This window comes from Erpetoichthys calabaricus, chromosome 14 (genome assembly GCF_900747795.2).
Source record: "Erpetoichthys calabaricus chromosome 14, fErpCal1.3, whole genome shotgun sequence".
Lineage (NCBI taxonomy): Eukaryota > Metazoa > Chordata > Cladistia > Polypteriformes > Polypteridae > Erpetoichthys > Erpetoichthys calabaricus.
The window spans coordinates 109,820,650-109,956,422 of NC_041407.2; the positions used below are offsets into that span (position 1 = coordinate 109,820,650).

General features: G+C 47.7%; 4 protein-coding genes across 5 annotated transcripts; 2 read left to right on the plus strand and 2 right to left on the minus strand.

The window, feature by feature from the left end:
- Positions 1-11,340: 11,340 nt before the first annotated feature.
- Positions 11,341-32,590, plus strand: etv4 (ETS variant transcription factor 4). Its single transcript, XM_051918931.1, is given in 14 exon segments — positions 11,341-11,531; positions 11,981-12,088; positions 12,337-12,427; positions 14,712-14,764; positions 20,574-20,600; positions 20,602-20,623; positions 26,207-26,333; positions 26,779-26,946; positions 27,055-27,320; positions 30,020-30,088; positions 30,273-30,344; positions 31,327-31,496; positions 31,741-31,842; positions 32,197-32,590. Coding segments are annotated over 13 exon segments (1,422 nt in total). The 5' UTR covers positions 11,341-11,531; positions 11,981-12,043; the 3' UTR covers positions 32,407-32,590.
- Positions 32,591-36,914: 4,324 nt separating this feature from the next.
- Positions 36,915-69,842, minus strand: dhx8 (DEAH (Asp-Glu-Ala-His) box polypeptide 8). Its single transcript, XM_028819753.2, has 23 exons — positions 69,468-69,842; positions 69,114-69,199; positions 59,888-59,960; positions 59,704-59,795; positions 59,489-59,604; positions 53,694-54,005; positions 53,157-53,301; positions 52,854-53,057; positions 52,528-52,615; positions 51,368-51,465; positions 51,121-51,268; positions 50,857-51,038; positions 50,430-50,624; positions 48,558-48,743; positions 43,608-43,818; positions 43,216-43,397; positions 42,881-43,021; positions 42,549-42,704; positions 42,099-42,236; positions 41,889-42,017; positions 39,731-39,927; positions 39,454-39,633; positions 36,915-37,262 (listed from the first exon to the last, which is right to left on the minus strand). Exons 1-23 carry the CDS (start codon positions 69,574-69,576, stop codon positions 37,043-37,045), a joined length of 3,588 nt encoding a protein of 1,195 aa, XP_028675586.2. The 5' UTR covers positions 69,577-69,842; the 3' UTR covers positions 36,915-37,042.
- A 13,545-nt stretch (positions 69,843-83,387) lies between these two features.
- Positions 83,388-86,788, plus strand: LOC114664401 (E3 SUMO-protein ligase ZBED1-like). Its single transcript, XM_051936219.1, has 3 exons — positions 83,388-83,757; positions 84,903-85,966; positions 86,058-86,788. Exons 1-3 carry the CDS (start codon positions 83,557-83,559, stop codon positions 86,452-86,454), a joined length of 1,662 nt encoding a protein of 553 aa, XP_051792179.1. The 5' UTR covers positions 83,388-83,556; the 3' UTR covers positions 86,455-86,788.
- A 24,563-nt stretch (positions 86,789-111,351) lies between these two features.
- Positions 111,352-116,317, minus strand: arl4d (ADP-ribosylation factor-like 4D). Of its 2 annotated transcripts, none has more exons than XM_028819270.2 (2): positions 115,801-116,317; positions 111,352-112,334 (listed from the first exon to the last, which is right to left on the minus strand). In XM_028819270.2, exon 2 carries the CDS (start codon positions 112,286-112,288, stop codon positions 111,686-111,688), a length of 603 nt encoding a protein of 200 aa, XP_028675103.1. In that variant the 5' UTR covers positions 112,289-112,334; positions 115,801-116,317; the 3' UTR covers positions 111,352-111,685. The 2 variants fall into 2 exon arrangements, with proteins under 2 accessions (XP_028675103.1, XP_028675102.1); XM_028819269.2 differs by lacking the exon at positions 115,801-116,317 and adding an exon at positions 114,257-114,465.
- Between the last annotated feature and the right edge of the window lie 19,456 nt (positions 116,318-135,773).

Genomic DNA, 135,773 nt, shown 5'->3' on the forward strand with positions numbered 1-135,773 from the left:
GTGGGCAGCTACGGGCTGAGTGCTGGACTTGGGATGCCAGTGCTCTGTGCCAAAGCACAAACACCTAAGGCCGTACCGGGACTTGTGAGGCAGGTGAGCCACCTGTAGACCTGTTGCACTTGAGACTTCATTTAATGTAAAGAGATTGGTGAAAGGCGCTATATAAAGTAAGAATGGATTATGTGCTGCCTCGTCATCTTCACTCTCTGTGACAGGCCAGCGGAAAATGGGAGACAGTGAGGAAGGGGACTCAAAATAACGTGATTGAGTGAAGGAGAGTCTAACCATTAGGGGGCGCTCTTGAGTAGAGCTACAGGCCCAGAACGACACTCAGATGCTGAAATTTAGTAACAAAGGGGGGTTTACTGCTGGGGGACAAAAGGGAGAACAACAAACACAAAGGCACTCAGTGACCTGACTTTACGAGATTTCATCGTTTGCACCCTGCCCACCTTCCTCCTCCTGCTCTTCCCTACAATGTCATTAAGTCTTCCTCTTGTTTCCAGGGGTCCTTTAAATGAGAAGCTCTTAAAGACTTTTGGTGTACTGGCTGTCCAGCCAGCATGGGAAAGGCGCTATATAAATAAAATGTATTAGTAGTAGTGAGTGTGTTTGGTCAACTCAGAATCCCCTGGGAGGCATAGATTTGTCCCCTTAATGGCCCTGGCACCCACCGCTTTGGCTGGGGAACAACAGCTGCCCCCTACTACTTCTGAGGGGCCAAGAGACAGGACTGCTGGCTTGGTGACCACCTCCAGCAGCCTTCAATGTCCTGTCCAGGGTCTGACCTCTTCTTAGACAGCTCCCTGGTATTCCATAAGGGTCCAGAGCTGCCCTCAACTGCTCCCGTTGATACTCAGACAGCTCCTCAGCATCTCACCCATGCAGTGGTCCAAACCAGCTCCCAGAAAGCTCCTTGGCATCTTGTCTGGGTAGTGATCATGCCCAGCACAAAGGTGGCTCGCTGGCATCCTGGCCAGGCAATGGTCCATGCCAACTCTCAGATGGTTCTTTGGTGTCCTGTCCAGGCACATGCAACTCCCAGACAACACCTTGGCATCCTACGAGGGAAATGGTCCGCACCAACTCCCACATAGCTGCATGGCAGACCATTCCATCAGTGGTCCAGTCCAACACCAGGGAGGGATCTTTGGTATCCTGTCCAGGCAAGGATCCTTGCCAACTCCAGATGGCTCCACAGCACTCGGACTGTGGTCACAGCACTATGCCCGGTACCCTTTCTGTGTTCCTCTGCCTTCTATTAATTTTCCTTTCCTGTGTCCTTCTTTGTTTACTATAAAGTACTATTTTCTGATGTTTAGGTATTTTTGTTAATAGTTTTCTGTTCATTTATGTATTTATTGTCACTCTACTGTGTCTTCTCGTTTGTTGCGTGACTTTTGTGGGCGGAGCACTTAAAGGGGCGTGGCCACCATGATGTCACTCCTGAAGGACCGCCCGTCTACGACCCATATTTTGGATTTTGAAAGTCCTTTCACTTCAATGAGACCTTTCACTTTCTGCACACTTTGTTGTTTTGTACATTTAATCTTAAAGGGATAAATTTGCCATTTTTGCCCATCAAGCTACGATCAAAATCCCATAATGATGAAGTGAAAACGCGTCATCAGAAAGTTTACAGATTTTTAAAGGATCAGCGCTTAGGCGCGTGCAGAGTTGTATCTGCGGAGTTCCCTCCACCGACGATACACCAATCAAAACACAGAACTCGTTAGCGCCCGCCCTCTCGACTTTGACGGGTGAAATGACAGCTGCCAGTTCAGGGCTCAATTCATGCTACGTGCGAAGTCACCGAAAGAAAGAAACAAAGAAATAATGTAATAAAATCATAAAAGTAGCAAGCAGTAAAAAGATTTTTTAGTGTAACTTTTACTTATTTAAGCTTGTAATCATTGTCTTTTATTATATACCGTCACATTTCACAAAACAGTTATTTATTTGCGTATTTCTTTATTTTATTTTTTCCATAACATGCATCTGGTTTCTGACTCGCAGTGCTCACTCCACTGGCCCTGCAGTGTCCCTGCTTTGGCTGTGAGTGCGCATGTGCAGCCTCAGCTTTCCAGTTTAGTGATGGGCTTGAAGGCAGGAGTTCAACATTAAAATGATAACCGCCCTTAATTTATATGATTAGTGTAACTTTATTAAACATTATTAAACATAGTATCATGTGTTTGCACTTCCAGTTAGAGCTTTTCTTAGAGTAGAGCAAGCCAGTGATCTGCTATGCAAAGTCAGGACCATTTGAAGAAAGAAAGAAAGAAAGAAAGAAAGAAAGAAAGAAAGAAAGAAAGAAAGAAAGAAAGAAAGAAAGAAAGAAAGAAAGAAAGAAAGAATTTTTAATGACACCAATACGTGAAACACAAGACGTTATGCTGATGAGGCAGGACATCATCTTGATCTTCACCCCCCACTGGGAAGGACCCCCTGGGTGCACTAAATGTGCAAAAGCCATCAAGGACACATTGCCATGTATTTATTTCGTTGCCACCTTTATCCAAGGCAGGTGAAGTCACTTGCACATACTCACACACTGTCACTGACAGTGACTAGTTAACAACTGCACCACACTGTCCAAGTGACCGCCTTCAACTTCTAAGAAAAAAGAAGCCATCAGTGTGGTGAATTCGGAGTTTCTTGAATTAAACTCGCCGCTTCGCAAAGAAATTCTGGGCGACTTTTCCATGCACGCGTGTCTGTCAAGCATGCGCACGATTCACCAATCAAAACACACCGCTAGCTAGAGCCCGCCCTCTCAACCTTGACGAGTGCAAGTGACAGTTTTCATTTCAGGGCTAATTCACTTTGCGTGAGATGTCACTGAAATAAATAAATGAAGAAGGAAGCAGTAGATAGATAGATAGATAGATAGATAGATAGATAGATAGATAGATAGATAGATAGATAGATAGATAGATAGATAGATGTGAAAGGCACTATATAGATAGATGTGAAAGGCACTAGATAGATAGATAGATAGATAGATAGATAGATAGATAGATAGATAGATAGATAGATAGATAGATAGATGTGAAAGGCACTATATAGATAATAGATAGATGTGAAAGGCACTATATAATAGATAGACAGATAGATAGATAGATAGATAGATAGATAGATAGATAGATAGATAGATAGATAGATAGATAGATAGATAGATAGATAGAATTGAAAGGCACTATATAGATAATAGATAGATGTGAAAGGCACTATATAATAGATAGATAGATAGATAGATAGATAGATAGATAGATAGATAGATAGATAGATAGATAGATAGATAGATAGATAGAACTTTTTTTGTCCCTGTGGAAATTTGGCTTATTTAGCGAAGCTATTTAAAGAAATACAGAGCTTCTATAAAAGTGATATATGTTTTGTGAAACACTAAGTTTATTTATAATCCTATTAAATGTTATTTTTACTCGTTTGATGTTTCATCGTCTTAAGAATGTGCAGAAGGTATCAAAAAAGGCAAATTGAATGTTACGTCACAATCCATGGAAGGAATTGTTGAGTAGAAATCCAGAGACCTTCTGCCCAGACGAGTGAGAGCTCAGTGTGCAGTTCTGGTCACCACACTACAGTAAAGACAGAGCGACACGTGAAGCTGTGCAGAGGACAACAGCCAGGGACAGCCCATGGACATGTCATACTGTGACAGACTCAAGGAATTCAACCTGCTTGGTCTGAGCAGAGGGGACTGCATGGGGACCTCAGCCAGGTCTTCAAAGTAGTCAATGACATCGATAAATGAGATCCAATTCTTACAGCGTAGCGGTTAATCGAAGACAGCAGTGGGAATGAAGGGGACGTCCATTTGGGACTGAAGTGAAGATGCGCTTCCATATTCAAAAAAGAGTTGATGGGATCAAAAATAAACCACCGAGACATGGAGATGAAGCAGAAAACTTCTCGACCTTTGAGATGCTAAACAAGCGAGCGACATATGGGCGGAATGGTCTCCTCTCGTTTGTTAAACTTATGATTTATTGTCACAATTCGCAGTAATTTTATTTATTGGTAAATTATCTTTCTTTATTTCTTTTTATTTTGTCCTAAATGTCCCTCCATGAGCGCGGCGGGTGATTGTGTTTACTTGTCAGGCGATGTCAGAGGGGACCTCTGTGATCGGATGTCACCCGAGACGCACCGGGCACCAGAAGCCCGTGGCGCGGTTTATTTATTTATTTATTTGGCGCTGCATGAGCTTGAATTTCTCTCTAATCCTTTAGTAAAACAAGGGTCCGCCATGCTTAGGTTGACAAGTCTACACACGGCGTGGGAACTCAGATCTCCCCGGCCAAGCTCGCGACTTCGTGTCCACCGGCCCTTCGGGTGGCACTGCCAACTGTGCCCCGGTGAGCCATACCGAAAGCGGCGCTAGCTAATGTTTTCCTGTAAATTAGATTCCATTTCACAAGACGAGGCCGACATTTTTCTTTCCAAATAGCCTCTCTCGTCAGTAAAAAAAAAAAAAAAAAGAGAGAGAAACAAAATAAAATGAAGTGGAAACTTGTGATGTGTTATGGAGAGCCGGGCCTGCAGGCACAGACGCACTGAGTTATGCGCTTCCTGCGAGCCCCGAGCCCGGCACATGTGCTAATCGAGCTTGTCGGTGCTTGCCGGGCCGTCTCGAGCCCCCCGCGCCGCGTCGCGCCGCTCGGCTCTCCATCTCGGCTGTCAGGGCTGCTTGTGCTCCACGGGTTCGGTTACAAAGCCCCGGGGAGGGAGTGCGGCTCGCTGCTAAGTGCTGTAAATGAGCAATAAGCTGAGAGGGGGGGCTTACGAGACAACATCAGCAACCCCCCCACCACCACCACCGACTACTCCAGCACTTAGTCAACACCCATCCCCCCACACCCTGCAGCCCCCATTAACAGTTCGTACTTCTGTCGGACGAGGAGCTTAAAACCGAAAGCCTTTCAGATCCGTTTACAGCTCGTTTGGTTTCTTTTGTTTTTACGGGACCCTCTCAGGGTGGGCTGGCCGAGCCGCACAGCACAGCTGCCTTCAGCCTGATGGAAATCCCACCGTCTAACACGCGCGCCCCTGGACAACGTTTACCTTCAGTTAGACGGGCACTAATCACATGGGCAGAGGGAAAGGCGCTATAGACTGACAGAGAGGAGAGATACGTATAAAAAAGAACTAGATAGATAGATAGATAGATAGATAGATAGATAGATAGATAGATAGATAGATAGATAGATAGATAGATAGATAGAATGAAAGGCACTATATAATAGATAGATAGATAGATAGATAGATAGATAGATAGATAGATAGATAGATAGATAGATAGATAGATAGATAGATAGATAGAGTGAAAGGCACTATATGATAGATAGATAGATAGATAGATAGATAGATAGATAGATAGATAGATAGAAGTAAAAGGCACTATATGATAGATAGATAGATAGATAGATAGATAGATAGATAGATAGATAGATAGATAGATAGATAGATAGATAGAAGTGAAAGGCACTATATAATTGATAGATAGATAGATAGAAGTGAAAGGCACTATATAATAGATAGATAGATAGATAGATAGATAGATAGATAGATAGATAGATAGATAGATAGATAGATAGATAGATAGACAGATAGATAGATAGAATGAAAGGCACTATATAATAGATAGATAGATAGATAGATAGATAGATAGATAGATAGATAGATAGATAGATAGATAGATAGATAGATAGATAGAGTGAAAGGCACTATATGATAGATAGATAGATAGATAGATAGATAGATAGATAGATAGATAGATAGATAGATAGATAGATAGAAGTAAAAGGCACTCTATGATAGATAGATAGATAGATAGATAGATAGATAGATAGATAGATAGATAGATAGATAGATAGATAGATAGATAGATAGATAGATAGATAGAAGTAAAAGGCACTCTATGATAGATAGATAGATAGATAGATAGATAGATAGATAGATAGATAGATAGATAGATAGATAGATAGAAGTGAAAGGCACTATATAATTGATAGATAGATAGATAGATAGATAGATAGATAGATAGATAGATAGATAGATAGATAGATAGATAGATAGATTGAAAGGCACTATATGATAGATAGATAGATAGATAGATAGATAGATAGATAGATAGATAGATAGATAGATAGATAGAAGTAAAAGGCACTATATGATAGATAGATAGATAGAGTGAATGGCACTATATCATAGATAGATAGATAGATAGATAGATAGATAGATAGATAGATAGATAGATAGAAGTAAAAGGCACTCTATGATAGATAGATAGATAGATAGATAGATAGATAGATAGATAGATAGATAGATAGATAGATAGATAGATAGATAGAAGTGAAAGGCACTATATAATTGATAGATAGATAGATAGAAGTGAAAGGCACTATATAATAGATAGATAGATAGATAGATAGATAGATAGATAGATAGATAGATAGATAGATAGATAGATAGATAGATAGATTGAAAGGCACTATATGATAGATAGATAGATAGATAGATAGATAGATAGATAGATAGATAGATAGATAGATAGATAGATAGAAGTAAAAGGCACTATATGATAGATAGATAGATAGAGTGAATGGCACTATATCATAGATAGATAGATAGATAGATAGATAGATAGATAGATAGATAGATAGATAGATAGATAGATAGATAGATAGATGCCTATGAAAGGCACTATATAATTCATAGATAGGTAGATGTAAGATTGATATTAATTATTAAAGGCACTGCACAGATTGATGTAATTAGTAAAATCTTACAAACGGCTACAAACTGTGTCACATGCCCACATGCCTTTGAGATGTCATCGAGTGAAGCTAAGCAAGTGTGACAGCAGATCAAGTGTTGCTTATTCTACAAAGATCTTCTAAAATGGCCTGGACACATATGTAGAGACCCCTAGGAAAGACCCTCAATCATTGGATTCGAGTGATTTGTCAAATTCGCAGTTTTCTTGAATTCGTATCACACACACGTCCCCAATCGTGTAATCAGTCACCCAGCCGATTGAAATGGAGGAAAATCATCACTCTGCTGTTTGGTGTCATCGTGTGTCCCACACTGAACTTGGAGCAGAGAACGTAAAGGAGAGAGTCGACACTGAGGAGACCAGAAAGGAAATGACAGGTCGGTGTGAGAAAGGCAAAGGCCAGGAGACCATCTTGAAGATCCTGTGACAACAGTTACAAATGTGATGAAGACGTTGAAGGTCCACATGAGACTGCAGCCCACCACCAAAGAGGAACATCAAGCCCAGATTGGGCAGAAGTGAGAATGGTAGACAACAAGCCAAGGACAACGTCCAAGGAGATCCAAGGTGAGCTCCAAGGTGGAGGTCCATCAGTGTCTGATCACACCAGGCGTTGCTGTTTGAGGGACAGTGGGCTCAATGGAAGAAGACTCAGGAGGTCTCCATTTAAAAAAGGCAGACTCGGATTTGTTAAAGAGGCCTCAGTGCTTCTGGGTGAATGTGCTTTGGACAGATGGGACCAAAGTGGAAGTTTTTGGCAAATCACATCCACTCAATGACCACAGATGACAAAATGAAGAAGAAAACTACTGTGAAACATGGAGGAGGCTCACTTATGTTTTGGGGGCTGCTTTTCTGCATCAGGCATGGGGTGCCTTGAGTCTGCGCAGGGAACCATGAAATCTCAACGCTATCAGGATATTCTGGAGTGAAACTTCCTGCCCAGTGTCAGAAAGCTCATCTCTGTCACAGGTCATGGACCCGCCAACTGGATAAGGAGCCAAAGCACCCCAGAATGGGCTCACTTCACATCTAATTTCCATTTGGGTGTCATTTCAGGAAAAACAAAAATGAAGCAACTCAGAGGACTCAATCTTAAAAAAGAAACATGCAAGTCAAATGGATTGGTGTCAGTAAATTGGCCCATGTGTGTGTGTGTGTGTGTGTGTGTTTGCCATGCAATGGATTGGCTCCCTGTCCAGGGTTTGTTCCTGCATTGCACCCTATGCTACCTGGGATAGGCTCCAGCACCCCCTGCGACCCTGTTCAGGACAAAGCAGGTTAGACAATTGCTTGCTGACCGAAAATGAAAGGAAATGAAGTTAATTAGCAGCACAGAGAGGTCACTAATTAAAACAAGGGTGACAATGAAAACCTGCAGTCACAGCAGCGCTCCAGGAGCAGACTTGGAGACCCCGGATGTATATAAACATACACTGCATATATATTGATATGCATGCACGCATGTAAGGGTTAATTTATTACGTAAGCAGCCTTATGTGGAAAAATCACGTGTTGGAAGCTTCCGATTGCGGGGTGTGTGGTCACGTAAATGGCTTGCAGACAGCAGCAGCAGCTGGCAATTGACACCACTTTACAGTGTGAGACAGAAGCGCTAACCACTGCGCCACTCGTTATTAAGCGTTATTAAATAGTTTATTATTAATAATAATAATGTCATGCTTCTATCCCGCTTTATCAGGACCAGCGTCATATTGGTTGGAGCCAAAGGCTAACAAAAGGAGCAAGGCATGGAACGCACGCAGCGCCAATCTATCGCAGGGTGAACACACACAGACATTAACGTCACCAATTCACATAACCTGCACATCTTTGGACAGGGGGAGGAAGCCAAAACAGGCACGGGGAGAACATAATAATAATAATAATAATAATAATAATAATTAATCTACGGTATATAAAATTACCTTGGTCTTACTTGAAGGTTTATGGCCTGATATGTTCTGGGAAGGAAAAAAAATATTAGAGACAACCTTGTGGAGCCTTCACTGCAAGACAGAAAAGTTTTTGTCATTAAAGCAGGGTGCCCACAAGACCATCTTTTCATAATCCCCCAAGTCCCGCTCAATATAGAATTCATAATCAGGGGTAAATTCTAAGTTTGTAAATGACGGGCGGAGACTTTGATGCCGGTTATATTTATCCTAATTTTAGGACCTTAGGGGTTTCACGACTGCTACTACTATTAATCATCATCATCATCATCATCACCACGCTCTCAAACTCATTTAATCCAGTTCAGGTCCTCACGGGGCAAATGTGAAATCCCCATTGCAACCCTCCAGCACGTCTTTATGGATGCGTTCGAGAAGAATTGGAGGAAAGCCCAACAAGAAAACGTGTGAGGTGTACATGGACACCGAGTGCGCTCGCGGTTTTCGTTCTGGACGCGGGATGGGTGATGTTTACTAATAGCAACAACAAGGAAAAGGGGTCTGATTTGGGAGGGGGTGCATGCAGGACCGAACTTAATGGAGAAGATGATTAGGCACATCAGACCCACATAGAATTTGGAAACAGTGAAGAAGAAGAAGAAATGAAATGGCGTGTTAGTGTTGCTGACTCGTAACATGAATTTGACGTCCCGGGTCCTCGTGGAGTTTGCGTGTTCTCCTCGTGTTCGCATGGGGTTCTCCTGTGATCCTGGTCCTTCGGAGCGATACTATAGGTCAGCGTTTCTCAACCTTTAAGTATTACCGACCCGAGTTTTCATAACAGTTTTAATCACACACGCCCCCCCCCCCCCCCCCCCCAATGTTTTTTTGAAAGGAGCCCATTAATAGCAATTTGTTCTGTTTTTAATTAGTGATATATCATAGATGCATATTGTAGTATACCTACTTAACATTTATCTGACTCTGTATTTTTTCTAGTATCAGAATGTAGTAGTTTAAGTTAATTTGTTTTGGTTTTAATAGATGTTTTTTTCATATTTTCGATTCTTGTTTTCTTTCTTTCACATCTTCGCGCCCACAGTTTGCGAACCACTGACATAGGGGACCCATTTTTGGTTGCTGAAAGAGCCATCCACGTGAAGGTTCCAGAAAGAACTTTCTATTTATTTCGATCTGTAACGCAGGCTCCGTGCACTAAATAACCATAAAGAGATTTGTGAAATCCCGAGGACTCTCACTGCGCACACTCATTCAGGTTTTCTTAATGGCCTGATCTTCTAGGTAGCCTGCCATACATTAAACATATCAGTTTGTTTTTTCGGCATATGAGGAAGTTTTTCAAAGCACAAAGAGTCAACTTCATCGCCAGAATGAAATGGCGCTTTGTCAAGCGCAACGAGGAGCCACACACCTCGGTAAAGAACACCAGGTGCCGTCACCGACCGAGTGTTTTCAAGAGTGCAGGTTACGTGGATTGTCGTGGTTTTCCTGCGTGGACTGGCGGCCCGTCCAGCGATTGTTCCTGCCTTAGGTAAAGCGCGGGCTTGGAGGATGGATGGAAGTGTGCAGGCTGCCCCTCCAGCTGTGGGCGCAGGGCAGCAAACATCCCCGGACAGGCCGCCAGACCCTCGCAGGGCTCACGCTGGTCAGTTTAGCGTCGACCTTCCATTTCTCGCACTGCACGTCTGTCAGGAGAGGGGCGGACGGGCGAAAAACACGACACACCAACACAGGAAGAACGCGTAAACTCGACAAAGGAAACGGCCGGCCATTGGGATTTGAACGCAAGAACGCCATATTCTCGAATTACTGCTGCAAAACAAGACCAAAAATCATAATCGTGCGTTAATTTCAATGATTTACTTTCGCTGGCTCGGCGATGAATAATGGCAGCAGGCCGTGTTATTAATACCACTGCAGTCATAATAAATGCTTGCCCGCCCCCTTGGCACGCTACGGCGGGGGGTGGGGGTCCTGCCTGTTATCATAAAGCAAACGATGCCGTCCATTAACGAAGCGTCTCCAGCGTTATGCCTTGTGAGTAGCTCAGCACGCGATGACATCCCATATATAAACCCGAGCGCCATCGCCATGCTGTAACTCGAGCCCCTTATTTCGTGGGTCCTTACTGTTTTTTTTTTTAGTTTTTGAACGGAGATTTGCCTTCAGCTGCGAACAGGGAGTTGCTTATGTTTGCCATTTTTGTTTAATCTACAAGCGCTGTAAAAAGTAAAGTCGCTTCCTTTTTTAAGGACGGAAGCAGAAAGCCGTCCGTTGCTGGAGGGTCTTACACGCCACACGCACACACACACACGCAAGGGGCACCGCGGGCTCTAAGCTGGGTCCGCTCGGACCTTTCCAACTTTTTATGAATGAAACTCTTCTTTTTTTTGTGAATGAGAAACAACTGCAGAAGCGAGCAGAAAGAGTCCAGGGGTGCTGCGCGCCGATTGGCCAGGTGGTGCCCAGGCCCGCCCCGGTTGCCACGGGTGACTAGAACTGCGTCGCTGATTGGTTGGCTCTTTTGCTGAGATTTCATTCAGAAAGTCAGGTCATTCATTAAAACAAAGAGAACGAAATTCGAGCCCATGAAAAAAAAAAGGGGGGAAGTTCACCAATCAGTAACTCCCTTGGGCAAACACACGTCCGAAAGCAAGAAAAACAGGTCTTGTGCAAATCAGTGCTCACTTCTGCCTGCACTTTTATTACTATTCGAATTGAGAAAAAGTCAAAAAAACGTTATCGATGCCTCTTGGTTATCCGGCTGGGACAGAAAGCGACTCGCCGACAGCCTGCGGAGAGAGGACCAGGTGAGGGGAAAGCAGGAGGCAAGCTTTTATGGGGGGGGGGGGGGGGTGTTTGTTTCGGCAGGGTCCTGCGTGGCGCCACTGCTATCGTGCAAAAACGGGAGGATGCGTGACACGGAACGGCGCGCGCGGGCACCGAAACTTGCAGCATGTGCCCACAAAAAAAAAAAAAATATCAAGAACAACAACAACGGCAGGAGGACAAGCGAAGTACGAATGTGCGGGGTGGGCTGAGAGCGGAAACGCGGTGCCCACCCCGCAAACAGTGAGAAGGGGAAGGCAGGTCACTGTGTTTTTGTGAATGGGACTCATTCTTAGAGGCGTGTTGTTGTTTCTACCCCCCCCCCCCCCCCCCCCCCCTCCGCGCGCTTCATTCACAAGTGTCGCTCAGACTCTCCTCTCCTCTCCTCTGCTCTCCTCTCCCTTTCCGTATTCCCTCCCTCCCTGTCCAGGCGGTGTGGGTGTCACTCAGCGCCGACTAAATGACCACCAACGGCTAGCCAAGCGAGGGTAGGATGGACGGATACTTGGACCAGCAAGTGCCTTACACGTTCGCAAACGTGAGTATGAAAACCTTAAACGTGTCTGCAACTTCGTGGGCGAGCGGGGCCTGCGTGCCCGCAGATGCCCTGACTTTATGCCCATGGGGCACCGGGGGAGTGGGGGAGGTAAGGGCCTCGGATCTTCATTTTTTTCAGTTTTAGGTGGTGTCGGACGGTAAGTCGGGGCAAAGTTTAATACTTTTATTATCTCTCGCCCGCTCTCCCTCCCTTGCCTTGCTTTGACTGCGACAAATTGTGTTTTGCAGAAACCACAAGGAAATGGAGCCATAAACAGGTCTTTGATGGCTGCAAAAAGGAAATATATGGACAGAGAATTGCCCCCTCAGGAATCGGAAGGTACTTTTTAAGCTTTTACATCAGGCGTTCTTACAAAACAGTTTCCTTTGTGTCGCATTTGTGCTTTGGCATTGGTGAGAAACGTTAGCAAAAAAAAGAAGAATAAGAAACAAACAAATAAGAAGAATAAGACAATCGAAACTAGCGAGATACGCTTGAGAAATACACGAAAAAAAAATACGTAACAGAAATTAAAAAGTGCGAACTTTGGCTAAAAGGACGACCCTGCATGGTCGCCTGTCGTTTGTCGAATTTCTTAACGTCCAGTGAACTAGAAAGCAGCATCGGCACAGAGACGAGAGCTGCAGAAACACGAAACACGAGTGACTCGAGTGTATGGATAAGAGGAGTCCACGCTACACTGACCCCACCGCGCATGCGTGTGTGTCTTCACACTGGTCCCCCGTCCAGGGTTTGTGCCCAGTGTATACCCCTCAAAGTCCCGGTGCTTTGATGGCACTTTGTGTGTGTGGTTTTTTTTTTACTGGGTTGTATGGTTCCACCATTGCGTGACCATTTCATTCTCGGGTTCTTTGTATATGAAGTTGATTCTTTGCGCTTTCAAAACTTTCTAAAATGTAAAACAAAAGAATTCTTTGATGTATGGTGGGCTACAGGACACTAACAGGTTAAGAAAACCGGAACTTAGTCTGATGTGTTATGGACGTGTCCTTTGAAAATCAAGACCCACTGAGACAACTCTGTGACCAAAAGAGTCTTTTATGGGGTCTACATAAATTAAAAGGGTCTTTCCAGAACCTTCTTCTGAATGGGATTCTGGGAGCCAAAAATGGTTCCCCTATAGGACCGCTCTGGCTCCATGGATGGATGGATGGACGCGAATGTTAAACGTTTGACTTTATCTGTCAGCGCTGGGTTGGCTCCCCCGTCCGGGTCTGTTCCTGCCTTGTGCCCAGTGCTTGCTGGGTTAGGCTCCAGCTGCCCCTGCTCAGGATTAGAAAATGGATAGATGGATGGATGGATCTGCGGTGGGTTGGCACCCTGCCCAGGATTGGTTCCTGCCTTGTGCCCTGTGTTGGTTGGGATTGGCTCCAGCAGACCCCCGTGACCCTGTGTTCGGATTCAGCGGGTTGGATAATGGATGGATGGACTGACAAAGGGGTAGGGTGGGAAATGAAGGCACCCATTCCAGCAGACTGTGGTGTAAAAACGGTGCCTGTCCTTCTATTTTTGAACCAGCTGCCAAGTAGCCCGGAGCCTGAGTCAGTACCATCAGTGCCAAGGCAGGAACATTCAGAACAAACAGACCAACGTGACCAAGCGAATCGTTTTAACAAATAAGAAGAGAGCACGCAGTTCGGCTCCGTGAACCCAAGTCCTTAGAGCCGTGCAGCGGCCACGCTAACCACTGCGCCACCGCGTCAGTATTTGTATTGTATTGATCCCCCTTCGTTTTGACACCCACTGCATGCCCAGCTGACCTGGTAAGGGGTCTCTCTTTGAACTGCCTTTCCCGAGATTTCTTCCATTTTATTTTTTTGGGAGTTTTTCCTTATCTTCTTAGAGAGTCAAGAGGCAGGGTCTGTTAAAGCATTGCAGCACTTCTTGTGTGATTTTGGTATACACAAAAATAAATGGTATTGTATTGTCAGAAACAATGATGGAATATAAGGGGGAGTGTAAAGGAATATTTTTAAAACGATTGCGGAAGATTAAATAATGTCAATAGCAATCTAACAGATGACATCGTTAAATAACTTAAGCAGCTGCGCGGCGTTAGTGTGACATACTCGTCTTACGGTGTGACGGTGTGACCATGAGCCGGTCACTTCACTCGGCTCTGCTTCAACTGGGGAAAAAAACAAAGCAGACGTGACGAAATGTATCTGAAATGACGCCAGTCGCCATCTAAACGACCCCGTTAGTGTTTACGTGGGGTCTGCGTTTTCTTCTTGCTTGCCTGTGGGGTTTGTTTTCTGGAAATTCTGATTTTCCTCGCACATCCCATTAACGTGGAGTGCAGGCTCCTTCTGAGCTCTGGGATGGCGCCGCCCGGCGTGTAGACTTCGCTTCGGTTATTTTAGGGCATCCCGACGAGTCTTGGTGCGGATTAGGTGTGTGCACCGTGTGGACGGTGGGGTGAAACAGAAACAACGCGATAAATGAAGGGCAACGGGCAGTGCGGGGGTCTTCTAGTTCAACTTGACCTGAGGGAGGCGCGGGATGAGGGGCTGGCGAGGCGGCCTGCAGTCCCTCGGTTTCAGTGAAGACGTCAGTCCTTAGCTGCTTTTTTATTTTTCTGTCTTTTTTCTTCTTTCTGCAGACCTTTTTCAGGACTTAAGCCAGCTTCAGGAGACTTGGCTAACGGAGGGTAAGGCTCTTTGTGCTGTTTTGTGATTTGTGTTCTGATCTCACGTCTCGCGGTGATTCCGCCGTTCTCTATTTACTTTGTGTCGCTGCAGAAGTTGGGGCCGTGCCCGTTTTCCTCCTAAAACTGCCATTTATAATACGCCATTGACATGTCTGCACACAAGCGCCTGTTGTAATCCAGATAAAGGCCTCGTGGAAAGCGACTCGGCTTCGGCCGAAGCATTTTGTGTTCTTCACGGTGCGCTCAATGCGCCGCTCCATCAACGGGGCGCCCTGGCAACGTTTCAGATGCGGCGCTTTTGTCGTCGCCTTTCGAGCTTTGGCACTCCGAGGGAGCGCAGGGAGGGGCGCTCGTGTGACTCGAACTCGGGGTGGGGTGGGGTGGGGGGGGGGGGGGGTTTGTCGGGGGTCCGCGTCTATCATGGGGTGGTGCTTGTGCTCTCCATAGCAAGAACCCCCCCTCCAGCCCCCCGTTAATGTCGTTATTAATCGCTGGACTGTTCAACTAAAAGACCGATCTGTGAGAGCGCGACAGGAACTCTCGAGTAGTCACTTTGTAAAGTTTGAGCTTACAGGACAGCAAATCGGTGAGCGTTAACACCTGAAAACGTGCGAGAAAGCAATGGGGGCTGCACAATACAATATACTGTACACGGGCACACACACACACACACGAGGTGTATATAATATTAAATAACGGTACAGTATAAATACCTACACACACACTATATACAGTGTGTGTGTGTGTGTGTGTATACACATTATATTAAATAGTATTTATAATCACATATCCATCCATCCATTATCCAACCCGCTATATCCTAACTACAGGGTCACGGGGTCTGCTGGAGCCAATCCCAGCCAACACAGGGCGCAAGGCAGGAAACAATCCCTGGGCAGGGCGCCAGCACATTCTGAATCACATATTCAGAATATATATATATACATATAGATACACATATTACATTTACAATACAGACTCATTTATAATACAGACAGGTAAATATCTACCTATGCGCACCCGCATTCACATTATGTGTAATACCAATATAATATATCACACACGTTATAGGTATAAACATAAAGACACAAGTTATATTTATAATAGACATGCGCATACATGCTATAGCCCACGCGCACATTACATATACTTTTACTATATATTAACACCTGCGGTGGGTTGGCACCCTGCCCAGGATTGGTTCCCTGCCTTGTGCCCTGTGTTGGCTGGGATTGGCTCCAGCAGACCCCCGTGACCCTGTGTTCGGATTCAGCGGGTTGGAAAATGGATGGATATATTAACACACATATATACCCATATGTGTGTGTGTATGTATATATATATATATACTGTGTGATACACATATTTATAAGATACACCTATATGCACATTATATTTATAATAATAATATAACACACATTGTACACTATGAATGGGCGGCACGGTGGCACAGTGGGTAGCGCTGCTGCCTCGCAGTTGGGGGACCTGGGTTCGCTTCCCGGGTCCTCCCTGTGTGGAGTTTGCATGTTCTCCCCGTGTCTGCGTGGATTTCCTCCCACAGTCCAAGGACATGCAGGTTAGGTGGATTGGCAGTCCTAAATTGACCCGTGTTTGTGTGTGCCCTGCGGTGGGTTGGCACCCTGCCCGGGATTGGTTCCTGCCTTGCGCCCAGTGTTGGATGGCATTGGCTCCAGCAGACCCCTGTGACCCTGTGTTCGGATTCAGCGGGTTGGAAAATGGATGGATGGATACACTATGAATATTTTCCTTCACACACAGATACATGTATGTATGTATGTATGTATACTCCATGTGTACTGTGTGTGTTCTGTATGTGTACCGAGCTGCTATAACACATTACAAGTTCATTTTAAGGTCCCATTTGTCACGTGTACTCCAAAGTTAATGTGACGCCGTTCATTTTGCTGTGTTCGGAAGGCGCTATATAAAGGAGCGAGCGAGTGCCTGCTCTGTGAAGCTCCTCACTGTCCCGCTCTTCACTCACCCCTGTCCTTCATCACATGCAGCCTGCCGTTTGCCGAGTGGCACTGCCAGGATAGGCGAGGTGATTGCCACTCTGTAGTCCCCCACTACCTGAGCTGGCATCACGGTGACCGTACACCACACGACATACACACACACCTGGTCACCTTTTCTAGACTTCTCCATTTCCCCTATCAGGACAGCTGTATTGTTTATTTATTTATTTATTTATTTATTTGTTTGTTTGTTTGTTTGTTTGCTTGAAGGTCCGCTTCTTGTAACGCAGCAGCACCGCGAGGTTTTCACGTATCTTTGATATTCTCAACTGTGGCGTTTCCACAGACTGAATGAGGTCACACAAAGCGTGACGGGGGTCGCGGAGAAGCGAAAGTGCGCGCGTTACATAACGAGGCGATGCCAGCTGGGGAGGCCGAGGCCTTGGTGGACTTTGACCTTCGTCAGACGATTGGCTAACTCGTCCCGATCAGCTGACCTTTGATTTGGCGATGCTTGTAAACAGCTGAGCTTTGGTCACGTGCAGCAGGCCAGCGTGGCCGGGGGTCCATTTCAAGTTAAAAGGAGGCGTCGCTCAGCGGCTAAGAGTGAGCGGGAGGTGGGTGACGATCTCAGAGAAGCTCAAAGTGGCCTGAGGGTCCGCGCCCGGCAGGGGTACTGCAGTCCAATGCGTAATTAAACAGCCGGCCGAATCCCGCAAAGGAAATGTTCTAGAATGTTCGACGATCCTCCGGGAAAGGCGCTATATTAAAAGGGTAAGCCAAGGTGGCGGGGCCGATCAGCTGCTTGTGCCCACCGAAGGGGCGTCTTTGTGCCTGCCATGCGTTCCTCGGGTAGACCCCGACCTCCAGCCCCCTTGAAGTGGATTAGAGGGGGTCTGAAAACGGGCAAGTTCTTACTGCGAATCGTCTGCATGGCGTCCCCGGTCCGGTACTGAGAGTCGAGGAGCTGGCACTGAACGGCGCTATATGTGCTCTTCGTACTTTTAAGCGCTCTTGTTTTTCTCGCCCTCTTCAGTTTTTATTTCCCTTGTGGCTTTGTTATGAGGTGTCGAGGAAAGGCGCCATATAACGATGGACTCACTGAAGTGTTTTTTTTTTATTAAGTTTTGTATTTTCGTGGCTGCCAGTGGACGGGAGGTGTAAAGGGAGTGACGTATGACGCCAGCTGTGATTTATATAGTGCCTTTCACGGTTGGCCACAGTGTGGAAAAGAAGCCCAGAAAAACGAATGGAGGGGCAGAATCTTAGAGACTTGGGCAGGCGATGGCGACCCTCCCGATTCCGTCTGAGGGGCTTCACCTGTTGTGGTGGGACAGCTGGCACACAATGAGCCCCTCGGCTACTTGTGTCAACTCTGCATGTTCTCTCCATACCCACGTCTCAAGGTGGCCTGGCATAGCCGTAGCCCAAAATGGCAAGGGGGCATCTGAAGTACTAGATGGGGCACAGTGTGATAAAACCCATCAAACAGTAGTATAGCCAACAGCATAAGTGGTCAACATAATATTTGGGGGGGATGTGCCTAGCTAAATTACCCCCTGGTGCCCTCGCCTCCGTTTTGACAGTGGGTGTGTATTAATGTGGACTGGGGTTCTATCCAGGCTTTGCTACTCTTTGTGGCACTCGGACATCCAGGGTTGGCACCTTCCATGGGCCTTTGACATTGGGGGTCCACTCTACAGTTACTGCATCATCGAGTGCCCTATACAGTAAAAGACAGAGGCAACCCAGCCTTGGCATCTTGGCATGTTTCCAATGGCCAAAAGAGCTTACAGCCCCACATATCCCTTCATGCCAGTTGGCACTGTTTGGTAGCTTCCAGAAGGCTCCCTGTGGTAGCGCTGGCACCCCACATCTTGCCCAATTGCAGTTTCAATGTACCTCAGAGGGTACTTACTGTGTATTTTGGGATGGGTACTCCAGAGGGTGCGCCACAAAAAATCAGAACTACGTAACTCAACGGGACTTGTGTGACAAGGAGCCTCAAGTGCTACTTAAATCTGAGAAATGCCGCCTTGGTTGGGCAAAGCTCCAACATCTGTACCAACATCAAACAGGGATTTTGAGACAGTTCCTGGCACCCTGCTCCCCGTGGCTGGCCACATCAGTGTGATGATGCCCTGGATGTCAGAGGTGGTCTCCTCATTCATTTATCTTCTGAAGCCGCTCTTCCAGTTAGGGGGCACAGATAAGTGGCCTGTCCTGGCATCAGTATGCACCAGACATGGGTTGGTTCGACATGGAGCACCCACTGCCTAGTTCAGTTGGCTGTGCCTTTCTTTGTCTTTCACAGATGCCATAGTCATTTGACGCTTTATGAAGGGCACAGGACATCAGTTCAGGTGTCCAGCTGTGTGTCGGTCACTCACCACTTTAAACCACCACAGACTGACCGCTGCCCTGCGACAGTAACCAGCAGATAACCCAAATGGGCAAGGCTACTATAGCACGGGCACACACTGGCTCTTGGTGTGCCCGTGACAAGACAAAGGGCGGCATTGTTTTTGATTGGCTCCACTGGCAGCTGACACTCTGGGGACATTAATCAGCCCGTTGTGTGGTGGGCTTACAGTGGGGGCTTCAGTTACAATGACGGCCTTGAAAGGCGCATCAGGTGCCACCCATGTGGATCATCACTATGCTGTGAGTAGGGAGGAGGTGGGCACCACTGTCTGCAGCAGAGGTAGAGCTGGCAGTACCAATCCCATTGTGTCACATTCATATGAGTACTTGGGGGCCTTCAGGAGAATCACAGCGCAGGAACATTCTAAAAAACGAGCAAAGAATGCCAATATCTGAGATACGTCTGCCCGCTTTTAAACCCTCTTACCCAATTCATGGCCAGCAAATCAGTACATAGTCATGCCAGTGTAACTCCATACTGCAAATAAATGTATTTAATACTGTAGGTGCCACTCACAGAAGAAGGGCAGTGCCTCAGGTGCCCTCTGGTGAGCAATTTTCAGTCCTAGAGCCTCAGTGCCACTTTAGAGCAGAATAACACCAAGAGATTGTGACAATTCCAAAAACTGATGTGCCCTCTCGATTGCAGTAATGGGCTCAATCCTGTGGCAGCAGACTTTGGCACCGAGTAGTGGGCCGGGCAGCAGCCTCATTGCTATGCCTGCATGTTATATGCCACCCATGTATTCAGATGTAACGATGTAGTGCTGATAATGGCACATTTACGGTGAGTCTGTTAAATGAATACCACCCTTACAATGCCATGTGCATGACACTGATAGTCACTAGTCGGTGGTACCTAAGAGAATAAGTGGGCAGACTGACAATCCAAGGGGCACCTGGCCTACCAATAGGGAAGAAACACTCCAGTAGGCCACTGAGGGAATTTAATGGGCACCTATAGAGGGGCATCAGGGTGCATAACTTGATTTGATTCAAGTAGCATTAGCATATAATTGGCAGATCACCCAGAGATGGGCATAATAATAATAATAATGTTTTATTTATGTAGCGCCTTTCATACACTCACAGGACACTTTACAATACAATAATCATCTGGGTGTATAACTTGTTCAGACCCTTTCATAGCATGGCATTGGGCATGTAATGGGTAGACAACCTAGAGGAAGGGCATCTGGGTGCATAACATGATTTTACCAAGGGTGCATTGGGCATATATTGAGCAGACACCCTCAGGGGGGGTATTAAAGTTGTTCAGCTTGGTCAGATCTTTCAAGCATGGTGTTGGGCATAATAATGGGCACACCACCTGCAGTGCATCTGGGCATATAACAGGGTAGAAGACCCCACTTTCTAATGGGTGTGTTCCTCTCTTTCTTTACAGCTCAAGTGCCCCGACAGCGACGAGCAGTTTGTGCCCCGACTTCCATTCAGAAAACCGTGAGTATCCCCCACTTGGTGTGTACCAGCTGGCAATGAAAGGCGCTATACTGAATGATTGTAGAGGTCTTGATGATGTAAGTTATGGTTTGTGTGTGTGCCACTGACAAAGGGTGGATACCATGAAAGGCGCTATATGCCATTTAGTTTCATTGGTGACAGGACTGTCCTTGTAGGGAGGGTGTTGCTCATTAAAGCCGCTACAGAAAATTGGGGGTCTCCCTGTTGTGAAGCAAAAGACGCTATAAAGCTGTGAAACCGGAAAGTTTGGAGGGTATCACCTCTGAAGGCACTATATAATTTAAAACACAATCACCCGATAAGGGGGCCACACGTAACTCGATGACAGTTACATTGACAGATCTCACAATTCTGGCAGTTTTCCCACTCACAAAAAGGCGCTATATAAAATGAATTGGTACGCATGCTTGATCTGGGACCTATGGGGTCTTCTCTCCCAATAGCGCCATATAACTTGTAGTTTCTCCTATTGGCTGATATGCTTCTTGAGGACAGTGTGTGTGTGTGTGTGTGTGTGTGTGGCATGAAAGGCGCTATATAATCATCTCTGAGAGCTTGAATGGCTAGAAAATGGCTTGGTGGACTCTGGACGGGTGTCCTTCAGGCTCTCAGATTGACTGTAAGAGTTAAAGGAAGATGTTAAGAGTGAGGAGGAGCAGCAAGAACACCCAGAGAGAGCGCCCCCCTCAGGAAGGGGCACATCATAACACCTCCCCTAATGTCTATTAGTCCATCAGTCTTGGGACGGGCACATCTCAACCTCATGGGACGAGTCTATCAGAGGGCACACACACACACACACACTGACTCACCCTGGGCTGCAGAATCCAACTCTGAGTGATGCCAGTTGTTACTCCAGCAGGACGTCCACCACCACCCGTCCATTGCTTTGTTTTCCGCCCCCCACCCCATAAGGTGCCACCAACCACCCTGGCCAGTCTGCCAGTCCATCCTTACGCTCCTTTACAATAACAGTAATGTCCCAGCGGACCATCGGCAGTGGGGAAAATCAAAATGTGTTAGAAACAAGGGGTCTGGCAGGGTGCTGAGCATTGGCACTGCCACTCACACAGGTGGGTTTGATCAATCCGGCATTCGACAAGTTCAAAAGATTTGGGGGCTTTTGGCCACACCCTCCATTTATTACACACACTTAACAGACTCTGGCAATCGACTGGCGCGTGCGCAGTGAACTCTGAAGACCACAGAAGATCCTGGTACCTTGGACCATTTAAGTTGGTGGGGCAGCGGGCGGGAGTCGATCTGGAATCTCCAAACGCTGACTGCGGAATGGCTGCCACTCGATTAAAGGTGTCGCACGCAGCCATTTCCGCACTGGTGTCCTTCTCTATTCCACTTTATATGTTCTCCCAGATTTGTTGCTGCTCTGTATTGATGAATGATTATTAATAATAAAGTATGAATTCAAGTGCTGTAATACGTGTAGCTAAAGGGACCTCCATAATAATCAGGGCGCTATATAAGGGAGCCCTTCATCCCTTCCCTCATATAGTGCCTTTCATCTGTCGCCCCGGCGCCGCCTCACAGGATGTCACCCCCCTCTGCGTCGGCGTGAACAGCGCACGCGCGCGCCTTGAGACGAGTCTGTTTGCCCTCCACACAGCCGCTAATTACCGCCGAGCCCGACGATTCAACCCCCCCCCCCCCCCCCCCCCCCCCCCCCCCTTAGGCGCGCCTCCTCCCACTTCCTGCTCGCTGTTCACATTCAAAGCCGCTGATTTGCATATGCAAATGAGCCCCATAAGGCCCTTTCTGTTGCCGCTAAGGATGCTCTCCGCTGTCGAGGGTCGTCTGACAAAGCGCAGGGCGGCGGCGGCATTGACGGTTTGGAGATCAGCGCGCTCGAGTGGCTCACGCACAAAGAGTGACAAAGAGGGGCGAGCACAAAGCCGGGTGGGAGTCGGCCCGGTCACGACAAGGTGACACTTCGGAGGATTTCAGTGATGACCTCAAGTGGCTTCTGTAGTGCCCCATGTCGTGCCTCGGAAGCCCAGCAGCTTCGTTGCATATAGCGCCTTTCACCAGTGCCTGGTATTTTTTTTTACAGATTTTGGCTAAACCCCCCGAGAACAACCCATTATCGGCTCCCCATCCCCTCATTGGTCAGCGTACGAATTTAGCGAGACTCCACTCCGTTTGAATGAAAACTCAACTGGTACTGGGGTTTCTGGGGGGGGGGGGGGTTGGGGACACGCACTGAGCCCAGGCTGCGCTCTCTTGCCAACCAATTAAAAACATCACACAGTTGCGCTTTGCAAAGTGGGCTGCTCTGTTGGGACAAAGGCTGGTGACGCAAGCTGGTCCTGCCAGGAGTCTGTGCCACCGCTGCAGTGCACACCTGGGAGCCCAGAGCAGCGCCTTGCCCGGGGGCACACAGGTGACGGCATGGCAGCATTGGCAGCTCTATCGACTTCAATGGGCAAACCGGGGCAGAGGAAGTCCAAGCCTCATTCCTTGAGCAGAGCGCCCCACACTGCAGTGCCAGGGGACACACGTGAACCAACCTCCAATTGGTGAGTGGCTCCGTGACCCTAATTCTTTGACACTGGGCCAGCGGTGGGATTGGTGCAGACCTGTATGTCCTATGCCAGTGTGCTCACTGGGAAGCCATTTGCCAAGATGACCCCTGTGCCATCCTGTGGATTCTGTTGGCCTCCGCTGTGTGACCTGACATCCTGCCCAGGGAGGGATGTCCTCGTAAAATCCTCTCCCATGTTGAGCAGACCTTCAGTAAGGGTACTTGGAGTATTTAATGGGCTTTGGCACTCCACCATATTATTAGGACCCCCGTGACATAAAGTGTCATTTACAGGAAGAGCCTTGTTTCATCCCTCGTCACTCAGTTTCCTCAGAGTGGACATCCATATTGTCACGGTGACCGAGCTGGTGACCACCCAGTGTAAGTGGAGGTAATGGGGGGTCCTTACAGTACCTCTGGGCTTTACGCTGATGGGCACTGAGGCAGCCAGTCAGACGTGGTGGACTCTTCACTTTGTCCCAAAAACGAGGAGTGAGTGAGTGGGAGCCACGAGAGGCCACCATAGTGAGGGTCTCAGTCTTATGGTGGGACTGGCCAGCGAGTCCAATGCCTGACCATGAAGAAGAAAAAGGCAGGGCTGAGAACAAAGGACCACCCTGGAGGTTGCTGGGTCAACCGTTCAAATCCCACCGCTGTCACTTTGAGAAGGGGACTCGATTCTGGGGTGGGGAGGGCCGAGTCAGCTGTTTCGCACACGCGTGTCACCGCTCACGCTTACACGCCTACACTTGATGTGTTTCACATGTTCATCGTCTGTCCGCCATTGTCCTGCTGCTTTGTGAAGTGACTGACAGACTGATGACAGGCACAAGAGGGGGGAGTCGTGACACCCCAGCTGATCCCAAAGGGTCTTGGGGTCTGGAGCCTATCCTGGGGTGCAAGGCAGAAAACAGGCCTGCGGGGGGTGCCAGTCCATCTCAGTGCCCACTAAACCTGAAACAAAGGAAAGATAAAGCAGACATTGTGCTGAGCTCACTTCAGGCTGGTCATGGAAGGCACCATACAAAGAAACACACACACACACACACACACACACGAGTGCTGCATGTAGGAAAGGGCGTTTTAAACCAATGTCTGCCCAGCTATCTTCAGACCAAGCTAATCCAGTTTAGTCTTGCTAGGGCAGGAGCCAGTGCCAGTTGGGGTGCCAGTCCTTTGCAGGGCACACTCACGTGCACACACCAGTGTTCATTGGCACTATCCACTAACTCAATACGCTCATATTTGGCAGTGAAAGGAAAACCGAGCACCCCCAAGACAAACCCATGAAGGGTCCGGATTGGCATTGAAGCCACCAGTCTGGAGCCAAGAAGGAGCGCTGGCATCCGCTGAGCCACAGCTTAGCTTAGAATATATATATAAAAAAAAAAAAGATTGAGGAATTGAGAAAGAGGGCACACCTTCAGTCGACATGTCAAGGAAAGGCGCTACATATATTATAGAATGTGTAGGGTTCATCGTCAAGGCGCTATATAAAGTGATACTTGACTGAGCCCACGTTTCTCATCAAAGGAGTCACACAAAATGAATATTCCTGCCTTGAGTGTTGTGCTGTCCGGTGAGGCTGCAGCAGCCCGTGACCCTTAATTGGAATAAATCAGTCAGCCAGAAGGACCTTTGATAGACGACTGGCAGGTCACTTAACTCATTCACTGGTTGGTGACACCACTAATTCGATCTGCCCCAGGATATTTTTGGCAGGGTAGCCCCTTGGTACGGCGCTATATGACATCAAGTTGGATTGCTGGATGACATCAAATACTGAGCCTGGTGAGAGGCTGCCAGTTATTCTTTCAAACATCCTCACACCTTCAAACCCACTTCATTCAAATTAGGACCCCCCAGGTGACGGTAGTGGGCAGGTGGGTATCAACCCATGATGGGGTGCCAGCTCGCGCTCACTCACTGAAACACGCAAGGGGCCGACTCTTTGTAACCCGACGGAGATGCGGAGAGAACATGCAAACGGTGCGCAATTCGACCCCCTTAAGGCTGCGCCACCCTGCCGCCCCTCGGAGAGTTGCTGGGTGCTCGGCTCCCCATCGAAAGGACAGGAAACAGCGCGAGCTGCCATGGGCGAATACTTACACTCCCCCCCCCCCCCAAGGGTGGATCTTGTTTATCTGCGAGACAGGACCGCTCCACCCTTGTCGCCGTCGCTTTGTGTTTCCCCTGCGGAGGACACGTGCGTCACTTCACACGCCTGTTGCTCGGGTTATTTTTATGTCAACGTCGACCGTGGGACGAGAGAGAGCGCGCGCGCGTGCGTGTGGAGATCGCGAGGGACAGACCGCGCGTGAGCGTGGCTTCCCCAGTCCCCCCTCCCCCCTTTAAGAGAGCACGCAGAATGCACGTTGGCTGGGCACTATACTGGGCATTCAGCTGACCGTCTCCAGCTCTTTGTGCCAATCCAAACGGCTCAAGGGACACGGAGCTGAAGTTTGATCTTTACTCCCGCTTTTCTAATTAAGCGAAGGGCACAAAGAGCCCTCAGGTGACCAGTTATGCCAGTCATATCGCGTCTTTTGTTTTTGAGGACCTCCAGCTTTACGGCGCACGTGAACCAAACCGCGCCTAACGTTGATAACAAATGGCGGGCGCAGCTTATTTCATATCCCGCGTATTTACAATACAATTTATTTTTGTATTTGCCCAAAATCACACAAGAAGTGCCGCAATGGGCTTCATTTGCGCTTACCACACTGGCAAGGATCACCCCGAACTGAATCAAGCGTTTCACATTAGAAAATGCAATATAGCGCCTTTCAAGTTGGGCACTACGTCCGACTGTGGTTCCCAGCTCTGAATGCTTTGCCCACTAAAATGGCACAGTAGATGCATCGAGATATGCCTGCCGCTCCAGTCCAGGTTGGCACAGGCTGGCTGTGTCCGCTGACACTGGGCACTCCCATCATGGCCGTCGCATCGCGTCGCGTCTTCTGACTTCTTGTATTGATTTTTGTTTCCTTCTCTCCCCCCCCAACCCCCCCCAACACCCCCAGTAGCTTTCCACAGCCCTCCTGTGAAGATCAAAAAGGAGCCCCAGAGCCCGGGATCAAACCCCACGCTTTCCTGCAGCCTCAAGCAGAGCTTCCCCTACCCCGGCGGGGACCAGTGCCTTTATGCCAGGTAAGAAATGCCCGACCCAGTCACTTCTGTAAAGAACAGTTGGCACAAACTCAACTGAACTTTTATCCGTAGCGAGTAAGAAACGAGAAATGAACTGTCTTGGGCACCACCTGCTGGCTGGATTTGGCATACGCTAGAGGCATGTGGGCATGGAGGTGTCTTCAGCTCCTGGAGATCCCTGAGGTTTGCCCATCAGAGGTCTCCTTGTGGCCAGGCACTTCTACAGCCCCCCCTTCTGGTTAGAGATGTTAAAGTTCTGTTAAGATTATAAGTTAACAGAGACAACCGACGAGTATTTGGGTGGGCAGAAGGAGGGCATCCTGAATCACAGCAGAGTTTCAGCGGGTATTGGTTGGTAAATCTCTGCCTCATGATAACCTGGGTGGGGAGGAGTACAGGGAGGCAGGGGCCCTTCTCTAACTGACCTCCTGTCCTTTGTCCCCAGTGCCTATGACCAGAGCAGATCTATTGGACACAAGGCCTCCCACCCGATGTCCCCTCTCCATCACTACTCCAGCAAGGCCCCCCTGAACCCCCAGCCAGAGCCCAGCTACCTGAACCCACCAGGCTCATCACAGCCTACAACCAAACATGGATACCCCATGGGCTCCAGGTGAGAAAGGAGGTGGGGCCACAACAAGCTCCTCCCTCTGCCGGTGGTCTAGCCTGCCCACTGGCTTTTGTTCCCCACTGTGACCTATTGTTTCTTTCCCTTGCCCAGATACCCACCACATGGGACAGAAGTGTGCCATTCTTTCTCCTCTTCTCAGAGCGCAGCCCACGAGACGCTGGCACCAGCAGCAGCAGCTGGGTACCAGCAACAGATGGCAGAGGTGAGCGCCCCCTATGTGCCACAGAACTTCAAGCAGGAGTATCACGACCCACTGTATGAGCGAGCGAGCAGGATGGCGGGTAACGGACAACAGAGATACCCAGTGGCACATATGGCGGTCAAGCAGGAGCCCCCCGATTATGCCTACGAGCCAGGTGAGGGTCAGCAAGTGTGCCACTCGTGACAGCAGTGGGTAGTGGGTGTAGGGTGGTCTGAAAACAGAGAACCTGAAATTGAAAATGGTGCACAAAACCCACCAGTGAACCCCCCGATTCTACTAAATACTTCACTGAAAAGTAAAGGGTGGGGTGTATAGCGCCCCCCCAGGAGGTCGGTGGTCTTGCACTTCAGTTTGTGTGCTGTGATTTGCCTTGCAGTATAAAAGAACCACTGGAACCTTAGAGGGGTGCAGAGCCAATTGTAGGTACTGGGGTGGGCACTCAGTATTCTGTTAAACAGCCTTGGGGGGCTTCGCAATATTTAGTGTAACGGAAGTTGTGGGGCAGCGCTATAACACTTTGGGACGCTTTTATGTAATACAGCAGTAATTAGCATACAGTGGTGGGGGGGGGGTATACCGTAGTGGATCCTGCTGGGGGCACTTTAGTGTAACTTTGCCAATCCAATAATAATTAGAATTTGGGGGCTGGGGGGGGGGCACACCATATTGAACACCACACTGGGGACCCTTGTGTTTGCTTGGCACAGGAAAGCCTTGGCTTGTTTAGTCCAGTGGGGGGCGCTGTGCTGTACGGGTCGCTGCCTTGGGGGACACTTTGTAATTTTCTGAGCTCAATGGGGGGCGCTATACTGTATTGTGCACTGCTGAAAACTTGAATGTGTTTAATGGAATAACAATGAGCCCTCGGTAGGGGGCGCTATACTGTACTGCAAGACGCATTGGGGCACATTTTGGAATTTTAGTACAGTGCTAATTAGCACTCAGTAGGGGGCGCCGTGCTGTACAGTACACTGCTAGGGGAGTATTCAGAGTGAGTGCAGGGCACTATATTGTGTTGTATTTGGCCATTGGGGGGCTCTCAAGTAGGACTGTTAGGATTGGCAGGGGGCACTGCAACACATTTGGAGAACATGCCACCATAAGGGGGCATCGCACTTTTCAATTCAGCATGGCCACCTCCCCCAGTCCCCCTGGCACTCTGACATGCCCTTGTGTGCCCGCTGCTGTGATTTCATGCATTTTTTTGTCACCCCTGCCCCCTCACCCTTCCCCCAGTTCTCTGGCGGCCTTGGCCAGGAGAATCTCATTGAGACACCGGAGGGCACTGGAAAGACGAGAATTCCCAGGAGGGTCCGCCGGGGTCTCCGATTACATGAGCCACTTCCTCTCTGCAGGCACAGGCATCCATGACTAAAAAATGAGCGACTGCCGAAATGTGAGTGCACGAGGTGCCAGGCTGCCGCTGCTGCCCACTCCGTCACTGGCCTGGCATGATACCAAGAAGTCTTCTCTGCCAGCAGGCTTGTGCCGCCACTGGCCTCTGTGAGGGGGGTTGGTGGGAGGCTGCCCATCTCCTGCACGTCCCCACTGAGTTTATAGACAGGGCATTCGAATCTGCTGTAGAATGAATTACCACAGACGACATGATGGCACAGCGGGCAGCGCCACATGCTTCCAGTGTCTTGGGTTTGAGTCTCCGTGTCCACTGTGAGTTTGCATGTTCTCCACTGACATGCTGATTACACTGACTGTGACTCTAAACTGGCTCTGCATATGACTGGCACCCAGTTCAGGGCTGGCACTTGCCTTGTGCCCAATGCTGCTAGGAGGGGCTCCGGACCCCACACCCTGAACATGATTAAGCAGCTATTAGCTCATTTTGCTGTATAAAAAATAAATAAATAAAAGATATATTTGTCTGCCCCTCCTAGCTGTGCCCTTACAGGATGATCCTGTGCCCATGTGATCTAGAAGGACCAGACACGTGCCCATACATCCTGCTAATGTCTCTGTGTTGATGGCCGTGTGTGCCAAGGTGCTGTTCTGAATCAAAGTGTATTGTTTGGTTCACCAGAAATGTCTCTTGAGTGCCTACTGCTGCCCACCTTTCTGTCCCCTTTGCCACTAGCTTTTATGCCCAGTGTCTTGTGGAGCTGAAAACATCAATTGTTAGGCGCATAGAGGATGCCAGTGTGTGTGCCCAGATAGGCTCCGAACACTCACTTGGTAATCTCGTTAATCGTCTTCACCCTAACGCCCTCTTCCACCCTCCTAATGTGCCCGCTGTTCAGGTCCTGTCTCTCTGGCACACTGTGGCTGTCGGGAACTCAGCAGCCATGACGTCACCTGCATTTTATCCATATAGCGCCTTTACTACACAGCAAGTCACAGCATTCAACAGGTATGTATGTGGCACAAAGCGGGAACCGAGCCTGGACAGGATGCCAGTCCACCAGCGGGCACATTCAGGCACTGACCCAAATATGGGCTAATCACACTGAGCAGCACCCCTCTTGGGATGACTGGGGTGGGCCTGGAAACATCCGCATAAACACACGGAGAGTGACTGGGCAGAAATTTGAACCCAGAAGTGGTGATCACTGTGCCAGCCATTTTATGCCTTTCATATCAATACCACACGAACACTAAGCAGTCGCACTTTATGTAGTGGCGTTTTTTTAAGAAGTCAGCAGCGTCGTGACACACTTATGGTTTTATATAGCGCCTTTCAGGACAAGTGCAGTCGCACTGTATTTGAGATGGAGCGCCCACTAGTGCTGAGTCTCTGCATTGGGCTGGGGCTACGTGTTGTTAAGAATGCCAATTTTTTTTTTTTTTTACCGTCTAGATAGATAGATACTTTATTAATAGTCGTTGTTTTCTCTCTTGCAGATGTGCCAGGCTGCCCATCCATGTACGTGCACAACGAGAGCTACGCCGCGGCGTCGCACAGCTCAGAAGGTAACTTTGCCGTTCGGCCGCCTTATTAGGGTCGCCAGCACTTGTCATTACGGCCTTGTTCCACGCGAGGGCAGCAGACAGCCGTGCTGAGCCCAGATAGTCTGCGTGTCCCGGCGCTGCCCTTGTCGCGGAGACCTCGCCACGTCCCTCTCGTCTCACGTGGGGCTCTCTGCTGTCTTTGCAGGCTACGCGTACGACAAGCGGCAGCTGAGGCCGTTCAGCGACGACGCGTGCATCGTGCCAGAGAAGCTGGAAGGTGAGTGAGCGTCAGCAGTCGGTGGTCTTCTCAGTCGTCCAGGAATGTTATAGAGCGCCTTTCATGTTGAAACCTCGCAGCTGCAACAGCACAGTGGGCCTGAACTTGCACCATGACAAACATGAAAGGCGCTATAAAACAAAAAGCATCTTGCAGCGCTTTATATTTGCACCATTCATCATGGGTCATATGCCAAAGCATCTTTATATAGCGCCTTTCATAAAACTTTGTGTTTATTGCAATATATAAGATTGACTTTGTGAGTCCTTGAAATGTGTAACAAAGCACTGATATAGCACCTTTCAAAACTCTGGCCAAACAGGTCGCCATAACAGCATACTTTTTAGTATGTTTAATGAATACCAAGCAGGGCACCAGTTACATATAGCGCCTTCCACAACAAAGTCCACTCCAAGACTGGGTGAACGGTGCTACACCAGTAAGTCCAACCTCACGTGCCCCTCCACTTCCACCCCAATAATCCAAGGGGGCACAAGCCGCCCAGCAGCCGGACACTGGCTATTGTAGATGCCGCAGTTCACCCACTCAAGTGGCACGGATAACAGTAACCGCCTTTAAATATTAAAGCAGCACACAGTGCCACCTATAGGTCAGCTGGCAGCATTAAAATAACGGCAGAAGGTGCCCGCCTGGCTCCAGGACACTGGAAAGACAAAGCCAGGTGGGCACTTTCTGTTGACGCAGCTCCTGTCATGGGGTTTGTGATCGTCTTTCCAGCTGACTTCCCCCCGACACCCAGCCATGCTGGCCAGTGCCAGGCTCCTTTATGTTGGTCCTGTGAAACTGAAGTCAAAAATCAATTCAAGCAGACAGTGCTGGACGTGAACACCAGAGGGCGCTCTGCACATGACAACTGAGACCAGATGAGTCACACTGGTGGCAGCGTTGGTGACACTTCTGTGTTCTTCATGCCCTTTCTTTGTTCACACTCCCCCCCCCCCCCCCCCCCTTCTGTCAACAGAGATGAAACAGGAGCCAGGGGCCGTGTTCCGAGAGGGCGCCCCCTATCAGCGCAGAGGGTCATTGCAGCTTTGGCAGTTCCTGGTGGCTCTCCTCGATGACCCTGGCAACTCCCACTTCATCGCATGGACTGGCCGTGGCATGGAATTCAAGCTCATCGAGCCGGAAGAGGTGGGCATCCCGACTGAGTGGAATCTGAGGGCAAAAATGGTGACTGGGTTGTCCCACCTCAAAGATGGGCAGCCCTGTGGGTATGTGCCAGTTAGGCTGAGGTGACCTGAAGGGCAGCATGAAGGTGAACACCTCAGCCCAATGTGCCACTGAGTGGTCTGGGGCTAATGTAAGGTGGGCAACATGCAGGATGCTTCACGTGTAACACCACGCCTTCATCGTCATCTTCATCATCATATTGCAGGTGGCCCGGCTCTGGGGGATGCAGAAGAACCGACCCGCCATGAACTACGACAAGCTGAGCCGCTCCCTGCGCTACTACTACGAGAAAGGCATCATGCAGAAGGTGAGTGGGGCTGGCAGGGGGCTACGGGGGTCCGCGGTGTCAGAGTTGGGCACGCTGCTGCTGTGTGGTGCCCATGTGGCTTCCATCTGTGCCAGGACTGATGTGGCTGAAGAGTTCCAGCCCAAGGCTGTGGTGATGCCCGGCAGGATCCTAGGAGTGTCCCCCCCAGGGCAATGGGGGGCGACAAGCTGCTTTATGTTAATGTCAGGGTGGCACTTTGTGGGCAAATTGCTGTGTGGGTGGCCAGCGCCCCACCTCGTCTACTTCATTTACTAATCTGCTAAGCACTGGGGGGCCGGTGGGGGTCTCTCTCAGTCCCCGCCTAACGCTGCTCTTCTACCTCCTGTCCTCTAGGTGGCCGGCGAGCGCTACGTCTACAAGTTTGTCTGCGAGCCCGAAGCCCTCATCTCGCTGGCGTTTCCCGACAATCAGCGGCCGGCGCTCAAGTCCGAGTTCGAGCGACACGTCAACGAGGAGGACACCGTGCCGCTGTCGCACCTGGACGAGGGTCCCGCCTACCTGGCCGCCGAGGGGCAGCACTATCCCAAGGGCTACATGTACTAGCCGCTCGCACTGTGGGGGGGCACGACGCTGACCCCCACCACCACCACCCCTCCCCCCCTGTACATATCTATTGGCTTTGGTGTTTTGTTTAAATTAAGATGATGATGATGATGATGATGATGAGAGACTGAAACTCAACGCAACGCTGCACAAAGATCCACGAATAAAACCCCCGTTAGTCCGAGCCTGGCCTCAGTCTGTCTGTGTCCTGATGGGACCCCGAGACCCCCACAGGGGGGGTCTGTCTAAAACGTCAGCTCTCTGAGCTGAGAAGGTGCTGTGATTCGGGAGCTGAACAGCCAATCACATTGCATGTTTATGTCACATGGTGTACACAATTTGAGACGCCCACCGCACCACATGACCTTCTCCCACGTGTGCCATTCACGCCCAATTGGGTAATTTTTTTTTTTTTGATCGTGTCGTATGGGGGCCAATTTGAATTTGGCAGTGGGGGTTGCTTTTGTGTTTTTTTTTTTTGTTGTTGTAAGATGGCCGCCCAAATGCCAAAACTCAAAAAGGGGGCAGAGAGACGTCGACAGCCGAGGGGGGGACCCAACCGGGACCCTGGCAGTGTCACTCATTGGGCATGGGGGCTGGATTTCCAGGACCTGGCAACCCTGCAGGATGGTCATACTCGGTGACACGCCCACTTCAAGACACGCCCACTCGACCATCATCATTATTCATGAGTGTCAGGTGACTCCTCCCACCTCCACCATCATCTTAACTGAAGTGCGAGGTCCGCCTACAAAGACACAACTGATTGGGTGGATTGCTTAACGTCGCTGATGAGTCACACACACGGCACAATCTGATTGGCTGTGCAGCGTGACTCTAGTGGGCGTGGTCAGCACTCTGTCACGTTTCCAGCAGCGTCAGATGACAGCCGTTCCTGTGAATTGTTCACTTGTGACTTCGTCCCCCCCCCCCCATATTGTCCTTTTTATTCTTTCCTACGCTTTGCTGCTTTCTGTGACCTTTCAGCGCGTTCATCACATTCTCTGCCATTTTCAGTTTCTGTGACGGCCCTTCCTTCTGGTTCCAGTATTTTTTTTTTTTCATGTCATAGCCCCCCAATGTGACCCCCCCCCCCCCTTTCCAGCCTGCACAGCGTTGAGCTGACCATTCGAATTGAAATGCAGACCAACAGGACCCGCGTTGGGTGAAACGGTTCACCATCTGTGCACTTTGGACACGAGCTACAGGGTGATAGCGCCTCTTTTTATTTTTGTGCCCCCCTTAAGCCCTGACTGCTCTGATGGTCTGTGGACATGCAGGACAGGATTGTCATCTGCGTCCAGTGAACACGTCACTCACGGTGGGTCAACACCGATGGACGATAAACACACAACTCATTTGATGGAACAGGAAACCCAGAGGTCCCCCCCTTACTGTTGTACCTGAAACCCTCGTGGAAAAGCAGGGAGAGATGGCATGGGGGGCTCCTCCGCAGCTACAGTGCCCACCCTGAGCTGGACATTCATGTCCTCAGTCAAAAGTCTCCATGCCCGGCCTGGGTGCCTCCCCGCAGCTGCCGAGTTTTGTTCCCCTTAGTTCCCCCCCCCCCCCCATAACACCCCCAAATACTCAACGGTGGTCTTTAGCCAAAACAACACAGTTTATCACCAGATGGTGTGAACACCCCAGGGCCCTGATCGCCACATCATGGAGACCCCCGACGGTCCAGCGCAACAAGATGGTGGGAACAAACAACAGGAAGTGGGCCCGAGGGAGCCGAGGACAAGGCAAAGGTCAGGGTGGGCACAGCACACAGGGGCGGGGCTGAGATTCGATTGTAGTTTTTGGGATATTTAGGAATTTATTTGTGAAAGCATCACAACCGCATGAGCCTAAAACCATTCCACAGAACTGCAGCGGCTACTGGGACCACCCAGCTGGACGTGACCCCCCCCCCCCCCTAAGTACAGTTTACTACAGGAGACATAGTAATCTCCTCCAATGAGGAATCCTGGGGGTCTACCGGCCACTTGTACAAAATCAACTCTGTGGAGTTTCAATGGCCTGACCACGAAGTTCTGCAGGTGGACATCAACTACAAGAAGCACCACAGGGGGCTTCCTCACCTCATCACACCACCAGGCCTTAACACAATGGACATGCAGGAGGAATGGCCAGGAGATGGGAACCCTGGGTGTTTTCTCTGGTCTAAAAAGGCTGGTGCCCCCTTATCTGAGACCCCCAAACTGAAATTCAAAGATCTCTGGTCCACCACTCAGCCATTTCTTTAGTTTACAAGGGAACAAAAAAAAAAAAAAAGCTGCGAGAAGAACTCCAGTCTTGCTTATTCCACAATAGCCGAGGAGTCAAGTCCCAAGAAACTAGCAGGGGTACCTGGGGTGCAACAAAGTGTACAATAGGGGTCCACCCTCCCTAACACCCCCCATAAAGTTCACCAGAACAAAGCAGAGGCCATGGTCAGCCACCATCCAAACAGCAAACCCGCACCCAGTCAGGAAGACAGACACACACACACACACACACACACAGACACACACACACAGTCAGCTCTGAGGCTCAGACGGCTGCGTCTCGGGGGCCCCCCCCTTCAAGGTGATGGACCACCCTGCTGGAGGACCCCAGGTGTCTCACTCCTCCATTCATTCTCCATCGCTGTCTTAACAATGAGGCCTTTGTGTCCCTCACCTCAGCCAAACTAGCCAGTTTATACTCCAGGATCTCAAGGTGCTCCCAGTTGGTGATGTGCTCCTCCCAGTGACCTTTGAGTTGTCCCTGGGGTCTCCTCCCAGTTGCCCATGCTTGCAAACCCTCCAATGGGAGAGAGGTCAATATCAAGACACCCAAACCACCTCAGACGGCTCCTCTCAATACGGAGGGTCAGCGGCTCAACTCTGATCTTCTCCTGGAGGTCTGCACTTCTCACCTGCTCACTAAGGGAAAGCCCAGCCATCCAGCAGAGAAAGCCCACCTGAGCCGCTTGTACCCGCAGCCTCATTCTTTTAGTCATTACACAAAGCTCTTGAGCACAGGATCACGCCAGGGTGGGAGTTTTGGGCATGGAGTAACTGGTAGACCAAGAACTTTGACTTCTGGCTCAGCTCCTTTATCATCATCACCACCACCACTATGGACCAATACAGTGACCCACCTAACTGCGCTCGCCTCCCTGATCCATCTGTCACTCTCACCAGCCCTTGTCCACTCACTCACAAGCAAAACCCCCCAACTTAAGGCAGTAACTCGCCTACCACATGGAGTGGACGGTCCACTTCTTTCCTAACGAGGCCCAGAACCTCAGATGTGGAGGTGCTGATTCTTCATCTCGGTCACAAACCAAAAGCAGAGACGCGACTGCAAGGACACCCAACTGAACTTCCCTCACCAGATGTGCCTCAAATGTGCTGCCCCTGAAAATCACCGATGGCACCGGAGACCAAGTGCGGCCCTAGCAGAGTCCCACAAGGATGGTGACACGGCTCTCTCTAGGATTACATAGGGACACAATGGGCCTCACTAGGGGTCCCAGACCCCCCATACTCTCCTGACACCACCCACCAACTCCTTCAAACGCCTTCTCTCCAAGTCCGTAAAACACACGTAAGACCACTTGGACGTGCGTCTCCAGGGGTCTCCTACCCACCCACCCAAAAAGTAAAGAGAGGCGGTAAGAAAGCAAACACAGGCAACATGAAGAGCCTGACGTTCTCACCCGCCACTGCTGAGAGAAACAAAAATGCTGAGGACCATCAGGACCATAGTGGACATCTCTAGCAGTGACCACCACAGGACAACTGGCCGAAGCTTGAAGAGAGCAAACCTTCAAACACAAAAGCAAAGCGGACTGTCAGTTCAGGCTCACAGCACGTCAATCGACACCCTCGGAGTAACCATGGGGGTCCACAAAGACCCCACGTCGAAACGGACACACAACAAAGGCCCAACCGACAAGACAGTAACCCCATGGGAGCAGAACGATGAGCTTTTTTGGGGGGGGGGGGAATCGCTCCAACTTGCGGTTCACTTTTCAGATGTGCCCACCATGAAACGAGGAGGGGGTTCAATGAGGTTCCGCTGCACCCCCAACCCCCCCCTCCAAGACCCCTAGGCAGAACACGTTCTGCTCTATTAAATGTGTAATCCAACACAGCGGACACCAAATCCTTTTATCGCTCTCAATTTAGTGCAGAAAGAGTCGTATTGGACCCCCATCTGTGAAGGACCCCCAACTCTACGTTTTTGGCCCTTTTTTTTTTTTTTTTTTTGCAGTGTCACTTGAGTTTTCTCTCTGGGTTTTTGCTCACAAAGTTTCAGGACTGAACAGGGGGAAGGATCACATCAAGTACGCTCATTAATTACATTCTGCATTAAATAAAAGTTTTGTATAATAAAAAAAATAATACACTGCTGTTTGTCATGGTGCTGCTGCACAAACGTCACACATAAAACAAATAACGTCACTAACCACTGCTGGCCCAACTTCAGCCTGTTAAGAAGCCCCCACCCATGAAGATGTGAAACAGCAGCACTTTGTTAACAGGCTCTATTTACAGAGTAACCAATAGCAATGAACTTATTTACATAAGGCCCCTCCCCAAAAGTCCAAACATACGTCAAGTTAAAAGAGAGACGAGGGTCCGACAAACCCAAAGGCAGCTCAGCGGCGCCTAAAGGCCCGGGAGATTCTCCAGGCGTTGGGCTCCTCGTAGCGGTTGTACAGCGGCTCCAGCCTCTGCTGCTTCTTCTGTTTGCTAAGTTTGGTGGGGTCAGACACTTTGAAGAAGGCAGGTGCAAACTCCACAAGCCAGCGTGGGTCGATGGTGGTCACCTCCCGCATGTACTCTTTGGTGGTCAGCACCAGTTCATGGTACACTACCCTGAAAGAGAGAATGGGTACGACACTGTGAGGAGGAGGAGGAGGTCCGGATCATAGTCTTCACCTCTGACCTGCCCAGGACATTGATGGGAAGTCTAAACCCTTAAGAGTACAGGAGCTCCAAGCAACTGTGTTAACAAGTAAAGTCCCAAAACAGGCCACCGAACAGCCTCCAGCGGAAAAGCCCCATACAGTGTGGGCCAGGGAACTCCGACAACACAAGACAGACTCGCAACCCTAACCAGGAGAATTCAAAACAAGACAAACCCAAACATGAGGGGATGAACGCCACTTGCAGCCAAACCAGAACCCCTAATACACTAAGAGGATTCACAATGGCACCCTGGAGAAACTCACAGCTAGAATACACGAGCATAACCGGCCCACTAGACTAGCGGTACTGACAGACTCCATCCTCTACCCTAAAACTAACTGTGGGGAACTTCAACAAACAGGAGGCGACTTTAAGAGCAAAGGAACCCAAACAGAACGCCTCAATCCACATTAATAAGAGGGCAAGTGTCCCTCTGGGTGCTACGTCTTTGTCATTCCAGCAGATGGCACATCACACACACATGTAGGACTAGAATGTATTGCATTTGTCATTTGCACAGATGGCGCACCACAAACATTAACACTACTCTTACAAACCCCATACCAGATGGCATAACACAGAGACATAAGCATAGCATTTGTCATTCCTACAGATGGCACAGCATAAACGTATGTAGTAATGAGTTTTATTGCATTCTCTCGCTATTCATATATATCAATATATCTATAACTATATGTATATAAAATCCAACATCTGTCTGTGTGTATGTCTGCTTTTCATGAGAGAACTACTTAACGTTTAGATCAGGTTTTTTTCTCGAACGTTCTGGTTTATTTTGCAACATCTCTCATCAAGATAAGAATTATAGTTCACTAGTGGTACCAATTTATTTGTGCAAATCTAAGACAGAGGCTGCAGGCCGAGGGTAGGGGGAGGCCAGGAGGGGCCCTCCTCACTGTCCTGTTTAATTACTACATGGGTGGAGCCACAGGGGACGGCTAGTGTGTGTGTGTCGGAGTCTTTATCTATATATTATATATTTCTATATATATCCATTGCATTCATAGTTTGAGTCTCGACGACCTGAAATGTGTGGGTGGTTACCTACCAGGTAATGCTTGTGATTGGTCTGCCATCGGCAAACATCAGCCACGGTGCCCAATTTCAGTTGCGAGAAGCAGATCATGGAATGTTGCATAGTTTACTGTCAAATAAAGCAAAGAGTACGCGACACGGGTTTCTCCCTCATTTGGGCTCATCAGGCGTACACACTCTACTGCTCCCCTCTCGGGGAATCGAACCTCGGACGTCAGCGTCAGAGACGAAGCCCCTTTACGCTGCGCCATGGCGTTACCTGGTAGGTAACCACCCACACAATTCAGGTCGTCGAGACTCAGACTATGAATGCAATGAATGTAATTACTCCGGACCTACAGGCTGTCAAATACCACGCATCGTGGCGCAGCGTAAAGGGGCTTCGTCTTTGACGCTGACGTTTCATTCCCCGAGAGGGGAGCACTACAGTGTGTACGCCTGATGAGCCCAAATGAGGGCGAAACACGTGTTGCGTACTCTTTGCTTTATTTGACAGTAAACTATGCAATTGTATATATATATATATATATATATATATAAAAACCTGCTCACCCAAAGGGGTCCCGTATACTGTAAGCTCTATTTCAGTCCGTGTAGTGCTTTGGGCGCCCAAACCTTGAGTGAGAGTGCAGTGTGCACATCTATGAACATTTATTAACAATCAGATCTGTGGCTAGTGGATTGACCCGGCGTACTATCACATGCCCTTGATAAGCCCCCCCGACTAGACCAAGTTGAGGACTGGGGCTCTGCTAGTATATCAGTCACTCAATAGCATACACTTCCATGTGTTGTGCGACAGATTTGGTCAAATAACTTAAGAGATGCCCTCCATCACAGTAACAGAAGAGACTACCCACAATCCAACTAGACAAGAGAACACAGGGAAGGCCTACGCATACCCAGACAAACACAGCAAGACGGCCCGCATACCCTTCAGCACCTGTGAGACCAAAAACACCCAGCTGCTGTTACACAGTATGAAGGGGCGCTGATGGGAAAGCAGCTTTCTCATAACCCAAACCTGCCCTGCCAACCTTACCATTCTGGCTGCCTGTTGAATAGCGCACTGGAGGGGTGGATGTAGACCACCTGCTGATCAATGAGAGTCCGGTAGCCCTCCTGTGGGTCCTTTTTGGCAGCGTTCCGGAAAAAGCCACTGCAAATCGCCTTTTGTACCCTCACCGTTGCCTTGCCACAGGACACCACATCCAGTTTATGCCTAATTATTAATAAAAATAATTTTTAAAAAAGGGATGTTTCACTAAACAGCCACAAAAATCAGAACATCCACAAGCCTCACCCAGGTTTGCCCTTACCGATCCATGATGCCCAGCATCTGCTTACGGATATCCTGCGCCCTCCGCAGGGAGCGGGCCTGAATGAAGTTCTCATAGCACCAAGGGTTGGAGAATTTATTGTTTTTCCAAGAATTGTAGACAGCAAGCAAGGTGAGGTGGTCCCCTTCAGGCTGGTGAAACTTGGCCTTCTTTTGGTCTGCTAGGGCTTGTTTGTCCTACCAGGGTGACAAACAAAAAAGTGAACAGCAAGTTAAAGTGGCCCAAGAGGGGATTAAAATAAATAAATAAATAAAACATTCTAGAGAGATTTCGGTGGATCTGTGCAGGAGTGGAGGGGCCTAAGAAAGGAACTACAGTGGGTACAGAAAAGAATCCCCCCCCCCCCCCCCTTTTGAAATATTTTTTTGTTGTTCTTTATTTTGCCTTATACAAATTTCTCGTATTAGGAATTTGTTAGTTTTTGTATACCCCTTGGGGTCAGAGCGCAGGGTCAGCCATTGTGCAGCACCCCTGGAGCAATTACAGGTTAAGGGTCTTGCTCAAGGGCCCAGCAGAGTAGGATCTCTTTTGGCAGTGACGGGGATTCGAACCGGCAACCTTCGGGATGCCAGCAGAGATCCTAAGCCTCTGAGCCACCACTTCCCCTACTCCCATTTTTTCCGGCTTTACACCTTTGAATGAAAACACACAATCCAATATTTTTTCCAGCTTTACTTACTCAATGCAATCTACAGTTAAGAATTAAAAAAAAAATCAAAAACAATAAATCCTGAGATTAATAAAAGACCCCCCCCCCCCCCCCCCCCACTAAACTCCATCAGGTGTAAGTGACCCCCATTTCCATTGCGGTTCCTGGCTTCCTTCTACCTGTGCTCAGTTGTACTGAGTGCGATTAGTGAAGCTGTTCCTGGCTCATTCATTCCCTTGCTTGGCAGTGCCACTGACAGCACACAACTGATTATGGGGGGCAAGACATTTTCAAAAAGATCTCAGGGACAGAGTTGTGGACAGACATAAGGCAGAAGATGGAGACAAAAGCATCTCAAAGGCTTTATCAATCCCAAGGAGCACAGTAAAGTCCATCATAAAGAAGTGTTTGGTACTACTAGGACCCACCCTGGACCCTCCAAACTTGATGGAAGAGCAAAGAGGGAACTGGTAAGAGAGGCTACCAAGAGGCCAATGGCCACTTGGAAGGAGTTACAGGATTTGATGGTAAAGAGTGGTCATTAATAGTGTGCATGTGACAACAGTTTCACAAGCGCTCCACAATTGTGGCTTGTTCGGGAGGGTCACAACTTCTCAAGAAAGGCCACATTAAGGCTCATTTGTGCTTTCCCAGAATGCACCTTGAAGATTCTGATGCCAGGTGGAAAAAGGTCTTACGGTCAGATGAGACCAAAATCAAACTATCTGGCCTCAATACCAAACAGTACACCAATGCAGCTCACCATCCACAACACACCATACCTACAGTAAAGCATGGAGGGGGCAGCATCCTGTTGTGGGGGGCCTGGGGCTCTCATTAGGGTAGAAGGAAAAATGGATGGGGCAAAATACCATCAAATTCTTGAGGAAAACCTGCCAGAAAGTTGAAGATGGGCAGAATGTTCACCTTTCGACACGACAACGACCCGAAGCACACAGCAAAAGTGAGCACACAGTAGCTGAAGGAGAAAAAAGGGAATGTCCTGGTGTGGCCAGTCAGAGCCCAGAGCTAAATCACAGTGAAAATCTGTGGAAAGATTTGAAGATCGCAGACAGTTGTGTAAAGAAGGGGGGGCGAATATTACGTAATCTAGATGTGCAAAGCTGATAGAGAAGAATCCTAACACTCATTAAAGCAAAACGGGGTTCAACAAAATGACATGGACATGGTGGGGGTGTGATCCTTTATTAATCTCAGTAGGTCTTGTTTTTGATTTTTATCATTTTCCTGAACTGTAGCTGTGATATCTTTCACTTGGATGTTAGAGGTTGCATTGAGTAAGTAAAGCTGGGAAGAAATATTGGTTTGTGTGTGTGTTCATTTAAGGCTGTAAAGCAAAGAAAATGGGAATATTTCGAGGGGGGGGGGGGTTCTTTTCAATACCCACTGTATAAAAACTGCCTTTGTAGTGCCAGTCATGAGCCACTCGCGCAGAAGGTATGACCATCGCCTGGACTGGCCCCTCACCTTGGGTCTGTAGAACACGTTCTGCACCGACAACATAGACACGATGGTGAGCATTTCTTCACTGCAGCTCAAGTGGACAGACATGATGAGCATCTTACACAGCATCGGCTCAAGAGGAAACTCCGCCATCTGACAAAAGAAAGGCACACAAGTGAACAGGTGAGCATACACCCTATGGGACACCCTCTAATGGCGAGACAAGCCCCTTACCCTCCGGCCTAGTCGTGTAAGAAGGCCCTCGTCATCCAGAGCTCCTAGAGTATACAACTGCTCCATTGCTGTGATTAGGGTTTCCATCGGAGGGGCATCCATGAAATCAAACGAAAGCAGATCATTGATGCCCATTGCCTGGAGGAGGCAAAAAATAAACGTATCAGTAGAAGGAAAGCAAAAAGGCAGAGTACGTCACACGTGGCACCATGAGTACTTACGAGGGTTTTGCCACAACAAGTGCCCTGTACTGTAAATCTGCTTTTCTAACAGAAGGAGAAGAGTGCCACCTTGTGACTGTATTCAAGACTGCAGAGCAGCAGCTTTCTGAGCCTCTGGCACCCATTCTCCATGGCGATGTGCGTTTTGGAAAACTGCGAGATAAATGCCATGCAGTCTTGTAACCTTTGTTTAAATTTTGGGGGACACGTCTATGGGGTGATCGTTTACCTTGAGTGACAGCACGGTGCTGGCCAAGTTGGTCCGCTGGATCTCTGGTACGTTGGTGGTCAGCATCTCATCTCTGTATGCACGCTCTGTGTAGAGCCTGTAACACTTTCCTGGGCCGGTCCTGCCTGCTCTACCGGCTCTCTGCTTTGCCTGGGCCTGAGAGACACAACACACAATGAAAGGAAAACCGAGGTTAATAAAGTGACACGTGCACTCGCCACACCGTTCTGTCAAACCCACTGATAAAAACGAAACTCTCGTAAGCTCCCAGGACACTGTCTGCGTGAACGCCTCTGAAGAATGGGTCAGCATGCCTGTGGAGTTTGGCGTACCTGAGAAATGGGAGTCACCACAAGCTGATCGATGCCAGTCTTTGAGTTATAGACCTTCTGTTTGACGAACCCTGGGTCAACGACGTAATAAATGCCATCAATGGTTAGCGACGTCTCAGCGATGTTAGTAGCGATGACTACCTAGAGACGAAGAGGAAAAAAAAAAAGCTAGAGGATAACATCACTTCCTATATTCAAAGGAATCGGTAAAGACCCTTGAAAAGGATCACCAGCACTTCTAAATGAAGAGAAGAACCTCAAACACTTGAGGCAAACCGAGACCCCAAGAATTGAACACACCAAGAGCACAAAGTAGTCACACATCCTCAGCATACCTTTCTGCTGCCAGGAGGCGCAGGATCAAAGATCCTAGTCTGCATCTCGCTGGGCAGGGCTGAATAGACGGGCAGGATGATCAACTCTGGCACGTCAGGACCCAAAGACTTCATCCGCTCATACAGGATTTCACAAGCGGTGTCGATTTCCTCCTGGCCAGTCAGAAACACCAAAATATCACCTGCAGAGGGAAACAGGATAGTAGACAAAAGTGAGCAACATGGGCAGGGGGCACAAAACAAGAGGACGGGGTGGTCAGTAGACAGAAGCAAGCAACGGACTACTTTAGGTGTAAAGACCATCACTTCTAGTCTAAAACACCCTCATACACTGGAAATCTGGCCTACAGAGGGGCAATTTATGAAATCCTGTCTTTGACCGCATGTTGTACCTGGTGGCTCCGTGAGATGGATCTGCATCACCGTAATCAGGCTGGCATCCAGATAGTCCGTCTCTGGTTCTTTGGTGTACAAGATCTCCACGGGGTACGTTCGGCCAGGAATGGTGAAGATAGGGGCCTCGTAGAAATACTGAGAAAATTTCACAGCGTCCAGAGTGGCGGAGGTCACAATCAGCTTCATATCTGTCCGTTTCTGCACCGTCTGTTCAACAAAAGCAGAAGCGAATCATTGACGTGCACTTATCTGGCCGACGTCTTTATCCAGGCTGACTTACTGTAACATTTATGATACAATTGGTTTCAATTCTTATTAGCTTTCCAATTGAAGCACCGGCAGGTCAAGTGACTCACTCAGAGTCACAAAGCATCAGTAGCAGGATTTGAACCCACAAGTCCAAAGCCTTAACCGCTACACCACACTGACTACTATAACAATACTCAGCACATCAAACCCCAGGCATACAGAGCTGGGGCTTCTCTAGCCACGGGCTCTGTGTATGAATCACAAGGCCATTACTGGAGTCCCTGCCCCTTGTGAAAAGGCACTCCATTAGAACAGTCGTCCTTGTCACCGTCTTCCTGATCACACAGCCCAACAAAGCCAGCCAATAGCATTCATCTAATTTCTCCAAATGAAAGTGTCATGTTTTGATGATCCCTGAAGTCCTATCCTCTACTACAGGGGTCACCAACTCCAGTTCTGGAGGACCACCATGGCTGATTGAGCAGCTGGTTGGAGTAAAATTGGTTGGAGTTTGAGGCACTGACTTAGTTGGTCTTCTGTTGACTCCCTCACTTCACATTTCTGTCTGGGTGTCATTTAAGGAAACAAATGAAGCAATTCAGAGGAGCGATGACAAAATTCAGGGGAACAAATCTTAAAAAAGCAATTCAATTAAAATAAATTGACAAGAAGTTAATTAGCAGCACAAACAAGGCACTCATTAACAAAAATGGGTTAGAATGGAAACCTGCAGCCACAGTGGTCCTCCAGGACCGGAGTTGGTGACCCCTGCTCTACCACATTACTTGTTAAAGTATTCCATATGTGAAGAGAAACGTCCTAACACTTACTTTAGTGAATATATCAAAGTCTGACAGACTGGACTAATGACAGAGTTGTAAAGTTTTAAAATGCAGACAATATCACATGTGGATGAGGCCAAATGATGAGCACACCCATCATTATCAAAAGATCAACACAAAGGTGTTAGAGGTAAGCCAACAGTTAGAAACTAAGAAGTCGAGGGGTTTGCTGTAATTGGTTTAAACTTCTGCGTTTGGATAGGTTTGCATGTATTGAGTGTTAACTGTTGGAATGTATGCTGAAACATATGTAGTGTTAAGGGTCAGGCTGGAGAAGGCTGGCATCCCAACTAGTGTCAGAGGTAAAGTCCTATCCAGCCTGGAGGCAATAACAGATGGAGCACAGGCATGGAGGCACAACCTGGTCAGGATGTTTCCTCAGTTCAGATTCCAGTCGGGATGCATGAAGAATCAATTCCTTAGTTCGAGAGTTGGCAGTGATGCCCCAGCTGGAGCCCAGTCTGGACAACCACACTGCTGCCTGGGAGTTGTAGTCCAGAAGGGTGAGCCTATGGAGGTCCTAGAGTGCCACACGGAGACACTGCAAGGAAAAGACCTCCCTATTTTATTTTGGAGAATTTATGCATGAATCAGAACGGCTTCTGTCATAGAATCTCGTGACACCAGAAGCTCTCATGGGTCCGCTATAAAAGGAGGCCACCTCCTCAGCATGGAAGTCAAATTCGGTAGGAGGGGGACAACACTCACAGAGGAGAGGTGGAAGGAGACTATGGGTAACTGTGTCTTATTATTGTGCTGGTCTGATTTACTCTTGTAAGGGAGTTACTGTTAACTAAAAGTCCTCTGATTCTGACAATCTTGTTGTGCCCCACACTAATCTACACTCCATGGGTAACAGCAGGCCTTCAGCTGTATAGCGCCCAGACTCTGGAGTGACCTACCGAAATTAATCGGGTCAGCTGACTCCTTGAATTCTTTTAAAAAACAACTCAAAACTCATCTGTTCAGGAAGGCTTTTAGCTCTACTTGACTATTACCCTTCTCTCAGTTTACTTCTCTGTCAAGATGCTCATGTAACCTGTGTGTGTGTGCGCGCGCGAGACCATCAACTATGTTGACTGTTTTTTTTTTTCTCTGAATTCATTGTCGTAATCTTCTTTATTTATTTATCTGGTTTGTACAATGCTATATACTGTATACCCTGCTGTTCTTTCTTATATTCTGCAAGTGCCTTGAGTATGGCAAAGGCGCTATACAGTAATCCCTCCTCTATCGCGGGGGTTGCGTTCCAGAGCCACCCGCGAAATAAGAAAATCCGCGAAGTAGAAACCATATGTTTATATGGTTATTTTTATATTGTCATGCTTGGGTCACAGATTTCAGCAGAAACACAGGAGGTTGTAGAGAGACAGGAACGTTATTCAAACACTGCAAACAAACATTTGTCTCTTTTTCAAAAGTTTAAACTGTGCTCCATGACAAGACAGAGATGACAGTTCTGTCTCACAATTAAAAGAATGCAAACATATCTTCATCTTCAAAGGAGTGCGTGTCAGGAGCACAGGCTGTCAGAAACAGAGAGCAAAGCATACAAATCAATAGGGCTGTTTGGCTTAAGTATGCGAAGCACCGCGGCACAAAGCTGTTGAAGGCGGCAGCTCACACCCCCTCCGTCAGGAGCAGAGAGAGAGAGAGAGACAGAGAAAAACAAAGAGTGAAAAATCAATACGTGCCCTTTGAGCTTTTAAGTATATGAAGCACCGTGCAGCATGTCACTTCACTAAGCAGCTGCACACAGAAGGTAGCAACGTGAAGATAATCTTTCAGCATTTTTAGACGAGCGTCCCTATCGTCTAGGTGTGCGAACAGCCCCCCTGCTCACACCCCCTACGTCAGGATCAGAGAAAGTCAGCGCAAGAGACACAGAGAAAAGTAAGTTGGGTAGCTTCTCAGCCATCTGCCAATAGCGTCCCTTGTATGAAATCAACTGGGCAAACCAACTGAGGAAGCATGTACCAGAAATTAAAAGACCCATTGTCCGCAGAAATCCGCGAACCAGCAAAAAATCCGCGATATATATTTAAATATGCTTACATATAAAATCCGCGATAGAGTGAAGCCGCGAAAGGCGAAGCGCGATATAGAGAGGGATCACTGTATAAAAGAAAATGTATTATCATTATTATATTAAGAATTTTTTTTCCCCGAAACTGTGTTTGGCACTCTGGGGCACCCCCTGGTGGCCACAGTAGTAATAATCATTGCATTTATTTTCATTCCAGCAAATGGAACATTGCAAACAACAGAACTGATGTTGAGAATCCAATAGCAAATGCCTTATAATTAAGGAAAGACAAATAACTTGCACTGAAACTTAATAAATAGAGAATAAAAAAAAATAAATTTTACATTTGCTTCAAGTTCATTTAATATTCTGTTGATCTGCCCTCATTCGTGTTTGTGTGGTGTACAGTGTAGCGTAGCAAATAAACAGCAGAAATAAATTGAGTAAATAAACTCCACTGACAGCTATAAAGAATAAACATTAGCCTCCGAGGAGATCATCAGCTACTTCTCTCTGTGTGACAGTCAATAGGCTCCTATGGGATCACTGCAACTTCTTTCATTCTTTATTTCACATCATTTTATTTTTTAACTAAGGGGCTCTGCCCCCTGCTCACTTCGCTCACCAACCCCCTACCCGCTCGTCATTTCCCAGATCTTCCACTTGTGACAAATTGTGCTGTGCTTTTGGACAAACACAAATATCAACTCTGTCTTTGATGTCTCACGTCTTTCCAAACTATTATCGCTGACAATCCGTCACGTGTTGTCACGTGCGTGAGTGATCGTTCGGATTCATAGAGAAATCCAGAAAAACTTCTTTGCCCGCGTTTTTCAGATAAATTTCGTATAAAGTGCGATACTTTTGGACATAGGGATTTGTATCCATTATTGGCTGCGGAATTTCTAATGCATCACTCTTTCGATTCTATGCCGAATCGCTTCTCCATGATCATAAATATAAACTTGACCGAATTGTGGTTTCTTTGAAATTAAACTTGTCGTAGCTTTAATTGTTGCCGGACCACAGATTCTCATAGCGTATGGTCCTGAATTGTGTAAACCTACATTTTTGAGCATTGAATGATGCAAACGTGAACAGATTATTGTAGATTCGGATATTCTGCCTGTAGTGCTTGTGGATTTCACTTTCACCAAATAACAAATCTTTTAATTCTCGTGGATACACCTCTTCACTGGAAAGAAACACCCTGATGGCAAAATGAATTAGACGATCTGCAAATCTCCAACGTAAACTTTTGAAGTTGAACAATATCTACATACTTCTGTCATATCACCTGTGTCCACATATACAATCTCTTTTTGCTGTTCCGTTATTTCACCGAGTAATAATTTCCATTTGTTTGTGCTAATGTTATCTTTACGATCAGTTTTTTGAGACTTACGAATTTTAGTACTTTCATGATCTCTAAGCTGCTCTGCATGTTTTATCGCGCCAACGTTCTTAGACCTCTTTACGACGTTCTACTTTGTCTACTCTGTCTTTTTCTTCTCTACTCTTTGTCTTTAATTTCCGGCCCCGCTTGGACCCGTTAGGTTTTCAATTCATCTCTTGGCACAAAGTCACAGGACTTGAAATTATCTCTCTGAAAACATCTCATCTCATCCAAAGATGTTTTTATATAAATCGAGAGATTTAATTAATTTGCTTTAAGTTTTGGTTATATGCACCATCTGTTGGAATGAAAAATGCAATGAATTGTATTAGTATTGGTGACAAGTGCCTAGAAATGGTCGTGTTGAGAATGACAGCCTAGATTGAGCACATCATGAGTGACGTCCCAAGTACAGTTCTACACACAAATGTACCTTCTTGAGCAGACCAAAGAGTACGTCAGTATGGATGGTCCTCTCATGAGCCTCGTCCAGCATGATGATGGCATACTGACCAAGATCAGGGTCGATTAGGCACTCTCGTAGCAGCATACCGTCTGTCATGTATTTGATGACAGTCTCTGGACTCGTACAATCCTCAAATCGAATGGTGTAGCCCACCTGGTTTAATAAAAACACAAAAAGGAGGTGAGATATGGCAACCTTTAAAAAAATAAATAAATAAATAATAATAATAATTGTGGTGCAAGACCCCAGCTCATTGAGAGACCAAATGTCTAACATCATGCAATATTAGAGAAGGGGAAGTGGAGTGAACACAAAATGCAGTTTTCAAATCATTGCTTAGTTTTACTTTGGCTCATCTGACCCATTCAGCTGTAGACTTACATGTGTGTTTTTCGGCTCACTGTTGCCATACACCCAATGACCCCTAAAATTTCAGGCCAAGAACAGCTGACCAGACTTGATCTTCTTATTAATACTCTGGTAAACAGCATAATTCCTGGTTCTCCAATAATAACAAGTCCCCTAAGGCATCCCCAATACCATCTCACTAGAATCCCCCATGTTTTATTGTAGGTCTGATGTTCATGCTACAAGGCCTGCATAGTGTGCAGGGTTCCGCTTTGTATTCGTCTTTATTATTCCAAAAGGCTTTGGGGAGGATTATCCCGGTGTCTCTTAGCACTGAAGTGTGTTACCATTGGACAAGAGGTTTTTGCTTTGCTCCTTTCCCATGAATCACATTTTTGCTTTCTTGCTATGGAGTCATAAACATTGGCCTCAGCGTAAGCTAGAAAGGCCTGCGGTTCTCTGGATGTTTTTCTGGGATCCTCAGACTTCCTGAATGCATTGGTCGCTGTGCGTTTGTGGTAATTATGGCAGATAATCTTTTCCTGGGCAGACTCCTTGCTGTCCCACATCTTTTCCATTTGCATATAATGGCTCTCGCTGTACTACACTGCAGTTAAACAGCCTTAGAAATGACTTTATAGCCATTTCCCAATTGGTAAGATTCAACCACATTTTTCCTTATCTCTTCCAGAATTTAATTTGGCAGAGGCCTCATGTTCTTGCGGTGACAACTTCCTTCTCATGGTAAGGGTCAATATTTGAGAACCTTTAAATTCAATAGGGTGGAGTGGTGGCTCTGAGGTAGGGATCTGCACTGGCAATTGGAAGGTTGCTGGTTCAAATCCCGAAAATGCCAAAAGTGACTCTACTTCATTGGGCCCTTGAGCAAGGCCCTTAAGCTGCAGTTGCTCCGTCCTGGGTATGACGTTAATCTGCATTCGCCCTGCAGGGAAAAACCTGGGGGTTGGTGGCAGGATTGGCACTCCAGCCACGGTAAAAAACCTCCCACTGTTCCATTCCATCTGAACTGAAGTGTCACCCATTGCATGGCTGCACTTAGGCCCTAATCTGGGATCTAGAGGGGGTTTGTCATGTGGTGGGTGCGGCAATGCTGCTCCTAACCTTTAAATTCTGTAAGGCTGGCTGTGTTCAGTCAATGGAGTCTACTGATCAATTATCCCCGAGTAACTAAGAAGCCAATTACCTTTTTAAAACACCGAGCCAATTCAGGTGTTGGAGAACACTATTAAATATGTTAGGCCGCGATTTAGAAGCTGTGTTGTTTTATTTACTCTGGATACCTCAAAGTACTGAAGATTTGTCACATGGAATGGCTTCACATGTACAGAAACAGGATTATCAGGAATACTTTTTCACAACACTATTTAAAACATGGACGGATTGATTTGTAGAATCATCCCAATAGTTCAATGACCACATTTAACCCAACAGCCACCCACAGGTCCCCCCCAGCACTTGACAAGCACTCACCTCCTGACCCAAGCAGCAGCCATACTCCTCCGACACTCTCTTTGCGACGGACATGGCGGCCACTCGACGAGGCTGGGTACAACCGATTTTGCCCCGAGTGGTGTAGCCTGCCTCGGCCAGGTACTGTGTGATTTGGGTGGTCTTCCCTGAGCCGGTCTCCCCAATAACAATCAGAATTTGGTTATCATGCACAGCCTGCAGAGGGACAACAAGAGTCAGTTAAATGGCTGTAGCCTTAAAGTAAACTGGGACAGGGACAAGCTGATGGGGGTACTGGCACCCACACAACAGAGAGCCAGCCAGTGACTGTAACATTCACAGGGGTGGTATTGCTAAACACAGCGGTGACTAATGCTCAGTGAATGGACTGGCAGCACAACCTGTCTGCCACCCAAGCTCAGCCTGCACGTGTCTGATAAGCGCCCACCTGAATGAGCTGCTCCTTCAACTTGTAGATGGGCAAGCTCTCTCTCTGCTCCAAGATGGACAGCTGTGTCTTCTTTCCGTAGGACGCCTTGTTGCCTCCAAACGCATGCCTCTTCCACTCTGGGATGTCGCTCGGCATCAGGCCAATGCCCCTCATGTTTGCTGCGATCTGTCTGCCATCAACTGATGAGGAAGAGAGACAAATGTCAAGCTGCAGCAGTGGTGGCAATTCAGACCTGCAGCAAGAAGGGAAATGTGGCTTTACCGTCAGGCAGGGGGTCCACCCAGTGCTTGTTAAGACCCATGGGAATGGAGTCCATCTCTGCTTCACGCTGCGCTTGCTTTACTTCTCTCCGCTCCTTGGCAAGCGCACTTTGCATCATGGCAGCCTGAGACAAGGAACCATCTGGGTTCTGCAAAAGGGTAAGAAAGAAATTAGGCACGCAGGAGACAAAGGCTGGCAACTGGCATATTTACTTTATATATAGGAAATGTGTAACCTGAACTTATACCTTGACAATCTTAACAGGGCTCATGTCCACACTGTGCTTTGTATGACCTCTCAGGAAAGGAGGCTCCTCTTCAACCAGCTCAATCTCCAGGTCCTCGTCTAGAAGACAAGTGGACGAAAAAACAAAACACAAATATAAACAATCACTGCCACAAATATCACCTGGTGGTTACTTTCAACCTACTTTGGGAAACTTCAATTCCCATTCAGCTGATAGTAATTGGGACCGAAAGCCATTGAACGGCCAAAAGTTTGGAGAATGACGCAAGTGTTGGTGTTCACCAAGTCTGCTGCTTCAGTAGTTTTAGATCTTTGTGTCCGATGTTTCTAGGGGATACTGAAGTAGAATGACAAGCAGTTCAGACATTTCAAAGGCATAGATTGACGATGACATGAAGTTTATGCAAAGAGTCCATATTTGCAGTGTTGGCCCTTCTTTCTTTATCAAGACCTCTGCAATTCGCCCTGGCAGGCTGGCTGTCTGTCAATCAACTTCTGGGCCCAATCCTGACAGATGGCAGCTGCCCATTCTTGCATAATCAATGCTTGGAGTTTGTCAGAATTGGTGGGTTTTTGTTTGTCCACAAGTTCTCAATGAGATTAAGGTCTGGAGAGTTTCCTGGCCAAGGACCCCAAATTTCGATGTTTTGTTCCCCGAGCCACTTAGTTCTCACTTTGGCCTTATGGCCCAGTGCTCCATCATGTTGGTCACCAAACTGTTCTTGGATGGTTGGGAGAAGTTGTTCTCAGAGGATGTTTGGTCCCATTGAGAACTTGTGGTCAACCCCCAAGACGCAGGTGGACAAACAACAACCCACCCATTCTTATTATGCAAGAATGGGCTGCCATCAGTCAGGATTGGGCCCAGAACAGAAGTTGATTGCCAGCATGCCAGGGTGAATGGCAGAAGTCTTGAAATAGAAAGAAGGGCCAACACTGCAAATATGGACTCTCTGCATAAACTTCATGTCATTGTCAGTCAAAGCCTTTGAAATTTCTGAACTGCTTGTCATTCTACTTTAGTACACCAGAGAAACCTCTGACACAAAGATCTAAAAGCACTGAAGCAGCAGACTTTGGGAAAACCAACACTTGGGTCATTCTCAGAACGTTTGGCCATGTGGTGAGAAATAAATGCCAAAAAAAGCAGGCTACTCGTACCTTCCTCATCGTCCACTTTGGGTAGAATCCCAGTTTCTTCATCAAAGTCAGGGAACTCTTCTTTGGAGAGAACATTTGCTGCGATCATCTGAAAGGAAAAGTGTGCAGTCACGGTGAAGTCCTGGCAGAATGGTTTCTACTACAAACTACGAAGCATTCGTACCACAAGGGCAGCTAAGAAATTCCTTGCAGGAGTTTGTGTCATCATCAGCAATCACCAACCAGTGAATGGCCGACTCAGACAGAGCAAGAGCTGCCAGGCAGGGTTGTTGAGCACAAGTTAACCACGGCCCACTTTTGATGCCAACACCAGTTGGCACAATTACCTGCTTGATCTCCCACATTTCAGGGTCAGAAATCTTAGTGAGCCGTTTACGCTCCAAGGCATCGTCCTCCACTTCAGGGGCGTTGACGAGCGTAAAGTTGGTGGGTCTGTCAGGGTTGCGCATGGTGGTCTCCTCATTTCCCTCATTGCCAAGGTTTCGCCGTCTGTTGGGGTTCAGGTCCTCACCTGTTTCCTGATCCACATCCTGAACAAAAGCAAAGAGACCACCCCCCAGGGGGTCCCATTTATGAGAGCATTGTCCCTCCACAGTGGACAACCATCTGTCAAAGGCACTTCCACCTACCTTCATGCTCAAGCTCGTTTTTGATCCAGTGAAGGAGAGTACCTTCACCTTGACCCTCTGACCTTTGCTGACCACATCGGCAACATTGGCAACGCGACCCTCGCGTCGCAGCTCCGAGATGTGAACTAAACCTTCCCAGCGCTTTCTAAGGAAACAAAGGTAAAATGAGGGGTCAATGGTGTGAGCTGCCATCTTAAACCTCTGCCACCAAAGTACTAAAATTCACTTAAAAGTGACACAAAAAAAAAAAAAAAAGCAAAAGCAAACTCCGCTGTGCACGTTGGCATCAGGCAGCAACCCAATTTAATTCACTTGTCGTGTAATCAAATTAATTTTTGAATAGTAAACTTCCTCCCACATCCCCAGGGACATGCATGTCAAGTGGACTGGCGACATTAAGGTGGCACTATTTGAGTGTGGTGTATTGCCCATTGTTGGTTCCTTCCTGGTGCTCAATTCACCCATGAGAGTTGCCGCCCAACAGGACTACGCTCTTTCGAGAAGGTCATATTGGATTAACACACACCGTCTACTTACCTTAGGCCCTCTAGCTGCACAAAGCACCCAAACTGCATGATGCTGGTGACTTTGCCCACATAAATATCCCCGACACTGGGTTCCTCAGGGGGTGGTCTATCCACATGTTTGTCCTTCCACCGGTCAGCACCTTTGTCTCGAGCCTTGCGCCCTGGACTTGGCGTTCGACTCCGGGACCTGCGCCTTGACTTCCCTTTATCCCGGTCTCTAGAACGAGACCTGGAGCGGGAGCGTGATCTGTGGCGCCTCCGCCTTTCTCGATCTCTGTCCCGGCTTCGACTTCGCTTCTTTCTTTTGCTCCCATCTTCTGACCTGGATGAGAGAAAGAGAGCAGGAAAGGGAGAGAAAAGTGGTGGGATGACTTGGCTGGCATCAAAGTGCAAGTCAAAGCGCACAATGAAATCCACTCGGACTTTGGGAGTTAAAGGAGAGACTGATCACAGGGCGAAGCAAAACATCAACCTGCTGATGAAATCTGTCCGGAGAAAACACACCAAGCAAACTAAGTGGTCACTAAGAAAGAAATCCGCCGTGTTTAGTACTGTGTGAACGAGCAGGGCTGAGCAAGTGCGATTAATGGAGGCAATGAAGCCTGTTAGGGCCCGTTTATACTTCACGCTCAGAACATGTACGCATCATGGCTGCCATGGGTTCATTTGACATGTCCTCTGAAATTAACGCGATGCTTGCATGAGATGCACTACCAGAAAAAAGTCGGGATTGGGGGGGCTGCGCAGTGTGATCAAGTCGGAATGTGACATCGGAGTCTCCGTTTACGATCAACATGTGACAGAAAGCCGCTCGGAGGGTCCTACGGGATTGATGTGCCTGCTTCAAAGTTTGATGAATGGTTTGATATGGTGAATCATAAAATGCCGACATACTAATGCATTCGTGGTGCTTTTATTCCTCATCGTAATGACACGACACATTTTAAAGATCTCACATGCCATCTTCGGTGTAGTTTTTTTTTTGGCACCTTTACAACAGCATGTACGGCGGAGTATTTGAGACACAGAGGAAAAAAAAAAAAAAAAAGGTTAGGGACATGGTGAAAATGCGTACTAAAGTGGACATTTGAACTTAAATCTCGATGTCCACTTTAATCTCTTAGTTTGCTTTATCACTGAAGTAGACCGTCGTAAACGTCATCTTAAAACCGACTAAGTTGTTAATCGCTATGTGCTGCTGGGGCTGACAGCAATCGCCACACAGAGCACATCACATTTCTGATATTCTAGCTCTCTGCACATTTAAAATCCTTAGATTTACAATTGAGGTCACTCTCATGTTGAAATGCATTAAACTATGTGTATTACATTTTACACGTAAATCATTAACTTCATTTAAATATATATATATATATATATATATATATATATATATATATATATACATACACACACACACACAGTGATCCCTCGCTATATCGCGCTTCGTCTTCGTCGCGGCTTCACTCTATCGCGGATTTTAAATGTAAGCATATGTGAATATATATCGCGGATTTTTCACTGCGTCGCGGATGTCTGTGGTCCACAGTATGTGTGCTTCCTCAGTTGATTTGCCCATTTGAATTCAAACAAGGGACGCATTTGAATTCAAACAAGGGATGCTATTGGCGGATGGCTGAGAAGCTACCCAATCAGAGCGCGCGGTTAAGATCCTGTGTGCTGCTGATTGGCTCAGCGACGGAGCGCTGCATTAACCAGGAACTCTCATCTCACTCATTCAGCATTAATGTGCTCCTGCTACTGCTTCAGGGGCCGTGTCCAAGCGCCAACAGAAGATGCAAATGATTGCAGAAAAGGTAAAAGTTTTGGATATGTTGAAGGAAGGAAACAGCTACACCGCTGCAGGACACCATTCTTTCTTTTTATTTAAAAAGGAGGAAAAGCATATAAGATCTACGGCCGCAGTGTCCTTTAACCAGGGCGCGAAACGAGTTGCAAGTGGACGTGATAAGGCAGTAGTCTGGATGGAATCTGCTTTAGGGATTTGGATTGAAGAGTGATGGAAGAAGAACACGGCAGTGCTAAACAGTCGCCTGAAGAGGCTCCTTTAGAAGAGCTGTAACGCTATCCTTTGTTGTGCAGTAAAATTAAACTCATTGTTATCGGACAAGTCGTTGTGTCATTGTTGGTGAGTAACCATAATTAATTATTTACGTACAGTACTTATTACATGTACATAGTTTAGTGTCACCGTACACACATTTTACTGTATACAATTTTTCCTGCATTGTACGTATTTATTGCTGGTGGCCTGTCTGTCGTAATGGCTGTAACATATGTGATATCGGAGACGCTCAATATCTTTAAAATAATATTTAGGTTTTACTGTATGCATAATTTCAATGAATCTTACCTAATAGCTAAGAGAATACAAAGGGTTTATGCTGTATAATTGTGCGTGAAATGTTTATAATAGTGTGGGAGAGTTTATAAGGGCTTAAAATATATAAAAATAACCATATAAACATATGGTTTCTACTTCGCAGATTTTCTTATTTCGCGGGTGGCTCTGGAACGCAACCCCCGCGATGGAGGAGGGATTACTGTGTAATATATATATAGGCCCTTGACAAATATTTGTAGGACGTCATGGTTCACTGGAGAGACTCCGAAGGACTGGAAAATGGCAAATATCATCCCATTATATAAAAAGGGTGACAGGGCAGATCCAAGCAATTACAGGCCAGTAAGCTTAATGGGCATCACAGGAAAATTAATGGAAGGAATTATTAATGAGAAGATTGAGCAGCACATAGCAAGGACAGGAGTTTAACTGAACAGTCAGTGTGGGGTCAGAAGAGGGAGGTCGTGTTTTACTAACAGGCTGGAATTCTACGAGAAGGCAACAAAACGATACGACCAGAGTAGAGTAGATGAGATTATTGATGTGGATTTTCAGAAAGCATTTGATAAGGTGACATACAAGAGGGTGGGCATCAAATTAAAAGAAGTGGCTGTTCAGGGTGCGGGCTGTAGATGGGTGTACAATTGGCTCAGACACAGGAAGCAGAGGCTGATGGTGGGAGGAACCTCATGAGAACAGGTCGATGTTAAGAGTGATGACCAGCAGGGGGCAGTGCAGGGGCCGCTGCTATTTTTAATATCTAGAAATAATATTTTAATAGAAATGATAGGAATATAAGTAACAAGCTGGTGAAGTTTGTAGATGATACCAAGATAGGTGGATTAGCAGATAATTTGGAATCCTTTATATCTTTACAGAACGATCTGGACAGCAGACAGGCTTCGGCAGATTTGTGGCACATGAAATTTAATGTCTGTAAATGCAAAGAATGACACATAAAAAGTAAAAATCTGAGGTTTGAATACACAATGGGTGGTCAGAAAAATCGAGAGTCCACCTTATGAGAAGGATTTATGAGTCATAGTGGACTCTAAGCTATTGACTTCCCGACAGTGTTGAGAAGCCATTAAGAAGGCTAACAGAATGTCAGGTTATATAGCGCCTTGATGTGTGGAGTACAAGTCACAGGAGGTTCTGCTCAACCTTTATAACACACTGGTGAGGCCTCATCTTGAGTCCTGTGTGCAGTTTGGGTCTCCAGGCTAAAAAAAAGGACATAGCAGCACAAGGGAAGGTCCAGAGAAGAGCAACTGGGCTGACTACAGGGCTACAGGGGATGAGTTATGAGGAAAGATTAAAAGAGCCTTTACAGTTTAACAAAAGAAGATGAAGAGGAGACCTGACTGAAGAGTCTAAAATTATGAAGGGAATTAGTGCAGTGGATCGAGACGATCACTTTAAAATGACTTCATCAAGAACACGGGGACACAGCTGGAAACTTGTGAAGGGGAAATTTCACACAAACATTAGGTAGTTTTTCTTTACACAAAGAACGATAGACACTTGGAATAAGCGACCAAGTAGTGTGGTGGACAGTAAGACTTCAGGGACTTTCAGAATTCGACTTGAAGAAATAAGTGGATAGGTCTGGTGGGCTTTGTTGGGCTGAATGGCCTGTTCTCGTCCAGATTGCTCTAATGTTCAAAGCTCGACAATCCTACCCACCTAAGATTAAAAATAATTTAATTAATTCAATTTCTTTGAATATTAGAAAGATTTCACTTTCCACATATTGTTTTAGAATTCCCTCCTCTTCATTTACCTACTTGGTTACACCAACACCCCATTTCACGATCATTGCCAGCACTACACGTCGCATTTCAATATTAACTGTTTAGTTTTGTTTGTTTTCTATTGTGGAATGGAATTCCCTACTCCATTTTAAAAAAATAAAATAAGCACATGCACTTTGCAATCGGAACGCTGCACCAATGCAGGACATTACTCTGAAAAGACAGGAGCACAGTCTTGTAAACTAAAGCCAATGTTACATGCCGTGACTTTTTGTCGTGGAGTTTGTCAGATCTGTCAATCGCAGTTGCTGACGTCAAATTACACGACTGAAAAAAATCGCAGCCCACGTCACATTTACAGACTGAGCACTGATCTTCCAGCACAGACGTTCTCACCCCGTTATCCGACAGCTGATAGCGTGCTGCCCAAACAGATCATAGCTGCAGTGGGATCAGCAGCAACCTCTGCTCTTTATTTCTCCTTTCCATTCGGTTACGGCATATGAAATACAAGACGTCAAACGGATGAGCTTGTGTTCAGTTTGCAAGGCCCACAGCCCTGTGCTGCTCGATGGAGCCAGCGCTGTACCGGCACTGTGTGGGATTAACGGCTGTGGTGCGTTCAGCTGCAGTCTCGGCCCTTTCTCCATTCTGTTCTAGTATATAAATCACGAGACATCACACAGATGAGCGTCTCTTCAATTTGGCAGGTTCACAACACGCGTGTTCCTCATTCATCATTGCTACATTCTATGCATTGTACCCCTGGCTGAACACACATTGGTCCTCGGCTCTCTCGCCTCACCTATTAAAACAGAAAATCAAACCTGCTTGATTTCATCCCAGTCACTTATAGACTGGTTGGTCACATCAGATGATCGGCTTCACAGTTCGGGCTAAGATTATGTAAATGAAGGCTCAGACTGAAAATCGCTTGAAAAGTCACCTAATGTGACACTGCCTTAAATGACAGCATTCTTACAGCGTTGCTATTTAAATTTTTATTTTTATACTGTATGGAGGATTTCTTCTGTGTATTGTATTGTATTATATTGACCCCCTTCTTGGCGGCATGGTGGCGCAGTGGTAGCACTGCTGCCTCGCAGTTAGGAGACCTGGGTTCGCTTCCCAGGTCCTCCCTGCGTGGAGTTTGCATGTTCTCCCCGTGTCTGCGTGGGTTTCCTCCCACAGTCCAAAGACATGCAGGTTAGGTGGATTGGCGATTCTAAATTGGCCCTAGTGTGTGCTTGGTGTGTGTCCTGCGGTGGGTTGGCACCCTGCCCGGGATTGGTTCCTGCCTTGTGCTCTGTGTTGGCTGGGATTGGCTCCAGCAGACCCCCGTGACCCTGTGTTCGGATTCAGCGGGTTGGACAATGGATGGATGGATGGATGACCCCCTTCTTTTTGACACCCACTGCACGCCCAACTACCTGGAAAGGGGTCTCTCTCTGAACTGCCTTTCCCAAGGTTTTCTTCCATTTTTTCCCTAAAAAGGTTTTTTTTTGGGAGTTTTTCCCTGTCTTCTTAGAGAGTCAAGGCTGGGGGGCTGTCAAGAGGCAGGGCCTGTTAAAGCCCATTGCGGCACTTCTTGTGTGATTTTGGGCTCTACAAAAATGTATTGTATTGTATTGTTGCTATCATTTCCATGAAGTGTATGAAGTGTCACCTGAAGACAAAGAGCCTTACCGGTGTCTGCTGCTTTTGCTGCTCACTTTCTCACTTCCACTCACACTGGGCATGAAGGCTTCGAGTTCTTTCATGGCATCCGCGGCTACCTTGACGTCATCATCATCCAGAATAACCTGTGAACAAAAAAAGAGAAGAACAGGCCTTAAAGTCCACACTGCACTTCTGAAGCACGGCCTGCGGCCAACGTCAGATTCAAGTGCACATCTTCTTACCCGGCTTGGTGGATTATCTGGCCTGCAGAGGGCTGGGAAGAGCTCCTTGAGCCTGTCCTTATCCGGTTTGGATTTAACAGGCGTCTCCACCGCTGAACAAAAAAACAACAAAAGGTGAGGGTCAAGAGAAGCCACGCTGGCCCCCTACAGTATGTGGCAGACGCATTCACTCACTCATGCCCACCTTTACTTTGTGAAGGCTTAGCTGGTGGTCGCATTGTCTGGATTAAGCGTAACAAGTTGCTGATCAGGGAATCCTGAAATTATAAAGAGAGAGAGAGAGAAGAGAAAACAAGTTAGAAGATGCAGACCTGGCATAACCTTCAGATGCATCTTGCGCCTTCATCAACAGTGAGAGTGAGGGCATTTTAAACTTTTTGTTCACATTCTTCAAAGGCAGATATTACATTTTTGTTTGTTAAAGATCTGTGCAAGAATGGGTCACATTCAAACAAAACTTGGGGAGAGAATACAATGACAGATATAAGCAGAGCCCATAAAAGACAGGTTTTTTTATAGCATTTTACAAAATCACATTAAAAAAAAAAAAAAAGAGCCGAGACAGCTTTTATAGTCACAAGATTCCAACATAAACAATTCCATCAATTGACACACCACTGCTATCTGCTGCTTGTGGGGAGTCAATGGCAAATTTCTTAATCAATTCTTTAACATACCACTGGACAGAGGTTTAAAATCTGTTTAAAGTCCTTCTCATGTCAGATGGTTGTGTGCGACTCGGCAGGTGTTTTGAAGAAGAGGCAAATCGAATGTATAAAAGAGAAATCCCTTTTGTCAAGGAAAGCTTGAAACAATTAACTAAGCTGTAACTGAAGTTCCACACAATGCTTCTCCGTTTTATAGTTTGGGGGAGGAACGATCTCCTCAGTCTGTCGCTGAAGCTGCTCCTCTGTCTGGAGATGATCCTGTTCAGTGGATGCAGTGGATTCTCCATGATTGACAGGAGACTGCTCAGCGCCCGTCGCTCTGCCACGGATGTCAAACTGTCCAGCTCCGTGCCTACAATAGAGCCTGCCTTCCTCACCAGTTTGTCCCTCTTCTTTATGCTGTCTTCCCAGCACACCACCACATAGAAGAGGGCGTTCACGACAACCATCTGATAGAACATCTGCAGCATCTTATTACAGATGTTGAAGGACGCCAGACTTCTAAAGTATAGTTGGCTCTGTCCTCTCTTGCACAAAGCATCAGTATTGGCAGTCCAGTCCAATTTATCATCCAGCTGCACTCCCAGTTATTTATAGGTCTGCACCATCTGCACACAGTCACCTATGATAATCACGGGGTCCGTGAGGGGCCTAGTCCTCCTAAAATCCACCACTAGCTCCTTGTTTTTGCTGGTGTTTGGGTGTAGGTGGTTTAAGTCACACCATTTAACAAAGTCCTTGATTAAGTCCCTATACTCCTCCTCCTGCCCACTCCTGATGCAGCCCACGATAGCAGTGTCAACAGAGAACTTTTGCACGTGGCAGGATTCCGAGTTGTATTGGAAGTCCGATGTATATAGGCTGAACAGGACCGGAGAAAGTACAGTCCCCTGCGGCGCTCCTGTGTTGCTGACCACAATGTCAGACCTGCAGTTCCCGAGACGCACATACTGAGGTCTGTCTGTAAGATAGTCCACGATCCATGCCACCAGGTATGAATCTACTCCCATCTCTGTTAGCTTGTTCATAAGGAGCAGAGGTTGGATGGTGTTGAAGGTGCTAGAGAAGTCCAGAAAAATAATTCTTACAGCGCCACTGCCTCTGTCGAAGTGGGAGAGGGATCGGTGCAGCATATTGATGATGGCATCCTCCGCTCCCACCTTCTCCTGGTATATGAACTGCAGAGGGTCGAGGGCGTGACGGACCTGTGGCCTCAGGTGGTGAAGCAGCAGCCTCTCCATGGTCTTCATCACATGTGACGTCAGGGTGACAGGCCAGAAGTCATTCAGCTCACCAGGACGCGATACCTTTGGGACTGGGGTGATGCAAGATGTTTTCCAAAGCCTCTGAACTCTCCCCTGTTCCAGGCTCAGGTTGAAGATGCGCTGTAGAGGACTTAAGAGTCCCACTCAGGGTGATGTGTAATGATGCTTTGGAGTGGTTACAGACAGGACTGAGTATGTGGCCTTGGGGGATGCTAAATCTCATACCCACACTGTCATCTGTGGGGTCCCACAAGGATCAGTCCGTGGGCTGACCCTCTTTAATATCTATATGCTACCCCTGGGTCACATCATCCGCAAGCATGGAGTTTCATCCCATTGCTATGCCGATGATATGCAGCTCTATGCGAGACTGGATTCAACATCTCTTACACCTCCATCAACTTTTTCCTCTTGCTTGGACGAGATTGAGGCCTGGATGTCCACGAACTTCCTCAAGCTGAACAGAACTAAAACTGAAGCACTTTTAACTGGCAACACCCCCCCCCCCCCCCCCACCATCCTCCCCCCGTTTCAACTTCGTTTATCAGTAAATTACATTTCCTTTTCTGACTGAACCATTACCCTCTCCCCTTCTGTTACAAATCTGGGTGTCAAGTTAGACTGCCATCTGACATTTGATACACATGTCCATCACCTTTGTAAAATTGCATTCCTTCATCTCCAAAACATACCCAAACTCCGTCCCTACCTCTCCCTCTGTGATGCTGAAAAGCTGGTTCATGCCTTTATCTCCTCCAGTCTGGATTATTGTAATGCACTCCTCATCGGGGCACCCAACAAGAGCCTTCAAAAGCTCCAACAAATTCAAAATAGTGCTGCAAGAATCCTGATGAGGGTGCGGAAATATGAACACATTTCACCAATCCTTCGATCACTTCATTGGCTCCCTATTCACCTCCGTATTGAATACAAACTGTTTACTCACCAGTGTATTCATGGAAATGCTCCACAATACCTTAAAGAACTCCTTGAACTACAATCCACTGCAAGAAACCTCCGTTTTGCAAATACCTAAACACCTTCGGCCCCCTGTGACCTAACGACATACAATGGGAGACCGAGCCTTTGTGGCCGCTGCTCCACGGCTCTGGAATGAGAACTTGAGAACACAGCAGATTGTGGGCTGGTTTAAAAAACAGCTAACGACTTTTCTATTTAGGAAAGTTTATTAAAAAGAATGCTCTAATTATTGTTGTTATATCTGTTTTTATCTTGCTTTGCCTTTGTTTAAAACTTTTTATGTAGCACTTTTGAGATTTACTGCTAATGTAAAGTGCCCTATAAATAAAATGCATTATTATTATTATCCATATTACTAAACGAGAATGGTAAACCGGATATGGACGCAGGGAAATGGGCCGTGGACGCAAAAGACGTAGTGCGCAGGCGCCACACAAAGCCCCCCTCCAAGCAACGGAAAATAAGAAATTAGGCGCCGCGCCCATAGCACACAAAAAAAAAAAGGAGTCAGACGCAGGCGACACACAAACCCATGGCACACAGCGCCACACGAAGCCCATAGCACACGAAACGGAACACACACAAAAAAGAGGATTCAGACCCACGACACACAAAGCCCCCCTCCACTAACAGAAATAAAAAATGAGGCAACGCGCCCTTAGCACGCAAAAAAAAAAAAAGGAGTCAGACGCAAGCGCCACACAAAGCCCATTGAACACGAAACAGAACAGACTATGGACATAGCACACGAAACGGGACAGACTACGGATTTCACACACTAACAGAAATAAGAAATGAGGCAACGCGCCCATATCACACAAAAAAGAGGAGTCAGACACACACCCCAAAGTGAAACGTGACAGACTACGGACTCCACAGACGGTCACCCATCGAGCCCGAGATTGAGGCTCAAAAACGTAAGAGCAACCAAAAACGAACACTCGAGATCATACAAAAACCCCACACATACGGACAACACAACATATTCGAATCAGATTATCCCCGCCTAACAGTGAAACGGGACAGTCTAAGGAGTCTACAAAACTTCACAAATCAAGCCCAAGATAGTACTGAAAAAGAGGACTCACACCCCCACAACACAGTTAAACGGGACAGACTACAAGAGTCCTCAAAGGGTCACACATCAAACCCAACATATTACAGAAAGAGATTTGTGTTTCGGAAAACGGCAGATACTACGATAGAAGCATTCGCCTACAACTCACATCTGAAATCAACGTACAGACTATACAGCACATTCCACGCACTTCTAAAAAGACGCATGCCGACAAACGACGTCATACATAAACAACAAGAGACCGGACTACAATACATATACAGGCGCGACACCTGATGGGTAATAATACGAAGAAACGAACAGTCCATATTAAACATACGTTATCTAAACACGTTCAAACTATACAGCATAGGTGAATCTCATTACAATGATGCACTATTAACCGTACAACCACAGAAAAGGCTCCATATTAACAGTGAGTGCGATCCTCCTTATTACTTATCCATATTACTAACGATAAAGAACAAACAAGTCATGAATGCATGATCACGGGTACAAAACGATACAGCTCGAGTAACGGAACCACAAACACGAACCCGCATTAAAAAAAACAATACACGTCGGCGCCTACAACGCGCTTCTGAAACCGCAGCAGAAAACATGTCTTGGCTCCAAAAACGCATGTCACTCCTTATTCAAAATACCGCTCCCAATCACAGAAACATCGGTATCCACTATGAAAATGAACAGTAACAATGCACGTGACATCCGTCTTGCAAAACTGTTAATTATAGATGAATGTACAATGGCGTCCAGTCACTTACTCAACACCATTGATAAACTTCTACAAACGTTGATGAATAATAATATTCCCTTTGGGGGAAAGATACTTTTATTAGGAGGAGATTTTAGACAGTGCTTAGCTATTGTTCCACATGCCATGCGCTCAGCTATTGTTCAGTCCATCTTAAAATACGCAGACATTTGGCATTGCTTTCAAAAGATACAACTGGTACAAAACTTGTGATGTCCAGATCCCGAATATAACAATTGATTATTACAACTGGGAGATGAGACACTCACCAATACAGATGGACTTCACCCAGATATTATTACAATTCCTCAAGCCTTTATCTGCGACGACTTAGTTACGGAGATATTTGGAACAACAATCTCATTAGACCAAATACCCCTTTTAACACAACGGACTATATTATATCCAAAAAATATTAATGTTGATCACATAAATAACCAAGTCATTGCATTACTTCCTGGAGAGGCACGGCTCTTTCTAAGCTCTGACAAGGATGACTCTGATGACGACAATCACCATCTTAATTTCCCCTTAGAATATTTGAACACTATTAACCCAGCCGGATTACCACAACACAATCTTAACCTTAATATCGGAACAATAATCACGCTATTAAGAAACCTTAGCACTAAACAAGGTTTATGCAATGGTACACGTTTAGTCGTCAACACCATGACACACAATTTTATTGAAGCAAACGTTCTTACAGGATCACATGCTAACAATACTGTTCTGATTCCTAGAATTGACCTTACAAGTTCTGACCTAGAATTACCTTTTACACTTAAATGGCGACAGTTCCCCATTAAACCTGCATTTGCCATGACCATCAACAAATCACAAGGACAAACCATGTACAAGGTTGGCATCTACCTCTCTGAGCCCGTTTTTGGACATGGACAACTTTATGTGGCCTTCTCATGAGTTCGACGTTCATCTGACGTTATAGTTAAGGTTATAAATGATCCATGCCAAGGAAAACTCATTCAAGGACAAGACACCATCTTTACTACTAATGTTGTGTACAAGGAAATTTTCCAATAAATCTTTACACTGTGCCATGCGGTTTATTCTTTGCTTCCTATATGCGTCATCTACACCAGTGCTCCGCAACCGGTGTGCCACGGCACACTGGTGTGCCTTGAGCCGATACAGGTGTGACGCGGTCAAATAAGACAATTTTCTAACTAAATAATATTTCAACGGTCCTCCTTAGAAACACAATAACGAGAATACGTGCAATGAAATATTCGTGTAAATAGCCTTTTAAAGGTTTCATAATTTTATGTGTCATTTCTCTGAAATAATAAATCCCATCGCCTGGCGCCTACGACGTAGGCCCTACGTAGTCGCCAGACAACTCCGTCGTATGCTTTGATAGGCAGAGCGCTCCGTGCCCTCACCTAGATTCAATTCAAGCCGACGTATTAGTCGTGCTACGTCGCATTCACTTGTCTTGCGACAGTAGTTATCATTCATTACTATTAGTTGTGTTGCTGAATTGTGTATGGTTAACGTTCTTCGTGTGATTCATATTTAGTTTTATACCCCTTTAAATATGGATAATTTGTTACGTGGAAAAGATTCGTCTTCACGTACAGATGATGAAGAACCCAGAACAAGTGTTGCAAAAAAAAACAAAGAAGATTGTGAAAAGGAAGTACAACGAAGACTACATTCGATATGGATTCTCGTGGTGTGGTGACGAAACGGCTCCAAAGCCACAATGCATCATTTGCGGCGATCAGCTATCAAACGAGGCAATGGCACCCAGTAAACTAAATCGCCATCTAAATTCAAACCATCCCAGTTACGCCAAAAAAGACAAACAACTCTTGTGTTAATTAAAAATGATAAGCGGTCATGCTTAAAAGATCTCGACCAAGAACTTCGGGTTGCGCTGTCAAATATTGAGCCGAATATAAAACTTTTGTGTTCATTGAAACAAGCGCAGGTATCACATTAATCAGTCATTATGTTATAATAATTATTAAGATTGCATAAAAGTAAATATAGTATAGTTTTTATGTATGTATACTTATAATAAATGTATACTTATAATAAAAAATGAAAAATTATTGTAAAATTTGTGTATTAAATTAATATCTATATATCAGTGGCATAGCTGGAGATCATGTTGCCCGAGGCGGTGAAAAATTTGACGCCCCAAAGCTGAAAGAATTTTTTTTTTGTGCCTCTTCAAGGAACAAAAAAAAAGGAACGTACCGTAGTTTGGACGCCCCTAAATAGCTGGCGCTTGGAGTGGAACAGCTACGCCACTGCTATATATTTTAGCTTTTGACGTGCCACGGAATTCTAGGAAGAACTTTGGTGTGTCGTAGGTGAGAAAATGTTGCGGAGCACTGATCTACACCTTCACACTCTGCTATATCTCATACATACATCACGCTATTTGTAATTACCCAACACCAGGGGTTGGCGAGCGAAGCGAGCAGGGGACGGAGCCCCCTAGTTATTATTATGATGCGCTTTTATAGTGTCAAGCCTAGATAACTCAAGACAGTATTCTGCTGCCATCTAGTGGATGAAAAAAAAATCATGCTGCAAAAAACAATACTGTACTTCAATGCTGTGTCACTTTATGGCAACTCATCAATATTTATAAGTGGGGCGGAGCCTCCAACATGAAACACAAGAGGCTGTAAAGTCAGTTTTACAACAAACTGAAAGTCAAATCGAGTGATAGCAATGACAATGTGAATTGGTCATCAGCCGCTGACACGGATAGTAAAACTGATGCACACAGCACCACAAAGCGGAACTGCCATGATATGCCCGGTGAATTCAATCCCATGAAGCTTCACTGTTTTGCGACAGTAGCTGCGTGACAAAAAGAATAAATGACTGCAATAAAGTGCAAATTCAACCAAGAGGTTAGCCCCCCACCAAGCCCACCAAGTCCCAGACCCCTACCCTCAAGTACCATTTACAATGCAGCAAATGTCAACATTTGTGACAGGAGAAACACGGAAGTCACTAAGATTTGCGCTGAGGAAGCCTGAAATAACACAAGGGGAACAACGATTGTACAGATCAGGCACAGACATTCTATGCTCTCATATGCAAGCAACAACAACAAAAAAAAAAAAAAAATTACAGAAAACGTGCTACTAACTCACAGACAAGTTAAAAATTCACCAATAACTTCTTTAAAATTTCAAAAATTGATGCATGGTATGTTATACTTGAGATATATTACAATAAAAACGGAACATTCCCCAATAAATCTCCATGAAGAGTATAGGCATTTTCACACTGGTGGTCCTCATTCTCTAAGACAGCGGTTCTCAAACCGTGGGGCGCGCCTCCCGAAGTAGCAAAAAAAGGGGGCGCGAATGTTGCCATATGTGGTGTAATTTCACTATTCTTAGGAAAATTTTAAACTTGTAGCGGTGTATCGCAGCAAAAAATATAGGAATACATTTTATTAGGGTTTCAAAAAAACATTAGGGGGGCGCGATTAAAACTTATGAAAACTCGGGTCACAAATACTTAAAGGTTGAGAAACGCTGCTCTACGAGACACTCCCAGACGGTTTGAAAAAAGGACAAATTTCACACAGAGTCTAAAATGATACCCAAGTCCCTACATGACTGTGAGCCTGATGCTACTTTAGATCCTTTAGTTGAGGTGTAGCCCTCTATGGACCTCCATCAGGGAAGGAAAAATAAAATTTCTATCACAACTGAGAAGATTTAGGCATTAACCATTTAAATTGCAGCACATAACCGAATATGTCAAATATGCGAGTCAACTGTTCTTGTTTAATATACAAGGAATTTGCATATGATCATGGGGGGGCAGATTATGCTAATACAGGTTGGGGGAGCAGGCAGTGGTACACCCACCACACGACGAAACAGCTCAGGATCCTGGTTGGCAGACACGTGGTCCAGTCCCTCCCCCAAGAAATGACCCTCAATCTGCCGCTGCCAGGTGTTACGTGGCTGACCCTTTGGCCTGGTCCAGCCACTTGGGTCCTCAACAATGAGCCCGATCACCCTCGGGTAATGGCACCGCATGGTCGTAGTGCTGTTAACTGACGCTCCCTCACAATGCAGGTCATGTGCCTCATTCGGGACCCCATGAGCAACACAAAGTCAAACCAGTGGTACCCAAGGATTCTCCGAAGAGACACATATGAAGGAGTCCAGCCATCATCTCAGGTCACTGGACAGCATCCATGTCTTTCAACCATATAGCAGTCTTACCTTGTCTATTTTTTTGTTTTTAAATTGAGGTTCAGTAAAATGCCAAATTTTGCCTTGGGGACATGTAAAGAGTTGCCCATGACAGTTGTGCATGTGCCAAGTACGGCCCAGTTTTTACAGCCTGCCTACCTGAAGAAAACTCAAGCAAAGGGAGAACACGAAACCTGCACACAGTGCCAAGGACTGCGCCAGAAAGTGAGCCCAAGTCCTTAAAGAGGTGCGGCAGATGCCAGAACCACAGCTTTGGTTTATCGGCCCCATTTGTCGCGTATTTGGCATTCCCGTCATGAGGCCACTTTTGGAAGGAGGAGGATGAGGAGGAGACCTGCGTTTACGAGACGAGTTCGGTCTTTCTTGCTTCCTCTTCCTTCACAAAAGCACAGGACCGTCCAGACACATCACGGAATCACAACACAAACGGCGTCAACTTACTGTAAACTCCCCGCCATTCTTCAGAAGGGCAAATTTGAAAGAATCGACGTTCGGGTTCTTCTCCGCCAGGCTGATCACAAACTCCGCTGTGAAAAAACAACAAAACATCCCGGCCGTCAGTTTAAAGTGAACTTCTGCTTCATGTCCAATGTCGAGTTTATGCCAACGTAAGACACGGAAATGCAGCTGTTGTGGATCAACAGGGGAGAGCAAACACGAACTCTTAGAACCCTTACATTGTTTTTTAGGTAACAACCGAGGCTCGGCGAACAGAGACGCGGGACCGCCGGCCGGAGCTCAGCGCCACTCCGCCGCCGCCTCCTCGCCTCTCCCCGGTCGGATTCGCCAACTTACCCATATCTTTATCGTTAATACCCAAGTGATTATCCAGCTCCGTGCACACCTTGGACACCAGCGACAAGTACTCCAGCTTCCGGAGCTCATCAGCTCCGATGTCAGCCATAATTTACTCTTACTGTCAACCCTGATAATTAATAAATCCAAAAGAAAGCTTGTTTAAAAAAAAAAAAAAAAAACTAGACTCGGTGCCACACGTCGCCACCTTCAAAGGCCCGGCACCGAAATGTCGCCTCAGTCAGCCGTAACTTCCACTGCAGAAGCTGACCACCTAAAACCGCAAAACGTAGCCACTTCACAAAAACACAGAAATAAAAACAAGACGGCAACACACTCCGACCACGGCAGCCATCTTGGGAAAACACTCTGACCCTTGACCCCGCTGAAAATGACGTCATCTTCAACTCTTGTCTGTTTTATTATTTTTATTTGCAATAATAAAAAACGATCTTACATGACAAATCTTATTATCACGAAAATTCCATTTTATGTTATTTTTATGCTTTGTGTTTATATTTACACTATTTTTAATTATCTCTTGCGAAATCGCTCGTTCGTTTCCGACCAACCTCATTTCGTATTCGGCGTATTGTGCGTTGAAAACAATAGAGCCGCTTGCGCTGATTATCCATCCATCCATCCATCCATTTTCCAACCCGCTGAATCCGAACACAGGGTCACGGGAGTCTGCTGGAGTCTGCTGGAGCCAATCCCAGCCAACACAGGGCACAAGGCAGGAACCAATCCAGGGCAGGGTGCCAACCCACCGAAGGACACACACCAACACACCCAGCACACACTAGGGCCAATTTAGAATCGCCAATCCACCTAACCTGTATGTCTTTGGACTGTGGGAGGAAACCGGAGCACCTGGAGGAAACCCACGCAGACACAGGGAGAACATGCAAACTCCACGCAGGGAGGACCCAGGAAGTGAACCCAGGTCCCCAGGTCTCCCAACTGCGAGGCAACAGCGCTACCCACTGCGCCACCGTGCCACCCGCGCTGATTGTTGTTGTTGTTGTTGTTGTTGTCATGACTTTCTTATGATTTTTATTTCACTTTGAAAGACTATCCGTTCATTTTTTCTCTGTTTATTTTATAAGGACTTACTCGATGTAGTACTGGGCGCGAGTTCAATTCTACCTTTGACTTACAAAACAATGCAATACAATTTATTTTTATATAGCCCAAAATCACACACGAAGTGCCGCAAAGGAAAGCCCTGCCTTTTGACAGCCCCCCAAAAGCTTTGACTCTCTAAGAAGACAAGGAAAAACTCCCCAAAAAAACCCTTGTAGGGAAAAAAAAAACGGAAGGAACCTCAGGAAAGGCAATTCAAAGAGAGACCCCTTTCCAGGTAGGTTCGGTGTGCAGTGGGTGTCATAAAATAAGGGGGGTCAATACAACACAATATACAGAACAGAAACAGAAGTAATCCATCCATCCATTTTCCAACCCGCTGAATCCGAACACAGGGTCACGGGGGTCTGCTGGAGCCAATCCCAGCCAACACAGGGCACAAGGCAGGAACCAGTCCCGGGCAGGGTGCCAACCCACCGCAGGACACACACAAACACACCCACACACCAAGCACACACTAGGGCCAATTTAGAATCGCCAATCCACCTAACCTGCATGTCTTTGGACTGTGGGAGGAAACCCACGCAGACACGGGGAGAACATGCAAACTCCACGCAGGGAGGACCCGGGAAGTGAACCTCAGGTCTCCAGGTCTCCCAACTGTGAGGCAGCAGCGCTACCCACTGCGCCACCCAGAACAGAAGTAATCCTCAATATAATACAATAGTGCAATAGAAATATTACAATTACAGAGCAGAACTAGATGATATCCCATAATAGGATTTGGATTTTTTCAGAGTCCTGGAGACCTCGGCCATCAAGTTGCCTCCCCCTATTGGCCATTCAACATCTGAGTCAGCACTGGGCCAGCCAATCCGATGAAAGGACCCCTCTACCCGACAATTCTTGTAATCCTCCATCAGAGATGACTTTACCTTAGGCAGGCAAAACAACTGGGCAGGTGGGCAGTGGCACCAAGTGCCAGGTAGGTGGGCAGTGGCACCAAGTGCCACATTTGAGTACCGAGAAGAGAAACAAAATAGGTGAGGGTGAGTAACAAATTCTAACTATCATATTACTTATGTTTTAGTGCTAACGACTAACAACAGAGACACAGTCTGAACAGTTAATCAGCAGCTCTAGTCAGGGTGTGCTAAACTGAAGTGGTAAGTCTTCAGCCTGAGACCTGAGGGGCATCTCTTATAGTAGCAGGCAGACCAGTCCACAGTTTAGGGGGTCCTGTAACTAAAAGCTCGACTTCCCACTGTTATTTTATTAATCCTTGAGATCCTAAGCAGGCAGGCATCTTGAGATCTTAATGTGCGCTCAGGTTTGTAAGTCATGATAAGTTCAGACAAGTAAGCCGGACCTCGGCCATTTAAGGCTTTATATGTTAAAAGGAGGATTTTGAAATCTGCCCTGAACTTAACTGGGAGGCAGTGTAAGGAATTAAGAACTGGAGTTATGTGTCTGTGTTTTCTTGTTCTTGTAATAATTCTTGCAGCAGTTAACTGGAGGCTTATAAGGAACAGTTTGATCACCCAGTGAACACCACACTGCAGTAGTCAGTCCTACTAGAAATACAGAAAACACTTTCATTTCCCAAAATTTTTAAGATGGAACAATTCAAGGATCCATTCATTTAGTGTCAGATGTACGAGTTGTGTGCACCAAGCAATGTCTACTTGTGTGTGCCCTCGCTGACTGAAGGCATGAAACACCAATAAGCACAAACAAAGGGCAAGTGACAGTGACACAGAATGACGTCTGAGGCAAGATCATTCAAGAGTCTTATCAGGGTTGGGTAGAAACTGTTCAAGAACCAGCGGGTCCACATCTAGATGGATTTCAGGAGCTTCCCAGAGGGCAGGAGGCTATAAAATGGCAAAGCAGGGTGACTGGGGTCCCGCCTGATGCTCTTCTCTTTCTGGGGACAGTGAGTGGCGCTGCCATCATGGATCACAGAGAGCTGTGTGCCCCCATGATGTGCTGTGCTTTTTCACCACACACTACAGAGCTCTGGGGTCCTGAGCTGAGCCGCTGCCATACCAGCATGTGACGCCTCCTGCAAGGATGGACTCAACAGCACGTCTGTCGAAGCTGCTCAAGGTTGTAGGTGACATCCAGGCCTAAAGAAGAAGAGGTGTTGGTGAGTGTTTGTCTCCACAGCTGCAGTGTGACATGAGCTGACCAGGTCATCCGTGAGAGTCAGCACCTCCTCTGATATAAATGGGGGGTACAATCTGTCACCTCCTTGCAGAAGGCCGCAATCAGCTCCTTAGTTTGTTCTAATGTTGAGGGTGAGTCTGGTGTCTCAGCACCATTCTGACCTCCTCTCTCTGTAGGGCCGTCCCGTCGTCCTCACTGATCAGACCGACGGTGGCAGTGCCATCAGCCAGCTTGACTGTGGTATTGGAGCTGCACTTGGATGTGCAGTCGTATGTGAAGAGGGAGTAGAGCAGAGGGCTCAGCACGCTACCCGGCGGGGTGCCAGTATTAATGGTGATGGTGGACGAAATGTGTCCACTCTGATATACACATGCTGGTGGGCCACTGGTAAGGAAATCCAGGACCCAACTGCACAGTTGAGAAGCGGAACTTTAGATCCAGGAGCTTAGTGATGAGCCGCATTAAATGCTGAGCTGTCGCCCACCAAAAGCAACCTGGCATAGCAATTCTCCAGATGAGACAGCATGGTACAAAGTGCCATAGATATGGCCCCCTCAATGGACCTGATGTGGTGGTAGGCAAATTGGAGGAGGGTCCTTCATGTACCCCAGCACCACCCTGTCAAGGCACTTCATGACTATGGCATTAAGGCACACTTGTCCATAAGGCAGTCCACTCTAATCTTGTTCGGGACGGGGACAATGGATTCGTTCTTAAAGCAAATGGGCACAGGTGACTCTCTCAGAGAAATGTTGAAAATGTCAGTGAAGACAGCACCTAAGGCCGGTCACAACTGGTGTTTGGAGCGCGCCCTAAGATCTACGTGGCAGATGTGGAGTCAGAAGAAATGCCTCTTCACGTCATCCACAGGAGGAGCGTCGGAGTTGAGTCCTGCAGCGCTGCGGGGCCCACACAGGCCGACTGCCCCTGTTGGCGAACACATTCAGCTCGTCCAGAAGAGAAGCGGCGATGGCTGCCTGGGGTTTGTAATCTGCCGGGGTTGGGGTGGCTTAGTGGGGTCGATCTCCTTTGAAACTATTGAAGCTTAAACTGCAGGGCTCCAAATCCTGGAGGGGCCCCAGAAGCGACATTAGTCCATATAGTTTAAAAGTTTACTGCATGAGAAGAGTTTTTACAACAATAATCTCAATATATTGTGATGGACGGTCGGCGTTTCAGTCTGGCCGGGACGTCCCTCAAAAGAGGGAAAGGAGGAAAAGTAGCCTTTTCAGGGCACTGCATCCCCCAGGATGCTAGATGGCAGCTTTACTAGGCGGAAATGGTTCCACCGATTCCCTTAGGGCGTCACGGGACATGGAGTCCATTTCGTCAGCCCTGTTGGATGCCGTGGGTGCCACCAGGGGGAGCTCACCAAGAACCCGGGGACTATTATTGGTACAACAACTTCGGAGTCACGACGATGGAAGCCACAGTACTTCCGGGATACTTGAAGGATGATGTGACGTTTGACCCGGAGAAGGAACACTTCTGGGTCATGGACTATTTAAAAGACTCTGGGAATACCAGCAAGAGAGCCGGAGTTGGGTGGTAGAGGAACAGAGCTGTTGGGAGTGGAGGATTGTATTATTGATTATTATTGTATTATTATTGGAAGAATTGTGGAGTGTGCGGTGCTTTGTGCACTTTATTGAAGAATTATTATTAAAGAATCTCCTTGATGCTTTTAACATGTGTCCTGGACGTCTGTCGGGTGGGTTTAATGGGGCAACAGCGCCTCTAGTGTCCACAATATAAAATCCATCATCTGTCTGTCTGTATGTCTGTCCACTTTTCACAAGAGAACTACTTCACGGATTTTGATCAGGTTTTTTTCTAGAATTTTCTTGAACATTCCAGTTGATTTTGCAACTTCTCTCATTGTGGTAAGAATCCGAGTTCGCTTGCAGGAGTGACATATTTGTGCTAATCTGAGAGAGAGGCTACTGGCCGAGGGGTGGGGGGGAGTGTGACAACAGGAGTGGGGAGCCGGGCGGGACCCTCCTCACTCACATGCCAGCCTCCGTTTGAGTCGCTCTACCTCGTGCCATGTGTTGAAGCGCACCTCACCTCCGCCTAGCTGGCGATACCTGTTTTTTTATTGATTTTCAAAGTTTGTCCTGTTTCACTACTCCGCGGGCAGAGCCATGGGGGACGGCTAGTTAATAAGAAGAAGAAGAAGAATATTGTGTAATTTGGTACAGCAGTTTTAATCGAAATCTGAGATTTAGTGGCTGCATGTTTTCAAAATTTGTGGTGATCTGTTGTGGAACAACCTCAATGAAGAAGATAACAACCCTAGAGCTCACTGCTGATTGTGACGGGACCCCCTTAACAGAGTGGTGGCTCTGAGGCTAAGGATCTGTGCTGGTATCCGAAAGGTTGAAGGTTCAAAGCCATGTTACTGCCAAAGGGGGTGGGCGGTCCCCCTTAACCTGCACTTGCTGCCGGGGTGCTGTACAATGGCTGACCCTGTGCCCTGTCCCCCCCAAGGGGTATGCGAAAACAAACAAATTCCTAATACAAGAAACTGTATAAAGTGAAATAAAGAACAAGAAGAACAGCTGAAGCTTCAGGGCCCCAAAATGGAGGTCCACCAGTGGCTGCAATATTTGTGTTTTGTGCAATGTACCTATCAGGACCACCACACAGAATGCTGGGATGGCGTCATGTGTCGTCTTCTGTGTTGTTTAATTATATTTTCCTTGTTATGCGTTTGAATGAAACATCAAGAGAAATTCAGGCGACTACCTGCAGTGAAGTTCAAAGTTCATGAAGTTAAGTTAATATCACGTCCTGCACTTTAGTGCTGCTGTTTTGTCCTCAGGTCATTCGTTTTCAAAACCCACTTGCCCGATTCAGTGGGGCGTCGGTCAGGGCTGTCCTAACGCGTGGGGCAGTTGCCCCATGAGCCAAGGGTCCCACGTTTTTTCTGATGCCTATGTATGTTTCTGTTTTGCTATCAAAACAGGGGTCCCAGTGCACTACTTTGCCAGGGGGCCTATGATACTATTAAGACGGCCCTGGCGTTGGTGCCAAATCGCCGGGCTCAAGGCAGAAGGCGCTATAATTAACAACCACTTGAGGCACCCCCACCGCCTGGCAAACGTAAAGCTGTCATTTAAGAGGTCAGTCCACCTTTGGGTTGTGAGATTAAAATCGGAGCCCCCAGAAGAAAACCTAACAGAGGTAAAGTTTTTTAAGCACAAAACAAGAAATCAGGCTGAGTTTAGTGCCTTATTCTGCTGGCTATCAATTCACGCAGACCAGTTTACTTGTCATAACACTCCAAAGATTCAATAAACCTTCTAAATAATATATATATATTTTTTTAATCTCGTTTTCCATGACAAGTCTCCATGTTCATTCTATGTGGAAGTGGAGTTTGCCCACCCCCCCATTCCCCCCAAAGCCATAGTGTAGTTGCAGCCTGCAATGCTCGTGAGGTCAGTGACTTTAAGCCCACAGCCCCAGTCACGAAATGCCCATCAAATGCCCGCTTATGCTGTGCTTGTGTTTAGGGTGTATAAGCGTGGGACAGAGGGCGGGGTTATCTGACTCAGAGGGCGTTCCCTGACTGACATCACACCTATTGCGGGCTGCAGGTACAGCCATCTCGATTTCCTCCGAGACCTCCGCTTTTCCTCCCACGTTCATGAAGCCCTGCGCGTTAAACCTAAAAGGAGAAATCGGGGACACTGTAGGGGGCGCTCCAGCACCACTGATACGGAGAGCTGCGGCGTTTCCACGTTGGAGGAACGCATTTTTCCTACCGGCAGATGGCGCCAAACCCTCCTTCCGTTACGCTTTTTAATTTTGTTTTCTTAAACTGCCACGTCCGACCAGACCAGGAAAGGCTGAACGAAAGCGAATTGTCCCAACAGCCTTTCCCCGATGGCCACTTCTGCCTCTCTTGTCGATGACCTCTTGATCTTTGTGACCTCTTGCTTGATTAAATCCATTGATGTTAATTAGGCGAGCAGAAGTAAAGGGCTTGGGGTCAGCGCGTCCATCATAGTAACGGCCGGCGCTGTGTCACTTTTATTAGAGCAGGGAAAGAAGAAACAAACCAAAAGATTGGAGGGGTGTGGGGGGGGGGTATGGGGGGGAGGGGGAGCTGGACAGATATTTAAAGTTCTGTCCAAATCAGAGGGGCACACAAGCATCAGGAATGTGGCTTTTGGGGCCATTAAGTAGCTAATTCAGGGTGTTAAAATCCATTCCAAACGAAAAGTTCCCTTAAAACACACAAACAGAAGACCCCACACCACCCAGCAGCCCCTCACACAATGAGTGCCCTTTAATGTCTGCCCTGTGGCGTGTGGCTCACCTGGGTGCTGGAGACAGACCACCGTGGACCTGCTCACTGTGTCCCACCAGGATCCCAAATGGAGACCTCACAAGACAGCAGAGGTCCACTGGGGTATCCAGTCAAGAAAGGACAATGTGTATATGGGGGGGGGGGGGAGTGCAAGGGGGCAGTCCGACACTCCAGACCAGATAGTAAGAGGGGGGCATCTGAATACTGGGGGGGTGGGTAAAATCCCAGAAATCAACCAAGTAACTGTATACCCAACAGTAGGGGGGGGGGCTTTGTCCAGCTAAATGGCCCCCATGGAGCCAAGCCTGACTGGATGGCAGTGACAAGGTGCCAGCTGGTGGGGCCCCCAAACCATGCAGGGTCTCTCAAGTTCATTCCAATCACTAAACCATGTTGGGGAAGATACCAGGTGGAGTATGTGTGGGTGGGGGGGGTCCCTATTTAATTGCCCCCCATTCTAGAGAAGGATCAAGCCTTGTCATTTTTCACCACAGGATTATGCTGAGGGAGGTGACATTTTATGTTACGATTGCCCACCTTTAATGAGGGGAGCAGCCCTCCTTTATTATTATAATTTAATATTTGTAAAGGACACCCCAGTGGAGGCCTTATGTAGCTCTACATTAAGTGGCTCCTCCGTGTCTTCAGCCTGGGGGGGCTCTGTTTCTTTTCACTTTACTGTGGGGGTATCTTTTTACATTTCCAGATCTTCATCATGCAGTGTTCTTTTATAACGTGGCTGCGTTTTATGTCTAATTGTAGTGGAGGAGGGGGGATGTCACTTTAATTAATTTTTTATTATTATGAGGGGGTGTCACCATTTCATTTTCTTATATTGTCTTTAATGCATGAAGGTTTTGGCAAATTTATTTTCCCTTTAAAAAGGTGATGGTGGGCTTCGTATTTAATATTCACGGATGACAACCAATAGCATCTCACATTATGAATAATTCATGAAGCAGGCAGGGGTCTGAAATCCGAGGGGGCCGGCGAGTGAAATTTTACTTTAACTTTCATAACCAATGAAGAGAAAAGTGGCAACAAACACTCATTGTTATAATGGAGCGTCACATAACCAAATTCATTGATATTTTATTACCTTATTAATAATTTCTGTTCAATGAAAGTGTAATAAGCTTGCATTGGCCTCCCCGACACTCACCTTCAACAGCACATCCACGGATGCTCAAGACGGCAGACCTAAACAGTGGATGGAGAAGGTCTGCAGACCACTTTGCTTTCTGGACACTTCAATGTGTTGAATTTTTAATTTTAAATGGGAAAAAAATGTGCTGATTTTGCCCATCAATCTACTCTCGATATCCCATAATAACAGACATGTGCTCAGAAGGTTTGCAGATTGACTCAGATTCAAATAAGTCTCTACAAGCTTGGCACTTCGGCATTTCAGCAGTTGATCCCACTCTTCCTGGCAGATCCACTCAAGCACCATTAGATCGTCTGTGAACTGTCATCTCCAGGTAGCTCCACAGATGTTCTATGGGGTTTCAGTCTGGGCTTTAGCTGGGCCTCTCATGGACACTCCAGCATTGTCTCTGCCCCATGCTTCTGGTCAGTGAGCCATTGCCCTGGTCTGAGGAGGTGTGTAGTCTGGAGCAGGTTTTCATTACAAGGACCTCTCTGGATTTGGCTTCATTCACCCTTCCTTCCATTCTGACTGGTCTTTCCTTTCTCCACAGCATGAGGCTGCCACCTTCATGATTTACCATAGGGATGGTTTTAGGGAGAAACTGAGCAGTTCCTGGTCTTCTCCAGACATGGTGCTTGGAATTCTGCTCAGTGAGTTCAAGTTACGTCTCATCAGAGTACAGAATCTTTGTCCTCCACTTTAAATGTCTTTTCCTCAAGAGTGGCTTCCATCTTGCTGCCCTACCATGAACACCTGATTGATGGGGTGCTGCTGAGATGGTTGGCCTTCTGACAGGCTCTCCTATCTCAGCCAATCATCACCTCCCTAACTAAGGCCATTCTAGCCTGGTTACTCAGCATGGCAGGATGGCCAAGTCAAGAAGAGTCCTGGTGGTCCCAAACTTCTTCCTTTTCTCAGTTATTAAAGCCACTGTGCTCCTTGGGACACTCATGGCTTTAGAAATGGTTTGATCCCCTGGCCCTGATCAACACCTCATCACAGTTTGATCAGGGAGGTCTACAGGGAGTTCCTTGGACTTCATGGCCTGGTGTTTGTTTGACCTGACATGCCATGTGACTTGTGGGACCCTCAATCTACACACAGGCACACGAGTGCTGTTCTAAATAATAAATGACGTCCAGTCAACTCATTTGGCCACAGGTGGACTCCAGGTAAGTCCTAACGTCTCAAGGAGAATGAAATCAAACAGGATGAGGCACCTGAGCATAATGTGGAGTGCCAGCAGAAAGGGTCCGAATGCTTCTAGCAATAAAAAATTTCAGCTTTTGCTTTGTAATAAATGGCAGACCTTTATGAATGAGTAATGAATTTGATATTGAGCTTTTGAAATCTGATATCAACTTTGAGGATATTTAAAAAGCGTGATATCAAATTTCATAAACAGGAAAATGGTTTAAATGTTAAAACATCCATCTATCCATCATCCAACCCGCTATATCCTAACTACAGGGTCATGGGGGTCTGCTGGAGCCAATCCCAGCCAACACAGGGCGCAAGGCAGGAAACAAACTCTGGGCAGGGCACCAACCCACCACAGGGCACACACACCAAGCACACACCAGGGACAATTTAGAATCGCCAATGCACCTAACCCGCATGTCTTTGGACTGTGGGAGGAAACCCACGCAGACACGGGGAGAACATGCAAACTCCACACAGGGAGGACCCGGGAAGCAAACTCGGGTCTCCTTACTGAAAGGCAGCAGCGCTACCCACTGCGCCACCATGCTCCCCAATGTTAAAACAGCCTGCCATAATATTTTAGCATTTAGGCTCACTTTTTTGAAATCAAGCTTAACCACGATATCAAATTTTAAAAGCTTGATATCAAGTTTAAAAATAATGATATCTGATATGAAGGAAAATGGATTAAATGTTAAAACAGCCTGCCATAGCACACCAACTTTGGTCTCCTTACTGCTTACCACTGCGCCACCGAGCTCACTCCACGCGCGTATTAAACAGATGCAGACTCAAAACGACTCGAAACGAAAAGTGAAATCCCAGCGAGCGCACGTCAGCCCAAAGCTGAGAAATGAGTGCCGAACATCCGCCGTAACTTACAAGGGATGCCCGTGGCGCGCAGCCTTTAAATGTCAAACGGAGTCCGATATGGAGGGACGCGCGCTTTCTGCTGCGCATGCGTGTCTCTTGCGGCGGTCAGCGGTTGGCGTTTTTTAACTGGCCGCTCATTGGGCGAACTGCACTAGAGGGCGCGAGTTTAATACGTTTATGGAGTTCGAAACTGAGCGGGCAGGTGGAGGGGGCGGATCATCACTTCTTAATTCATGCTTATTGTGGGGGTCCCCTTATTTAGGTTGTGTTTACTATAAAGGGGGGGGGGGGTCTGCCTTCTTAAGTTCTTAGTTGTCTCCGTTGTTAGCTTAAGCTCCGGGGGACAGGGGTGCTCGAAGGTCACTTTTTTTAAAAATAATTTTAAACGTCGACTGAATTGGGTTCACCTGTTCATACTTTAATGTCCCAGTCCTGAGCGGTGCATGGGGTCCCAGTCCTGAGCGGTGGGGTCTTGTCTTATTTAATTTCACAACTCTGTATTATTCAGTATCTCCTATTTAAGTGTGCGCCGTTGTTTTCCAGCTTTGTATGTGTGTGTGTGTGGAGGGTAGGGGTCCCCATATTTAATTTCAGTTGATTTGATCTCTCATTTTATTTGTGCTGGGGGGTCTTCTTATTTCGTTTTGAACAATGGCCTACATCTGGAGGGCACCATTCATATTAAAATGCTCCCGTTTCCATGGCTCTTTATTGTGGGGGTCTCCCTCTTTAATTTTCTAGTTTTCTGTGGTGTGTGTTATGATGGTTGTGGGCAGGGGGGGCATTTTTTGATTACTGTAACATCCAAGTTCTTTATGGTGGTGGCTTTTCAGATTTCATATTTCTTTTTTTCTTTATTGTGGTGGTCTTTCAATTTAAAATCCCATCTCTCTATGGGATGTACGGTGGTGGGGGTGGAGCTGGGGGTCTTTTAATGTCGCTAATTACAGGAGGGAATATTTCCTATGATAATGTCCCACTTCTGTATAAAAGGAGTGACTTCCTATTTAATTTCTCTTTATTGGGGGTGTCTCTCTATTTAATTGCCCCTCCTACTATATTCCCCGTGTGTGTGTGTGTGGAAGGGGAATCTTTTAATTTGATTTTTTAACAACGGACAACGGACAGGGATTATGTCTCATACAATAAAAGATGATTTTGAAGTTCTCTCTCATGGGGGGCTTTTCTTCTTTAGTTTTTGTTTATTCTAGAAGGGTCTCCCTATTTCAAACCTCATCTTTTTGTTGGGGGGTGGTCTTTTATGTTATTTTTAACAACTGGTCACTTCATTTTCTATTATAATGTCCCAGCTCTGTATGGTTGGGGGGGTCTCTCTATTTAATCTCCCCTTCCACACTGCTCTCTGTGTTTGTGTGTGTAATTGAGGGAGTCTTGTTATTTGCGTTTTCAATAATGGACTACGTCACTGGTTTCATTTCATAATATAATCTTTTTACGAATCGTAGGTCCTTTCTGAGCACTAGGGGTGCCCTTATAATCGGCTCTTTTGTTTTGAGCTTTCACCCCCACTACCGACCCTGTTTTGTCTTCGGTAGTCTCCAACACCCCGCACCCCCCTCCCGTCACAATCTGATAATCACACAGCTGAGATTCCAGTCTTGAGACTTCAGACCCCCACCCCCACTTCCACTCCCACCCTCGCAGCCGCTCCTCACATGATGAGTTAAGCCCGACCCGCTGCTTCCCGCACCGCCGCACCGCACTGAAGCGACCTGCTCCCTGGCCTCTGAAGGCCTCGCCGCACCTCGGGGGACGAGGCTGTGAAGTTTGCCCGCAGTCCGCGTATCATTTACATACGTCACCATAGCGACGCCTTGCAGCTGAGACGCCTCAGGTTCGGGCACGCGCTCGGGCTCGCGCCTTCAAAACTGCAAAACATCTGCCGGTCTTTTTCTGGAACGGAGGAAGATGCGCGTGGGTCAGGGTCGCCGGGGGCAACGTGATGTCCGTTCGGACTACTTGAATAGAGCCCCCCCCCTAAAGAGGGAAGGAAATGACATCCAGCCTTGTTGGTATACTGATTTCAAACACCCCCTTACCCATCGGGTCACTAAGCAGTAGAAGTGAGATTTTAACTACCAGGTTTGTGCGTTCAAAAAGTTTGCCTGTTGAGACACACGTTGTCACCTCTTTTTATCTTGTTACTCATTTCCAGTAAACTGGGAGTGTCATAAACCTACAGGTAGTCACCAGGCCACAGAGAAGCAATGAGGCAGACTAAGGCATAACTCATGGGGGGCAACAGCAGGCAGGGGACGATGACTTGGGCTCAGAGAGAAGGTCTAAAGCACCAGGATTTAAAAGGGACACTGGGGTTAAGTGGGACTAGTAAATGGAGGGATGGATAAAGGGATGGTTGGTGGGAAGAGAGGGTGGGTGGTTAGGTGGATGTGTATAGATATACTGAACATGCGGATGGTTGGATATTTGTGGAGAAGCCTGTTGGTATATGGGGGGTTAGGTGGATACCTGGATGGATGGATGGATGGATGGATGGATGGATGGATGGATGGATGGATGGATGGATGGATGGGAAATTAGAGAGAAAGGTGCAAAGACAGGAGGAAGATGGGTATATGGACACATGGAAGGACTGATGAATAGATACCAGACATCTATGGGAGGATAGATAGATAGATAGATAGATAGATAGATAGATAGATAGATAGATAGATAGATAGATAGATAGATAGATAGATAGATAGATAGATAGAATTTGGTATAGTAGGCAGGATTAGATAGATAGATAGATAGATAGATAGATAGATAGATAGATAGATAGATAGATAGATAGATAGATAGATAGATAGATAGAATTTGGTATAGTAGGCAGGATTAGATAGATAGATAGATAGATAGATAGATAGATAGATAGATAGATAGATAGATAGCAGGGGTGGAAGTAACGAATTACAACTACTCACGTTACTGTAATTAAGTACTTTTATCGGGTACTTGTACTTTTATGAGTATATTTTAAAATCTGTAATTTTACTTGTATTTAAGTACGAATTAAAGTAAAGAATCTACTTCGCTATAATTAAAATGACAATTCGTTCCTGAGTACGCCAAAAATTTGAATTAATATTCAGACTTTTGACAGGCATTTCGGTAGCCAATAAAAGTATCCGATGGCAAACGGACCAATGACCCCTGATATTTGGACTTGAAAAAAGCACCCGCCCCCGCTGCAGCAGGTTTTGATCATAATCGCACAGTGAAGGAGCTCGGAGTAATGTAAGGATTGAAGGTTTGGAGAAACAAACTTCATGGAGGACAGCAACATTCAAAGCAGTGAAAAAGATCAAGAAATACTGGAGGATGAGCGCCCCTGGCCGCACCTGGAGGAGCTGTTCACGTACAGAGGGAGGAAAGGAGACAGCGTGCTAATGCAGTGCAAACTTTGTTTGCCATCTGCGATGATTTCGGCATACAAGACTTCAGCCTCTAATCTCAAAAAACACATTATGGTAAGAAAACTTACAGCGATTTTTTTGTTATACTATTTTCATTTTTTAATATGTCTAAGGTAACTAGCTTGTCTACTTGAAGCCAACAAATGTCATCCGTTAGCCTGCGATTCAAGTATAACTGAGCTAGCTAACCTATGTACGCGCTCGCACGCATGCATATTTTATATTAAAAAATACTATCACAAAATATTAGGGGAACCATTGTAATATTTATATGTCATTGAAATGTATTATTATCAGGCATGGTTTAGACATCTATGTCATCAGGAAGGCACCAGAAAAAGGGACCTCAAAGTTTACTATTATTGAAGTTAATTTAGAGCACGGATGCTGTGAATGTCAGAGCTGTAATAAATAAAGTTCCCCTGCATACTTTAAAAGAGTCTCGCCATCATTTCATTTTTCACAATTTGTGAAAACAAGACACCACTTTCATTATCTTAAGTTTATCTCAGTATTTTCAGTCACTTAACCCTCAAAGATCCGCTGCGGCGACAACACATTCAGCCACATATAGAAGCTGTAGCAGGCTCAGTTTTAAAGCTAAAGAAAAGATACTTGTATCGCCTAAAACCATAAGAATAAAGGTGCCAGCTATGCACCCATGATATTTAGAGCTAATTTTTAGTGATGCCCTTATAATCTCGGGAATTAAGGTATCAGAATGAAATTGCTTCTGGTGCTACCCAAGTATTAGCTTTAAAGACATGCCCACATAATACTAATCCCACGCAATTTGGGGCAAAGAAAAAATTTTTTTTGCATGCAGCATTTATGTAAAATTTGCCTCATTTTTAATATTCCTGCACACTGGGGCCAAATACACAGTATTTGACTGTACTGGAATTGCATAAATGGGTTTGACTGGAGAAATTTAACACCCCCCCCCCCCCCCCAAAATATAAAAATGGATGTATGGTTGGTTTCTAATGATTAAACAAATTTACCACACTTCATTCTAAACAATCAAACTTTAGCTTAAATAATTACTATAGGTGAATGATTTTTTTTATTTATTTATGTTTTTTCTTTAGTGTTGAAAGTAGTGATACGAGGAAGTGATGTTTAGAGTCTGACTGATATATAGTTTGGCTGATATAATTTATATTTTCCTTTGTATAATTCCTCTGTGATCTTTCCAGAGGAAACATCCATCAAAGATTGATCAGTACCATGACATCATTGCGACATCAGCTAGTCGTCAACGGAAGACCACAGCCACACCAAACAAGCTCTCAGCAAGTAAGCAAGCCAAGTTACCAGATATGATGTTGGCACCTGTAAGCAAACGTGTCCCTCAAGCAACTATTGACAAGCTTATCATCAATTTCATATGTGAAGGTCTACAGCCATTTGCAGTAGTTGAACAGCCAGCTTTCAAAGAATTAATTACCACATTGCAACCTCATGCCAAAGTCATCTCCAGGTCCACCGTTCGTACCAGAATCTGTGATGCTGCCGAGGACATGAAGACAACTATAATTGCAGAACTGGGTAAAGCCAAATTTGTTGCAACCACCACTGATTGTTGGTCAGCTCATCAGAAAAGTTACCTTGGCGTCACTTGCCATTGGATAGAGGAAGAGTCCTTGGAAAGAAGATCTGCAGCACTAGCGTGCAAAAGATTGAGAGGGTCTCACACATTTGACATGATTGCTAGTGCTCTTGATGATGTCCATTGCCAATACAAGATTAGAGACAAAGTTGTAAGGACGACAACTGATAGTGGATCCAACTTTATCAAAGCTTTCCATGTGTTTGGGGCACAGAATGATGCAGAGGTAGATGAGGATGAAGCAGACTTGGATGCTCTTGATGTGAGTGACCATATTGAATATCATGATACAAGTGTAATCCTTGATGAAGACTCTGGTATGGAATATCAACTACCCCCACATCAGCGATGTGCATGTCACCTGTTAAATCTTGTGGCAACAGCAGATACAGCTCTTGCAGAGTGCATGAATGACACCTACAAAAGGCTTTTCCGTGCAACCTTTGCAAAATGCCAGGGCATTTGGAACAAAACTGGGCGATCTCATTTGGCTAGTGAAGTAGTAGAGGACAAGTGTGGGCTACAGATCATTCGTCCCAGTGCAACACGGTGGAATTCAACCTATCTTGCCATTGAAAGAATAATACGCATCATTGACGAGAAGGGGGAAGATGCCATGAGAAGTGTATGTGACGAATTCAAGGTGAAAATGTGAGTAATATTAAGTATCATTTATGCAGTCTCATCCTATTAAAGTCATAATTGGCTTAGTTGTTTATGTTATACACGTTTTATCTTCCAGGTTGAGTCCTGCAGAAGTTGCATTCCTCCGGGAGTATTGCATCACCATGAAGCCGCTGGTAAAAGCTTCAAACATTCTCCAGTCAGAGTCCAGCACCTACATGGGATGGTTGCTGCCAGTAATCCACCAACTTCTATCAAAACTGAACAGGCTGGAGACATCAAGCAAGACCTGCATGCCACTCATCAAAGCCCTGCAAAATGGCCTGCAGAAGCGTTTTGGACAGATGATGGCGGATCCAGACTTGGCTGCTGCTGCAGTCCTTTTACCCAAGTTCAAGACCTCCTGGACTGACAGAGCAGATGTTATAGAGGCTGGTAAGTTCAAATTTATATATTTGCATGTTGCTATGACTGCATACTGGTATAAGTGTATATATGTTATATCTCAGTCATGATAGTTCCTCAAAATATTAAAGTATCATTTGTTGTGGGTATTTAAAAATAGTCACATAAATTAAAGTAATTGTGTTCCAATTACAGCCTTGACATACCTGAAACAACATCTTGAAACCACGGAGCATGAGAGTGAGCATCAGCAGAGAGAGTCATCTGATGATGATGATTTCTTCTCCAGACCACTCTCCAGAATGATGCAAAGTCCCATTGAGCTTGATGGTTACCTTGCATGTGCCTCGGACAGCATGGAGCTGCTTCACTCCTTCCCAGCAATCAAGAAGCTGTCTCTTAAGCTAAATACAGCTCTGCCTGCATCAGCTGCATGCGAACGGCTTTTTAGCTGTGCTGGTCTACTATTCACATCCAAACGAAGCCGGATAGACTCTATGAATTTTGAAAATCAGCTTTTGCTGAAACTTAACAAAAGGTTCAGAAAGTGAACTGTCCAAGACATGTTTCTTATGTCCAAGGCTTTAAGGCCCTTGCCCAGCTGTTTGTTTGCAGTACTCTGGTAAAAGTTTATACTACAGGCAAAACTCCTGTTTAATCTTTGTTTGTTTAGAAAACAAATTTCTTAAATTTGATCCATTCATATACTTCATCAGTAATGTAGAAATATTTGTAGTAGCTGTTTTCCACATGGTTCTCCGATTTGATTCAATGGTTTTTGATAATTCATTAAATATCAACATCCAAAAAGTAACTAGTAGTCTGAGTAGTTTTTGAGATGAGTAATTTGTACTTTTACTTAAGTACTTTTTTAACACTAGTACTTTTACTTGTAATTGAGTATTATTTCAGCAATGTAACAGTATATGTACTTAAGTACAAATTTTCAGTACTCTTTCCACCACTGATAGATAGATAGATAGATAGACTTTTAATCCCTGGATGTGTGGATGAACAGGTGGATGGGCTGATGGATGGACATACGGATAAATAGATGAATAGATGGATTCCTGAGTGTATGGTCAATGAATGGATGTGCACTTACAGTTGATAGGTGGATGGAATGATGTATGGATATTCTGACAAGTTTACAGATGTATAAGTATATGGATGGATGGATGGATGGATGGATGGATGGATGGATGGATGGATGGATGGATGGATTGGACTGACAGAGGATGTGTGGATGCAGAGGTGGATGGATAGAGAGACAGGAGTGACAGATGGATGTGTTTATAGATGAGTAGGTAAATGGACTGATGCAGAGATGGACAGCAAGACGGGTGGATGGATGGATGTATTTGTGGACAGATGGATGAATGGACTGATCAAAAATTCTAGTTGGATGTGTGGATAGATGGACACACTGTACATAGGGGGAGAGATGAATGGATGGATGCCTGGATGTGTAGGAGCACTGGTGGATAGGACAATGTATGGATGAATAGGTGGGTGGATGGATAGATACCTGGATGTGTGGTTGGGCAGATGTCTGGATGTATCTATGTATGGATAGATGAATGGATTGACACCTGGATATATTGGTGGATAGAAGGATGGATGAAAGATTGGAAATATGGATGGATGCCTTGGTGTATCGATGACATGACATGACAATAAGAGGGGTCCGTGTAATGACGTGACCCAGGCGCAGTTTATGGGCCACAGCCAAGTGACACCCAACCCCCATCCCATGAATCATGACAGAATAATTTAGTGCCATTGATCCCCCCAGACAGGTCGGCTTTATTGCCGTGTGATGAGATTCCGTCCTGTGCTGGCGGTCTGTGGATGAGGGGTTCGTAGTTGGGGGCTTGATGCTTACTTCTCTGTCTTTTTCACACATTTGCTGATGGGTAAGCAGGATTCAAGTTGGGCATCACACCTCTGGCGCCAGTGACATGCTGCCAGCGCTGAGGGGTTTGTCTCTTTCTTTCTACTGCTGTTGCTCCACAGGACATCTCCCACAGTTGACACCATTTCATTCTGTATGTGTACCACCCTCACTCCTCCAAACACCTCACACACACACACACACACACACACACACACACAGAGGAGGCTGTCACCATATCCCCCTTTGTTTCTTAATGCCAATTATCCTAATCCTGACACCACTGATGGGGTCCCAGCCTTGTCGGTTGAGCTCATGCTGACCTTTATACCCCTAATCTACAGCTTTGGGACATGTTGACGATGAGCCTTTCCAGTTCCAGTCCCCTCAAGCAATCTGAAATTTGCCTATAATGTTTTGAAATATCACAAAAAGATGTGACAATTAATGACAAACGGGAACGAACGGCTGCGCCTGGGGCTCAATGGGACGGCCCCTCCTTCCTTCACTGCACGTGTCCTTGGCAGCCCACCCCATCGGGCCGAGTCTCATCTTTCACTGATGTGTTACTGGAAATCCCAGGTGGTCTGCTGAGAATTTTATGAGACCCTCCTGAGTGTGGCGAGGGGGCCGAGATCAAAGGCGGCTCATTACAAACGCAGCTGTGGGAGTCGGGCCCGCTGCTGATCCTGCCGATTCTTCATTGCCTCTGCTTTGTGTCACTTTGATGCCATTTCCCCAGCTAGGTGACGTGGCAGCATTCAAGTCAGATGTCCCCTGTAGTAATGCGGTGTGCCAAAGCACTAGCACACCCCCCCACCCTGTCTGTCTGTGTGAGGATGAAGATGAAGGGACAGTGAGGACGGATAGACTTGGGGACACTGAAGAACATCTTAGAGTGACATGCTGGCCCCAAGTGGTTAATTAGCCGCCCTGCAAAACCAAAGCGTCAGGTTCACTGACCTGTGTTAGTCACAAGTTTACCATGAAAGGCGCTATAAAGGAATAACAATTGTGTACTGAAATGACAGAATGAGACTCGTATAATTAGGACAAGATGGTGAATGGACAGACAGACGTACCTACAGGCACTGATGAAAGATAAGAACGTATGTGGACAGATGGACACAAACGAGGACAGAGAGAGCCCAACAGTGATGATCACACATAGAGACAGAGGCTGAGGTCACGAGCGCCAACACAGGGACAGACTGGCACACAGGACCATTTCGGAACTCGTCAGTCTGCGGAAAGCCTTGACAAACACACATACACAAACACACGGACACAAGTGGGCATGTGCTGGCAGGTCCCCCTGTCCACTGGAAGCCCCTTAGTTTGGGTCACCCCACTGGCTCCATACGTGATGGTGTCCATACTGCTTCATAGTTGTGCATCTTGGCAGCAAGAGGCCACAGCACCTCAGTTTTGGTGCAACAGTGCTGGTCAGTTAAACTGGTCATTGAGCACCAGCTCTCGGATCACAGACAGAAGGAACGTCGTCCATCTTCTCTGTGGCTGGGGGCTCCCAGTTCAGCCTCAATCAGCTCAACATGATGGATCAACTTGCACAGACCAGGTAGGCGTCAGGCAGTGGGATCCATGTGAGGAGAGCTGGCTTCAAGTTACAGAGACTGGTCAGGTCTGCTGAGTCGGGTGACCTCAGGGGCTATGACTGGTTTGCTCCCAGTTACGCATTGACCAGACCTCCTGGACCTCCTCCTCCTGTTAGAGAAATGGCTGGCAGTTTCAATTTAAGCAACCAGTCAGCCCAAGCAGGCTATGGGGAGTCTACTCCCAGTACAGCCATGACAAGACCATTTAGGCATTAGTCACCCCAATAGGGGGTCTACTAGACCTCAACTGGGTGATATAGACCTGAGTCAATGGAAGGTAATGGACTCCAGGTCAGACCTCGGTCAGACCATTTAGACTTTAGCCAGTGGTCAGTCATTTCAGAACCACAGAGTGTTTGACCACAGCAAAGTCTTTTAAAAGGGTCATTTGTCCTTGGCCAGTAATTACCAGTGCACTTCAAAAATGAGTCCAGTTCCATTGAAATTCCTAAAGCACTAAACTGACCACCTGGTTGAGATCTGACTGGCAATCGGTTTTCTCATAACTGGCCACACGGCATCAGCTGACTTCAATCTTGGTGGGGTCTTCTCATTTTTTACTGGCCCTATTGGTCATCTCCATATCTGACCATAACATTGAACTCAAGCACTGGTCAAGGGCTAAATGGTCTGACTGAAGGCTGAAACTGGAAGCCCATTGTCTTCTTCTAAAACCACCTGCACTGACCTGTAGGGAACCAAGTGGCCCATCATGAAGGGGGAGTGCATCCCACCATAGGTGACATTTGGTCTTTAAGGCCTCAGCTAAAGTGGGTGGCTCAGGGAGAATGGAGTCACTCGGTCAGGGGGGCTTTGTCCAGTGAAGTGGGGTGTGCACCATGGGACACCTTGGCCAGATCAGACAGTCCACTCAGCTGAACAATGTGTGTGACAATGACACCTTGACCAGACAGTCTGCTCAGAGCCTTGGCCAGTATAACATAAAGAGAGCCCGGTCCCACATTAGACCCCCACTGGTGGAATGGTCAGTTCTAGCTGACTTCCTCTTCGGTCAGACCACTTAAGGTGAAGAAAACCAGTTAGGCTTCAGCCTAGTAGGACAGCACACCATGAAGGGGAGTCCACTCAGATGGTCCATTTTGACCTTCACCAGTGACAGGGTCCCATATCAGACCATTTAAACTGGTCAGCCTTGTGTTATTTTAGGACCACTTAGGCTTTGGTCACCAGGGTCAGCGTGAAGCTGAGGGGCTTTTTCTCCTAGTCAGATCGTAGCCAGCAGAGGCTGGTCAACTAGGAGAGAATGGAGCCCAAGGTAAACCTTGACCAGCGAGGTCAGCAGGGTGATAATGGTGGTGTGGTCTCAGTTATGTCTTCACCAGACCCGTTAGATATGAGAGACCCCAATCAGCCCCCCAGGTATACCTCCTCCAGTTGGTCAATTCTGTGATGTAGCAGTGTATGCCCAGTGTATGCCCGTGGGATCTTGGCCCGTATGGTCAGTACACCATTAGGAGAAGTCCACTGTTCCATTACAGCTGACCAGGCACCATTGGCTGAGATCTAACTTGACACCTTATAATGGCTGAGGCCACTGGTCAAGGTCTAAGTGGCCAGAATGGGGTCTTAACACGACATAAACTCCCCTCGGTGGTCGTGGCGCCCTCCTGACCACTCTCTCATTGTGGTCTCCCTCTGGGCAGACTCTAAAGAGCCTGCAGGTGACCAACCAGCTCCTTTCTGAATGACCAGACCCAACTGGCTGAGGTCTAACTTGTAACTGGTTTCCCTTAGCTTTATACTGGTCTTAATGGCTCAACTCTCCTCTTAAGCACCAGTTATGGTCTAAATGAGCTCTCACTTCGAGCCCCTTGCCTGCTACTGGCTGATGCCAGGATGGACCAGCCAATCCAGAGAGTCCACTCTATGTTAGATCTCAGCTGGTGCTTTTAGGCTTCGACCAGTGCAGGTGGCTTGGGTACAATGGAAGTGAGATACCCCACTGAGACCTTGACCAGTGATGCCAGCTCATTATTGTGTCGGTGTGGCCAGGTGCCAGAGCCTGGTGACCTAAAAGGAATGGGCAGGCAGTCAGGTGTTGGACTCGGTGATACGGAGAGTCCATAAATGGACCAACCAGGCCTCAGGCAGGGCAGCCAGCTCATTTCAGATTAGCCTCCCAGAGCCACGTCTCGATGGGCTCACTGCTCACTTCCATCTTGAGTCCTGTGGTCACCCTGCTAAATGAATGCTGGGCTCCCTCAGTTACCACCTGAGAGCTTAGAACCTGCAGGTCATCTGGTGAGCAAAGATTGATGGACGCAATTCATTTTGTAATGATCTGACTCCTGGGATGCAGGAGCACGGACACACTGGGTCAGGAGCCCCAGCTACTTGTGTCAAGAGGTCACACAAAGAATGCGCTTCTCCAGCCTGAATGAAATGAGTGAGGTGGGTAACAAGATAGATAGATAGATAGATAGATAGATAGATAGATAGATAGATAGATAGATAGATAGATAGATAGATAGATAGAAGAGACCCCCTATTTGGGAATCAGGAACACAGAGGAACATCGGAGAGTGGTGGCGGAGATCAGGCAGCCGCATGTCCTGATAGGCCAATTTACACACACTGGCCTCCTGAGCAGCTCCTCATCCAATGTCCATTTGTCCACCTTTGTGTGCCCCCCCCCCCCCCATTACCTGCAAACAGGTAACCTTCAAATAGAGTCCTGACACCAGGAGATAAGGGAAGGACATGCAGCAGCTGAACGTCCATCTGACTGATTTTTAGACATTTCGGGTCCACTTTGGTGGAAAGCAGTCAAAAGGGTCTGTCCTAAAGGAATGTATGGCCACCTCTGGTCCATTTCACACTCTGGTCACCTGGGTGGTAGCCAGGAGTTAAAGTCGCACGGGGTCATTAAAACAACTCTGCAGTGTGGTGGACGTGAAGATGAGCCCAAAAGGAGACAACTGAGGATGTCAAGGCCTTCTTGGTCTATCTATCTAGATTTTCAAAATAGAAGCCACCAAACTGGTCCTTGGACGTTGTGGATTTCCCAATAAGAGAGAAGAGGAGAGGAGAATCCCCTCATGGAGTTTGAGGCTAGGGGGGGATGGAATCTCCATTCACAAGGGGTAGGCTGGTGGCTTTAAGCGGCCAAGTTAAGTCATAAGTGGCATGTTTGGCCCTTAATGCTATGGTACGGCCTGAACCAGACACGACCAGACAGACTGGTAAGAGCCCAGTGAACCACATGAGATCTTCCTCAACGATCTATCTAGTATATAGTGCCTTCCTTATCTATCTATCCATCTATTTTATAGCACTTTTCCTATCTATCTATCTATCTATCTATCTATCTATCTATCTATCTATCTATCTATCTATCTATCTATCTATCTAGTATATAGTGCCTTCCACACCCCCAGCTCAGCCCCCGACTCCACACTGACTGGTTCCAGACCTGGATGAAGCAGCTACTGGAAGTCAACAAAACCTTCACTCTCCGGTCCAGAGATCTGCCATCATGGGGGGGGGGGGGTGTTTACATATGGGGGTCTGTCCTTCAGTCTTCTGTATGCACTTTGTGTTTAGAACACCCAGACTTTTAAAATGTTTTTTTTGACTATTTATGAAAGGCGCTATATTAATATCAGCCACTGTAATTACCTGACATCCTGCTCTGGTGGCTCCTGCCTTGTGCTGAATGCTGCTGAGACAAAGCCCACCGCCCTCCCCACAACTCAATCAGGGATCATAAATGGATGAATGATAGCGGGAGAATCCCACAGGTTTGAACCCGGGAGCAACCTGCTGTCACCCTAACGCTACATTAAGGTGACACAAGGCCGGTCAGGGAGTCACCAGCTGAATGGTACCTTCTTGCCCACCTGTAAAGCAGACTGAGAGCTCCAAGCCATTAGAGCGGCGCCCCCACTCCGCCTGGCCAGCAGGTGGCACCACTTGCGTATTTCTGCCGAGGTGGCAGGGCTGCAGTCTTGGCTCGCTTACTCATTTTGTTGATTGCTGTTTACCGCAGGAGGGCTGGCAGCCGCTGAACGATGAGCTCACCGTCTGTGGTGGGTGAGGCGCCATCGAGACCCTCTGGGATGAGCCTGCTGTCCTGGTGACTCCTCACTACAAGCTGCTCTGTGGCTCCCCCTGCTGTTGAGCCCCACTCAGGATGTCCAGCCGAGCACTGGGGATGTCTCTAAGGGTCTTGTCAGAGCTGTATCAGCGGTCCACGCCACTGTAAAGCCACAATGGAGGACGTGCTCAGCCTCTGCCGGCCCCCGCTCACAACGCCTTGTTGACCCCTCGTACTTTTAATGAATCATGAAGTTGAAGCGGAGCCAAAGAGGCGCAGCGCACCCCACTGAATGCGGTGGGCCTCCCGCCTTGGGCAGCAGCTGCGTCTCGCTGACAGCCCCTGGGAGTGAAAGACGACTCCACCGCCAGCGCTGAGTCAGCCGGCCGGGCGCTCGCTCAGCCGCTTAACTCATCCTGAGACGTCCTCGGCGATGAAAGGCCCCCTCCTGGCCAGCTTGGCACACTCTGTAATCTGTGGGCTCCTTCGTGAGACAGGACTGTGAGAGGTTGGGGTGCAAATGTGCATGACCAGAAGAGAAAAGACAAATAAAAACAGCACAGCAGAAATGATTACAGGGAGGGAGGGAGGGATGAGCACAGGGAGAGTGCAAAGTACAACGCAACAGGCTGACAGACGACCCGACAAGGCCATGGTGTATGGAGAGCCCTGTCCGGGGGGGTCCTGATCTGTGCACCCACACTGGGGGCTCCCTACCCCTCTGCACCCACCTGTTCTCAGTGAGTTGGCAATGCCACCCCCCACTGGTCACAACCCCTTGGTGGAGAGATAATGAGGAGTTGGAAGAGATCTTCTGGGGAGATGGGCACAAAAGGGAAGATGGAGAAGAACCAGGAAAAGCCTTTTGGAGAGGAGCAGGAAAAATCTGGAAAAAGGAAACGGGGGGGGGGGTAGAGGGGGGGCGTATGAGGGTGGGTGTGGTCATGATTGGGAGGAGATGGGAAGTTGTCATGCAAAATGATAACCAATGAAAAATCATAAAAAATGTGTAGCTTATTATGTCCATTCAGATGCCCTCCCGTCATACCCTGATGCCCACCCTATTAAAATGTCCTAACTAAGCCACTGCTCTGTGCCTGCCTAAAAGGCTCTTGAACCCCTGACTGTTAGCTGGGATGGCTCATCCACTTGACTACAGGTAGCGAGACACGGTGACAAGAAGTGAAGAGAAGAGGTCTGACTGGTCACAAGACTGAGGGGCTCCAGAGAAGTACCAGCAGTGCCAGCATTGCAGCCAGGCATCAAGAAAGTTCAGTGAGGCCAACTTCATCCATTAAGTTATCAACTCATTTAAATAACAAGCACTTGCACAGCAGTCCCATCACACACTCACATATCCTCAAGCTGGCACAGCTGTCTAGAAGTGCATCTCTCCTGGTCTGACTTTACCCAGCCAGTTATACCAACATAGAGGGTCTTCAATGTATGATGACCCTGAGTTGGCACATGTGCCTCCAGCCATAGAATGGTGTGACCAGCCTCACAACTGAATCTCAGTTTAATAACAGCAATGATCTGAAGGCAGATAAAGCCCCTGGCATCATGATGGCTGGCCTGAAGCTTCTGAGGAGGCTAGTGCTCTGTCCTAGAAGTCCTGCTGCCCTTTGATCCTGATACCCATATCTGGTCACCAAGGCAGCACCCTGGTCCTTGTCACTACCCACCTTCCCAATTTTCGTGTCTGGCTGCTTCTCTCACCTCGCTGCTCCCCACCCTGTGATCCTCCTCTACTGACCATGGCAGCGTGGTAGAACTTCACAATGGGTTGGCACCATCTGCAAAACAGACAGCCAGACCTCAAAGGGTTAATGATTCAGAGGGCGCACTGAGTGCCCCCCAAGTGGCTGTGGACCGGGGAGATGCACAATTAGGTCACTGCAAGGACAGTCTGCATCTCGGCTGTCACCTTCAGACTCAGCAGGCTAACATGTCCCGACTGCCAGACGAATGCCCCAGAAATGCTGCCAAGTGGAAATAAAAGCCTGCAGTAACCAGGCTGGGGACCTGCCACCTTCAATCAGAGGTGCCCTCTCTGATGGGCCCTGTCAACCAGTCACACAACCTATAGGGTTCAGACTGGCCACGTCACCTGTGGCATCATGAACATCTTGTCACATATAAGTGACCATGGACAAGAGATATGGACATGGCAAGTGAGCTGAAAACACTTGGAGAGCTGGTGCTGAGCGGGCAGCCTGATCATACCCACGCACTTTGTGCTGGCAAACCTATCTGGAAATGCATCCCTATGCTTGTGGGGAGAACGAGCAACTGCCCAGTGTGCCCATGCGTTACAACGGCCCTGCAAGGCCCAACTCAGCACCAGAGGTGGCAAAGCAGACTCCACCTCCTCCAGATTGTGGACCCTCCACCATCTTAAAGTGGAGCTCAGCTGTTCTTTTCCTTTGAGTTAAAGAAGTCACTAGCCAAGGAGCTCCGCGTTGGTTTCTTCCTTCCACAGAGATGTTTCTCCCCAGGAGCCAGTGGGGGACCCCACAACCCTCAGAGAGAAGGTGGAACCCTCAAAACAGGTGTACAGGGTCCCCAAACAGCTTGGAAACGGCCCTGTTCCTTTGTCAGGTTCTTCTCCGGGCCACTTGTCTCAGAAGACCACCTTCACTCCTCGCTCCACTTCCTGATTACTGAGATTCCGCGATTTCTTTCCAGGTTATTCCTGCCTCCATCTTCAGCTCTCCTGGGACCAGCGCCATCGTAACGCATGGGCCCACTGGGCAGTTGCCCGGGGGCGCCATGCTAATCTATGTATGTTGTGACTTGCAGAGTGGTTGTGTAGGTAGGGGTCCCAGTGCACTGCTTTGTCAGGGTGGTCTGATCTCCATGTTCTTCTCTCTCTCTTTGTCCTACAAGGCTAACAGTTTGGTTTAATTAAACAGCCGCTGGTGGAGGACAAGAGGTGACTAAAGGTGGGGGTCCGTTGAGTGGTCAGCATGCTGATCAGTTCCCAGATAAGCGCCAAGGTGGGCTCTACTTACCTTGAGGTGCTTGTGGGTAAACAGAAACTAAAATAATGGGGAAGAATAATGGGGCCTGTGAGTGGAAATCACACGAGGTGGCAAATCCCGTAGGGGCCACCTGTCGTCACCCCCAGGCCACAAGGTCAGCCAAGCAGATGACCAGAAACAAACAAGCATGGGGGTCCACCGTGGGGTCTTCATAACAAACCTGTGGTGACCCGAATGGCCGACCCTGTTGTTTCATCGTAAAGCGTCCACAAAGGGCGCCTGACCCGCTGCGGTTCTTTGTATGTTGCTGGACGAGTTCATACCGGAAAAACGGGAAACTGTCGACCCCGATCCGCACGTACGTGCGCAGCGCTCGGCGACTTCACATCCGATGAGCGTTTCCAGCGCTTTAATAGCAGAAGCGCAGTTTCTCAAATGCCGTGCAATTCCCGTCCTGCTCAGTTCAAGAAACGGACGTCGAGTTCTCGGCGAATAAGCTGATTACGTGGCCGTGTCGGCCCTCAGCCGCGCTACCCGTTAGGAACTGGCAGTCGGCGCGTGTCCACTGCACTCTGTCAGCTCTGCGCTCACTTCCAGCAGGGACGGGGACACAGGAGGAAGACGATGGAAGCGCCCAAAAAATCCATTGGTTTCGATATTTCAGAAGTGATTCGTGTTGATAATCTGAATGTACCGTGCGAAGCTTGGGGGACGCGGACCCCCTGTTTGTTTTTGGGATCATGGCGGCCGTTGACAAGGTGTTTCATATTTTTGACATGGGAGTGTTTTGCTAAAGGAGACCCCAAGAGGTGGATGTGCGGGCGTAAAGCGTGGACTTTTATGACTCCGGGCCTTCACCTTATTCTGGTGATGCCTGTGGGCACCATAACAAGGGCTTTCCTATCACCTCCATTGTGCCAACAGGGGGCGTCAGACAGACTGTACCCCAGCATGTTGCTACGTTCATCAATGGCGGGCACTTCACACTGCCAGACATGGGCCATTGGCTTACCTTGTGTGACTTTGTGCAGTAAATCATTACCACTAACACCAGCAGGTGGCGCTTCACTTTATTCTAGGACTGAATCACCCTTATGTTAACGAGCTGAATGCCAACTTACCACCATGGCAGGGCTTTCTTATCACCTTACAGTGCCAGCAGAGGGCATCAGAAAGACTGTACCCCAGCATGTTGTTACCTTCATCAATGGTGGGCACTTCACATTGCTAGACACAGGCTGTTGCATTACCTTGTGCAACTTTGTGCAGTAATTCATTACCACTAACACAAGAAGGTGGCACTTCATTCTAGGGATGAATCAACCTTATGATAACGAGTTGGGCTTTCTTATCACCTCCATGGTGCCAGCAGGGGGCGTCAGACAGACTATACCCCAGTACGTTGTTGTCTTCATCAACAGGGGGCGCTTCACACTGCTTGGCACCACCCATTGGTTTACCTTGTGTGACTTTCTGCCACAGGTCATTACTATTAGAACCAGCAGAGGGCACACCACTTAATTCTAGGGTTAAATCAGCTTGAAGTTAATGAGCTGAATGCCAACTTCACCACCATAGTAGTGGTTTTCTAATACCGCTATTGTGTCAGCAGGGGGCGTCAGACAGACTGTGCCCTGCACATTGTTACGTTCATCAACAGGGGGCACTTCACACTGCCTGGCACGGGCTGTTGACTTACCTTGTGTGACATTGTGCAGCAATTCATTACCACTAACACCACCAGGTGGAGCTTCACTTTATTCTAGGATTGAATCACCCTTATGTTAACGAGCTGAATGCCAACTTCACCACCATAGCAGGGCTTTCTTATTACCTCTATGGTGCCAGTAGAGGACATCAGACAGACTGTACCCAGCACAGCGGGAGGCACTACACACTGCTTGGCATGGGCCATCAACTTATCTTGTGTGACTTTGTGCCACGGGTCATTACCATTAGAACCAGCAGAGGGTGCACCACTTCATTTTAGGGTTGATGAGTTAATGAATTAAATGGCAACTTTCTCTCCATATCAGGGCTTCTTAACACCTCTGTTGTGCCAGCAAGGGACATCACACAAATTGTACCCCTGTGTGCATTGTAATTTCATTAGTGGGACGCACTACACGCTGTTGACTTTCCTGATGTGACTTTGGCTGCAGGTCATTACTGTTAGCACCAGCAGGGGGCACATCACTGCACTGAAGGGCTGAATGACCTTTGGATTAGCCCACTGAATGCCACCATCGCCACCATAGCGGGGCTTTCTTATCATTTCTGTTGTGTCGGTGGGGGCATCAGACAAACTCTGCCCCAGCTTGTTATTATCTTTGCCAGTGGGAGGCACTTCACCCTGCTTGGCACAGGCCATTGACTTACCTTGTGCTACTTTGTGCAGCAAGTCATTACCACTATCACCAGCAGGTGGCACTTGACTTTATTCTAAGGCTGAATCATCCTTGTGTTAATGAGCTGAATGCCAACTTCCTCTCCATAGCAGGGCTTTCTTATCACCTCAGTTGTGCCAGCAGGGGGCATCACACAGAGCATGGTGATCTTCAGGCACTTTCTGCTGCTTGGCACAGGCTGCTAACTTACCTCATGTGACATTGGGTGGGCAGTCATTACCACTATCACCAGCAGGGGGCACTTGACATTCCACTTCAGCAAAGCTGCCTGGCATCAGGGTGGTCACACTTGTGCAGTGGCAGCGTCTCCTTTTTAGGGCAGACTGTGCCCGGAGTTCTTTTTATAGACCTCAGCTCCAGTCCTGCCCTGTGTCCTCAGTGTGACAGCCAGGAAGAGGCGCCAGGCGTGCTGATCGTCCCTCCTGCTGTGGGAGTGCCAAGTGCTGCCCTGCCGGAGGACACAATGGTGCCTGCTGCTCAGGTTTACAACAACCCCCCCCCCCCCCCCAGCTCTCTTGGGCAGCGCCAATGAGGGGACATCGGACTCAAGTCAGACAACACGAGGAGGAATGAGGCAGACCGCCTGGTGCCCCTTGAGGTGCCCACCCCCTGCCCGCACCACCACATTACTCACGGCGCTGTGTGCAGCTGTTTAGAACTTACTCACCTCCAGCCCCCCCGCACACCCCACCCACAGATGAAAGGGCCCATTGTGAAATGCTGCGGGAAAGCAAGCGGCAGACTCCGGGGCGTCTGGTGAGGTGAGGGACACGCCGGCCTGGAGGGGAAAGGGGGGGTGCCCAGTCTGCCATGTGAAAGTGGGCGTGTCAAATAACAAGGCAGCACTGACACCCATATGCAAATTAAAGGGTGGTCCCACACCCCAAAATGGCACAGCTGTTGCTCTCCAACTCACACTGAGCAACACGCTGAGAAGGAGCAGAGAATGCCAGGCTGTTGGTCTTCCTTCACCCAACCTGACGGGCATCGCACCACATCACTCTGCAAATAAGGAAAAAAATGTGCTTCTCTATAAATTGTTGCCCACCCTGTGACTGTGTTCTCTGCACCCTCTGATTCAACTTACTGCTAAATAATGTGGGCACCCAATGGCAGTCACCCAGCAGGCACATTCATGGTAGAAATAAGCTGGGCACTAATGGGATGGCACAAACATGGCACAAGTCCACATTAGGATGGTGAGCTGGGCAGCACCAGACCCACCAGAGGGCAGCCTTGGCAGGCCTGGCAGCTGAAGGACAGCAGCATGGCACCTTACTGGATTTTGTGCCAACACCTAAGGGAGCCTTTCAAACTCAGCAGAAATTTAAAATCCCACTTAAAATGCACCTCAATAATTTGGCTGAGAGCTCACCATACCAATGATGGAGCATGCCCACTTAGGTGCCCATCCATGCCACTGCACTGCTGCATTCACTCTGTGGAGCCAACAACTTCAAACTGCATCTCACTGGTTATCAGCATGAGCCACATCACTCAATAACCATCTGCCCATGGTGCCAATGTGCCTGTAGTGCCTGTGGTGCCCATTGTCCAAGCACCAGTCCTGTCCTGGTCACAATGCTGACCTTTACTGTGCCCAGCTCTTGGGAATTCAATCAGCATGATATGATGGGCATGACTTGGTAGAACCAGACTGGGCAGGGATCGATGCCAGGTCATGCCACCTTCTGCTATAAGGGCCAATTCACTGAGATCAGCTGACCCATTGCAGGTTGACTGGTCACTACAAATGTGGCAGCAGGTGAGGCAGATCAGTGCCACATCAAGGACATCACAGAAAAAAGAAATGGATGGTACAAGCCAGGTTTTAAAGGTTGGGAACCCGGTGGTGCCCACTGCACAAATAGTAAGGGCAATTCACTGAGGGCAGGTTGGCCATTAAAAACGTTTAGAAGTCAAGGGGACAGAGCCACATTAAGGGTCACCAGACTTGTGAAACTGGGAAATGGGTGACCAAGGAAAGTGCCAGATGGCAGGCATAGTTGATCTTGGGCAGCCGGGATGTCATCACCAAGGTCAAAAGGTCAGAATGGCACAGAGGGCAAGAATAGTCCACAGAATTACTGCCAGAAGGGCCGGTGGCATCAGTGTGGAATGGCAGGCTGAGTGACCCCCAAAGTCACAGTCACATGACAAGTGGATGGACACCACCATTGGGAGAGGTCAGGGGGTCATCAGGGTTAGGAAGTCTATTTCACATTGAGGGGGGATGGGCACTAAGGTCACAGGGCAGGTGTTGTGGTCCCTGGTGTTGTGGGGTTGGGTCACCAAGGTCGGTGTCGCATATTGTGACCATGGAGCCCCCCCATCCACACATCTCACTGTCCTCTGCTCTCTCAGCTCTGAATGACCAGTGACCTGACCTTTCTAGAAGCTTCCAGGCATTCAAATCATGACTTGCAAGGACTTCTCGTTTTCAGATTCTGAGGGCATTGGAACCTTAGGGGCACCATGTCAGGGGCACCTGAGCCAAAGACCTCAAGTGTCACCAAAGCATTTGAGAAAGATGTCCACCTGAGCTTATGATAGCCATGTGAGAGGAGGACCTGCTGACCCCCAGCCCTGCAGCTTTGAGCTGGCACTTGGAGGTCACCTGTAGTCTCCTCATTGCCACCCTTGTGCCACTTGTACCCACACAGAGTCAGTATAACTTGGGCATGTCCTACACTACACTGGAAATTTAAGGAGCTTTCAGAAGTTACCACCTGAAAGGCACTATATAACATCATGCTTTGTGGAGTATGGTATCAGCCAGAGGTGGGCACACCTCCAGGGGGCAGCACATCATTTAAACTTGACATCCAGGCAGTGCCAGGCTGAGATAACAGGATTCATCCCAACTGCCCCTCCCTCTCCAGGCTGTGCCCGCCTCACGTTGTGCAAAACAACAAACGTCACCACCACGGGGAGTCAAGCTGCCAGCCGAGTGGGCCGTGTGCCAATGCTAACTGAAGCTGAGCTGGAAATGAAGCAGGCAGGAAAGACCCCAGTGCATTCCTGAAATACTCTTGAAAGGCCCCACCACAGCCCACCTTAATGGCTTTTGTACAACTCCCCCCCACCCCACCCCAATGTCCCCAAGGCTTTGAAATGGCATCTTGATTGAACATGTGACACGACCCCCCTCAGCATCAGAGACAGCGCCACACCCCCAGCCAAGGTGGGGCCCCTCACTGCAGACCCCACAAGTAAGAATCGCGCTGCCCTCTGTGCACCTGCCCCCCCCCCCAATACACCCAACCGAATGGTGACGTGAATCGCGAGTTAAAGTCAAATTAGCTATGATGTCGCCGCCCGCCTGCATATTTGACTCTGAGTGACTGCCCTTCCAGAGAACTGCGTGGAGAGCAGCGAGCCTCACCCAAACCCCCCCCCCCGCCTGCCCCCCCCACCTGTGCCGCTTACATAACTGCAGTAATTGGGATTCCCTGCTGCCACCCTTCCTTTTATTTATTTGGATTTCCTTATTTTTGTCTCCCCTGCAGGTCTTGCTTGACTGCATTTCTCTCCTCCATCTGCACCTGTTGTGTAATTCACTGGAGCTTCGTCCATCCTGGGGGGCTTCAAAGGACACTTCAAATTGCAGCCCACTCTGACCCCTCCGCTCTGAGTCTTCACCTTTCAGGCGCACCAGTAGACCCCGGAAAAGGATGGTGGGCTTTGCACAGGGTGGACGGAGCTGGACGAGGCTCTCAAGGGACGTCCAAAACGTTTGGATTTCTGCGTGTCCCCCCCCCGCCTCGCCAGGGTGCCCACCCCCCACAACAGTTGGTGAGATCATTCCTTGGTCCTTAGGAGTGCGTCCACAATGACCACCACATCCTCAATCAGAAATGACACTTTACAGAAAGCAGCGCCCACCCCCAAGCACCGTCACTCTACTGGTGGGGTATCCATGAAGCCCCCCAACCCAACTGTTCTTTGAGAGAACCCCACGTGGATATCTTGCTCACCACTCTGCCTTTTTTGCACTTCTGCCATCTTCAGTGAGCCTAGCATCATGAGATGGGCAGTCAGGCTTGGGGTCCGCAAACAGCGACGGACTCAGATGAGGAAAATAATAAAGTTAACATACCAGGGAGGCATCGCCCGCTGGGCACAAGGGGCATGGTGCCCAGAATCTAGGAACAAATTACAACTAAGGAAGGATGACAAGGGAATGGCGTCCGGCACATTAAGAGGGCACTGCTGGCAAAGTGACAGAACCAATCAGCAAGGGCTGAAGGGGCCAGAAATACGGACCCCGATGGTTCACTGGTAAGTTTGTGGGCACACAACTGGACTGAAACTAAATGGTGACACAATATGACAGTCGTGTCAAGTGACTTTATTGTCATACACCGCATTGCAGTATACAGGGACATAAAATAACAGGACCCCCGTGGTGCAAAAACACAGGACAAGTGCAACACGGGTGAAGAACGACACCACCGTAAAAACAGATAGATAAATAAATAATTAAATAAAATTAATTAATTAAATAAATAAATAAATAAATCGCAGGTAAGAACATCCATCCATCCATCCATTTTCCAACCCGCTGAATCCAAACACAGGGTCACGGGGGTCTGCTGGAGCCAATCCCAGCCAACACAGGGCACAAGGCAGGAACCAATCCCGGGCAGGGTGCCAACCCACCGCAGCAGGTAAGAACAACAGGTAAGTAAATAAAAAAAAAACAAAAGGTAAGCGACCAGAAAGACGTCACAGACGCGCCATCACAGATGAGACAGGCACGTAGGCACGGGGAGACACCAGGGCTGTGACAGGTGGACATATCAAGCTCCTATAATAACGCCAGTCTAGAGTGACACTATAAGGTGTCACACGCAGCCACAAAAGGTGGGCAATCACCCACAATATCAGACAGGGGCACCCGTGCCAAGCCCAGGAGATGGCACCAATGACCTTCTATGGTCATGTTACATTATAGCCATAATAAGACTGAGGCATCCAGGGTAAGATGGCAAGGGGGCATATGAAACACTGGTGGGGAGTGGGGAGAACTTGGTGTGTTGATAGGGGGGCTCGGCATTATATTTGGAGGACTAAATGTCTCCCTAGAGCCGGGTCTGAGGCGCTGGCTCCTGCTCACGGGTCAAATACCAACCTCCGGTGACCAGAATGAGACCCCAAGGTGCTGTAAGAGACCACAGCTGGTCCACATGTCACATGGAGGGGGGGCTCACACAAGTGACTTACAATTGGAGTCACCCAGTCAGGGTCCCCTCGGGGGTCAGAGACGTGATGCTGAGCTGTGGTCTCGACTGACCTGTCCGAAGGCTCAGATGGAGGGTCAGAGACCTGAGGACCGAGAGAAGTCTGAAGACGAAGAGGACACCCAAGGGGGGCCTCATTCTTAAATGACCACTCGTGTCTTCATGTCGGTGACGCACCACAGATTGTCCCCAATACAAACACAATGTTGCTGGTGCAGCGTTGGCACCGCAGGTGGCTCAGCCTTCATCCCTCAGCATACAAATCCATGTCCAGATGGGTCCCCGGTAAGGAGGATTACACACACAGATCAGGGCGGCTTAACCAGCCTGGCAATCCACGGAATCCTCGTCTCCTTCACTCAACATGCACATCAGCTGACTGGCAGCACCTCGACCCTAGGCGGGACCAACTAGAATGGGGGGTGAGGACCCACTGGATGGAGATGGAGATGCCAGCCCTGCCAGTCACTGGGCTCCATTCTGAAGACACTGACAGACATCTTTGTGGGCCTCATCTTCATCCTCAGTGCACAGTGCAGTTTATAGCGCCTTACATGATATCCTGCTGTAGTGTCAGACTCACCAGTGGAGATATTTAAAAGAGCCACTTTGACTGGGAGGTGCCCAGTCACTTTGATGACTGTAGGTTCAAGTGTAGGATGGCATGGAGGCACTGTGGTTGGCACTGCCATCTCACCAATCCAAAGCCCTGGATTTGCAGGCTGCCTCTGCTCCTCTGCAGGTTGCACTCCTCGCTTTCCTGTCCAGCTGCCCAAAAATCACGAGCAGACCTACCATGAGGGTGCCCTGCGTGTGTGCCCAGGGGGCCAGGATAGCACGTGGCCTTTGATTAGGCATAGTAGGCACTGCTCATTGCCAACTCATATACATTTGATCCTAATAATGGAATGCAAATTTCTGAGGGGGTTACCATGGGGCCACCCACCTGCACCCCCCTCCAGTTGGTATGAAATACAAGTGACCATGTGCTCAAATGTCCACAGGGGATACCAAGACCCACCCATCCCTGTCTCTTATTATAATGTATGAGTGACCGTATGCTCAAGTCTCCACAGGGGTCAACGGGACCACACACCTATCCCCCCCCCCCCATTCTATAAAGTGCCCTCCATATCCCTTAAAGTGCCCTTAATCCTCTTTATAGCACCCTTCATTTCCTTTATAGCCCCCCCCCCCCCATATTCCTCCTTTGCCTCAGTTCTGACCTGAGCCTTTAATTGCCGCCATCTTACGTTTCTCGGCTCCCTTTCGCTCGTTTTTTTCTTGGTGCTCTTGTCTTTTGGAGTTGATCTTCTGGTTTTTGGACACTTTCCTCATTCTTTGGTTTGCTTTTGCTTTTCATCTTTGGTAAAGTACTGAGGAACAGAACACTGACGTGGGCATTTATATGAGAGAGGGCACACTGCCAGCTCACCGCCACCCACTCAAACAAAGAACCGTGATGCAGTCAGGGACCCTGGAACCCCCAACTGGCTACAAAGAGTTACAGGACAGGGTGACTCAAAATGACTGGCCTTCTCTAATCTGCCTTTGCAGGACCACCTACAATGGGCACACGTTATGCCCCCATATCCGCTTTCCACACACACAGCAGGAAGTAACTGCAGAGAAATGCAGCACAGATTGATTTTATATAGTGCCTTTTTGGCACCAGAGCCACCGAGGGCAGGCAGGGTAACACAGCAATACCTAACAAGCAGTGGGCAGTAAATGGCCTCCCCCCAGGGATATGGTGGGCATGAAAAGCAGCTCAACTCAAATGAACTGTGCTAGGCATGCCAGTCAAGTGTGAAAAGCCATGAGATGCCCAGCAGGATGCAGAAAGTGAAGTGGCATCAGTGAGCTGTCTGGCAACAGAACACATACACTGGACCAGAGCGACGGGCATCACCTCTACAATGATGTGAGGTGCCAAAAAGCTCAGAGTGCCAGAGAACGGGGGGATTACACGTGACGACCGATAAGAAGATTGGCGCTGATCCTCAAAACATGTGACAGCCGGAGGGAATCCACCAGCTGCATGTCACTGTCCAATAAGGGCCCTTTGACACGTGTATATAGTGATCTATGGGTGGTGACGGCGGGCACAACAACACCCAGCTACTGAAGTGGCTAACCTCAGAGTCTGCTGCCATGAAACCCCTCGAGTTGGCAGCAGTGCCTCATCCAGTCCGAGCACCAGGATCAAAGACATGAGCAGGCCAGGGTGTGCCAAACTACAGTGATCCAGGGCAGGTGGCACAGGCCTTGGGACCCCCTCATTTCATTGATTTTTTTTTCTTAATCCCCCCTTCCACATTTCCTTTTTTCTGCAGGTTTTGGCCCCTGATTTGCTTTGTTTTCTGTGCCCCCATTGGTTGGCACTGCCTTGGTGATAGAGGGGGCATATGTATGAGGGATGGGTAATGAACATGTACACCTCCCCCCACTGGTCAGGGGTGGGGGGGGGTTTAGGGGGTTACATTCTTTTTAGATGAGCTGCATTCCACAGCCTGACCACAGGTGGCGCTGGCGTCTGCTTGACGATCCCCTGGATATGGAGAATGGCCACCTTAATGGGGAGCAGGAAAACAACAGGGGTGCCAACACATGCTAAGGGCACATGTGACATCATAGGAAACAGTGTGGCACTGAAGACTGGCACAATGACAAACAGCAGTCACAGATGAAACTTCACAAACATACATGGGCATCAACACGCATGCACAAAAACATGTGGGACCTCAAACACACGTGACACGCATATGCCACACTTGGGTTTCCCTGTTTGGCACACTCACAAGCAACATGTCTGCCAAAAAACACACACACACACAGCTGACTAGCACATTGTGAGTATTTGAGTGTGCCCTCCAGTGGACTGGCATCCCATCCAGATTTGGGTTTTGCTTTGCACCTGGAGTGTCCCCATGACCCTGGATTGGCACTAAGCAGGGCAGCCTGAGTGACTTATGCAATGCCATGCCCCAGGTGGCAGTTGAGTAAAGAGACAAGTAAAAGCCATCTTGGCATAGCTTTTTATTTCCTTTGCGCTACGCTTTATCTTTGCTCTGCCTTTGGGTCCTCAGGAGGACACAGACACACACACACACACACACACACACACTTTGCCACATCAGTGCCCGTGCTGACTCAGGTTTCCAGGCCATCCATCAACACATGTGCCACGCCAGCTGGCTGCAGGGTGGTGAGTCAGCAGGCTGGATTCAAACAGCATGCCACAGATGATGCCACTCTTGCTCTGGGCACACCCACACTGGGTGTGAGCATACAGAAACTGCGGCAACTCAGCATGGCATGTCAAGAGGTGTCAGGAGGAGCAGCACTACCGGGTTCAAAGAGCAGTCCTTTTTTCTACAAGCCTTGAGTCACGGGCATTGTGCTGCTAAGGTGCCACCCTAGCACTTGTGTCTGCCCTCCACTGTTGCAGATTCCCCAATCAGAAGCGGGCATGGGGTGGCTAGAAGAGGTGCTGTGCCAATGCAGACACGTTTAACCATCAATTAGTAGTAGATTGGTTACATATTTACTGCTTACTGTGACAGGCGTTCTATAATAATAGGAGCTGAGATTGGCTGCTGCCCTGATGTGCCCTGACAATGCCAGGATAAGCTTCCTGTGTTTTGTTGTAGAAAGAAAAATCAAACCAATCCACTTTTTAAAGTGCCCTGTAGTGCCGCATGGTGCAAAAGGCACTATATCATACCAAGACTGGCAGAGTGAGCAAGCAGCTCTGCATTTGACTGGCACCTCTGCACACTGGCGCTGCACCAATGGATGTCTGGGGAAGTGGCACTGCAGCACAAAATGCTGGCCAGGCTATTTCTTGTATATAGCACCTTTTAGAGTGTGCCATCACAGAGCAGAGTCCTCGGGCGATATAGCGCCTCACTCCCGGTGGCATTAATTGCCTTTGAGGTTTCTGTGGTGAGTTGTCCCATCCCAGGTTGGCTCCCAAACTGGACAGGCCTCGCTTATTCTGTAGAGCGCCTTTCATAGCCAAGATGAACAAAAAATGAGCCTGCATTCTTTATAAAGCTTAACAACCCACCCACTCTCCTCTGCCATGCCTGGCACAAAGTCCATATGGTGCCTTTCACAGCCCCTGCCTTTGATACTCTAAACTACATTAGGCGGCACAGTAAGACAGATCAGGCTGCTGAGGGGCACAGATGCCCACAATGCTTGGCCTGGCATGTGTGCAGCCTGGTGACAGGGCAGCTGTGCCACATCTGTTCTTAGCAATGGCACCACTCCCAGAGCACATGACTGAACAGGGTGACTCCTGTACTTGTGCCATGTGCATACAGACTGGCAGCTCACTTTCAGGGTGCCAGCTTTGCTTCTGCAGTCACAATACGGAGACCCTAGGAGACTGAGCATCCCCTAAATGGGACACAGTGTGGCACAGCATGCTGGATGCCAGTCATTGATGGGGCACAAACCCACCAGCAGGAGTAACTTCACTCTTCATCTGTCCTCACCAGCAGCCGCGCCACTTTGGCAATCACTGACCTTTCTGCTCTACCTATGCCCACTTGGGTGAGGCATAAAAAATAACCCACTGGCATTTGACGTTCATGCAGCTGGAAGCACCACATTCCTCCCCTCGGGTGGCGAAGTGAAAGAGAAAAGAAGGCGTGGCGCCCGTTGTGCGTAAGCAGCTCACCGGGTTTAGCAGGATGCGCTGGCACTCGCACGCACGTGGCAGCCCAAAAGTGAAAAGCTTGTTTTGGGGCGCCAGGGGGCAAAAACAAATGTGGCATGGAAACAAAGTCCAATGAGAGCAGGAAGGCCAAATATGGCTCACTAAAGAGGGCACGATGAGGCCACAGTGGACTTATTGCCACCTCAGAACTGCTCTGTGTGATTGGCTCTTGCTGTTTGCACCCAATGCTGCCAGGATAGGCACTGCCATCTCCAGACCATAAACTGGCATAGTTGTTGTGCCCAGTAAACAGATAACAAGAACAGGAAAGCCTGGAAATAGCAGTGGCACAACTCAGGAATGCAGCACCAAGGACGCTGCCCATCCCCCGATCCCCCCCACCTAGTCGTCTCACACCCACCAGAGGAATTTGTCACCTTTGTGCCGCTAGGCTGATCAGAGGGACCCCGGGGCGCTGCAACACCTTCAGGCTCATTAAGTGCCACTAATTAGATGTGACAGGAAAACGGTCACCAGGGGAGCCATAAGGCGGGCACTGCCAAAAGCAGAGTGAGGGGTCCCAGCCAGACACACAACTGACCCATACGGGTGCCAGGGGGCCATTGTGCACACACACAGACAGACATACACAGATCAAAGTGACCCCCCAGCCTCAAGGCCTGAGCAGCCTGCAATTCCTGTCAGACCCCCACTGTGCCCTGAAGGCCCACCACCACCTCAACACAAGCAAAGTGGGCTGAGGGTAAAGAAGAGTATTAGGGACAGAAAAACAGACAGGCCATAACACTGGGGGGGGGGGCAGCATCAGGAGAGTCATGCAAGAATTAACTTGGGGGGGCAACACAATTGACAGGCAAGACCACTAGGGAGTGGCACAAGGGGTGGCGGGCAAAACAGTGAAGGTGGAGCTAGGGAGGCACCACCACTAGAGGGCAGCACAATAGAAAAGCCATAACACTGTGTGTGGAGTGGGGGGGGGGGGCACTCAAGAGCAGCCAGATAGGCATGCATGACCACCGGGGGGCCGTCCAAGAGGCAGGCAACAGGAGATGAGACAACGCCAGCCAACTGAAGCACCCTGAGGAGATGTAGAGGTTAACATTGGGGGTCCACGTAGCCAGAAGCTGACCCCCCCCGCCCCCCCCAACACCACTGTCCCATTTCCAATCCCCGAGGCAGACTCCCCACCGTTTGCTTGCAGACGTGGAGATGCGCGGCGCCCTAATTGCTGCGTGTGGACGTCCTGGGTGGGTCCGACGTCTTCTTCTAATTACTGTTTACCGAGTGCGGGCGCAGCTGCCAAGACACCCTTAAAGAGACAGGCAGACGAGTAACCGGCGTGCCCACAGGGGACCCCAAAAAATAATCTGCAGGACCCCATCACTGCACTAAAACAGAAAAGTGACCCTCCAAGTCAAAAGATGGCATAAAACCCAAAGCCCCTCAACACTACAGTGCAAGACCCCTAAAGCAGCGTTAGCCTGTGATAAAAAAGCCAAACCTCCCCACTGCCGAAACTGGCAAGAAGAGGAGCCCCCTAGCGGCTGTGGCACAAGTTACAGGTGTTTCACCTCACCAACTCTCTGTGTGACCCTCAGTGAGACCCTCAGCAAGAGGTGAGTCCCCCGACATTGGACAAACAACTCGTGCCATGGTCACACACAAAGGAAAGGCGCTATATAAAAGTCTGCTTCTTATTGCTAAAATTGCCACACAACACAAATCCATCCCATCCTAGTAAAATACACTTTTGAAAAGCGCCCCTTAATGCAATGCAACCCTGACCCCCCCACAGCAATGAAAATCCCCTTAATTATTAAAACACAAAGCCCCCACTACCCCATCTGACCCCAGAGCAGCACACCTCTCAGCTCCTAACCAGGTACCCGCCTCGCTTTCAGAGGGCATCAAAGTGGGGTTCCACCAACCACAGGGCACAGCATGATCAGCTTGGACCCCCAAGTAGGAGGGGGAGGCCAGAGGGCACAAGATGGCAAAATAGTTAAAGTCACCAACAGGACTCCCGGATGGATGGAGGGCACCTACCATGACACGAATGCAGTGTGCCACTTCTTCAGAAAGGCGCTATATGAAGTACACTGCTCACGGGTGGACTTCTCTCAGGATTTGTGAAATTTCCAAATAATTTATTAAAACATGAGCATTACAAAAAAAAATAATAATAATATCATCCAAACAAAATAAAAAGAAAGAAACAGGGGTAAAAAAAAAAAAATCCATGGGGGACACGCTAGTCCCAGCGAGTGCCCACACCAGCCCCCCAGGGGGCTGCCAGCCTTGTACACTCCATATGGGAATAGGTCCCAGTCCCAGGCTCAAGTGTGCCCTCCCCCCTCCCCCCAGTGCAGGCGGTCCTTGAGGGAAGAGTGAGTGCCAAGCAATCCAGTGAGCCACCAAGTGGCCGCCATCCCTGTGCCAGGTGCTGGGCTCATCTCTTCCGTTTGCTGTGCCGCTGCATTTTCTTCCTTTTCAGGATCATCTCGTAAAGCTTCTCGAGTCCCGGCTGGAGCCCCTGACCATCCAGGGCACTGCAGCCTTGGGCGTGGTGCAGGGTGGATGAGCAAAGTTCATGCAGTGTCAGCAACTTCTCAACCTCTGCCTCGGAAAGGGCACCTGGCAGGTCCTGCTTGTTGGCCAGTATCAGCACTGGCACGCCCTGGTTCTCTGACGTGCGGGTGATCTTGTGTAGCTCCACCTTGGCTTCCTCCATGCGCTCCACTTCGGTCGAGTCCACCACAAAGACCATGCCGTCCGTCCGGCGGGTATACGACTTCCATAGTGGCCGCAGCTTCTCCTGGCCGCCCACATCCCACACCTGGAAGGTGATGCACCGTGACGTGCCCATCGCTACCTTGATCTTCTCCATGTTGAAGCCTTTGGTGGGGATGGTCTTGACAAACTCACGCAGCTTCATCCTGTACAGCAGTGAGGTCTTGCCCGCCGAGTCCAAGCCGATGACCACCACGTGAACCGACTGGAAGGTGGGAAGGAAGGAGGTGTTGGGGGCCATTTCTGTCAGCTGGTTTCCCATGGCCCCCTTAGAGTTGCATGTCCTGGAGGGGGCAGTTGGGGTGGACCTGGACAGGAGAAAAAAAAAAAGACAGAGGGTGATGAGAATGAGAGTGGACAGGATGGCCGGACCACAATGAAGGAGATAACCAGTCTGAAGAAATCTGGGCCAACAGGTGAGAGCAAAGCCAGAAAGTGGACAACATGACCTCACCATCAGCCCCTCTTTAGCGTTCACCCCCTCAATGCCATAATGGGCAGAAAAAAAAAAACATGGTCTGTGGCACTGACCACTGGATTAGCACTAAGGGAGTGGGTGGACTGAATACAACCCTGTATCAAATACAGCTGGACCACCTCCTGACCCTCCGTTCAGTGGGCTGAATAAAGAGCTGCATGAAATACAGAGTGACCAATTGATGACCATCCACTTAAGGGACTGGACATGGCACTATAGAACATAAAGACTGACCACTAGGTGACTATCATGTTAATGGACTGGGCACAGAAATATGTGACGTGAGTAACTGGCCAGTGGACGACACTCCAAGTAAAGAGCTGTGTCAGATACTGACTGACCATCTGAGGACTGTCCCAATGGTGGAGTGGACAAGGCGCTATATCACATTAAATAAATAATAATATCATAAAGTCCGACCAATTCATGACCATCCAGTTAGTGGACTAAATAAAGACCTTGATGACATGTAAACTGACTTAGGGGACTGGACATGGCACTATACTGTATATCCCATACCAAGTGACCATTTGAACACCACTCAGTTATTCGGTACACTGGACCCTCTCTCCCCCCCATTTAAGACAGACTGACCACCTGATCGATATGAAGTTAATACTGGACCCCGAATGATGGCTCTGCCCCCCAAGCGCTGCCTCTCACCTTCCCAAGGTGCTTTGTTCAATACCGTGGGGGCCACTTGACTGCCCCAATAACAGACGCTCCTCATTGGTCCCTCCTTCCTTCCCTTGCACCTAATCTGCATATAAAGCTCACGAGGCCACGCCCCCTCGACATTAAGCTCCTAACACGTTCGCCGGCGTTTCGGCTCCTCGGCTCTCCTCGCGTGCGGTTTGTTTGTTTGTTTGCCACTTTTGTCATCTTTATCACCACATTTTTGTGTTTTTTTAATTTTTTTACTGTTTTTAATTGTATAAAATTTAAACAATTCATGACCCCCCCCCCCCGAAGCCTACTACATTTCCTTGAACTTCTCTCGGTGCTCTCGCATTCGGCTGCAGCCGTAAATCTCCTTGTTCCCTCGATAAAGGCGCTTTATAAAGACGGGCTCAACTTCACTTGTGTGCTTAGTGACGAATCAATGCGACATGGATGACGTGCTACAACAAATACAACGTGCCGATGAAATAAGCGCAATGGCGCACATATTGGCCGGTACAATAACAAAGCCCAGATGACCGCCACTTCGCATTGGGTGACCTGTCGCTAAAGAGAACGCCGGCGGCTCGTCGCTGATGGTGCCCCCCCGGACCCCCTTCTGCCTGGATGGCTGGCTGACTGACTAATCTCAACTTCTCCTCCATCTGCTCCATTATAACATTGGAGGGGGGGGGGGTCGCGCTTTCTGCTACTTCGATGCCACCCACATGATAAGAGAACGTGACTTTAAACAGCCGCTCGTCGTGCACCCTAACAGAGCGAGCGTGGGAGGCGGGTACGCGCACAGTACGCCAGCACCTATGGCTCGGCTCGGCCCGCTGAGCTTCGCTTCTTCGCCGTCTATGTGCCTTTAAAGTTGCTCGACCTTCTCTTAAGGCGAGAGCGCTTCAAATGTCTCCGTGCCCGCATCTCCCTGGGGGCCCTGTGACCATCACCTACTGTGCCCTCCTCACCGAGCGCGTCTCCCTTCCGTATCGCCGCTCCTTCGGTCTCTCACATTCGCACGCACACCGCAGCCCTTCTCCGAGTCGAGCGCGCGTCTCCCACCCAAACCTTCAGCTTTTTCCTTACCTGGGATGTCGTTCAAGGCCGCCGGCCCCGCTTGCCGCAGGTGAGCTCCGAGCGATCGCGTTTTCCTCCCGAAGCCCGAGCCGAGTGCGCCCTGCTCTGCGGTCTGCTGCGGCTGCTTCTGCGCTGAGCCGCCGAGGGCGCGCCTGCCTTCTGCTCTCCCCCCGCCCCCCCGCGTGACGCGCTCGCGAGCGTCCTAAACAAACGTTGGCTTTATGTGCAACTAAAAATAGAGCGGGCGGAGGAGGAGGGTCACTCACACCCCCTGCAGGCGACTCCTGCCCCAGCCCCCGAGGGAGCGACCGAGTGGCGTGGCGTGGAGGGGAACCTCAACATCCAGGACAACCCGCGTTAGTTACAGCGGGATTAGCCGGCCGGGCGCACTAATGCGGCTTTGGACTGTCATAAATACCGGCGGAGGACGGCGAGTGTCACCGAGGTGGTGACTGAGGAGTCGCAGTGCAGGACGCGCACAAACACATAATGGTGATCCGTTTTAACCTGCACGCCATGCTTCTTCCTCCAGTTCTGAAAACAAGCAAGTGTTATATAGCGCCTTTCACGTATTAGGCGCCGTTCTTAATAAATAACACAGGGGTCGGGTCGGGTGATCATTTTAAAAATGATTCATAAATTATGCACGACATCTTTTTTTTTCCTTTAGTATTAAAATTAACAAATGTTATATAGCGCCTTTCACACATTACGCACTGGTCGTACAAAATTACCCACAACTTTACAAACATTCTTTCATTTTCAGCTTCACCTAAAGTCCATTACAGAGCCTTTAACTTTGCAAAATAAGAATGCTTATATAGCGCCTTTCGTCAAAACACTTCAGAGAGGAAGATTATATAGCGCCTTGAATCTGCAACTGTATCTAAGGTTCTGAACAAGGTATTTAACTGTAAAAAAAGAAAGAATTCTGACTTCATTAAATGCACTGTTCAGACCTCACTACAAAGGGCTTCATATTACAAGAGAAGAAAGGATATATAGCGCCTTTTACATCAACACTATCTAAAGCTATACAAAGTATTTAAACTTTTATAGTGCCTTTCAGAAAAGCGACTCACAAAAAATGACATCGCGCCTATAATACTTGACATGAACAGCATGGCATTTAATTTTACACAAAAAGAAATAATAATATAGCGCCTTTCATAAAAGCGCTGTTCGAGTTGATCTACAAAGACCAAGAAGAGACTTTAACGAACCTTTTTATATCGAACAAGAGTGCGCTACACTTACATAAAAGCTTATATAACGCCTTTCAAATAACACGGCCAAGATCGGGAATGACTGCATATAGCGCCTTTACATCCGTCATTCACTAAAATAATTTAAGGTTACAAAGAGGAAAGAATGTCTCTATAGCGCCTTTCATACAAGCGCTGTTCAAATCGCAGCACGACGAACGAAGCCCTCCAAGAAGAGAAGCGTAAGCCGTTCGTATCAAACGCCTTCTGATGCCCACCACAAAGTATTTACGTTTAAGCTTATATAGCGCCTTTCATATCGATGACTATCCAGCCCCCCCACTTTACCTCGTGCGGCTCCGCTCTCTCGTCGTTCTGTCCCGACCACCAGTGTATATGGACGCCCCGGTGGGTTTTCGTCACGCCGCTCCCGTGTCGCTCCGTTCAGTAGGCTGCGCTTTTCAGCTCCGCCAAGTCCGCCGCCTGGTCTCATTAACGAGATGCGCCCACCCTCACTAAGCCGCCTCGGTTTTTAACACCTCGAGAGACAACGTGACAGAAGAACAAAGGGCGCCATTGTCACCTGTCCCGTGGAGGGCGCTATATTAGATTTTCAGATTAGTTTAATCCTTTTTCACAGCTTTAGCTTTGCGCGGCCGGCGCTATCAGCTTTAACAATGGAGGGGCAGCCGCGGCGATGAGATAGGCGGCCAGCGTGGCCTTATAGCGCCTCACGTACTCGTTTTCAAAGCTCTCCGAGTTTCAGATGGCGACCTGACTGCGCTGAGGCTCAGGGGTGCGTAATGGAAATGCGGGAATGTCGGCCATTTGGAATTTCACAGACAACAAACGGCGCCTTTATGAGTCCGCGAGTTTAAACGGAAAGTCCGCGTGGCGCATCGGAAAAAAAAAGTGACGGGCCGGAGGAGGAGGAGGAGGAGGAGGAGGAGTGGAGACAAAAAAAAAAAACGGCATGGAAATGAAGTCCCACAGGAGCCAGTTCTATAGCGCCTTTCACAGCCCACACACAAGCAGCCCCCCACATGAAGTCGTCAGACCCCCTCACTCTCTAAACTCTTTACTGTGCTGTACATTTCATTATAAATGGACACATTTGCCATTTCTGCCCATCAGCCTACACTCGAACACCCAGAATGACAAAGTGACAACACAAAGTGACAACGTATGTTCATCCTCCTAGTAGTCAGACCCTTCACTCAGTACTTGGTTAGAAGCCCCTTTGGCAGCCATTCCAGGTTAAAGTCTTCTTGGAGAAGACTCTACAAGCTTGGCCCTCCTGGATTTAGGCTGCTGATCCCATTTCTCCTGGCAGATCCTTCCAGACTCCATGAGATTGGATGGCAAGTGTCTGTGAACTGCCAACTTCAGGTCTGCCCAAGTTTGAGCCACTCGTGGACACTCCTGCTTGTGGTCATTGAAGCACTGCCCTGGTCTGAGGTGGTGTGCACTATGGAGCAGGTCTTCATGAAGGACCACTTTGGATTTGGCTGCCTTCATCCTGCCCTCTCCTGTTCCCATAGTATAACACGGCCACCATCTTGTTTCACCATATTGATCGGGGATGAGCAGCACCTGGTCTTCTCCAGATATGGTCCTTGGAGTTCTGCCCTAAGAGTTCAATTTCTGTCTCATTGGACCACCAAATCTTTTCCTCCTCTTCCTCAGAGTCCTTTAAACGCCTTTTACATAAGAGTGGCTGCCATCGAGCTGCTTTGCCATAACAGGAGTGCTGTGGAGATGGCCGTCCTTCCACCAGGTTCTCCCATCTCACCAGTTGACTTCTGAAGCTCTGTTGGGGTTTCTCAGTCACCCCTTGGACCCAAGGCACCTCTTTACCCAGTTACTCAGTTTGGCCAGACAGTCAACTCCAGGAAAAGCCCTGGTGGTCCCAAACGTCTTCCGTTTCACAATTCTGGAGGCCACTGTGCTCCTGGGAGATTCAGAAATGGTCTTGATCGACGGCCCACCACAGTCTGATCATGGAGGTCTACAGGGAGTCCCTTGGACTCCATGGCTTGGTGTTTGTCCTGATGTGCAGTGTGACTTGTGGGACCCTCTACACACAGGGACATGGGTGCCTTCCTAAATGACATCCAGTCAACTCAATTGGCCAACGGTGGACTTGCAATGAAGTTCTAGAAACTTCTCAAGGAGAGTCAAAGCTGACAGGAGGCACCTGAGCACAATGTGGAGGGCCACAGCAGAGGGTCCGAATACTCCCATGAAGGAGAGATTTCAGGTTTTGATTTTTAATGAATTTACAAATCTTTCTGGTTTTCGTGTCTTCACTTTGTCCTTATGGGGATTTGAGTGGAGCTTGGTGGGCAAGGATGGCAGATTAATCCATTAACAATGGAATCTACACCACAGTAAAGTGTGCAGAAGTTGGGGGGTCTCAATACAATGACTCCACCGTATATTTCATTCCATCTTGGAGTGGGCCGGACCCTGCTTTGAACCTGGGATCAACTCATTAATGGCACAGTCAAGGTGTGGACCCCAATGTTCTCCCCGTGCCCGTGTGTGTCCCACACCCACTACCAAGCCAGGAGTTGATCTCAGGGGGGTGAGAAGGTTCAGGAATTTAGAATTCCATCAATGGTGAAGCACTCGGCACTGCCATTCAGTAGATTTCAGTTGGGGGGCTCTGACTTGAAATCCCCCCGACTACGCCAATGCCCAAAGATTCGTTCATTAGGTTACCTAACACGTCTCAGTTGACCTGGCGTCCCATCTGGGGTTGGGTCCTGTCCTGGGCCCGAGACCTCAGCTGGTACAGCTGGCACAGAGTTCACGTTTGGTCACTGGTGGTCCCAACTCCGGTGACGTGTCTGAAGGAGGGCAGCATGAGAGAAAGAGGCAGCGTCACCCGAAACAATTCATAAAAAGAAAGGAGCTATATAAAAAAAAATCAGTGACATGGGGTGGTCATCTTCATCCAGGTGTTCCCAAACGTCTCTTCTCTTACCCTCTTAGACTCTCCATGAGGTGCCAGTTGGTACAGAAGGCCACTGCCAGCTCCACATTTGCATGGCACATCACTGCCTGGCACCCTTCAAAGCCTCACTGCATCCTTGCTAGCAAGGCATGAGGATATCAGGGGGACGCCCCACCCGCGGTGCCCACTCTTTAGGCATTCACCGTGCCCCATTATGTCATTACAGTTAAGCGCAGGCTGTCCCACCTACTGTGGGTTCAGTGTGCCCCTCGATGACATGCCAGTCTGCCCACTTAGCTGGCGACTCTCACTGAGTTTGCACTGCTGGTTTGACTTGTTAGTGACAGAAGGTGGGTCTTGACGTGAAAGGCACTATAAAGAGTGCAGGCTGACTCCGAGCCAAGTGCCCCCCTCTGTTGGCTGGATTAGGATTTGTGACCTGCCCAGCTGGGTCACATGCGTCACTTTCCCGTTCTAACTGGTCACATGGCTCAGTCGTCACGCCGTCTCCTGCTAATTATGGCCGACCTTTTAATTTGCCGGCTAATCTTGAGCTCCTTATCGGCTTTAGCACCGCAGAGGAGCCCAGCAGCTCCGGTGGGGGGCTGTAAGGGCACGAGGACCCCCGAGCACCTGTCCTGTAGTGTTCAGACCAGTAGGGGGAGCACATGACAGGGGCTTTGTGTGGACATTTTATCAGAAAACTGGGGTTCAGGTCGTCATTAGGTGGGCAGCCTGAGGGCATCGACATGGCATTCTTGATCCTGGAAGTGAGCTGGTGGTCTCCCTTAAGTCATCAGTCCAGTCAGCTTAGAGTTGGGAGGACAGGTGAAGCTGGACTGGCGGGTCGATCAGAGGTTGGAGGGGATGAAGAGGCAAAGGTGTACGTGTGATGGGCACCCACATTGACCCCCCGAAGCAGGGCAGGTTTTTGCTTCTTAAGATCATTTGTGCCTGGCGTGCTCATTATTGTAATAAAACCATAAATACATTTTCAAAAATGCTTATCCTGAGCCAGCGTCAAGGGGGTACAAGGCAGGAACACCACCTGGGCAGGGTGCCAGTCCATCACAAGGCAAACTCGCATAGCAGGTGTCAGGGTAGCAATGCCCATCTATCATGTCCTTGGACTGTGGGAGGAACCCCACTGGGACGTGGGGAGAACATGCCAACTCCACTCAGGTAGCACTTGGGACATGAACCCTGGTCTCCTTGTTGTGTGCCAGTGGCGCCAACACTGTGCCACCATGCCAGGAAATGCAATAAAAACACCGGTCTCGGAGGTGTAGTCAAGAGTGCCCCCTACAGGATGCCCTGTATGTTTGTGTCTATAGTTTGCTGTCACCTCGCCAACCTAAACTCCATTTGAACAAATACTGTAACCCTGAAAGACGCCTTATAACATCATGGCCTGTGTGTTTTAGGAGGACACGACTCACGGCTCTACCAACCCGGGTTCAGTTCCTGGACTCGGCCATCTGCTTTATGTACATAATCATCATGTTCTCCCCGTGTCCCCCAGGGGTTTTACTCTCACATCTCAAAGTTAGTTTGTGTAGGTGAGTGGTGAGTGTGTCCTGACATGGAACTGGCGTCACGTCCAAGGATGGGGTCCGCCCTTTCACCTGAGGCTGACAGATTAGGCCCCGGCTCTCTGTAAGCCTTAATAATACACACGAGTGTACACAATGGATGGGGGGACGCGAAAGCACAAAAAGCCCTGGCAGCCCAGCTATTCAGGGAGCGAAAGATGAAAGCTGCGCGGCAATAAAGGCGCAGGCGCCCCGAGGCTCTCTGACTCGGCAACGACAGGTTCGTTTGTACAGAGCGCCCCCTGGCGTCCGTGGGTTAAAAAAATAATAATCTGTTTAGACGTCCAGGCAAAAAGGCGGAGAACAAATAAAATAAAATGAAAGTTAGAGTCGCTGCTGTGGGCTCCGGCAAGTGCCGTTTGTTTTAAAATCTTCATCTTTACCAAAATAAGAACATTTTAGAAGACAAAGAATTCTCACAAATAGGTTCACATTTCGCAAAACGAGGTCGAGAATTCGTTTCAATAACTTTATTAGAAAGATAGATAGATAGATAGATAGATAGATAGATAGATAGATAGATAGATAGATAGATAGATAGATAGATAGATAGATAGATAGAAAGGCACTATATAATAGATAGATAGATAGATAGATAGATAGATAGATAGATAGATAGATAGAAAGGCACTATATAATAGATAGATAGATAGATAGATAGAGTGAAAGGCACTATATAATAGATAGATAGATAGATAGATAGATAGATAGATAGATAGATAGATAGATAGATAGATAGATAGATAGAGAGTGAAAGGCGCTATATAATAGATAGATAGATAGATAGATAGATAGATAGATAGATAGATAGATAGATAGATAGATAGAGTGAAAGGCGCTATATAATAGATAGATAGATAGATAGATAGATAGATAGATAGATAGATAGATAGATAGATAGATAGATAGATAGATAGATTGAAAGGCACTATATAATAGATAGATAGATAGATAGATAGATAGATAGATAGATAGATAGATAGATAGATAGATAGATAGATAGATAGATAGAAAGGCACTATATAATAGATAGATAGATAGATAGATAGATAGATAGATAGATAGATAGATAGATAGATAGATGAAAGGCACTGTATAATAGATAGATAGTTAGATAGATACTGTCTTTCACCTACCTATCGATCCATCTATCTATTATATAGTGTCTTTTATTTGTATTTGTTTATCTCTACATCTATGTAGACTTATATAGCGACTTTCATATCATCTATTAATCTAGATTTATATAATGCCTTTCATATCTATCTATCTATCTATCTATTATATAGTGCCTTTAACTCTATCTATCTATCTATCTATCTATCTATCTATCTATCTATCTATCTATCTATCTATCTATCTATCTAACTGCCTACCTAAAAGAACGACTGGACTGGAAGACGAATAAAAAGAAACTTTTCGCTCACGAAAACAGCGAAGCTAAATAAAATGGATCCTGGCATATTCTTCCCAAACTCCGGGCCAGCACCCCCAATAATGCAAATCCAAGCGGTCAGGGTTGAGGCGGAGGCGCATGCGCGTTGCGGGCGCCAGCCCCCATCGCCCGCATGAATATTCATGAGCGAGTGAGCGCGCTAATGCCATCAACAGCCTGCTGATCAATCGGGCCGCTCATTAAGGTCATTAGCAGACCGAATGTCCGCGCCGCGGCTTTATTTATTTGAAGAAGGGCGTGATGAAGGTGTGAAATTAGTCAGGCAAAAGAAACAACAACTAAACAAAGAGAGCCGGCCGCCAGATTAGATTATGTCGTCCATCCATTTGAGTTAACCCGATTTCTCCATTACAGCCCAATAATGGCAGCTTCTGGCGTAAGGACATTCTTTAAAGGTGACAAAGTGCTTCTTCAGAGTGGTGGCGTCGGTGATCCATTTTTGTTCCCAATTAATTAATTACAGTGTAATTGCACGTTTCTAGCTATTTATAGCGCTGTACGCAGACAGTGGGGGGCCACTTGACCACCATTTGGATGAAGCCACACCCGACATTCTTGGGTCGGTACGCTCGCCACCCCTTAGCTATTAGAATTGTCGACCTGAGAACTTTTTGATTTAAATTTGTGGCAGCAGATTTGTGAAAAGCCACCAGGCTCCTGATTTTCAAAGGACTCTTGAGGCATACACGAAGTCGAGCTACGTTCGGGTTTTCCTGACCTGTCCGTGTCCCTTTAGGTCACCTATTAAAGACTTTTGCATTGTCCACCTCATATTCAGAACCTTTTCAAAGATCCAAATTCAGCCTCCACATTTTGATTTTGAAAGGGTGGAGGGTGACAGTCTTTGAGGGGACACTAGAAATGACCAGATGAGAGCTATAGTGTCGACTCACCGGGCAGTTAAAATCCTTAACGGTGGCCATCAGCTCTGGCCGGTGACCTAAAGAGCGCAAATCCCGGGTTCAGGCCTAGTAGACCCCGAGCGGCTCTGAGTGTTCAGGCTTCGAACCACAAAGCAGAGGCCCCTGCTGCTCGGCATCGAGGGGTGTCATGAGGACTTGCGCGGGCATGCGGTGAGCGCCCCCCTCTGGACAGGTCCACTGGTATTCAGACTCTCCAAGTCAAGAAGACAAAAATCACAAAACGTGCTAAAGTGGCCCGACATAAAACACCTTCACTTTAAAACACCCGAATATTGAATTCTCAACCAGCCTGACCCAAAGTCAGCTTCACCAGAGACGGTAACAAACTGTGGGGCGGGAGGGGGGCGCCGGCCATGGCAGAGCACAATCACCGACCTGAGTTCAAGTTACTGGACCTGCGAAGAAGCAGCACTGGGCCATCGTGCGGCCATCGTCGTGTCCTTCGCAGCCTGCCTGCTGAGCCGCTTTAGCTGGGGTGACTGCCCGAATAACATGATTTGTCACTTAATGTCATTTTTTTCCGGCGGCGTGAGTTCTTTGTGATCTCGTGGTGACAGCTCGCACTCGCGCCCCCTACAGCCCAAAGCTTTGCAACCGTTAAAGCAAGAATAGCGAATGTACGCGACAGGAGATCGGATGGACATTTCATTTCTGAAGCCACGCGGTCATCTGTGGACAGTGCGACAAGCAAGGCGTCACCTGTGCGTTACTGTATGCCCTTCGTTGCCTTCGAATTTCTAGGGTACCGGGAGAGCTGGCCCGATCACGTCCTTCCCTTTCGTGATCATTTCATGACAGGCGCGCGCCCCGAGGGCCACAATCTAATCGAGCTCGTGCCCGAGGCCGTGAGGCCAGCTGGACCGCGTGCCTGTCTCTGGGGAGCCGCCTCCGCTTGTCTTGTTGCCTAGCAACGCGTGTGCTGAACTGGAGGAGCGCCGCGAGACTCGGGCCACTTGACGAGTGGACTTTGCGTGCGGCGGTAAGTGTCCTGCGCCGATGACAGGTGCCAAGACGTCGCTCGCCTTCGTGAACGTCCTCTTGGCGGGTTGAGTATGGCACTGGTCGTGCTTAAGCCGCTTTCGCCTGCGTCTGACTGGCAGGCTGGCACCCCGGCTGGCGCGTACATGTGACGTCTCGCTCTGAACTTTTCTCCTTGACTTTTCCAATGGCATCACAGAACACACATTCACATTCCGCAGCGAGACCCTTCTAGATGTTTCCACGGGTGTTTTGCAGGCTAAAGCGTGATAGTGACCACGACAACGTGCATCATTCGGAGCGACGGACATCAAATCAAACTAAACGGGGGGTCCAGCTTCACGTTCGGGATGTTAGCTTAGTTGAAAGAGAAAGCTGCCGTCATTAGAGGTGGCCGGCTACCCGGGGGGAACGTAGACCCCTAAAATTAAGAAAAAAGCGCAATAGAGGGAAACGAACCGCTGCCTGTGTGCGCGAACGTGGACTGACCTCCGTTTGGGTGCACGCCATGGTCCGGGGGGCGACGTTGCTTTTTCTTTTTAGTTACTCTTCATTTCATCTGTTAACACTATCTATCTATCTATCTATCTATCTATCTATCTATCTATCTATCTATCTACTTTATAGTGCCTTTTATCTATCTATCTATATATTTCATAGTGCCTTCTATCTATCTATCTATCTATCTATCTATCTATCTATCTATCTATCTACTTTATAGTGCCTTTTATCTATCTATCTATATATTTCATAGTGCCTTCTATCTATCTATCTATCTATCTATCTATCTATCTATCTATTATATAGTGCCTTTTATCATTTTGTAATACAGTGATTTTATATCTATTATTGTATTCGGCACGGTGGCGCAGTGGCTGCCTCGCAGTTAGGAGAGCTGTCTGGGTTCGCCCTGCGTGGAGTTTGCATGTTCTCCCCATGTCCGGGTGCCCGGAGTCCAAAGACATGCAGGTTAGGTGCATTGGCGATCCTAAATTGTCCCCAGTGTGTGCTTGGTGTGTGTGTGTGTGTGTGTCCTGCAGTGGGCTGGCGCCCTGCCCGGGGTTTGTTTCCTGCCTTGCGCCCTGAGCTGGCTGGGATTGGCTCCAGCAGACCCTCGTGACCCTGTAGTTGGATAATGGATGGATGGATAATGTAACATAGTGCCCTATATCTAGATGTGCTCCTTCCACATCTATCAATTCGTGCCTTCTATGTATCTATATATTATAGTGCCTTTCACTCTATCTTATCTATGTATCTTTTATATAGCACCTTTCATCAATCTATCTCTATCTATCTATCAAGCATCTACTGTATACTGCCTTTCACTTATGTTTATTATATAGTACCTTTATAGTCTGTCTACCCAGCGAGTAATTAGTTACTGTATAGTGCCTTTGGATAATTGTGTATATAATGACTTTATAATTCATGAACCAAGCCATCTACCTAACTTATCTATCATATAGTGCCTTTACAATCTACCTAGTGAGCTAGTTAGCTACTGTGTAGTTCCTTTCACATATTTATCTTTCTGCATTTATATAGCGCCTTTGATCTATTTGTCTAGTTTTATATAGTGTCTCTCAGCTATTTACTTAATTGTATATTGTGCCTTCCATATAAATATCTACTATGTTATATATAGTGCTTTTCGGCTATATAGTTGTATATAATGCCTAGTATTTATATAGTGCCTTACATCAATCTACCTTTCATATTGTGCCTTTCATCTTCTTATTAAGTTTTGGATAGCTTTTCTTTCTTTCTTTCTTTCTTTCTTTCTTTCTTTCTTTCTTTCTTTCTTTCTTTCTAGTGCAATGACTGTGTGAACCCCACAGAACCTGCCGACTTTACTGTGCCCCTGTACTGTTCGAGCAGGTTATGGTTGGTGGGTGACGTTTAGCCGATGCCCGCCACACTCCGTTACTGTCCGTGCGCATTTGCGCGATGCCGCCAGCCGTCGTGCGCGCGCATGTTTTCTTCGCGCAGTTCGAGTTTCTCCTCATTTATAAACTCCAAAGCCACAATCAGCTGAGTGCTGCGACCATGAAACAGTAAACGAAAGCGCCATGTCACTTGTGACTAACTCAGCCTGTCTAAGGACCCCCCGGGTGCCACCTCGAGGAACCTGCTTGACCCTTTGGCTTCTTTGCTTAATACTTTATTTATTGGCAGGTCTGAAGGAAGCGGCTCAGGTATCCTTGCATTAGAGATTAGATCAGAGATTTGAGATCTTTATTGTCACCTGCACTGCAGGAGCACAGCGCAATAGTCGTGCCACAGCTGTGGTGAAGTATAAATCTATAAAGGAAATAAATAAGAATAGAAAAAGACAAACAAATACAGAAACAGGTGAAAAAAGCAGCATCAGGCAGCGGGGTGTAGTGGCTCAGACTTTGGACTTCAAACCCTAAGGTTGTGGGCTCAGACGCTGAATGTGTGACCCTGAGCAGGTTACGCCACCTGCCTGCATCTCCTCTAACTGGGAAAAGCAAACCGAAACGTAACCAACTGAGCCTCAGATGTTGTAACTTGGCTTTGATAAAAACGTCAGGCACGTAATAAGTAACCAGCCGTGCTACCCACCCAAGACGGGTTTAAATCTGAGAAATCACAGAAGACCTCACTGTTAACGTTTGAAGTGCACCACCTACCTACTGGAATTCATTTTGTAATGCATGTAGTAAGAAAACACTTTCCAATTCAACAGATGGCGCACCACAAACACCCGCCTTAATAAAAGGATACGTGTCTGTGTAACCAGTTGCTACATCTCTGTCATTCCAAAAGATGGCACTTCAGAATCATCTGTAGTCATAAAATGTGTTGCAATTGTAATTCCAACAGATGGTACATCACAAACATTTTTAATAATAAAATGTACTGCATTTGTCATTCCAACTGATGGTGCATCACAAACATTTATAGCAATTCATTTTATTACTACAAATGTTTGTGACGCACCACCTGCTGGAATGGTAAATATAATGCATTTTATTACTATAAGCATTACAAAATACATTTCAATAGATGCTGCACTGCAAATTTAAGCACTGAGGTCTGCATTCAGTACTTAGAATTCAACCAGTCTAAGACGGGCAGCATAGCAAGTTTGTAGCAATAAAATGAATTACTGCAAATATTTGTGATGCGCCATCTGTTGGAATGACAAATAAAATATTTTATTACTACAAATAACAAGTGCAATGCATTTTATTACAACTAATGTTTGTGATGTGCTGTGTGTTGGGATAAAAAGCGCAATGCATCTTATTACAACTAATGTTTGATCCACCATCTGCTGAAATGACAAACACAATGCATTTTATTACTATGAATGTTTGTGACGCGGCATCTGTTGGAATGGCATTTTATTACTATGAATGTTTGTGGCGTGCCATCTGTTGGCATGGCATTTTATTACTATGAATGTTTGTGGCGTGCCATCTGTTGGAATGGCATTTTATTACTATGAATGTTTGTGACGCGGCATCTGTTGGAATGGCATTTTATTACTATGAATGTTTGTGGCGTGCCATCTGTTGGAATGGCATTTTATTACTATGAATGTTTGTGGCGTGCCATCTGTTGGAATGGCATTTTATTACTATGAATGTTTGTGACGCGCCATCTGTTGGAATGGCATTTTATTACTATGTTTGTGACGCGCCATCTGTTGGAATGGCATTTTATTACTATGAATGTTTGTGGCGTGCCATCTGTTGGAATGGCATTTTATTACTATGAATGTTTGTGACGCGCCATCTGTTGGAATGGCATTTTATTACTATGTTTGTGACGTGCCATCTGTTGGAATGGCATTTTATTACTATGAATGTTTGTGGCGTGCCATCTGTTGGAATGGCATTTTATTACTATGAATGTTTGTGACGCGCCATCTGTTGGAATGGCATTTTATTACTATGAATGTTTGTGACGCGCCATCTGTTGGAAAGAGTGTAACACAGCAACCAGATGGAGACACAGCTACACAGGCACCCACACACATTCCTCCTTTTATGAAGGTGGATCCAAGAAAGCCTCAAATACAAATTGTTATTTCTCCAAAAAGTTGAGTTAGTGGAGATGACCAGAGGCTTGGGCTTAGTTAGTGCTTATTGTAAAGTGAATGTGGTCAGAAATGTCTGATTGTGTGTTACTCGTGCAGACCAACCAGTGGAGCCGACTGCTAGTCAGTGAATTTTTTGAATGTATAGCAGCAGGCTGTGACAGGGACCCCTTGATTGTGACGTTTCCCTTCCTTTGTGTCCTTTATAACAGAAGGTGCCAGGGTGGTTCTCCAAAGCGACGCCACACGGGACCCATTCTTGGTTTGCTGAAGAAGAGACCCCATGACGCTTCCAGAAAGATCCTTTACTTTCTAGACGAGTAGCGAGCTCCCTAAATAACTGAACAGATAACAGGAGATTCCTAAAATGCCAGGGGGTCCCTGATTTTAGGTGTCTGCTGGCACTCACGGGCTCAGTTCAGGTGTTCATATCCTGCCCAGTCGCCTGCTCGACATTAAAGATTTCAGTTCTGCCTGCACATCCTGAAGCTTTTCACTGCCCAAAGACCACCTTCACATGCAAAGACCCCTCCCCAGCCCGGTGAAGTGCCATTATAGACGTATCATTTGGGGCGTTCAGAATAGAGTGACACTGGCGCTGCCCACCCAAGAAACATGATGGGATAAAACATGAAGAGCCCACGTGAAGGGCATCTGCGGGCGCTGCATGGACTCCGAGGCGTGTAACCAACACGAGTTGCACTTTTCAGATGTCGGCGATGTCCTCATTACGGGGTCAGCCGTTCTCAGGTTTCAAAAGTAAATTAGCGCAACATAAAACACTTTCATTCTAAGAGGATGCCACTCATCAAGTACAAACTGGTCATTAGGATCAGCCCGGCCCGCCTTGCCATCCTCTGTTCACCCTTTGTCCTGTAGTTGTTGTCACCTCGTGTCACACAAAGCCACCCTTTTGTTCTCATTGCAGGAACCTGGAAGAGACCACCAGAGAATCATCGCGATCGAATGTCGGCCCTGCACTGGGAGGCTCGCCGTAGACAGGCCATACTGGACAGGAGGCTGGCCAGCAGGAGGCAGGTAGGGGGTCTACCCATGTTTAGATAATGGGGGGGGGGGGGCTTTGTGGTGCCGTGTATGACAGGGAAGCCACTGTGGTCACTTAACGTGCCATCAAACTGTCACAACACCTCCCACCATAACAAAAGCCCACAGAGGATTCACAAAGTCCTCCGAGCCCCTCGGGTCCTGCATGCGTCATCGTGCTGTAGATTTGGTTTGAAACGGCGCCCACCGATCAGCACCCAGTAACTCGAGAGGTTTGCAAACAGATTCAAAAATCAAAAGCTGAAATCACAGAAGTATTCAGACCCATTGCAGAAGCCCCTCTGCCAGTCTTCATCGCTGAGTCTCTATAAGCTTGGCACTCCTGGATTTGGCCAGTTTTTGGGGTTTTTTTGTTCCTTGTTTCTCCTTATACAATTTCTTGTATTAGGAATTTGTTCGTTTTCGCATACCCCTTGGGGTCAGAGCACAGGGTCAGCCATCGTACGGCCAGCGCCCCTGGAGCAATTACAGGTTAAGGGTCTTCCTCAAGGGCCCAGCAGAGTAGGATCTCTTTTTTTGGCAGTGACGGGGATTCAAACCGGCAACCTTCTGGACACCAGCGCAGATCCTGAGCCTCAGAGCCACCACCACCACCCCTCTTCCTGGCAGATCCTCTCAAGCTCCGTTAAACTGGAGGGGACGAGTCTGTCAACTGCCAGCTTCAGGTCTCTCCAAAGACGTTCTATGGGGTTTAAGTCTGGGCCACCCGAGGACACTCAGGGACTTGTCCCAAAGCCACTCCAGCACCGGCTCGGCTGTTTGTTTCAGGTCATTGAACCGCCGGCCCACTCTGGGGTGATGTGCACGGAGGACCAGCAGGTGTCATTCAAGGACCCCCTCCTGGATTTGGCTGCGTTCATCCCTCCCTCGGTTCTGACCAGTCTCTCTGTCCCCGGACCTTGTTTTTACTTTTGTTTCATTTCTCACTGTGTGCCATTGGTCCATCTATTGAACCCAATCTTAAAGTGCCATGAGAGAGAGGGGTTGACAGCGGGCGCTCATAGCGTGTTGCTTCACCCACCTGGATTGGCACACAAGTTCAACCCCCAAGTTTTTTCCCTGTGAAGTGCAGGGCTGGACGCAGATTAACTGTCATGACCTGCCATTGATCCATCCTGGGTAAGGGCGTCCCTTCTGGTGGTTATGGGATTAGATTGCCAGCGCAGATCCCTAATCCGATAAAAAGCTCCTCGAGATGGAACTCGCCGGTCACATCAAGTGCCAGCCTCTCTCCACTAACACCTGCCTGAAAGATGCCATGACCCAGACTGCCCACCCAGCTCGGCCGGCCCTTCTTTCTCTGTAGTGCCTTCTTAGCGCGTCAGTGTCATAATCTGAAGGTCATGAGTTCGATCCTCAGAGAGGGTAAGCTTGTGCTTTTACAAGGTGGTGTGGTGTGGTGTGGAGTGGTGTGGTGTGGCGGCTCGCAGGCCTTACTAAGGAAGGTTGCTGGTTTGAATCCCCGTCACTTGAGCAAGACCCTTAACCTGCAATTGCTCCAGGGGTGCTGTACGATGGCTGAACCAGTGCTCTGACCCCAAGGAGTATGCAAAAACAAATAATAAAGAACAAGCACAGTGGCACAGTGGGTAGCGCTGCTGCCTCGCAGTAAGGAGACCCGTCTGGGTTCGCTTCCCGGGTCCTCCCTGCGTGGAGTTTGCATGTTCTCCCCGTGTCTGTGTGGGTTTCCTCCAACAGTCCAAAGACATGCGGGTTAGGTGGTCTGGCGATTCTAAATTGTCCCTGGTGTTTGTGTGTGCGCCCTGTGCTGGCTGGGATTGGCTCCAGCAGACCCCGTGACCCTGTAGTTAGAATTCAGCGGGTTGGATAATAGATGGATGGATGGAAGTAAAGATCAAAAAGCACGGGGTGAATGTGCGGTGAAGCCCCGTAACCCCAACTCATGGGGGGGCTCTGCTTCGAGCGCCACACTTTTTCTTTTTCTTTTTCTTTTCATTTGTCAGTTTCCAATTAGTGATAAGAACGGCAGATTAAAGACCTCCGCTTGATCCGCCAAACACAGCAGCGGCTCGCGGATTGGCATTGATCGTGCCGAAAAATGGAGGTCAGGCCAGTCAAGGAGAAGAAAAGCGAATTGTCTTTTATGTCGGCACGAGCCGGCGACGTTCCCGAGAGAAGCCAGCCGCCCTCCTGCGAGGCGCTAAGCCGTCTTTGGTGACACGTTTGAAAAGGCGCTCTGTGCAGACGGAGGACGCGCTTTCTGCAGATTATGGGAAATTCAAAGCAGCCGCTGAGAGACGAGTCGAGGGACGGTTGACGGGGAAGAAACTGGGGGTCCTGATTTATTTTTTATCCCCACTGCAGATGGAGAGGCAGTCGGCTGTGCAGATGGCAGGAGACGGGCTGAAAGAGCGAAGCTGCGTGAAATCTCACAGTGCAGGTATGTGGTAGGCTTTGGGGCATCCGAGTCCATGGAGGTTTTCGTCACCTGCCGCATCTTACTGGCAGTTGGGGCGCAGGGTGAAGGCACCCATGGATGGACTCATACTTGACCACGCCCCCTTCTGCCGGTGGCATTTCTTGTTGCCTGGCAACGCCCAAATGTAACTCGTCTGCCCTCAGGTATATGATTTCATATTATGGGATATCGTCTACTGTTGAATTCTGGTCCGTATTTGTAAAACTTTATTTTTATACTGTATTGAGAATTTGTTGTGTGTATTAAATTGTATTGACCCCCTTCTTTATGACACCCACTGCACGCCCTCCCCTGAGGTTTCTTCCATTTTTTCGCTACAAGGGTTTTTTTGGGAGTTTTTTCTTGTCTTCTTAGAGAGTCACAGCTGGGGTGGGGATGGTGGCTCTCAAGAGGCAGGGGCTGATAGATAGATAGATTGATAGATAGATAGATTGAAAGGCACTATATAATAGATAGATAGATAGTGTAGTTGGCAGGATTAGATAGATAGATAGATAGATAGATAGATAGCGTAGTTGGCAGGATTAGATAGATAGATACTTTATTAATCCCCATTCACATACTCCAGCAGCAGCATGCTGATAAAGACAATATTCAATTAAAGAGTGATAACAATGCAGGTTTAACAGACAATAACAAAAGCCCATTGTGGCACTTCTTGTGTGATTTTGGGCTATTCAAAAAATAAATTGTATCGTATTGTATTTCTATGGCTGCCCTTTGCCATCTTTGATAATCCCAGTTTCTAAAGTGGGGGGTTCGGTCTCAGACTATTACCCATTTTTTTGGACCCCCTTTGTGCCCGGTGGTCTCTCAGCCTGTAATGACTTGCGTTACTATTTTTCATTTGCTGCACGTTCCCCTCACTGACTACTGACCTCGGCTACTTGTTCCCAGGTGGCCTTTTTGGATTCGATTAGGTACATTTTGATAATCACAAGGGTGTCGTGCCGTGTTAGCCATTATGAATGTAGTGAGAAGTCAAGCACAAATGACACCTTTTATTGGTTAACTAAAAAAAGATTACAATACGCAAACTTTCGTGGCAACTTAAAAGCTGGCATATTGTAATCTTTTCAGTTAGCCAATAAAAGGTGTCATTTTTGCTTGACTTCCCACTGTAATCACGAGGGGTTGATTCAGATTTTTCTTCCATCATTTGATCCATTTTAAACAAAACTATTCAGAGGAAATAGCGTTTTGTCTAAAAAGAGCGCATGCGCGATCGCTCCTTCAAGTGTCACTCGCAAAAAGACCCGACGTTCACACAAGTTTAAACTAGAAAGACGAATTAAACGGAGCCAATCATCAACCGTAAACGGATTTCTAATATAACTGCGCGCTGTGAAACCGTCGATGCCGTCGTGTCTGCGCGTTAAACCGATGAGAGTTCGGGTAGAAAACATCGGGGGGGTCGCGACTGACGGAATGTTGGGTTTGAACGTACGGACCGGGAGACATTAGTAACCGCTCGTGAACGGACGGTGTCATCTGAAAAGATTTTCTTGAATAAAAACAAACAACCTAAAAGGATGACCTCAAGCGGGGTTATCATCAGTTTGGGACACTTGTACCTACACTGTGTGCGACTTTGAAAGAGGACTCCGTGAAATGATCGAGAAATCAGTCGGAAAACCTGACGAGGGGTCAAGTCAGCTCTGAGCAGCCCGTTCGTTTTGGCAGAGTTTATAACGCACGGGAGACGGCAAAGGTCAGAAGAGAAACCGGGCGAATATTCAGCGAAATGTTGAGTAAAACAGCAAAACACTTTAATATACGAGTTCAGTTAATGTGTGGCCGCCATAACACTGAACCTGCCATACACTATGTGACCGTGTGGGTGACAGTTTTTTGTGACATAGACATAACTTTATTTGTCCCCAGGGGAAAATTTGGCTTTGTACAGAATCACTTAAAAATACATAAATACGTAGATAAATAAATAAATAAACACACTTTGGTCTCACACTGGAATGACTATAAAACAAGATAATGTAAAAGAAGCAAAACGTCCGACTTGGCAGTCCCAGTGAGGCGCTGCTATACAGTTGGTGTAAAAGACCCCCAGTCGTGTTTCTTGATCAGTCGTGGCCTGCAAGTCCTCACCCTGAGTGTGTCAGACAGAGGATGTGTAGCGTTGTTCATAACGGCACTCAGTTTTGTGATAGTCAGACATGCGCTGCTCAAAAATGGTGGGTTTTAAAAACGTGTTGCTACATAAAGGAAAATCTGCACGCACCGGCCGGACATTCCCTAGAAAGAACATTGGTCCGGGCACCAAGGCTAAACTGAAGCACATCTGGGTTGGGGGGTGAAGATGCTCAACTATATAAATGTAATGAATTATTATTATTATTATTATTATTACTGGTGCTGGGGTGGCACATAAGCACATTCACACCAAGTGCCGGACATTTCTTCAGTTGACATCCACTTATTGTTGGCTCAGTTATTGGAGCATAACCTTTGTTTTATAAAGCGTCTTCCAAGTAAAGTATGTACTGGGCCATTGGTTCCATAATCAGAGCCTGGCTGGATCTCTTCGGTGTCACTAAGCCAGTGATGCAAAACAGCAAGGAGCTTGAGGAGTCCAGCAGTAGGAACCAAAGAAAGCAGCACACGAGCTTGAGCACCACCACCTCTATGAAATCGCATGGACAAGTAGGCACATTACACGCACACAAATTCAGCAAGAACTGCAGGCCACACTGGTCACATTTGTAATCTGGTAGAAAGACACGGGTGGTCAGGTGGTGCCTAATCATCCTCCTTCCCAGCATCCCCTGCGCCACCCTAAAGCAGCCCAATGGTGTAATATTACTAAGGCTGCTGGGATTTGTAGGCAATTTAAATGAATTGGGTCCAGCGGCAGTGGTCCGCCACTCCGTGACTCAGTAGCTCCACTGGACAGCCAATTGGATTGCAGATCTGTGTCACATGGTTTACTCGAGTTCGATAACTCCTCCCACAACGCTAATCTTAACCATAGCGTAAGCAGGTGTTACCTGTAATGTATAATAGAAAGTGACAGCCTACTCTATGGAGTGGAACTCTGGGGGTCCATAGATGGGGTCTGTTGATTTAAGTAGCGCTGCTATGCATTCAACTTTAAATAATTAAAGAGAGCGACACACGAGTTGTGTTTACTCGCCATGAAACCTAAAACTACCTGGACACCAGTCCGGTTATTCAAAACTGGAGGCACAAGCGTCCTGCACTTGGTCATCAGTTACAAGTTTCCACAAAAGGCAGGGGGGGGGGGGACGACTAGCCAGTGAAAAATGGCGAACATCAGCAAGGATAAATTACGACAGCGGGTAATAATAATAATTCTTTACATTTATATAGCGCTTTTCTCACTACTCAAAGCGCTCTCCACACAGGGAGGACACGTAGCATGGAAAGGGTCTCTGGAAAGCGTTGTTGTAAAGAAAGAAAAAGAGAAAAGAAAGAAAAAGAGGCAAACGGCGACCTCGACTTCACATGGGACACCTGGAGGTACCGACCGCATGAGCTACAAGTGCGCCGGCTCTTTGATCACATCGACGCTTCTCCCTGCTGCCAACTCTTTCTCCAAAGAATCCCACCATAAACCAGGAGTCCCGACACCAATCCCACCCCGACTGCTGCACTTGAAAACTTAACGACTTAAACAGTCAATCATTAATTCTGAGCAGACCCTGTCAGACCCGGGGTCTCAGCAAAGGAAGGTGGTCGTCGTTCTCTTCTCCTCCTCCTCCTCTTCCATTTAACAATGCCGTTCCTTAAAATGCTTTCCGTTTTCCAGCATCTGACTCGTGTCCGGCTGTGCTAAGTCGTACTTTGCAGAAGGCGTTTGCTTCTTTGCCGCTGGTTTCGGGCGAGCTCGTCTCCAAGGACGCACAATGCCTACAACAGTGACCCCTGCCGGATAATTACACCTCTGACTGTTGATTAAACTCGGCAGATCAAAGCAGATAATTAGACCCTCGCTCAGGTGACGCTGCTGTCAAGGCTCCGCCCCTCGCCGGGCCTCACCGTCCGGTAATAAAAGCTGCTAGAAGCTTCTCCTCAAATGGCGGCCCGCGGCTTTGCCTCTTTCATTCCTTCGGCACTTCGGTGAAAATCCCGTGGATTTATGGCGCACTTTGTTGTGGTATTTCAGGTTTTGCTCGACGCCGTTTTCAACCTGCCAGGCCCACTTCTGATGTTCCCCCACGTCTGCTAGCGGTGCATGCCTTGTATTTGAATTTGGCTTTTATTGTACTGCTAAGTAACTGTATATGGTATGCTACGGTCCTCCTCTTAGCTCTGTGAGGTACCTTGTGATGGTGCAGGTCGTAACTGGCGATTTATAACGCAAAGAATAATGAAACTGTGTTTGGAGGTGCAAGCTGCAACAAAGTTGAAGCATCGAAGAAAAACTGAATCGGCCCAACGAAATATCAGGCGTTTCTAAAGGACTGCTGGGTGGCACGTTGCTGGTTTAGCGTTACGCACGCAGGTCAGTTCAGAGGGTTGCCAGTGCAAAGGAAGGGATCGGATATAATCGTGGTGGTATGTTAACTTTTGTATAAATGACACTCGATTTTAAATTAAATCAAATCAAAACCTTGGATGTAAATTAAAAAAAAACCTGTCACCGTCCCCATGAGCTGATGTTGTAGCATTATACCCTACTGATTCAAACAAGCCACATTCAAAAGCTCATTTTGTTATGATTAGACTACATTATTCATATTTTTATAAACCATTAAAAATGCAACAAACCCTTTTCTAGCAAAACGAGTTTTTTTTTTCAGACTAAATCTAATAAGTTTGTATTGGCAGGACAAACTCATTACCAGGGTGCCCTCT

What these genes read in the sequence shown, in the direction of transcription:
- dhx8 (XM_028819753.2), bottom strand. Translation starts at nt 69,576, where the DNA reads ATGGCTGACATCGGAGCTGATGAGCTCCGGAAGCTGGAGTACTTGTCG. An exon ending in AGCAAAAGCAGCAGACACCG is followed by an intron (nt 54,006 to 59,488) that starts GTAAGGCTCTTT and finishes TCTCTCATCCAG; the next exon opens with GTCAGAAGATGGGAGCAAAA. An exon ending in GGTGGACCCCCTGCCTGACG is followed by an intron (nt 51,039 to 51,120) that starts GTAAAGCCACAT and finishes CTTCCTCATCAG; the next exon opens with TTGATGGCAGACAGATCGCA.
- LOC114664401 (XM_051936219.1), top strand. Translation starts at nt 83,557, where the DNA reads ATGGAGGACAGCAACATTCAAAGCAGTGAAAAAGATCAAGAAATACTG. An exon ending in ATCTCAAAAAACACATTATG is followed by an intron (nt 83,758 to 84,902) that starts GTAAGAAAACTT and finishes TGATCTTTCCAG; the next exon opens with AGGAAACATCCATCAAAGAT. An exon ending in GACGAATTCAAGGTGAAAAT is followed by an intron (nt 85,967 to 86,057) that starts GTGAGTAATATT and finishes TTTATCTTCCAG; the next exon opens with GTTGAGTCCTGCAGAAGTTG.
- arl4d (XM_028819270.2), bottom strand. Translation starts at nt 112,288, where the DNA reads ATGGGAAACCAGCTGACAGAAATGGCCCCCAACACCTCCTTCCTTCCC.